The sequence below is a fragment of the Onychostruthus taczanowskii genome, unplaced genomic scaffold (genome assembly GCF_017590055.1).
Source record: "Onychostruthus taczanowskii isolate IOZ18803 unplaced genomic scaffold, ASM1759005v1 scaffold76, whole genome shotgun sequence".
Taxonomy (NCBI): domain Eukaryota; kingdom Metazoa; phylum Chordata; class Aves; order Passeriformes; family Passeridae; genus Onychostruthus; species Onychostruthus taczanowskii.
The window spans coordinates 1,638,582-1,782,760 of NW_024505450.1; the positions used below are offsets into that span (position 1 = coordinate 1,638,582).

Genomic DNA, 144,179 nt, shown 5'->3' on the forward strand with positions numbered 1-144,179 from the left:
AAGCACTGAACATCCCTGATTTCCCTCCTTTTTTCTTTTAATTTTGCTTTCTCCTTTGCTCGTTCTCTGCTTTTCAATTTGGAAAGATTCATCACTACCATCATGAGGTTCCTTGATTCATCACTACCATCATGAGGTAGTTGCCTTGATTTTTTCTTTTTTTTAGTAACAAGTTCCAGAATAACTTGGCAGTTGCTGAGCAAGTTGTGTGTGTTACATGCATTAATTTTTCTGAGCAATTGTGTGACCATTCTCATTTTGCAAGGCAACGTGCAGTTGAATGGAAGCATCACGTATTGGGAATTCCTGCAGAGGGAGATGATTCTCTGTTTGATTATTTGGTACCATCCTGCACATCTGGTGCCTGCAGAGAAGCTTTCTAAATAATATGGGAAACCTTCTTCTACCATTTACCGACACAGAATTTCTACTGCCTGATCACTACTGAACTTGAACTGGTAGATTGAGTGATGTGAATGTGAAAATTAAAACACAATGAAATAAATAAACTGCCATCATATAGATACATATGGCATATATGGCACATATCTTGAGATATATTACCCAAGCACTCTGTTTTTTCATCTGGCATAAATCTGCCACTGCCTTTGCTTTCCTGTACTATTTCTAGTATCAACTGGAATTAATATGCCTTCCACCACCACTAGAATCCATCAGTGTTTGTTCACTTCTGCCACAAAAAAAAAAAACATGAACAGAAGAAGTGAACTAAGAATCAGAAATAACATTAATTGAAATTCACATAAATTAAAAAATTTCGAAAGGTTCTTAACAACTTTCATCTAGGAGGCAGAACCAAATGTCCTTAGTTCTGTTCACCAGTGAGAACAGGAATGTAGTTAGCATTTTCTTGTTCTAGCTGTTCTTGACACTGTCATAAATTATGGGGGCTTTTTTGGGTCTTTTAAGTGTATGTTATAAAACAAGACACAGGAGGTTATGCAAGTTAAGTAGCAGAAAGGCTGCTAGCTGTAAAAATCCTGGCACAGAAACTCCCAGGGATTTCAGAGTCAGAGGGGCCATGAACACAGAGCCTGACCAAATATTTGAGGTGGAAATTCACAGATTTTGGGGCACAAAATCAATAGCTTGAAGGCCACGGTGTGGTCAGAGCAGGTGCACAGAAATCACAGATGAGCAGCTTCATCTCTGAAACTCTTGACAACTCCATCACACCTGGCAGCATTCGTATGTCCATAAACCTTCTTGCTGTGCATTGTTCTTCAGCATGGAGCCCAAACCCAGCCACACAGTTTATCCTGAAGAGTTTCCTTCAGCTCACTTGAATGCCAAAGATGATCTGTGAAGGAACTGGAGAGTACACATGGAAGCTCCTCTTTGCCATAAACCGAAAAATTGAAACGATTGGAGGCTGCATTCTTCTTTCACTGAGAGCAAGAGAGGAAAGAGGCAAAATTAAAGGGTTCTGTGAAAAAGCAATGAGCATGTGCCTGTGCACATCCTTCGAGATAACCTGCCTCTGGGCACAAAAGAATAGCTGCCTTTGTGGCAGGGATGGGAGAAGAGATTCCCCATTTGAGTTAGTCTCTGCCTGTGCACATCCTTTGAGATAACCTGCCTCTGGGCACAAAAGGATAGCTGCCTTTGTGGCAGGGATGGGAGAAGAGATTCCCCATTTAAAAATTCATCAGTCAAAAGTAATAAAACATTACATAATTGGATTATTTTCATAAACTATTGATAGCTTAGTGATTATTTAGCTTTTAATGCTGGCTGGCTTTTGTTTACTGAAAATCTGTTGGAAATGCATAGTTCACACCAGCTTTAGTGGCCACAATGATTTGCCCTATTCTTTATATTCTATCCTGATGATTAGTAAACCTGTTCTCAGTAATGAGTTTTTGCTGAAGATTGAGATATCACAGAATAATCTTCTGCAATTCTGGATGATGGTCTCAGCATTTTCAGACCTGTGAAATCCTTGTTTTTCCCTGCACAACTGTGCTGTTATCTCTGTTCTGGTGAGATAAGGGGAAAAACCAAAGAACATGTCAGTTGAGAGACAGGAATACTGCAAGCTTCTTCCCATGGGCTTTTTACCTCAAGACCACTTTTCCAGCTGACTTCCCCAACATTCACCTGCATCCCTGACTGCAGGGCTCTGAGACACTGCACACATCTGTTTTCACATTATCTCACAAGGAGAAGGTGCAGGTTGGCAAATTTTATGTCAATTGCTGAGAATTTCATGGTGGCTAAGCAGGGACCTGTGCAAAACAACCAGTGGGGTGGTTGGCATCACTGACAAACTGTTCTGGACGCATGAGGTCTTCTGGGGGAATGGATCCAAGGGCAGGTGTGCTGCTGCAAACACTGAAAAACTGATCGGGCTTTTTTTGTGGGTGGCCAGAGCAAAGAGAGCAGTGGTATTTCCTCTGCCTGAGCTTGGCTCTCTGTTGGAGAAAACACAGGTAATTAAATTATGGGACTGTTCAGCACACTGGGTTTCTCAGATGCCCTGGAAGAGATTGGTAGCAGATTGCTATTAGGAGAGCTGCTCCTGAAAATCAATTAGCTGGTCACTGAAAGTGATAGTGAGAGAATGTGAGCCTTTTTTTCCCAAAGGCTGTGGATGAAGAAGCTTGGGAACAGCTATGTTTCTGCAGGCGTCCACCTGGGCAAAGCTAAGGGAAATTGGATTTGGAATTGAGTGCAGGAAACAAGGTCTGGGCTTCAACGTGGTTTCTGAGTATTTTGCAGAAAAGCTAACAAACAGTGGCTTTTAGAGACCTTCCTGAGATCAGATGGAAGGTGACAGCTGTGCTTAGGAGGTGTGATAGATGGTCCCTGTGGAGTTTGAGCCTGGGCACCTTCAGAGAACACCGAGGTTTGTGTTCAACATGTGCCTGTGCTGTAGCTGGGACTGCAGAACTCTCAGACTTGGTCTGAGCTCCACCGGAGCTGCAGGAGTATCTGAAGTGAGCCAAACTTATGTGACTGAGAAAAGTGATATCTGAAATAATAAAGTGCTCTCCAAAAGCGCTCTCATGGTTAGATAATGAAGCCGACACAGCCAGTTCCTCTGGAATGCTTCTTGCACTCAGTGGGAATTTATATCAGATACTCCAGGCATAAGTGCGCAGATGATTTTGATTCCAAATTTAAAGAATGCTTTATGTAATCACTGGAATTCATATGGTCTCTCAATATTTTGGAGGCTATAAAATGCTGGGATATTCAGTTTTACAAGTACTACTGAACCTGTTGCAATCAATAGCGATGATTTTTGGCTTGGTGTTTGTTGTCCCTGTCTAAATGTGCTAGAAGTGAAAATTATACTAGAATTCAAAAATCTCTGCCAGGAATACACCTCTGAATGTTTAATTTGCATTTGCTGCTGTGTTGTCTCTGTCCATACGTAATCTGCTGTGGATTCCCTTAAAAATAAAATTTAAAAATAAATTACCTTTATGTCAGAAAGGTCTTGGGGAATAGATCTCATAACACAGTTGAAAGTTAGTACTACAGAAAACTCTTTCAGAAGCCTTGTATTTGGGAAATCAGTGTCTGGGACTGGAAACACAGAAGCCATTTTCATCATTTAGAAATAACTCTGGTAAAGAGCAGTGGCTGTCAGAGAAAGAGGGCAAGGCCTGGGGAGGGAGGTGTGCAGAGGAGCTGTGTGCCAGGAATGTTCAGCTTGCTGCCTCACCTAGGCTGGCTTTCTCTTCCTACTAGAACAGAGACTTAGGTGCCAGAAATACATACCACAAAATAAATAAAATTATAAAATGAATCTTATAAGATGCTAAACTTTTGTAACACATGTTTTCAGTGTGGTCAGACTCTCCTGGAACTTTTTTGGATCAGGACCAGCCAGCACCTTCCAGGATCAGCCCCTGAGTTTGCACAGAGCATTCCTGAGCAACTAAAGCAACAGAAACCCTGATGACAGTCTGCAGCAAGTAAATTAATAATACCCACAAAAGTCACATCTATTCATATGTCCTGTCTTCTAAAGGTTTCTGGTACCATTAATGACAAAGTGATTAGGACAAGAGAATGAGAGCCATGCCCACATGAAGGCTGCACTCCTGGTGTGCTGCAGGTTTTAGTGCTGCAGCTCTGAATCACAGTGAAAAAAAAAACAAAACACTTTCAAGAAGTCTTGAAAAAAGTGAGGTACTTGGAGTCTCCTGTTCCTGTACCTTCGAGCCTCTTCCCTCTGTGAAAGTGCTTAGAAAATGACCCTATAAAAGTTTGTGAGGTGCTTAGAAACCATTGTAATAAGAAATATCTAAGTACACCCTCTGAAAACACTCCAGATCAAAACCACATGGAATATGGGGATGATTTAGATTCACACAGAAAAAGTTTCATGTTGATGCAATATGAACTGAAGGGTCCAAGGTTTGGCTGGCTCAAAACTGCTGTCTGCTCTGAAGTTTTCTGTAGTTTGTGTTTTAACCACTTAGAAGCTCAGGATATCTTTCCATCCTCTGGACAATGAGGGCTTGTTCATACACAGCCCTGCCTTTTGCTGCTGAACTTACAGAGCAAAATCTACTTTTTGAAATCTTGTTGTGAGGGAGCACGTGAATTTCTCACTGGAAACAGTGAGAAATTAATCAAATGGGAAGCTTATTTTAAAGAGAAGGGAATGTGTACCTGACTAAATACAGAGTGTAAATAATTAATGCTATATCTGTAGTATAAACAATAATAATGTACATCAGACTGAGGCTGCCTGGGGGTCCTGTAAGAGCTGTGCTCTGTGTGTGTGCCCCGTGGGAGCAGGAGAAACCAGCAGAGGTTCTGCATTTCATTAGAGCTTTTAACAATTTTGTAGGCCTGCTGGGATAAGAGATTGGCCTTACATGACTTTCTGAGATGAGATATAGTGTAAACACATTTCTTTGGCTGGAGTTTCCTCAGTGTTTTCCATGATCCTGGATGTTCCTGTGCGGATGAGCAGGCAGCTGGCAGCTCGCGTGTGCTCTGAGCAAATGCACTGCGAGGCATCCTCAGCCCTGCTGGAAACTGATACAGGTCAGGTGTAACAGCGTGTCAGGGTTTGAACAGACAGGGGTCTGCTAAGGAAGGCAGCAGCCTCCCCTGAAATGGAGAATGTAAACCCCCTCCCTCCAAATTATTGTTATTTTGAAATTAAGGGGCTCTCAGGCAAAGATATGGGAGCGGGAATATTAGTTCTTTACTAGTAAAAAAAAAAATTTAAAAATGAAAAGAAAGTAAAAATGCAGTAATACAGAACAAAACTGCCAGAGTCAGTTTAGGAGCTGAGCCCTGTGTGTCAGGCACAGCCCCAGACACAAATTCCAACGTAAGACACAATGGTAATATTCTGAGGGAAGTGGATAGAAACTTTCTTTTTTTGTTACTTTTGTTTATTTCTATCCACCCAAGATGCTACAGAGATTATGCCCTGCATTTAGGCAGTTGATGAAGTATTTAATTTAATACACGTTCTGAAAACCTGTCAAGCATTGCAGGATCCAGAATATAGAGTCCTCCCTTTGCTCTCTTTTACTTACTTGTACATCTAATCACTAGAACTTAATACATTTGTACTTGTCCTGTGTTAGCAGGACCTGCTGTGCTAAGAAGAGCTGAGCAAGATCAGAAACTCAGGATTACTCTAGCTAATGTCTCTGATTATTTCACATAGTAATCAAAACCAACTTTTTTTTTTTTTTTTTTTTTTTTTTTTTTTTTTTTTTTTTTTTCGCCACAGCAAGAGGAATAGTGTCACCTCCTGTCAGCATTTCATTTTTGTAGCAGACAGATGTAGAGGAGACTTTGCTACAGCTGCTGAAAAAGTTTAAGCTAAAATCTTTGGTTATCTCTTTTTTTAGTTTTTCACTCACTCAAAGCCATGACATGGAAGTTTCCACCACTGAGGATCTCCACAGGGTTAATGTATTCAGCACTGAATGAAGATAAAATCCTCTTTCTGTCTCTCTTTTAGGTGGCTGTAGCTGCTTTGTTCATTCTGAGGGAAAGATTCTGTCATTAAGAAATAAATTTTTCATTCTGCTGGTACACTTTCTTCAGGTTTCCTATTCCTCAAAAGTATGGAGTTTCTAGGTAGAGTTTTTAAATAATTTCAAGTATTACCCCTTTTTTTCCTCTTTTTTTTTTTTTTTTTTTTTTTTTTTTTTTTTTTTAAGAGATGGTAATAGAGGAATAATTTTAAATACATTCATATTTATAAATAACACCAATTTGGGTGTTGCAACATTCCTTTTAACTCTCTGCCAGTGACATACACTTTGGCTTTATTGCTCTGCTCCTTCCTCTGTGAATTCCCTATGCTTTCAAGGTTCAAAGGGTGGAATTATGTTCTAACAGTGCTCAAGGGGCCCCTGCTAGTCTTTGATTATCTTCTTTTCTGGGTCAGATTAATAATTCATACAACATTTCTCTTGAAAAGAAATATGTTTCCTGTCGTCTCCTGTCACCTTTGTGAGGTTTGTTTCAAGCCTCTAACAGGACTGAGGCCAGTATAAGTTCACTAGAGTATTAAATTTCAGGAAAATGATAATTACTAGGTTATATGAGCAGGCACCAAGTAAAGACCATTCTTAAGTTGGATTTGTTTTCTGGATCCTCAGCTATTAGACTGCAAAGCATCTTCTCATAGAACATTATGGAATATCCATCACACAAGGCACTTAAAATGCAATTGGTAACTTCTGATGAGGAAAAAAATAATGTCACTGTGGGGAATAAATTTGTTCCATGAGAGAGCTGTAGAGACAAATAAAATTTGCAACATATTTGAGGGAAGCAATGAATTTTTCATGCATCCTTTATCTGGCTGCTTTAGGCCATTTCATTACTCATACGATCTTGTACATGTTCCTTGGGGTACAAAAGTTATTTGATGTAGAATCTGTATGTTTTAGTTTTAAAAGATGGTGTTTGGTTTAAGAAAAAAAAAAAGTGTCAACTTTCCCCAAATTGTAACTGAGGAAATCCATTTTTGCTGAGAAATAAAAGATTCAAATTAATATCAAAAAAACCCCATCCATACCAAAATAAACAGATGTTAAAATCACTGTGATCCTATGAGAAGTTTGAACAGAAAAAAAATGTAATGAAAATCCTCTACCTCCAAAAAAAAACCAAATCTATTTCTAGAAATAAAGATAGTTTTAAAGATAAATAATAAAAATGTTTACCTTTAAACTACTAATCTTTAAAACAGTAACCCATATGTTAACGTGACACATAAACACAGCTATAAGTAAAAGTTATAAAAAATATGAAAAATTTCACAATTACAAATTTCCCCCAAACAAGTACTCTTCATAAAAAATTAAAAAACACAAGAAAACAGATTTTTTTCTTTTTAGAGAATTCTCCATAACATTAACAAGAGACACTTCTCTCCCTAAGTAAACTGAAGAAAAACTATTCTAAAAATACTAAAGTAACTAAATTTTAAGTTTTGTTTCTTTACATTATCATGAAGAAAACAAATTATAAAGAGAAAGGCAATATTCTAAAAGTTTTATTCTAATTCTCATTACTCTTTCTTTTAGTTACAGTTTATGAAGTTTTCTTTACACCCTTTTGAAATTTTAAACCTACTTTACCTTTCTCCTATTCCTACCTCACAACAAAGAATAAATACAATAATAATTAACCAAAACTAAACCCACCACTCATTCATACATTAAGAAAAAATCTCAAAATGGACAAAATCTCAAATTAACCAACCAAAACCGCTACGACTCTGTACTAGAAAAAATTGGACTGTATGTGTTCTTCTTCTCCTAGAACATGGAAGAAGTCTTCTGCTTCACAGCAGTCATGCTTCACTCTTTAGCCAAAGAAAATGGTAACTTAACTTCACCTTAAATCTCAATATCCAAGTCTAAAATAATTTGGAGCGCTTTACATCAAATTGAATCAAATAACTGGAGTACGAATAATATTGCAGTACCAAGATAAAGTCTTGCTGCCTCTTGTTTGAAAGAGAAATTAATGTATGGAAGGTAATAATTTTAATATTTTCTGCATAGATAGTTGATGAGAACTGTGCTTTTCTTTCACATTCCAGCAGTCTGGGAGAGATTAATTTCTAAAATATCAGCAGGGATTACAGCATAAAAAATACTGACATAGGAGGGGCATAGAATTCCTCTCTTTTTAAATGGTATGGATATGGTTAAATTGCAGATGAGGGACTGAAACCTTTTTAATTTTGCAGTGAGAAAAGGTAGATAGGGCTAAATTACTCTTTGAGGCACAGATTTCAATAGCGCTGCACAATCACACTGAAGGAATGGCAGTAGGACTTGCAAGGGAAGTATTAAGCACAAAGAAATTTCTGTGGAAATAGAAAGGCCTAATCATATATGTAAGAACTTAATCTGTGGCAGAGCTTGAGACAGCTTAAGGAAGGAGGAAACGGAAGTGGCTTTGAGATTGGCTTTGGTGTTCCATTTTCTAAGGAGAAGCCAGGAGTTTTTTTGAGCATTAGATCTGTGTTCCATTTTCTAAGGAGAAGCCAGGAGTTTTTTGAGCATTAGAAGCAGGAGCGCCTGGTTGGCGTGAGCTGGAATTGAAGGTGTCGCTAACCACGGACTCCGAAGGATTGATGTGGGCAGAGCTGCCAGTGTTTGCTGTGGTCCTGGCCCCAAATACTTCCCCTGTTCTTAAATTCTTACTGTGCTAGGGGGGTGAGGAACAGCTGCCATGAGATTTGCTCTGCCGGTGTTGCTGTATCCTCTGAGGATCTCTCTGAGCTGGGAGAATCCCATTTCTCAGGCAGGTTTGAGAGCTTTCTGGAGGTGTTTAACCTTTGCCTCACATCCAGCAAAACTCTGCTGTTGTGATGAACTCTCTGTGTGTGGAGACACAAGGTTTAACTCAAAAATCAAGAATAGAATAGAATAGAATGCATAAAAAAATCCTGTGACTGCTCACAACCTTGGTACAGGTGGCTGTGATTGGTCATCAATGGAAAACAATCCAGGTGGACCAATGGAAGATGCACCTGTTGCATCCCACAGCAGCAGATAGTTATTGTTTACATTTCTTTCCTGAGGCTTTCAGCTCCTCAGGAGGGGAAAAATCCTAGGAAAGGGTTTTTAATAAAATATCATAGCTACACTCTGCCTTGCTGTTCCTTGCTGGACTAGATAGAGAAGGAAGTTTCATGTTGGAAATAGTGAAGGATGCTGTGGATGAAATCCCTAATGATTCATCAAAATGCATGTGTGGGATGCAAAAGTGAGAGTTTTTTCACTGGGACCCCCTATGTCTTTGTCAATTCCTTCAGTGCTTGTATAGAACTGCAATTATCATAACTTTAAAGTCAACACACTGGAAAAGGACAAAACTCTCCCTCTCCCTCCTCTTCTTGGTTCTCTCTTATATAAGTATTTTGTGTTTTACACCAGATATTATAACACTCATTAGAGGACAGCAACCTAATGATGATTACATGGCTCTCTTGCAGTCAGTAAATCTTCTGAATAGATTAGTACAATATTTTCTATAAAAATGCAACCGGAGCAAAATAAAGTCAAGCCTTTTCACTTCTCTCAGATGACAGCCAGTATATTACTGAAATCAAGAACCTTGGCATTACATAAAAGAGGTAGCTTAGATCACAACTTCCTCCAGTGCATTTTATTCAAAGCAGAATATTTCAATGGAACGCATAAAAGTATTTACCAGAACTGCGATCTGTGCATGTCAAAAACTTGTAAAAAAACTGTAAAAAACTGTAAAAAATTGTAAAAAACTCTGAGTTAACAGATCAGTCTTAGGTGTAATGTCTGAGATGCCTTCACTCTTTAGAATGCAGAATCCATTTTCAGGAGAGTTCTAATGGTGTTCATTACACCACCAATACACATTTCAGGAGAAAAATGAAAACCACAGGATTTCTACCCTGCTGCAATTTTTTTCTGACCTGTGCATTTGCTAGGCTTCAAGAAGGTTTTGCTGTGTGGCTGATACATAATTTCAGAGTTTCACAGAGTAATCCACAAGGCTCAAACAGTCAATTCATCCCTTGAGTTATTGTAATGTAGTTTCTCTGGAAGAAGCTGCCTTGCTGTGATGTTTAACAAAACTCAGACCATAGAAACAAATAAGCCAAAAGAGGTCAAAAAACCCAGGAATGAAGGGCTGGAGGTGGTTAGAGTTATTTCACAGGAGACCTATCATTTGTGTTTTTGAGTGTAGACTCAATAGGTTTCTCTGGTTTTAGTCTTTCATTGGTGGCAGTTAAAATGCAGGTATCTTTTATGAGAGAATATGATTTTATTTCTAATTCTAAAGACTGTCACTCAAAACTACGGCTTGTTTAGTTCTAAAATCTGTTCTCAGCTTTCACTTGCCTGAAAATGTGAAAATAAAGAAAACTGAAGAGATGTTCATACCCAATCTTTTTTGCAGTTCTTAGTGCTTCTGCTTTAGGCTGATGTTCTGGGGTGGGATTTTTTTTGGTAAAGGAATAAACTCTGCGTCTGCAGCCTTGCAGGATGGGGAGAGGCCTGATGGGTGGCAGAATTAATTACATGTGGACCTTCTGAGCTGTATGAGATTTTGCTTAGTAAAGACATGCTGCTCAAGATAAGTGGCTATTACCCAGTCTGTAGAAGAGGAAAAAACTGAATTATTGACTCTCAACTCTGTCTATTCATTGATAAAATTATTGGTTGCACATGTTTATGCTTATACATAAAACGGGTTTTCCTACCACTCATGATTCAAAGACCTTTGAAATTTAGGTTCTATTTACAAAATTTGATATGATCCTACCAAAAGAGCAAGTCAAGAGAATCCCAGAATAATTAAAAAGTCAAGAAGCACTGTGCATTAGATTTATTAACAAAGAGTATATTTGATAAGTGATGTGCAGTCATAGGTGAATTTGGTTGATATTGCTATACTGTAAGGACTGGGCTATGCTCAAAAATGAATTCCTGCTTGAATTTACAGGTTTTGGCTTTTATTTCACTTCACTAAGGATGTTGTTTCGTGAAATTAATTATTTTTAATGCTTGCTTTCTATATTTGCATGCTATTTTCTTTGCACACTATTTTCTGTTTGGACTCACAAGTTGTCTTTTCAAAATTTACAGCTGTAAATTTGGGATCAATGATTTAATAGACTTAGACACATGAAAATAAGATATGAATACCTTAAATGTACTTTAAAATTATCTGACACTCTTAATCTCTCCTGGTTTCATTGATGACTAGGTTTGCAAATTTAGTAGATACATCATAAAAAGGATTTGAAATTGCCTTTTAGTTCACATTCTAAAATGATCAGAAAGCTTTCTGGTTTTGTGAAGAGGATGTTCAAATGGCAGCAAATTGTAAACGAATTTTAATTATACATTTTAAAAATTGAACTAACCAATAAAGTAAACCAAAATAAGTTCAATAGACTAAGGGGGAAGACAGCTCTCCTGTCTAACTGCTAAGAGATGAAAATGTATATTTTAGGATGTTGGATATAGTTTATCTTTGAACATATGTCAGTTGAGACGAGATGACACATCCGTTAAAGAGAATATCCAAATTGCTGCTCACAGTATTAAAGTCACTGTTCTGTTCCAGCAGATCTGTGTAATAACTTCCACGAATTACATTTCAAGAAATGTTATGCCCTTATTGATGGTGAATGTTCTGGTGTATAGCTCTGGTCTCCAGGCATTTGGCTTTCATAGAGAGAATCTGTTTTGATCAGGTCTTTCCTGTCAAAGAAGAAAATATTTGGTTTCTGACTTCCTGCATATGTCTGATATGGATAGGTAAGAAGAAAATAGTGATCATAATGTTGTATATTTTTTGTTCTTCACTGAATTTTTCATAAGCCTCTATTTTTCTGCCTTCCTGAGCTGCTTATTACCTATTTGATACCGTTCTGAAACTTTCTGCAGCTTCTGCTAGTAAGTAGAATAATGTTTAAATTGCAGATTTTGGCATGATTATGATTGTCAGCACTGAAAGCTGCACTTCAGTGCTATTTGGGGTAGCAGAAGTGGGTAAGTCACAGCAGCAAAGACAGACTGTTTGATCATTAAGTGACACACACTCTGATGTGTGTGGCGAATTGTTTTCTGGTTTTTTTAATAATCCTTACTGTTAAACAAACATTGTTAATCATCTTCCGAGATTCTATTTACCCTTCACAATTAACTGTAGTAAAATCAGGGCTGTTTTTCTGCACAGGATCACACAACATTTTGTTACATGACATTTTTCGCAGTGCACAAATAGAAAGTTTATCTGAATTTGTCCTAATTAGAATTATTTCTGAAGGCCTGTTCTTTGTGCATTCAAATCAGAGCAATATGACCTACTAGCCTGTTTTAAAGAAAAGAAAACGAGGTGGAGTTGCCATTACAGTAAAAACCTATCGAGAAATACGGTTTCTTTTATTTATATGCAATGATATGCAAAAATGCATTGAAGCTAATTGGCTTCCTTTGAGAAGCAGGCTCAGGCGATTAAAGGAAGGTGTAAATTATCAGAAATACAAAGACTTTTGGTAGATCTGACAATCAGGCATAGCTCACTTCATCTGGAGTATTAAAAGGACATAACAGCTTTTAGCCTGAGTGATTAATCCCTTGAGGTTTCTTTTTGGAAGCACAGATCCTTTCCAGAGACCTTGCTAATAATAACATCCCATTCGATCCACACCTCAGCACATGGATGGGGATTAAAAAGTTATTAGAATTATTTCCCTTCGCCCCTTAATGAATGCAAGGTGCACAGATAGAAGGCATAGAAGTCTTCAGAAATTCAGAATTCAGCTTCAGCATGTACAATCAAGCAGAGAGTAGTGTCAAATCAGAAGCAGAGTGTTTATCTGATGAAACACACTCCTCTCGGCAAATCGTTGATTACTCTTTTCTAATGAGAGCTGACTTGGGATAATAGCCAAGAAAAACCACTGTTTCCTTCACTGGAAGTTTAAAGAAAAGAAAATGTCTTTATTCAAACCCATTTACGGTGCAAGAAAAAAATAATTTTTATCGTTGCAAAATCAGAAAGGTTTGACGAGAAAAAAAGAGATTTCTGCACTAACTGATGGTGTTTTTTGATCTAGTGATAAAAAGTCAAAGCTGAAGATTTCCCTTCTATAAATTCAATTTAAAATATCAAAATGGGAGCTATTCCTCCATAATCATTACTTTTGGACACACAATAATATGTATTGGCTGAAAAAATGCAGACAGCATGAAGAATTATTTCACCAGATCACTACATTGCTGAAACTCCAAAAGGTTCAAACTGAAGTGTTTGAAAACCATCCTGTAGGCTAATTGTGTTTCCTCAAGCCCCAAGGGAACACATGATGTCTCCATGGCAACTGCTCCTTACTTTTTTATTTAGAAAAGTGTTTGTGCATCATACTTCACATATTGTCAGGTGTAGGGAAAACGTAATACTGGAGGATTTTAATAGTCAGCAGCTTTTCCTTTTTCAGTATTGCCCTTAGTGTGGATATTCCAGTTGGGTTTTCTGGCCCTAACTGCCTTTTCTTGAACTGTTCATCACATTTTATATTTGCATTGCAAAACACTTACCTGATAACAACAACAATAACAGCAACAAAAGGTGTCTTATTTCCTTGCATCATTGCAGTGACAATTCAGCAGGTTTGAACTGCCCTTCCTGTGTGGGAAAGTCTCATGTTATTTTAGCAGAGGTACCAGAGCTGAGGCAGGGATTGACATTGACACCAAATCTGAGCACAACGAACCAGATTCTTTTTGATTTTTTAATCCATACTTTGTGAACAGTACTTGGCTACTTCAACAGCTACAAACTGGTGCAGAATAAGGTCTAACACACTGAAAAGGGAACCCAAGGTCCTGGGAGTGAACAGGAGCCTGCTCTCTGTGGTGTTCAGACTGGCTTATTCAGGAGATGAACACCCAGAGTCTGTATTTGCCTTTCAAATGAACTCTCAAAATGAATGCAAACAACTCATTTTACCTCTGTAACTCAGCTCCTGCATCCACAGGTGGCATTAATGATTTGTTTTTCCAAAACACTGCAGCATCTGCACTTTTGCAAGGAGATGAATTGCAGCTCAAGGCTTTTGCCTCTTGCTGAACACAAACCCGCTGGCTTTCTGGAAGTATTTTGCCATCCTCAGTCCTTGCCTGTTAATGTTTATTTACACTGATGATCCCAGGGCTCTGTGGCCATTTCAGTCACCTGCACAGCTCTTGTAGTTGCATTCTGTAGTAATTACATATCCTCTGAATAGAGAGAGACATGGTTGTCCCAGGAAAATCCTGGGAAGCTATGTAGAAGCTGTGGAAAAATTAAATGAAAGAATTCAAACAATTATTTTCTCTCTTTTTGTAACCATTGTTTATAGATGTAGTTCTCCAAAGTGTGCTATTCATAATTCACCAATAGTATAAAAAATTTTCACTTTAAAACCAATCAAGTATCAACTTAACAAGTCAGACTATAAAAGTCAACTTCTTCCTAATGAAAGAATTCTATTTCACCTTCTGATAACTAGAATCATTCATTCCATCCCTAACTCAACGGTGTCAGCAGTCATTCTAGAGACTTAGCAGTTTCAGTTTTACCTGCTCATTTTTGTCACCCCCCTCTTTTGGCTAGATCTACAGAATTGTGGCAGAATTGTATTTCTCTGTATTTGACTCAGAGCAGGTTGAAGAGTTCCTGGCCAGTTGTCACTACCCATGCTTTAACTCACAGCTAAAATTGTGCCAGGGCAGGCAAGAGATCTGTTTATCCTGTTGACTTCCCCTCCAAACCTATTTCTACAGCTTCCTGGTACTTGTCAATAAGGATAATTAAAAAAAAATAATTAAATTCTTACTTTACTGACAATTTTTTTCCCTTCAAACATTTGGCTTTGAAATTTGTGTGCACAAACTCCACATAATGGCAGGCTTTAAAGCAAGAATTGATTTAGATGCTTTATTGAAGTCTGTCCTCTCAGTGTCCCATTCTCATTCTTCACCCTCTCCTTGAGGAATATGATCCCAGAATGGTGATAGCTACACTGCTGTTGCTGTGGTGGTGTTTGGATGCATCAGTGAGGAATATTTTTTAAGAACATTTCCTATTTTTCAGTTAAGCTTCAATAAATCAAGGAACAGCAAAACTGCTGTGTGACCTTGACCAAAAATAACACAGCTTCAAGGGCCTAACACAGAGAAAGCAGTTCCCAGACAGTTTGGAGAGCATAAATTGCTGGTCCAGAATAATCACCCAGTAATGATCACATCTATAAAGAATTTATAATTGGTTTTTATGGAAAATGTACAAACAACACTCTTGCCCCAATTATGCAAGAGCAATAATTAATTTATCAGTGGCATCTGTACAATTACAAGCTGCCAGTCTAAGTTCCAGCTTGTCCTGAGGAGAACTTTCAGTCTCCTGTGCTGGGGGAAATACTGGAAGGCAGATTTAGACATGCATTGTGCCAGCTGATCCAGGCATTTAGCTGCCTCCATTCCAACAGGTAAACCACTTGCTTCTGTTTTTTATTTTCATTAAAAGCACCACCATAAATCTGTACCTTGCCGTGAAACTGAGCACCAACTACTTGTTAACAGCTGGCGGGAGAGAAAAGTATTGGCTTCAAATGTGTTTGGTGTAGTATTTTGGATTTATTTTTCCCAACAGGAGTAATAAGCAAGAAGGTGCTGTAGAGTGAGAGCATCTCATTCACAATAGTATTGCTTCTCCCAAAACATAATAGCAACAGCATTGCTGGCATTTATTGAATGTCTCCTTTAATATCACCAAAGAGATGAGCTATGACTTCCCAGGAATATTGCCAACACAGAGTAACAGTCCCTGCTTGAGACTTTCAGGGCTTTTACATCTAATTTTGATTTGCTCATGTGCCTGACTTAGAAGACATTTCTGAATAGTTGACCTCTCCATTTATGAAGTCTTCCTTTAGATCAGGAGCATTCAGAGCTAAGTCTTCAACTTTTGTTTTCTAATTAAAAAAAAAAAAGTATGATCTGCTTGTAAGAGCTTTTGTGGCTCCTAAAGAAGCCCAAAGAGAACAGGGGAGTTGCAGATTATTTGTCAGATGGGTAATTGTAAAAACCATAATAACTGACTGCACACCTCCTAAAGGCTCTTGTCTGCAGGCAGAAAACCTGGTAGGAAAAATCTGGCTGCCTTCTGGTGCATTCTCAGTGCAGAATTACAATAGAGCAAGATAATAATAGAGAATCTGCTTTCAGAATTAATAGTCATATCCACTCCAGGTATTTTTAGTGATCCTAATGGGTTCTACGTCTACAGAAATGCTGGGGCTTGTCTCTTATATTTTAGAGGATGTTTCCAAAATGAAAGAAAAAAAAAATTAAATTGTGTAGAAAAGAAGTGAAAATGTGAAGCATTCCAGAATTCATAGTGCTCTACCAGTAGCAATTTTAACTCTTTTGGTGAAAATCCAGTCCCAGAAACAGATGTTGGCTTCAGCAAGCATTTCAAGCATGGCCCTTACACTGTGCTGAGCCCTCTAGGCTTAACCTGAAACAAAGAGAAGTTGAGTAGTTGATCTCTCTTTCTTGAGTGATATTTGTATCAGGCAGGATTTTTCAAATTAAGAATTTAGATTCCAATTAAAACATTAGTATGCAAGGTACAAGGAGGAATGATCAATAATGTAAGTATGAACTGAAGGGATTTGAGTTAGAGATACTGAAAAAACCAAAATTGTAATAAATAGGAATATAACCTTTTTTCTAAGCAAAAATTTCTGTAGATTGCAAACAAACAGCACTAAACTTTGGGGCAGTCATTGTGGGAGAGTTGTGAAAGATGGTGACAGGAAAATGCAGAAAATGCAGAAGGAAGGGTTACAGTTTCTTTTCTCCATCACTTTATTAGCTTTCTATTCCTTTTGTCCAGGTACCAAAATGATAAGCTGATTTCTATGATTGATAAATAGCCTTAAAGAGGCTTGTTAATGTTAGATTTAAGAGGAGGTTTATGGAAGAAATGTAATTATGTGGTAACATCTGGATCTTAGCTTGGAAACTGAACCCCTGAAGGACCTTCACTATTCCTGCCATTATCCCACACAATTCATGGGTGCAGAAATACCAGGGAATGCAACCAAAGACATTAACTCATTAAAAAAAATATCTGCTTTCCATAAATAGACATTCATTTTTAAAAAATGGCTGGAAAGGAAACACAGAACTCAGAGAAACAGATTGCTTTTTATGCCTGTATTTTTAGCACTTTTCGTGAGTGACAATTACTGTGGAAAAACAGCTTCTCTAGTACAATTTTTCTCAATATTATGTGTGTGTGAGTACAAATTTACATACAGGGAAAATAGGGAAAGATTTTTAGGGTGGCATCAGTCGTTTAGTGCATGCATTAATTCACATTTAAACTTTATTTGATCATGTGTTTTAAAGCTACATTTCCTCTAGAAATGTAATGAAAGATTGTTTTTTCACCAGTGACAAATATCATCTGCTAATTGAAACCTACCTGGGGTTGTTTATTCTGTACCACAGAGGCACATAAAAGCTGCTATTTCCCATTCTCTTTTTTGGGAAAGAAAGAAGCATATTTCTCCTGGAGTGCCTGGAGATGAAATGGAGAATCAGAAGATCCAATTGATCCCACATTCCTTTGAAGGTGTCACAACATCCTGGTGTAGATCAGGGTTTAGGGGCCACAGCAGAGTCCTCAGTGCATAATTTGCATTTTCACTTCTGAAATGTTCTCCTTTGCTATTGTAGATATATTGATTAAACTGAGAACATTAAGAAAACTCGTTCCTCCTCTTCACCAGCCCAGGAAGAAGCCACTCACATGCTCCCTCAGTAATTGTATGTAGTCCAGTAAAACCAAGTAAATAATGACTTTGATTAAATCAAGGATAATGGAAACCATAGCATTATGGTTCCTTAGCACCAGAGACCATGGAAGCTAAGGGAACTTTCCAGGAGAAGCAGGACTGGAGATTTTGATGCAGGTTAATCTTTAGAACCAGTACAGGCTGCATATGTCATAAACTAAAGCAGCATTTCATAAACAGCAATTTTAGTTTATTAGGTAGGGTAGTTTAGTTCTGGCATCCTGAAATAACAAATTAGACACTTTGCCCCATTTCATTTTTATATGTATTTTTATGGCTCTGCTTTTTTTTTGTTTCATTTGTTTTGGAGCCTTTGCAGATCTTCTTTGACAACCCATTAAAGCTGTCAGGAATTTTTCTACATCATTGCCTTTAATTCCAGTCCTGTCTCATTTTTTCCCATCACATTTTCCTCTCCTTTCCATCTCTCTTGCTGTTGTATACTTTTTTTCTTTACGGCCCTCTTGCTGCTTTGCTTTTTGATTCATTATTTGAAGTAAAACTTTCTCCATATGATGAAGAATCACAGGCATGCATAACATGATATATTCTTTCCTCCAATACAGGCATTTCTCCCAAATGGCAGCCAGGAGCTTCTGAGTAATTTTGTTTCAGAGTATCTGTTGAATCCCTGTCGTTTCACAGAACATTGATTACTTCTCTGATAATGTTGTTCAAACTCAAAAAGACTGTCAGTAATGTAGGGAAGATGCGATAAGTGGAAGACCACTCTGAATTTGATGTGAGGAGAAAGTACACTGGAACAAAGTAAAATCCCTTAAAAGCAAAGCCTCATAAAAACAAACGGGGCTAAAACTGGGAGTGTATTTATTATGGAATGTGTTGCAGAGGCTCAAAACTTTGATATTTTTACTTGTGCTCCCTTGAATAGCTGGGAAATGCATCAAATAACTGCTGTTTATATCTGATAGAGACAGACAGATAAATAATTTCAAATGTCCAGAGCAATGGGAGCTGTTTGCAATCACGCCCCTGAATTTGTTGCACTTAGATGGGACGAGATTTTCAGAAGCAATGAGTAACCTTGAGGATCTAAATTCTGATGTCACAAGGGGACCTGCTCTAAGATCTTGCTGTAAATTATATTTGTCTGTTTCCCTACATTTATTCCCAGCTAGGCACCAAAAATAGAAGCCAGCTGAATCAGTAAAACCTGTTAATTTGGCTTTAAAAAGAATTCTTATGGAGAAAATTCTCAGCCTCCCCACCTGGGGATTTCTGATGGAGAGGGGTCAGGATAAGGGGTTTGATAACAAAGCAGTGGGGCTGGTGAGAAGAACCAGCAGCAGTATTAATTACTGTTCCTTCAGTGGTGTTCCTGTGCTGCTTTGGCAGGAGAGGGGCAAAAAGTTTCCATTTAATGACATGTTATCAGGGGATAAAGGGACAGAAAATTGTGCAGTGCAGTTTCCACAGGTATTGTTGTTGTTTTTAATGAAGGAATGGGACTATTGCTGGGTTTATTGCTTAGAGGTTTTAGAGGTTGCAAGATTTTAAAGGAGTAAGTTGTTGGTTATAGTTTAAAGTAGTCAAAAGTTTTTTGTTATAAGATAATATATAACTTTCTAGTTTAATGGATAGGTGTTATAAAGTTTATTTTTTTTAAATTTATCACTTTTACTTAATTTTGCTGTATTGAAGATACTTTTATTTAATAGGTTATTGTTGAACATATGTTTTTCTATTACAACTTTTCAACTCTTAGTTTACTGTATAAAATTACACTTCTACATTATAAACTTTTCACTATCTTATTAATATAGCTTTTTACTTACTTAAGGTATATCCTTACTTACAACTATAGAAACATGAGTTTACAATTTTTTTACTGAATGTTTGTGTGATTCATTTTTACATCCAAACTCTAGGGAGACCTTCCATCATCCTTCCAGTGGCCAAAGGGGCTACAAGGAAGGTGGAGAGGGGCTCTTTGCTGGGGTTTATAGCATCAGGACAAGCAGCAATGGCTTTAAACGGACAGAGGGCAGGGTTAGATGGGATATTAACAAGAAATTCTTGCTGTGAGGGTGGTAAGACCCTGGCTCAGGGTGCCCAGAGCAGCTGTGGCTTCTCCTTCCATCCCTGGAATTGTCCAAGGCCAGGCTGGATGGGGCTCTGAGCAGCCTGGTTTGGTGGAACCATGGCAGGGGGGTTTGAACTGGTTGATCTTTCAGGCCCCTTCCAACACAAACCGTTCAATAATTCGATGAATTCTATGATTCTGTTGTTCCATGAGGCTGGTACAGGTGTTGAAAGGTTAAAATTGTGAGGTGGCAGAAATTCCCTGTGGTTCATAATGAACCTGACAGAAAACATGAATTTTTTGCTATCATCCAGTCACTCTACTTCTTCCCACAATTGTAACATATCCCTCCAATAAGGATGATTCACACAAGTTAATATCATCCTTAAATGAACATTTAGTTTTTTAATACTGAACAAAAAGAAGTACAGCAGTCCTTTATTAATTTCCTATGTGTTCTGGACCTTGTATTTTAGGTATGAAAATAAATGAACAGGTTAAGCAAAACCATGTTAAGCAACTTGTTATTATTTTATAAGCTGAGGCATATATTAAACCAGGTGTTATTTTTCCTCATTGTAGTAAATGGCAGTATTCCCTGCAGTGTTATTAAACACAAGAACAGGCCAGAAAGCTGTTGTGCCTGAATTAAAAGAGGGCAGAATAGATTATTCTTTCAAAAACTTGGAGCTTATTTAAAACATTTTTTTTAATTTGGGATTTGTTGTTGGATTCTGGTTTTGTTTTGTTTTTACCGAGCATCGTGCAGTCACTCTTTGCATGAAAAGTGCACTAAAACTTGATTAAAATATTTTAATGAATCACCGAGGGACTGCAGTGATGCCTTCCTGTGTTAGATTATTTGCAAAAGGAGGGACTGTGCCATGCAAAGCTCTAACAGGAATTGTTTGCTGCAATTAGGGAGCAGCAACAATTTGAAAGGCAGAGATTCCAGGTTAGTCTGGACTAAGAACCTTCCAGCAAACCCAGTGGAAAGCTTCCCTCAGAGACTGGATGGACTCAGCAGTACTTTGTGGATTCTCAGCAGATGGCCAGAAGGTCTCCAAAATTAAATCTGAAGGAAGGGCTCTAATTCTGCCACCTCAAAGTCGTGGCTGTGCCCAGGTCACAGCACTGCCCGAGGGCATCTGCCACATGAGCTCCACCAGACACCCCAAACGGCAGAAAATTCTAAATATACCAACAGAAAGGGCAAAGTTTGTTAGAACTCACAAACTCAAGAATCACAGATCACGTGAAAGCCGCATGAAAAATCTCCTGAAGTCTAAACACAACTGATATGGATGAGTTAATTTACTCTCTCATGCTGAACATTCTGATTTTTCCAGAGACTTTCTCAGAAACAAAGCGAAAGGTGAGATGCTCACCCAGTGTCTTGGTTGTACCTTGACTGTAAGGAAAAGTTCTGAACACATAACATTGGTGAAAAAAAATTATATTTTGTGTCATTGAAAACCAGAATGCATTTAAGGGCATAACAAAAGCATTTGGATGGAATTTAGGTGCCCAAATCCAAAGCTGCCATTTTGAATCTTTCAGTGCTATTGATAAATTTTTGTGAGATTTGGGAAAGGATTAGATCTGTAAGATGACAAGGACTTAAGTAACCTATCAGAACTGGGTGTGGAGAAACAGTTTCTGAAGAAGACCTGGATACCCAGTTATATTTTACATGAAAAAGATGATGAACAAAATACAGAAAAAGCCTTGGGCTTCAGCTGACCAGATGTCTGCTGGAAATACAAGGGAGAGGAAACAGTCCTGGACGTTTCTTGCTGTACTGGCAAGACTGGCAAGACTGGCAGGTCTTGCTCAAATAATAACAAGTTATGTAGGAAATATCATAAAATGACACAAATTCTCTAAAAAAACATTGCATTTAGTTTTATAAGTTTCCAAGTACTTTTAGGATTTCTTTTATTACTGTTCTTTGACATTGTCAGTAATTTAGATAATCATACTTATGCAAAATGTTGAAGATTATAACCTTTTAAGTGGTGTTTATTATGTTATGTAAATGTTCCCTTTTCAAATATTTTTTGAAATTTTATAGTGACTTATTTACAATTGGGAACCATAATAATGGGTTACTGGAAATGTCTCCATTTTCTCTGAATTAGTTTCAGGAGTAATTTAGATTAATAAGGCAAAAATAGCATTTTAAAAATTACTTATGAAATAAACTCTCACTGTAGACTTTCTTAACCATTTCTGGCACCCTGTCCACTTCACCATCTTGACAGGAGCAAAAGCATCTTATGGAATTCCAGCTGAAGGTGTGGACATCACCTACACTTGTGAGGCAGCCCAGGGTCTGAGCTCAGTGTAAATACCTGAGAACTTTCATGGACAGGCTTGGAGCTGGATCCAAACTTAATCCTGAGTTGCATCTAAAGTCCATTTTCAGGGTAGGAAGCACTAGAAACAGACTCAGAGCTGTGCCACTTGGAAATGGTCTCTCCCTGATCTTCACTTCCCTGGTTTTGTTTAAGGCTTCGAGCTTCAAAGCCAGTCATGTGAATTTGTATGAAAATTCACATCTGCAGGTATGAGCCATGCAAAATTCATCCTGTCCAGGTGGCATTCTGGGGGACATTTCCTGATGCTTTAGGCAGGAGCAAGGGCAGTGATGCTTCTTGCTGAGAAGATGAAATAAACGGTTGAGCCTTTGAAATACATTTTTCTAGAGAAGATATGATTAGTGGGACTCATTTTGAATAAATTCTATGTGTCTGAAGGAGAAATAGACTTCTAATGAAAAATCTAAATACCCAGGGAAAACCTTCTATGTATGTGAAGCCAAAGGAGTTACAGGAAGGCAGAGGAAGGAGGAAATTACTTGTAAAAGGATGTATGAAGTAAGATTATTTTGGAGATGAGAAACAGATCTACACTGTACTTTTCTTAGCACTTCCCAGGATATGTCCTGTGTTTCTCATTTTATTGGCTTAAGGGAAATGCTTTTATTTCCAGAACACAAACCAAGGCACACAAGAGGAATGCCCAGAGTAGGCAGTGCAGAAGGAAATGTCAGGGACTGAAGGCAAAACACTCATATCAGATTGCATCCTTTTGTCCACATTCATCCAGTTCAGTAAAACCCAAACCTTCAGCTTTCTAAAGCCACCACAGGGCTTTTTCCAGAGACACAGTGAATGATGTGAGGAGTCATGATAGAAGAAGGTCATCTTCCTTGACTGTGTTTGTTCAGCATCCTCTACGTAATCAGGAGTGATGCCCACCACTCCCAACACCAGGATGTTGGAAAAGCTGTTTATGACTTTATTGAATTAAAAAATACAACCTGAAGGAGGATTTGTTTAGAGGATTACCCAGGTTGTGATTTATAGTTAAAGATCAAAGGAAATACTGCAAAGCTCACTTCATTTTTAAATATAATAGCTCTTGGTCAGGTAGTCTCAAATCAAATATTGCAAAGTCTCGCCATTTTCCTGTGTAGAAGATACCACTCTAGATGGATTTCTGTTTTGTCTGGATTTACCATCCTTCTATTTCTGATGTGTTTACATGAGGGTATTTTTAGGACTTTATATTTTCCTAGTTTAGTAGCATCGGAGTGCTATTGTGAAAAGCTTAACATTTCACTGGAACTTTACAGTACCTTAACCTGAGAGAGCAGACTCCTAATTATAAACTAATTACAAACTGAGCCCTGCTGCTTCTTACTGGAAATGGGGAAATCCTTTACATCCATGCCTGACATTACTCAGAATTACTGGAACATAAGCACAGCCATCAGTAGAGAGATGCAGAAATCATTACTGTGTTCAAGGGTCCCAGGACAAGGGAAGAGATGAGAATCTTGACTCCATGATTGAGAAGGCTGATTTATTATATTATGATATTATATTATACTAAATGCTATACTAAAGCTATATTAAAAAGAATAGAGAGAAAGGATCCATCAGAAGGCTGGAAAGGAATAGAAAGGAATGATTATAAAATTTTGTGACTGCTGACAGCCTCGACACAGGTGGCTATCATTGGTCATCAAGTAAAAACAATTTCACATGCTGAGTAGACAATTCTCTAATCCACATGCCAAAGCAGCAAAACATGGAGAAGCTGAAGCTTCCCAGCTTCTCAGAAGAAAAGATCCTGGCAAAAGGATTTTTCATAAAATATGTCTGTGACACTTTACACTGGAGGAAAAGAAGTCTTTGTGTCAGAGATGATCTGCATTAAAGACAGATAAGGGCAATTTTACCAGCAGCAGAAGGGAAACCACTAGAAACTCAAGGTCTCACACAGCTTGTCCATCAGCTGGCAGGCACTGGTGATGCTGTGAAGGCTCCCAGGGCCATCAGGGGAGGGTGAGTGCCTCACTCTGCTGGTGCTTTCCCCAGGAGCCCCAAAAGGGAACTCTGAGTTCTCCCTGCTGAGCATCCCTGGCACAATGCTGCTTCAGAGCTGTCACACTTGGCACAGGAATTGTGTCAGTTGGTGGAAGGAGATCCAGAGGATACCAAACATCTGTTTTGAGCTCTTGAAATACACACCAGTCCTTTGATTTTGCCTGACACACAGCCCTGGGCAGCACAAAAATGTGTGTTTATGCACCCCCTCTACCTCCCTGTTCCTTTGGTAAGAGGATCAGAATGAAGAAAGCTCAGGAGTTTCATGAGTAAAAAAAAGATTTATGTTATTGAAGGTCAAAATTGGGAAGTCTGGGCAAAATTCTGGAGCAAAAAGGCAGTGCTGCCAGACTGAAGTTGTGATGGCAGGTGCAGACTGGTACCCACAAAAGAGGTTTGGGATCTTTTATCCCAGGTACCTGCAGTGGATAAACCAGACTTGATTTTGCCCCCCAGTTAACAACTTGGTGATTGTGTAGCCCTCCATGAAGAAAAGAGGTAAAAGGCTCTGCTTGGAGCTCCAATCTCCATAGAGGAATTATGTTTTCCTTTAGTTTTTCAGTAAGCATGGTCATTTTTCACTTGGAAACAAATTTTTGTAGGTTCAGGAATTTGAGAATCTGTGAAGTCCCATTTATGAGCAGGATTAGATGGTAATGATTTAATTGATGGTTGAGCATGCAGATAAACCATGTGTAAAAGATATTTTCAATAATTATATCTTTTCATGGAGCAACGGGTTTTTGTAATTTAGGTTCCAGACAGTAATTACAAACCAGATGCTATTTTAGGCCCAGTCTGCAGCACACCCTTGGTACTTACCAGGAAATTCAAAACAAACAGAAAACCACTGCTGGAACACTTGAGGCAGAAAGGTGAATTAAACTGAGGTAATGTGGAATCACACATGAATTGCTGTGAGAATATTGTATATATTATTATGATAACCTCTATCAGGGGTCACTGCCATGGAGCATGAGTGATTTGGGTGGAATAGTTTTTTTTTAATGTTTTGCATTAAATCTTCTGTGTCAAAAAGTCCAGGTTTTGTTTGCAGACACTGGATGTGGAAAAGAAGGGATGAATTGTTTCCTGATTTGGGGCTTTGACCCTGGTGGGTGCTCAGGCACCCACAGGAGCTGCTCCCTGCATCTGCCACCACCTTGTCATGCCAACAGATTGAAAGTGAGGATTGTTGGCAAACTGTGAAAGACATTCAGGTAACAGGATGTTAGGGGAGTCTGGGTAAGAGAAATAATGCACTTTTGGAACAAGATAATGCCATACTCTGAGAAACATGAGACATTTACTTCTGCGAGGAGCCAGGAATTTTTAGCACTGAATACTGGGTGTTTTGCACACTGGAGTGCTGCTGACTCCTCCTAAACCCTGAGACATGGGATTTACTCAGACAGCCAAAACCAACAATGATTTACAGCTTTTTTTTTTTTTTTTTTTTTTTTGGTTTTTTTTTACTTTGTCACAAGTAATTGTCCTTCTTGAAACTCTTCACAGCAGGTGCCAAAAGAGAAAGGAAATTAATACAGAGCTGGAAGTGCAAATCTCCTTTCTTCAGAGATCTTTTCTCATAAGGACAGCAACATTAGAGTTTGCACCTTTGGTTTAAATAAAAATTCCAGAAGATATTTCTCATTTAATTGCTGTCATTTGGGCAGCTGGATAGTTGTGTCTGTTCCCCTGAATCCTCTGGTAACTCCTTTTATAAACACAGCTCTCTTACTTGTCTATTTGCTCTCTGTGTGGCTGAATATTACATTAGACAGGTGTCAGAATGTTCTGACATCTCAGGCTGTGTTATAGCCTCAAACATTTTATTAAGATACTTATTTAAACACCTGAAGACACCAAATGTTTGATGTCTTTAGGAACAGACATGAGTAGCTATTGATTTTGCGGTTTGCTGTCACCTTGGATTTTGCAGCATTCATCAAAAGTGTTTCAGGCCTGGCCATCACTATTAAATCATTAAATTGAAAACTGTCAACTTAATTCTATCATGTCCTCACATCCTGCAGCAGTCCTTATGTCCCTACAATTTTGGACTGGTACCTGAAGAGCAAATACACATCTTTGTAATGAAGATGTTATTGCTGTCAGGTGAGTGGCAGATGAAATGTGAGTAAAGGTTGAAGCAGCTCATTACCAGCCTTGTCTCCTGGACCTGGGCTAGCTGGGACAGCTCACAGGTGAAGAATGAGAACAGCTGATCCCATCTGTAGAGTAAAAGTCACTGAGGGAAAGAAGATCAGGGAAAGATTTTGAGGATAGGAGGAGGAAAACCAGCAGGTATCAGATGTAAAAAACCCTAAATAATAATAATAATAATACCAGTCAACATTTAAAATGAAAATCCATCATATATCTAGATGCAACTTGGAAGTTATCTCTTTTGGCAATGGAATTTCCAAGGCAAATGGTGTCGGTCTTCTGAAAAGCTGCAGAAGCTTTGAAGGTTTAGCTGAAATGTGTGTTCTGCCTTGGCAGGGCAAGGGCAGAAAAGGGAGCAGGGCAGAGTGGGACTCCAGTTCTCAGGCAGATTGGAGGAAATGGAAAAGCAGTTCAGCAGAGCCCCACACCCAATCATAAAGATACTCCTGAAGAAAGGAAGGATATTTTTTGAGCAATCTTATCCTATTATTCGGAACAACAGATTTTTATTTAAAATGGATTTATAATAAGAGTAGGAGGAAGTAACTTCCTGTCCTTCCTGATCAAGGGATGACACACCTCCAATGTCATATTGGAAATTGCTCCTCCTCTTTCAATCCACTTTAACTTTTCAAGTATTTTAAGTAGTGTAGAAAAGGAAGAAGTCTTGAGGTATTTACAAACAATTGGGTAAAGATGCAAGAAATTAATTAATTTGAGGAAATCTGACAAAAAGGCTTAGCTCCTGATAAGAATAGCAAAACTTATTTCATTTATTGTCCAAAATTGTACCTGTATTCCTACTTGATTCAGGGCCAGACTTAGAAAAGATGTTCTGAGGACTTACTGTTCTTTTCCTGTAACGTGGTCTATATTAAACCCATTTGAACTGAAAGGAAAATGCCAACATTTTTTGAGAGCTGAGGTTTTGAAGTGAGGAAACACCAATATCAAAGGTTGTCTTCTGGCAGATGGAAGAGATATTTCCACTGGAACAGCAAATATTTGGACTTGAGTTTCACTAAAATACAAAAACTCATTGATGAATTTGGATTTTTTTCTAAGCTATGTGATTATTCTTCACATGTTATCCAGGGTTTTTTTTTTAATACTATTTTATGTTGGGAACGATATATTATTTTTTTTTTTAGGAAGGCAAAAGTTATTGAAAAGGGTCCAAACTGTTACCTTTTGAAAAGATTGTTATTAAAACGATATTCCATTTTCTGGATGAAATGGCTATCTAATGTAGCTGAACTCTATTTAATATATTGCTTTAAAACTGCTTTTGTGTCAGTTACCAGGATATAAAAGATAGGATTACAGTAACATTCTTAAAACGGAATTTTGCCTGCTAAATTGAAAATTACAAAATAAGGGTACAGCATAGATTTTGTTGTTGATATTATTAAGAATAGTTACTCCAACAAAAATATTTTTATTGACAGTTTTGTCTTTGGGTGAGGATTTAAGACTAGTTAGCTTATTGACATTTCTAAGTGATTTTTTAATATTAGACAGCTTTAGTCAAGCTCTTTGAACCAGATTGTTCAGGCACTTCTGATGTCTTGGAACATTTACAGATTTTCCTACATGTGCTGGTATTGGAACTTGAGTTCACTGAATGTTTTTTGGCCAGTTATGAAGTGGTTTAAAGCCATGACCTTTTGGATGGTGTGGTGCGTTATCCTGAAGTGTGTGGCTAATTAATATGGGACGGATAAATGCATTGTAGAAGGATTCTTGGCTGAACAAGGCCATGACATTCTCCTGTGGGAATTGGACAGCCCTGGCCTGCAGATTGCAGAGTTACTCTGAAGACCATGACAGACCATGTGCTGTCCTCGAACAGGTACATCAAGGAAGAAGGAGCATTGTGCCAAGATGAAACCAAATGCCAAGAACGTCGTGGGAACTGCTAATTTGGCACACCTTAGCTAAAGATGCTTATAGCGGACAGCCAATCAGTAATTAACACGCAGGTGTGAATACAGCTACTGAACAAAGGAGCATTAGGCATTAGTGGCGTGAGACAGTGTACAGAGAAGGATAAATATGCCAAAGTTGCTGAATAAAGTGGAATGACATGTAGCCACATTGGTGTGAGTGTTGTTACTCAGCCGACTCTCTGTGGGACCCTCCTCAGTTTAAATGCTTTTGGATGCTGTGGTGGGCTAGCTTGAAGTGTGTGGCTAATTAATATGGGAATGATAAATGCATAAGTGCACCTGCAGAATTATGTGGTTCTATTTAAATGGCAATATAAGAATACCAATCAGGGAGAAAAAAAAACCATGAGAAACCTCTGCTAGGGCCCACTGTGACAAATTTCAGTGACAATATTGTCAGAGGTGACTGTAATTCATTCTCGGAACAAGACACTCTGTGACTTCCTTCCCTGGAAAGGTTACTTTTGGAGCCCCCAAGGATCCTGTCTTCAGAAGCAGAGCTTGCAGCCCTGCTCTGTACCTCTGCTCCTTGCTGAGGTACCGATTTCTCTGTACAGCTCATCCTCAGCTCTTGGGGGACATCCTGCACTCCCACTGCTGTCCCTTCAGGCTCTGCCGCGTCCTCAGCAGGCATTCCCCCTGCGGGAAGGCACAGCCAGCAGAGCTCCTCACTAACGAGGCACCTGCCCTCATTTTCCTCTCACTGCTGATCAGCGGGGCAGGATTACAGGGCTTCTCAGGTTCAAGGCCGTGTGGGATGCCTTGCTGCTGATCAGGCTTTTCCAGGGAGGATTCTCAAACTCTGGCTTGCAGGCATTAGCAGGCTGTTGCAACCACTGTCCCTTTTCCTTTCAAGTCTGTGGGCTACATATAAAGACTTAAAGGATGATTCTGCTGGGAAAGTGTCTCAGAAGGAGGAATGTGTGGGCCTGTTTTGACAGAGGAAGAGGCTTTTGCTTGCTTATTAACAGAGAAACAGAGACGTGCAAACCAGTATTACTGAAAGACATTTAAAAGAATTTTGAAATTCATACACTTCCTCTGCTGAGGTGTATTTTATGGCACCTTATGGGACAGAGAGGGATAATTAGCACTACGTTCACTGCCAGGGACAAAATGCCTACAGATGTGTCCCTTGCCAATCTTCCATCTCCCAGTACCCCAGCAGGAGTCTACCCAGGGCCCAAAGGTGTTCCCACTATTAAGGACAGTACCAAGTTCAAAAATACAGGCCTGTTCTCATCTCCTTTCCTAGAAGACAATGTTCCCAAGAAGAGAGCAGATGAAAATTAACTTCTTAGTGGCATGGAATACTGTTTTGTGTCTTATAGCATGTGTCAGCATGCCTGTATTAATGTGGTGTGTGCAAGCAGGCCAGATCAGCCAAATGAGGAGAGACTGAGCTTATCCCTAAAGACACAGGGAGGCTCTTAATTAGAGTAATGCACACGTAGGACTCCTGCTGAAAGATATGTAAGTTCAGTAGGTGTAAAAGAGAAGGAAAAAGGACAAGAGTGCTACGTTTATGGGTGCAGTTTGTATGGTCATATGAGATATATTTTTGCTCTTTTCCATTTGTTTCTGGGCTCTGCTGGGGAACCTCTCAGAATTTCCTGGAGCTACATGTCAGGTGTTGACAGGAGGGCTGCTAATTTTGCCAGCATGCCATGCTAAATACTAATTTTGGTAATTTAACACAATGCCACTTGATAGAAGCGCTTCTGTAGCTTATTGGTTTTCTTCTTAATATGAAACACAGATGAGATTCACCACTGACATGTCAAATAATCTTTCTGCCATGATGTCTCTGGACATGGGATGAAACACGAGGAGGTTTCAGTATCCAAACTCCTAAATTATGTGTGAGGGCTGTAAAGTTAAAAGCTTTTTCTCTCTGGCCTCAGGTACTTTATCAAAACATGTTATCTATGGAGAAAAACTGAGCAAAAACATTTCCAAAGTGTTTGCTGACTTTCTGAATAATGAATTGAACTTTAATATTTATTAAATACAAAATAGTAATAAATTACAATTGCACAATTTCTTACAGTTTTTATTAAGATCAAAACTTATTCGTTCAGACTAGATTTATATAAATAAATCACAGTACATTTTTACTTGTGTTCAGAAGATTGTAATACATATTACAAAATTAAGAATTTCTTTGTCCCTCAAACCATCACTGCAAAAGGAATCATGCATTATTTCTACTAAACAAACAAAATGCCCACCTAATTGAGAGAGCCTTGATACAGGTATGGCCCTGCTCTCCAAAATTAGACATGAAACATAGAGATACCAGGACTATTTATTGAACAAGAAGTAATAAAGTATAGTACAATGTTGACGTGTTATCAAAACCCGAAGTATACCAAAACAACACACCTCTCTTCACGCACCTTTGCGATGGGTATCGAGGATGGCCAGCATGCAACCGAGTAAAACACCTCAGTTTTACAATGCCTACATTTGAGCAGAAAGGAGGAGGAACTAAAGAGCCCAGACAAAACAAAGGAACACATGAAGAGCCCAGATGTTTGCAAGTCCTCCTGCCGCCTCCCGCTGCTCGCTGCCTTCGCTCCACGGGTGACGCCTTCCCTGGGCAGCGCCTCCAAGGAGATGGTGCGCTCCCGGAGAACTTCCAGCTGTGGTTCCTTGCCCAACCCACTGTGTTAGAAAGGAGCTGTAAACACAGCTCTTGGAACTACCTGGCCTTGGGTGCTGCTGGAATGCAGCTGGCACCTGGCACGGCTCAGCTCACGCACTGCCAGGCTGGCACTGCAGCACAGAATCATGGTGGCAATAGCTGCAGCAGGATTCAGGGTGGTGCTGTCACCAAGTCTGTCCTGCTGCTCTTTGCTGCAGCACAGGGGGCTTCTATTAAATTCTACAGTATTGTGGATTACTTTCACTAGATGATTTTTTTTCCTACTAGGTAAGAAATCCATTGTTTTCTCTCTTGATACTGAGATGCAATCATTTGGCAATGCACTAAGGGGAAGAAAGCATTTAATCAATGACACTTCAGATGGAGTCACATGATCCACTTTTTTCACTTCCTTCTGTTCAAACAAAATGTATTAACAAAAGTCATTTCAGATTGATTTCTAGCTGGATCAAACAGATTTTTCAGCTGAATTTCCTGGTCCCCGTTTATTGTTTGTTACTTTTCAACCAAAAGAGTTTTCAGCTATTTTTTACTTCAGTTGCAGACACGTCCCCTCAGTGCTGGAATGTTGCTAGGTGATAAGCATGTAAATCAATATATCTCTTTTGTCTCTGGCTTTGGGCGCTCATGTTAATATAGCTACATACCATGCTTGGAGTTTAAAATACATGAATGAAACCAAACTAGACCAAACCAAACCAAAGAATAAAAACAACCCAAAAGCCCCCTCAACAACCACCCCTCAAGCCAAGAAGGGTGGACTAAAATTACTTTTTTCTTCATTCTTTTGCATTGCCCTTTGCTGTTGTTTCATTTTGTATTGATCCAGGTGTTTCCCTACCAGTAGTTAAATTGTACCTCTATGGGACAAGGGTCTCACACGTGCTGCTTTTGTGTTTTATGGATCTACTGGCATGGAAAACTGAGCCATGCAATGGCTGGTAAGAACAGTTTTAACCCTGGTCTTTTATGCTACATATTGGTTTTCTCTTCTGGTAGTCCCCACTTCCCCAGATTGAGATGAATGTTTGCTTATTCACTGCCAGGGATATTTGCAGGGAAAAGCGAAACAAAGGAAAACAGCAATGGTTTTAATGTCTTGTGATTTCAGTGGAGGCAGATAAAGAAATATCTGTGCACCCAGCTGCAGAGGAATTGGGCTGTTGGTGTTTTGCCACGGGAATATCAGACCACTGTCCATGGTACTCAGCCTCACTGTCAGTAACTCTGAAGGTTTTCCCATTGCCACTCAGTGCTTTTTCACAGAACAGCACCTGTTATGGAAAACTAGAGGTAACAATTTAATTGCATGTTGTTATAGAGCAAAACGGGATTAAAATCTTGCTGAGATGCATTTCTAAGCGAGTTTCTTTTCTGTTTCAGAGTTACGACACTTGTCAGTATCGTAATAATTCATTTGCAGCAAATAAGAAAATAAATTAGGGTTTCAGCTTTGAAATCATTCTGGTGAGTCTACTGTGAGAATCATAGTTCAGAAAAGAAAGACTGAGCAGCATTGGGACCACAGCTTTCCCTGGGTTTCCAGTTGAGTTTATAGCAGAATTATCTATCCTCTAGTCCTTCCAGCAGGCTGTGGCATTATTGTAATAGTCCAAAGAGAGCAGCAGCCTACTGGCCAACCAGAACCAGAACAGAAAAAATTTTAGGGTTTAGGGAATATCACTGGTTACATGGAGTATAAAGGTGAAGAGTGAAGTATCCAAATATAGAAAATATCTATCACTCCATAGATGCAGTGCTATGATAAGGCAGGTATTTGTAAAAAGCACATAGTAATGCCACAGCCTGAGTAACAGTTTGCAAGTCATGAACAAAAATTAGGAGAATTCAATAAATTTAGGAGGTTTTCCTCATCTCTAAGCCTTGAAGTCTGCTGGATTCCACTTTAAATGCTCACTGTCACAGAGATTTCTTTCCCTGTTTTAGTAGAACTCCATTCAAAATAATTCTTTTGATGCCAGACCCTTGAACATTAAATAAACTGAGCATGGTAATAAAACAGAAGAATTGCAACCCACTGGCAATTATAATAATACCACTTTTCACCTGATGTCCCTTTGAGCTGCTGGGGACAAATCCTAGAAAGGCTCCTGCACTTTTCCATGGACACAAACTGAGCCTGCTCTGTGGGTGTTTACCCCTTCCCAGCAGTTTCTGTTGCTAATATTGCAGTGGGGAGCGCGCACTCTGCAATCCAGGCAGAGATGCAGTGCAGAGTGATTTGTCTAGGACATCAGAGAACTCACTCCAAGGAAGAGCTCCTCCTCCTCCCTTACTCAGGCCCATCTCCCCTTGGTGACTCCTGGGTAAAGAGCACAGGATTCTGCCCCAGGGGAGGCTGATGCATGAACAGAAATGCACATTGTCATGTACCACTGGCCTCCTGATGGAAAGCTGAAGGTGCAGTGAAACAGTTTTGCCATGGCAACATTATTTTCATTCTTTTGGAAATGCCCAGTGGTTGCCGTCCTGAAATTGTGCTTGGGCAGGTTTGGAAGTGCTGTTTAGTTTACCAGGTATACCCTTGGCTGTGGTAGCTGTATTCTCCATGGCATGGCAAGAGATTTTTGAAAACCACGGTGCTTACAGGAACTCTAATTTATACCTGCAGCATACATTTAGGGCAGATGCAACGTCTCCTGCAGTTCCAAGATATACTTTACCCACAAGCAGTCCTGATTTTGTGGAAGATCCTTATTGATAGGTTATAAAACTAATTTTTCAGACTTGAGGCCAATAATGTTAAATATTTCTTCAAATCTGTGCGTGCATATTTGTGTTAGCAGAGTTGCAGGTCCAAAATGCTTGGTGAACACTCATCACATACAAGATGTGAAGCAATGTGTGTGAACATAAACTCTATCTAATGACCAGGGCTCCCTCTCTGTAAGTACACAGCAGACAACTGTATTGTATAAAACATCCATACTTTGCATTTGCGTCTTTTAAACAAAAAATTCCCATGTAAAGACGTGAGTCAAGTTCTCTGTAGAAGACACTGGAGGATGAGAGAACTCCATGCATGGCTAAATGAGTGGTGAGAAATTTATTCCAAGGTCTCCTGCTTTGGGGCACAAATTTCATTACGTGACAAAATGCAGCGCTTTGATTCATTTTCTTTTAATGGTCAGAATTTGTCAGAATTTACAATATACCATCATGTAAAACAGCCCTGCTAACTCTACCACAAATAATAAAAGAAGTCCTCACAGGCACTATATATTTGGAACAGCATTGTCAGACAACATGGGGTGCATGTGTTTGTTTGTATGATCCAGCATTGCCACCTGGGACACACTTTCAACAGTTTGCAGTGGCATGGACACGACTCAGAAACATTGACTGGAAAATCATCCACAAAGGTTGAGGACTAACAACCTCCATGTTATACAGATGGTTATCTCCTTTCTCAAAGAACATGCTGTCATTACAAATACCATATGCATCTTGTTCTCACCCAGCAGAACTTTTTTTACAGTTTTTCAGATTTGAAGGATTTCTGCAAGGAACCATATTAATTTGTTTTCATGTCAGGTGAAAGGAGGCACCAGCTGAGACTTAGGACACAACTTGTAATTAAAAAATAAGTATCTGATGGCAATCATTCTTGAAAAAAAAAAACAACTTAGAAAGCGAATCATTCACAATACTGCACCTTTTTTGCAAATACAAGGACAATATTTGTTGCTGCTTCCCATATTTGTTTGTTTACATTGCTATCATTTTGCTTGTAAACCTGGGTTATTCTACTGAACAGAAATGATGACTTTAATTTGGGTAATGCTTACGACCATACAAATAATCTATCAGTAGCAGTGGTGTCAGCTGGAGAATTAATGCTACAAGTGGATAACATCACGCTATTTGAAACCAATAGCTCTTCACACAGTAGAAGACTGAGGGTCCTATTCAGCAAATATTCAGGGTCCTATGGCTGTGGCCACAGAGGTTCCAGAAGCTCTCGCTGAGTCTAATCCTGATTCAGGAACCAAAATGATATGCTGTGTATATATTTCTCTGCACAGCCTGGATGCGCTGGACACCCTCCCCCACTTGATTCCTGGGAAGGAAAAAAATATGTCTCTGTTTAGCTTTCGGTGACATGAAAAGAAATCCACAGTAATGAAATCTAAAGAAGTTAGCCAGGCATGTATGAAAAGAACAGGATGCCTGTGAAAAGGGAAGAGCTGTCAAAACCTAATTGTGGGCTCTGGCTGCAATGAAATTTATCAAAGAGGGAAGACAGGTTGGATATAAGGATGTAGACAACTTCTGCTAAGTGACACTTGTTGTGCTCTGGGCAATAGTAACCCTTACACCACACCTCGTGTGCTGTGTCAAGACATTCCTGAGAGCTCCCAAATGCTGCAGCTGAGAGCTCACAAATGCCCAGGTCAGCATTTCAAGTGTGGCACTTGAGCCAGCATCTACCCTGTCACTGGGGGCACAAACAGCTGGGCAGAGCTGCCCCACAGCTGGCAGCAGCTGTGCTGGGAAGGCATCCAGCCTTCCTCCTGCTCCACAGCCCGTGGGCATTCCCTGCTCAGACTGTGCTGCTGTGGCACCAGCAAACACAATTCCTTACGGACACAGGACAAGACTGTAGGATTCTTCCCAGCTTGTGGCATCTCCATAATGCCTGACAATGTTTTCTGGAACTGCCTATGGCCAGTGGTCACAACCAAGCAGGGAAATCTTCAGTGGCACTGCGGTAACACAGCTGCACTCTGGGGGGCTGTGAACTGCCTGCCTCCAAGTGCCCACAGCATCATTCCTGGCTTCATATGGGTACTGTGCTCTTTCCTGTCTTTCAGCATAAATCTGGGGCTGTTCATAAACAAGATACTTCCCTTTGACTGGGAACACTGCCTGACTCAGCCAGTGAGAGCAGCAATGGGTCATGGTAACTTTAGGAAGCAATTTAGTTTGATCTTTGATGAATTTCTGTGTCTCATGAATCAGGATTAGTGTTCCCTGTATTGGGGAGAGGATTAGACAGAGGGATTAAAAGGACATCTTTACCCCACTGGACTCTGTGGAATAGCCCCTGAGGATATGGCTAAGAAAGAGTTCAACAGGAATGCCAAATTTCTGCTGAATAGGTTAAAAGGGTGAGGAAGCCTCTTCGGCAGCCATCCAAGCGCAGAAGACCTGCATAACATTCCTGCTGAATAGGGCCCTAAAGACAAAAAACAAAACAAAACAAAACAAAAAAAAAACCATAGGAACCTTGAAAAGCTTTTCTGATTGTGTCGCTTCTTATGAGCGCCTCAGATCTCCAAAGACACTTAAACATATTTTTGTGAGTGTAGTTAGGCATCCTTTGAGATGTGCTAGTGCCATGGATGATACATTGTTACAAGAAAAGAAGGCAAATTAGATGGTTGTGTATAAAAAAAATAAGTCTTGATTGTTCTGTAAACAAGGTCCATTTCTTTACATCAATTAACAATGAAAGTTACCCAAGATCTTATTTCAAAAGAAAAACCAAACCCTTAGTTGAGTGCATAATGTTTGGTGTTTTCATGTCTGTATATTACGGACAAAAATTCCCTTCTGTCTCCCTAAAACTGAAAGGAGCAGACTTAACTTGTGTGTCACGTTTCAGCTTTAAAGCGTTTCCAAAGCCTTTTCTAGGATTCACCTCATGCACACGGATCTTGGCTTTGCTCATAAAATTTTATCCAATTTCTAATGCCATGTGGGAGAATATTCAAGATGATTGCAAGGGGGAAGCAGTAAATCAGAGCCTTACCTCCACAAGAGGATGCCAGTGAGCGATGGGCTTCCGAGGGTACGAGAGCATTTCGTTCCAGTGGTCGCGACCTAGACTCTCTGCATCGTTGCCTACTTGACAAACTCCAATGACCTCATTGTGACCTACACTGTGAAAATGGTCCATAATATTTTTTTCTTAAAATTTTACCTTTGGAACCACACCAGTTGCATATTTCATCAGAAATGTTAACCGTGGATTTTTAGGATTAATTCTTGCCTGGGGAACACAAAGCACTAGGAAATATGTAGGCTTGCTCTTTGCATTTCCCGCTGCTCAGAACAATTTGATATTTCCCCCCTTGTAGCACACAAAAGGTTCTTTCCCTCTGCTCTGTAATTAGCTGCAAAGGCAAACAGGCTCTAAGACACAACTTTATAAATGGAGTGTGTGTATGTAAAGGCTTAGCATAAATGTACAAACTGAACATCAGTGCTTAAATGCCCAATTACCTCAGTTCTGCTAAACACATCTGCAGCTTACTGATGTCAGTTATGGATGCAAATCTGTATTTTAAAATTTAGTAAGGAAGTTCTGCCTGGCAAAACAAAAAATGTGGAGACTTCTACCAAGCTCAACCTGACATTAATTCCCCGCTTATAGGGAAAAAAGTAATAACATTCTTTCTGGGTGCAAATCCAGCGTGCAAGACTTTATCAGCCAATATTTGACAGCTACAGGCATCTCACCGGTCATAATCCATAACAGCTATGGACAAGTTAATTTGGTCAATGTTTTCTGGAGGGACGTCAAAGACTATGGCTTCATTGTAAACGGGATTTAGGGTGTTCCTCTTGGTGGAAGTTTTCCTTTTCTTTAGCCGCCTTCCTTCACACATTAAAGAAACCTTCACGTAGGGATCTGTGTGGGTCATAAGAACAATGTTGATTTTTGACAAATGCAAATGGAAAGTGAAGGGAGACTTCTTGTGTGCCCATACCTGCTTGCAGGATTAATCCCCTGGAATTTGAGCTTCTTTGTCACCGTGGAATGCACAGGAGGCAGTGCAGCTTTGAAAGCTTTACCTGGTTGACTGCTTATAATGAACTTTTTAGGTTCAAGAAGCTCCTTGTTGTGTACCAACTTCTCAAAGGATATTAAAATATCTACTGAAGCATGTTATACATGACTATTTTATCCAACAGCCTGTGTATCAGCCTATTTATAGCAGCCTAATTACTTGTTAGAGTTGTAGGACAGACAGAAGATGACAATGTTTTTCACAATGGGATTTACTGATGTATGATTAAATACAATTCAGAGTGTAACAATTAGTGGCTTATATTTCTCAAGAGAATTATAATTATTTTTAAACTCCTGAATGTAGCAAAAAAGAAAGCTACGTCTTTGTAGCTCCTTTCTGAGAGATCTACAACTCCCTGCTAGTATTTAAAAGACATCTATGAAATCTTATTTATGTTTATAATTTTTATTGTGGGCTTCTGAAAGGGTTGCTTGAAGGATTCTGGGATGATCTGCACTCTCTCCATATGCCAGCAACAGCAGAACTGGCTCAGTGGTTCTTGGGGACGGTCAGAGAGGGCCAGTCTGCCTCTGTGTCATAGCTGTAACAGTCTGCTGCACAAACAAATTCCCAGTGTTGGGAATGCATTTGGCCAGCTTGTTTTACTCTGAATTACAGTGGCATTGGAAATAATAATCTTGTACTCTTTCTGAGAGAGAAACTTATTTTAAACTGTTGCTTGGATCTAAGCAAAGTAAAATGTATTATTTATTTCTCATCAACTGCTGTACTCAGGTAGAGCTCACAGTATAACAACCCCCCTCTCAAAAATCATTCTGGGATTTAACAGTGTTGAATTCTGTGTCTTGGGAGGGAAATGGGACAGAAATCCACACTGAGCATTAAATTCATTCCTACCTGATGCTCCTGTGATATCCATTGCCTTTAGATTTCTTGCCTTTATTATTGTAATAGTTAGTCTACCAGCTGTTGGAAGGTAGCAGAGCGAAAACATGAGGTCACCAAGATCCACGTTATCCTGTTCCAAGAAAAGAAAGATAATGTGAAGCAATAATAGCAATTTTTCTACTCCTAGCAGGTTTTAAAGATAAAAATATACCTTTGGGCATCTGCAGTTATGCAGTAAAAGCTGAATTCTCATTCTGAAACATATCTGAAAAATCCAGCCATCCATGTGCATACAAAATTCAAATCACTCTGTTGCTAGACCACCAAAGTTCTGCAGCGAAAATGAGGTTATAGTTTCCAGCACTCAGTCCTTGGAGATGACACACATTTAAATGAGGAGGTGCACTCTGAGGGACTGGAAAACCTTTGTTCTATTCTATGCATTTTAGTGATTTTCCTGTTTCACTGACAAGCAGCTGCAAATGTCTGTGCCTTTCTCTCTCGTCTGCAGGAGGAAACCCACAGAGACAGTCATAGAAAAAAACCCCATGGTTTGGGAAGGACAAAGCTTTTTCCAGCTCTTAAGTTTGCATGAACTCTGGTGTGACAGGTCTGAGTGTCTATGGCAATGGGACAATCTCCACCAGAAGAAGAGCAAGGGTTATTACTAATTGTTGATCACAATAATTACAATAATAACAACAACAACCTCCTGTGCCTCACACAGACAAGTTCCCTTAAGCAGACTTATTAATCTGTTTAATTGATAGAGTAATTTGCAGCCCTTTCCTGTATTGATGGCATTCGGGTTCTAAAAAAAAAAATTGGCAAACCCTGTTTGCAGTTACAAAGCATCAGTATTTTTTTTAAAGAGGCAAATCCAGCTCTTTCATTAAAAAAAAAACTAACAAAGGATTGCATTAAATGATTTCTTTGATTTGATTTGCATTTTTTTTTTTTACTGAGTAGTGAATTCACACTTTCACAGACCTGCTTCCTGTAATTTAATATTTCATTCCTGACTGAAAAAAAAAAAAAATAACCTTACCTTGAAATTAGCAATTTCAAGGCCACATTCCAGGTTTTATAGGGAAGGGAAATGCAGCTGTTGTGGAGTATGATTATCTTGCTTACTTAGCTTTGTGCAAATCTTCTCATCTTTCCCAAGCTGGTTCCTTCTCTGTCAGTCACAAAAAGCTGAAGCGTGGTGGATGACGGAGAAGGAGAGGGAAAATACCTGGAAAGAGCCCCCAGCCCAGGTTTGTGTGCGAGGCAGCTGCTGCCCAGCCCGATGCCCAGAGCCTGTGCAGTCCCTTTGTGTCACTCCATGCATTAGCAGGGGACAGAAGCACGACAGAAAGCGTTGCTGGCACGGAGCTGTAGAAAAATGTGTCAGAAGGGAATTCTGGAGGTCACTTGGTCCAACCCCTTGCTCAAGAGAGGCATCTTTGCTTTAGCTCACAGCTCTTTCAAAGAAAAAGCCCAACAGGTACAGTCATTCCAAAGTAAGTTTTTTCCTTGCGCTGTTATTTAAGAGATGCAGTCAAAGAAGGAAAAGGCTGATATTATGGGCCATTTTTCAGGAATAACCAGCTTTTAACCCTATCACCTTTTCCATTCTGAAGATCAGTGTTTCAGGGTGGCTGAAAAGCTAATAAAGGCTGGAACAATATCTAGGTGGCTGCTGTGACTCAAGCTGTTTAGTGCCTCTTGATAGCTCCCACTTGGGAGCAAACCTGCTGCAACAAATTGTGTCCCTGACTCACTTGGTGGGAGGATCAAAGTGCTGCTTGGGATGCTCTGAGAAGTCCTGCAGGTTAAAGAGGTCTCAGCACATCCAGGAGAAATTTCTCTTGGCTAACACCTGCCCTTATCATTACAGGTAAATAACTGACCTCTGAGATTTTCCCAGTGTTCAGCTGGAGATTGATACCCATAACAGGAAGAAAAGTTTTCACTTGTCTTTCCCCAGTGTGAGAGCAACTTCCAACATGTCAATGTACTTCCCCAACTCTGAGGTACTGAGATTTGCAGCTGTGAAATTCTCTCTTGTGCTGCAACTCTGAGGGGACCAGAATTTCATGAGCCATTTAAAGATATTATTGATTGAAGCCATCTTTTGGGAATTTGTCACTCTTGCAAATATTGATAGGTTGTTTTTCCTGAATTGGTCACTACCCTTTAGAAGACAGTGTTGTTGAATCAGTCAGGTTTTACCTGTCCACAAAGAAGCCCATCAGGCATCTGCTGTTTTAACTGTGTATTTTGGCATACTTCAATATTGTCAGCTGTGGCATATTTATATGCATAAATATGGACAGTTTTTGACTGGGAATATTACATAATTTTTTGTAATTTATTTTGTAGCACTTTGCAGTTGATCAGATAAGGGTTAGGTTTGACTTCAAATGTTTCAGAATGTACTGACACAGTATTTTAGATTTTATGTAATCATGGAGGTACTTCAATAAAAAACAACTGACCTATGCATCACTGAAATATTTGTATATTTTTATATCTGTATTATAGAATAACCTTCTTACTTATTTTGTACTACATTATGTTAGACACTCAGTACATTATTACTTGATGCAGATATTTCCAACTGTTTTTTGTGTCTGAATACAAAATTCAGAGACATACTCTGTATTGAATACTCCAACTCCAGTGCTCCATGTGGTGCCTAGGAATTCATTCTGTGAGTACTGTAAATTTTCTGCCACTACCAAATACAGAAGTTTCCACTTCAGACTTGATCATCCTGAATGAACATTTAAAAAAAACTTTTATACAATTTTTATCAAGAAGTTTATAGGTAAATGAATTATTATACAATTGTTTTAGGAATTGAATTCAGATGCCAAGAAAAATCAGAGAATCACAGAATCGCAGAAATGAACTGCACAAATGAACTGCTTAGGAAAAGAATGGATCACATGTGTTGAATGCAGTATCAGGAATTAGGCCATAATATACTTACCCACAAGCTACAACTGAAAAATAATTGTCACCTGCACTGTGATGGGTTTTTTTTAGCAAATGCTGTGATGGCAATACCTTGTTAATGCTTTTTGAAAAACTGCATCAGGCATTATAAGGGGAAAAACCCAGAGTTATACTGGAAAGAGAGCCTGTGATTTCTTTAGTCTTTTCCAGTTGTAGAAGTTGTAGGTGTTGCAGCAATAGGTCACAGATGATTGTGAGATTGTTCACAAGACATTGCCTGAGAATGAGACTGGAGGGAAGCTTGCAGGCTGCAGCAGGGAACAGACACCTTTTGCCACACAAATCCTTCTCTCAGTCTGAACAAAGAGGCCCTATCTTCTCATACTTTCATTTTAAATTGTAGGGAATTAATGATTACTCCACCATACTGGCTACTTGCAAAGTTTGGAAAGGATTTTTATAACAGACAGAGCCTTGCCCCTTGCCCTGGCTATTCCTCCCTGTCTTACCCCTATTTTCTCTAATCAAAGGGCAACATTGAAAATTTTTACAAACAATGGGTCCTCAAGGCTCAGTTAGAAAGGTTTAATGAGGGAATGTTCTTCAGAGAGTCCCACAAACTTTGAGTGCCCCCTGTGGTGGTGAAACAGCAGCCAAAGGCTAAAAACAATCCTGACTGGAGCTGACAGAAGCCATGAGAAAGCTGACAGCTCTTTCTTAGTATTACCACTGATTGATTGATGTATTATTTCTTTGGCTTCTTTATTTACTATTTGTTTTTCTAATTCATTTTGCAGTTGCTCTATGAACTGCAAATATGGCTCTGTAGCACGCTGGTTTATGGCTGTGTAGCTTTGAGATGGTGTGGACATGTCAGCAACTATTAATATTGCCTGCAATCCCAGATCTTTGGTCTGCTGCTTCACTACCACAGCCGCCAGAATCTGCTGGTGTGTGTTCATCTCTCTGGGGGGATACAGGCACCATGCTCTGCCTGGAGACCAGCCCTGTCATGGGCATGACCCTCACATCCAGCAAACACAAATCTTTCCCTACAAATGCAGCTTTTTAACAGCCAGTGTATCAGAGCGCAGAGAGGATTAGTGCACACCTTCACAAGTTTAGAATCACTGAGCTACACGGCTTAAGCCACGGATTGTCACTAAAGGTGTGCTGTATTAGCAAGAAGTCGCTTTGAGGAACAGAATTAACAAGCTCAGAGGGCAGGATCTTGTGCAAGGATTAGTTCCTGTTTGAATTGAGCGCTTAGGCATTTCTGTGTACGCTCCACAAAACGTGGCACTACAGGCATTACACTGCCAGGGGCATTTTGGAAGTCCTGCTCAGGAGAAGATTTCATAAATAGTGTAGGTTATCAAGTCATGCATGTTGTACTTTCCAAATTTGTGTCTAACCTCATTCAGTGTGGTCGTAATACCATGCTGGGCATGTTACAGTGCAACTGTGACAGTCCTAATATAACCAGACCTAAAGGCTGGTCACTATCATTAGTAACTCAAAAGAAAATAATCAGAAGATAAACTTAAATTGAAATTATAAATTACTTATATGTACATGCCCTATATTATTTTTCTTTTGGTCCCATGTAGCAGGAAGCATAACTGAATAAATATCCTCCAACAAACACACCACTCTCCCATTGTCCTCAAAGCCTGCCCAGGTTCAGAGGTAGAAACACAGCCTTTATTTTTAATCTGTAACCTGCTTGTTCCTGTATTCTAAAAAAAGTGAAACAAGACTGGGATCAGCTTTGCTTTTGCAGTCCCCCAGGTTTGGGCTTCAGGCCCAGGGTGAGGGCTGAGTGCCTTGATGTTGTGAGCTGTGCCTTACAGGGAGCCTCTGGTAATCCCACCTGGATTTGTCTCTGAGCCCTTGCTGTGTTCCTGCAGTTCTTTATTCAGTGCAGCAAGAGCATGGAGCTTCTTCCTTGAAAATGTCCCAGTGTTACCTGGGAGAGTTCAAACCAGAGGTGTAAATCACAAGGTTTGCCTGAAAACTGCAAATGGGATGAATCCCATAATCCATGAAACCTCAAGGTAGATAAGATTGCTGTTAGGAGCATGGAGACATATTATGCTTCCTTCTTGCTCTGTTCCTGGTGGAAATACTTGATGCATTATAAAAATAATATTATTTTTTAAAAATATTTTACAGTGGCTTCTACTGAAAAGGTTATCATTCCTGCTTTTCCCAGAAAACATTTCAGTTTCCCCCCTGTAAAACTAACCCAAAATAAATATGCCTTTGAAAATGCTGAATTCTAATAGTGACATTAGCAGGCTTTTAGTCTATAATCACACATGATTTATAGTTTTAAAAATTATTCAATTTTGCTGGAGATTAGCCTGCAGGATAAATCCCTCCCCAGCACTGTGTCAGCAGCTCCATGCTGTTGCTTGGTGAGTTTAACTCAGCATATTAAACAGGGAGATGTGTAACCTCAAAGAGGATGGTGACTGAGGGTCCTGAAATGGCCTCACCTTTGATGCCTTTGAGGCTGCATTAAGCAGCTCCGGCTGGAGCAAACCTTCCCAGTGAAACCTCCAAGTCACCTGGTTGTTAGGTATATTCTGACAAATGGGAATGACATTTGGGATCAGAGTTCTCCTCTGCCTTCTCATAAATACATTAGAGTGCAGAAAATGGGTATGTAAAGCAGGCAGCAGGGGATGGAAGAAAACAAGACAATTTATATAATTTTGCTTCTGCCTCGGATCTGGAAGGAGATTTGCTGTCCCCAAGTTAGGCATTCATAAGGCTTGTGCTCATTTCTTTGGCAACTTGAGTTTTGTATTTCTGGAGCAGAGAAGCTGTGACGGGCCCGCACCACGCAGTGCCTGTGCCACTCTAATTAAAGCATATGTCTCAATTATACCAGGTTCCTCCCTTCTCCAGCTATAAAAAGACAGACACCACTTTTTCACTTTTCTGCTATGTTGCAAAACTAATTATGGGTTGTGAGGTGCCCACATGTATTTTTATGCATCTCACCAACCTAACATTAACTGGAGCACTTAGCAGGCGCTGATGCCCTTGCTTATTTCCTATTAAGTTAGTAACTCTTGCGAGAGGTTTTCAAGGCAGAAGTGGTTTTAGAGATTTGCTAAATGCCTGCTGCTGTGTAGAGCTGTACAGCTTACAGCTCAGGCCATGGTAGCTCTGCATGCTGCCTCCTGGAGCAGCTGGGCATGTCTCTGCAAAGGACGCAGGAAAACAGGAACAGAGCAGAGGTGTCATGGAATGAGAAGGTGTCACTTGAATTTCACAGAAAGGACAGATTGCCACTATTTTATTTAAGTCTCTCTTTCTTCTCCCCTGCAAGCTGAGGAGCATTAGTTGCATCTTAAGCAACAAAAAAATATTCCTAGTTACTTCCAAATCTTTCCTGGAATTAAGGGAATTAAATTACTACAGTGCAAGATAAGTTTCACTGTACCTCATTCTAACATTTGCTAATGAGGGGATTTGAATTTTGCAAGGATTTATTTCAGAGGAGGTTCACTCAGCTAAGGCAAGGATGAGTTAAGTACACTAGGTATATGTGTTAAGCCCAAGTGACTTACACATGCTTTAAGTAGTGTTATCTGCTTTTTGGGACATACATTTATTAAATTACTTATCTGTGTTGAGAAGCTTGGAATAAGATTTGAGTGATAAGATACTAATTCTGCTGAGGAACATGTCCAGGACACAAATACTATACAAATCCCATAGACTATAACCTGTTTGGGAATGATAGTAAAGCTAAAGTATCTAACATGAAGAATTTGTTATATATATATATATGTTTGAATACTTTTTTTTAATAATTTTACCACAGAGTCATTTTGAGTTATATCTATGAGAAATATATACAGATAAAAACTCTTTTGAAATGTTGGATTTTAATTGAATTTGCATGTGACTAGGAGAGTGCCAGTTGCTTCTCACTACACATTTTGAGATGAATAGAAAAGATATGACTGGAAAATTCTATTTTCATGACATCTTAAATCAAAGAAATGAACCCTAGTAGAGGAGATATTTATTAATGCCTGAATCAATCCATATCCACAGAGATGTGATTAAGTAAAGTAAGTGGAAAATGGGAATGGCCTATCTTTTAGAATTATTCTTTTAATACATCAATGTCAGGCTATATTTCATGTTTTAATTTTCAAGGGGTACCATTTTCTCACTGTGATTTCATTTTTAAAAAAAAAAAAAATTATTTCATTGTCTCTATTTCTTCATGCTTTTCTTTAAAAATGAAAGCAAATAGGCAAAGAAGCCTTTTGAGCTTAGTATATCTGGTTTCACTTACTGGGAAAGAACATGAACAAAGAATTCAGGAGCTTGTTTTCACTGCAGTGAAGGCACATGAGAAAGCTGAATTGTTTGCATGTAATTCTCTCTGGATTTTGCACTCATAGTTTCCTGAGCATTTTGGCAACTTCTCTATGAAGACATCATCAAAAACAAAGCCAAGACCATTTCCTCTGTCTTCAGAGTGTGAAGATGTGGCTTTTTAGAGTTTGTGTTTTGGGTTTTTTGGGGTTTTTTCCTCTCCTGATTCCATTATCCTTGTGTCATGACTACTTTTCTTTAATCTAGGCCACATAAGAAGGATTCTCCAGCCACAACTTTGTGCTGTGCCAGTCATTCAAGATGCCTCAGAAATGAGGGTGGTGGGAGCCAATGTAGGAGCCTTTCACTTTGTGAAAGATCTAGAACAAATGCAGTCAGTGTCCTTGAGAACATGCTCACAACTTCCTCCTGACACAATGTCCTCAGCAGAATCAAGGACAGAGGCCTTTTCTTGTAGGTAATCAATGTACTTATCTCTCTAAAGACCCAACAACTCCAATGTCATCATTTACATCCTATAAATAAGTTGGCAGTGATTAACTGAATCTTTCCAATTGGTGAGCTGCATGTGATCCTTGGGATGCATTTACAGGATATATTTGTTCTTAGAGTAATTTAAGACTTTATTGGTAAATTATTCTGTATTAAGAGCCTTTTATAAAAGCCTTCATTCCATGGGATAAACTTTATCCCATACCTGTTCTTAAACATGTAAATATATAGATGTTCTTAAATTCTATAGATTTTACTAGCTTTGAATCCTTTATGCAGATTTTCAGCTCACAACAACTACAGTGGTTTGCTGAATCTGGGCCTAACAGTGAATCTAATGAATTATCCTGTAGCTATTGAGTTAGAAATAATGTCTTAATTTGTTCCAAACTAAATTGATGAATGGCAGAGATAGTCTGAATTGAGCTAATGAAAATTAGCAGAGACATGACTGCAAAAGCTGGAGTACTTGTCCTGTTTGTGTGTGTGTGCCTGTGTCAGAAATTGATTTCATGGGAAAAGCAGAAATGAGGCCTTCTGGAAGTGAAACTTCTGCAGAAAGTTAATAGAAGTCATTTTTAACTCCCTCATCAGTTATTAAGGAAAAAGTATAGAATTGGTTCTGAAGGCTTGCTAGATGGCATTGTTGGCCAGAGAGAAAAGTTAGTTGAAGTTTAAGTTTCTCCTTGCAAATTAAACTATTCGTCTGAAAGTTATGTTAGTTTCTTGAATTGTTAGTGCCTTTTATTTTTTTTTTTTAATTATTCTATGACTTGTCACTTTCTAGAAAATGGAAAGTTCGGTATGGATTTAATAATACAAAAAATTCTGCCCTGGGCCATGTTTTCTAGGCTGCCTTGGATAATTTTGGTTGGTGCTGGGAGGCAGGGTGTGTTTATGGGTGGGTGAGTGGGTGTAGGTCAGGGAAGGCTTGAAAAGTAGAGGAAATAACTGTGCCTTCATGGTGGGATGTACAAAAATGGCACAACCTGTGAGACGTGAGTTCACAAGCAAGGTGCCGTGGAGAAATTGGCTCCTCCCTTTCTTCCACCTCGAGGTATCCCCACCTCATCAGTGCTCACACCTTTGGAATGACACTTCCAGAGCCTCCTGAGGGTGGATTTGGTTTCACACTCCTAAACCTTTAAGGGGGAGCACTCTGGCACAGAGCTGAGTCAGACCTTTCCCTCTGCAGGGAAGGCAGTGGTTGCTTCAGAAATGTTGACAAGTTTTGGAATAGCAATGAAATGCAAATTGCCTTAGACAGGAATATGTGTTTGGAGGGCATGTGCTTTCTTGAAAGGAATTGAGGAGGGAGCTTCCACTGGGAAAAATAAGAGTGTTGATGTCAAGTGAAGGTGGTAGAAATGGAAGGACAGGTAGGTCAGGCAGACAGGGAATGTTCCACAGAGTGCAGTGTCACAAACCAGCGGAACGGTGCAATCTGGAAAACTGGGACACTGACTGGATTTGTTCTGAAGCAGTCATTGCCTAAATTAAGGACAAAAGTTTTTATGAATGTCCATCAGCATCTGTCATGTGAAACCCAGTAATTTTCCCACAGGCTGTTACTGATTTGGATTAGACCTCTCTTTTTTGTGAAAGAGTGAGACTGAAAAGACCAAAGTGAAGCAGAGGTTAATGGCATTGTAGTATGCACAGCCTTAAACCAGTTTAACCTGGGGGGGCCAACCTTGCAGATTGAAAAGAAAACTTTTAGTGAACATCACAGAGATGGAAAGAGATGAGAAAATAAACCCCCATAGTTTCAAGGCTAAAGGCAGGTTTGTTATATGAAGGAGAGGCTAAATTATGTGTTAAGTGTTCAGTATCTCTAGGCAAACATGAGCTTGAAGAAAATGAAGCAGCAAATCCATTCTAATGCATAAAATTATTTTTACCATTAATTATTTGCCAGTTACCCTTTGCTTCCATTCTGACAGGAGTTGAAAGATATGTTCAATTATCTCCATATACCACTAATAATGAAAATTTCAAATACATCGAAGAAAAATTGCAAGGGAGGAAGCGGGTTTTAAAGGGAAGTTAACTAATCAAAATGTTTAAATCCAAAATGTCTTGCCTGTTATTTTTTTTCCCCCTAGTGTGTTAAAATGAAAATGTCAATTTAAACTAGATATGTATGTAAATGAATGGATTGGGCTTTCACTCTACCTTGAGTTACAACGGCTGCACGTGAACTCACAGCTCCACTAAAATATCAATTTCTTTCTCAGTGCAGGCATTTTGTGTTGTGCAAAGCAGCTGTCTGCTACATCATGTATTCTGAGCACATCACTCTGAGGAGAGAAACTAAGTACCTGGGTAATGCTGCAAAAAGATGGAGAAAGTCACAGTATCAGGGAAGGAGAAGTTCTTTTCAGTCTGCAGAAGCACCTATAATGTGTTGTGGATGTACCCATGTTCATTACACTCACATTAAGTGTTCTGTACTGACTTTGCCCCTCAGGCTTACCACAAGGTGTTCTCAAAATGGGTAATATGGAAAGGCCATTTTCACAAATCTGAACGTACTATTAGTCTAAGTTTTCTCTATAATTTTCCATAAATTGATACAAAAAAGGAGAGTAGTCCAAATAGCATCGTGCTTGAAAAACAGAAAGTTAATGTCAAACTCTATGCTGCAGTAGCCTGCCATTCTAGAAATTTTCTCTGAGATATGTTTAATTTTTTATTTAATCAGATGTCTCTTCATAGATTTTTTCCATTGAAATTTCCACTAAATTCTCCTCCAGGTGTGATTTCAGGGAGAAGATATGGGGGCCAGTGTAAAGAATGCAGAAGCTGGAGAAGCACATGTGCCTTGCTCCCTGCAAACAGGCAGCAAAGCAGCCCTTACATCCTGACCCCTTGGATACATTGTGCTCACCTCACAGACCACAAAAATAACTTTAGTGCCATTAATCCAAACCCTGCCAGATCATTTAAAAATTCTGCTCAGTGGAATAGGCTGCCCAGGGAAGTGGTGGGGTCACCAAGGATTTAGAAGACATGGGGATGTGGCACTAAGGGTTCAGTGGTGGCCTTGGCAGTGCTGGTTTAATGGCTGGACTCCTTGATCTGCAGGGTCTTTTCCAACCTCAACAATTCTGGGGTTCTGTGATATCAGTATATCAAATCCATGTTCAATGAAATCCCTGGTGTGCCTTTCCTCTGTCTCTGATCCTTTTTGGCTTCTCATCCCACTAAAAAAGTAATACAAGTGTTATTACTAAGCTGGACTTTACAAAAGCAATATTTTCTGTGAGTAGCTCCTTTTAAGTTCAGTGCCAATTCAGCAGGTGGGGAAAGCAGCATTGACTTATGAATCTATTTCTCCTACTTTTTTCCCCCTATGATTTACAAAGGGATTTTCTTCGTTGCTATTAAAAGTTTGGTTTATTTTTTGAGTTTTTTTTGTTTGTTTTTTGTTTTTTGTTTTTTTTTGTTTTGTTTTTTTTTTTTTTTGTTTGTTTTGTTTTTTGTTTTTTTTTGCTTTTCCTAGGCGTCCTTGTGATTCTAAAGCCAATAATCAAGTGTCTTTCTGCTGAAATTTCTCTGTTTTCTCTCTGGAGACAATTTTGGGCCATGCATAACCTCAGGTCAGGCAACACTGAGGATCCTTCACAAGAAGAAGTATTTTTTGCTGCTAAAAAGCAACTTCATTTCTAGAATTCCCTGATACTTAAATTCTCTTCCCTTTGACTTGGTTGCTATTAAGTGGTGCCACTAAATATAAAACAAAAATACACTTTCTGATTTGTCACTTGTGTAACAGTAACCTAAATAACAGTAACAGTTGTATAACACTAACTGTGCCAGACTCCAATGCACCATCCACAGAAAGCTTCCTCCACCTGAGAAAAGGTGAAAAGGGATCATTGTGACTCCAAACCAGCTCTGAGAGCACTCCACATCACCTTCCATTGGAACAAAAGCACAACTAAATTTCAGAACACACATTGTACTAGTAACGCTCCTATATAAAAGTGCCCACTTTTAAAGGCAGAAAAAACAATTTCCACCGAAGTTTCATTTAGTTCTTTTATGTGTATATAGAAAAGAAAATATCTGCAAATTTAAAAGTGAAGCAGCAGAGGTAAAGAGAATGCACTAAAATACTGCTGGCAGTGTTTTACTAATGGACGGGGTACAAAGGTGTGCTTTGAGTGTCCTTGCACAGCCATTTCATCTTAACTGCAACTTAAGACTTTAATCTTATAAAACCTAGTTATTAAATATGTCAATATGGATGAAACTCCTGCAGCTTCAATACTGCAAAATGATCTCATTTTATAACTTAGAATCTCTCTGGTTTCCAAATGCAAAATGAATTAAAGCAGTAGTGGGAGGAAGAAAGAGGATGACAAGAAAATTAATGATAACCAGACAGCATCTCACCAGAAGTGTGGACAAGAGGACAATTTTCATCCTTTGGTTCTCAAACCATACTAAAAAGAAAATTCCACATTTGAATCAGGAGAGATGTTGGGGTTTTGGTGGTGGTTTTTTGAGGCATGGGGTGGAAACATGGGAGACAATGCTCTTCTGTTTCCTCCTAGATTTCATAACAGTCTGCAAAACCTGCTGACTGCAAGTCATGCTGAGATGCTGTTGGTATCTAACCCTCAAAGCAGAGGTCAGAGGTATCTAACCTCTCAAACCAACGCCACAGAATCCACGGTGATCCACTTCTCTCAGGCAGTACCAGGAACATTTCAGTGTTTCCTGGTCTCATCATTGCTGGTGCTGGCCAGAAGTTAGTTCTTGCAAATCCAGCTGCCTGCTTTTCTTCAGAGACAGCTCTGGACTATTGTCATTAGGACACAAATTGACACACACTGGGATATGTGGGTCTGGTCATGGAGAATTCATGCTGTTGCTGTGTATCATCCCCCTACCTTACAAGTAAACAGAATTATTTCAATCATGAAGCTGCTAAGCAGTTTACCAACCCAGCACTACATCTACTTAGCAAAACAAAAGACTGTCAGGAAGCTGAAGGAAGGTGAAGAGAGAATACAGGAATCCATTTTAGAAAATGCAGACTCTGAAATCAGTGTATCATCCATCCAGGTGTCTACAGCCTGAGCAGGGGAAGATGTGATTGTGCAGAGTGTGATAACAGCTCTTCTTCTGTAACACTTGTTCTCTATCAGATGTGTTCCTGCCTCCCTATTATATTTAGATGTGCACTGGAGGCAATTTTAGGGCCACTTCAGCGAGCACGTTTTTTCTCCTAAAGAATGCACAGAGGGTAGTGTAAGATGTGAGACAAAGAGAGCACTAAATATAGAAGTGCTTTAGTGCTTTAAGTCCATAAAGATGAGTCAACAGAACCCTCTCCTCCTAGCAGATTCTTCTTCTAACTTGTTTTACCTGACACATGCTACATGTGAAACACACCTAGAGAGGAAAATGACTGTTTTCTGCAGCTTGTTCTGCTCTTCCTCATGGAATTAGGAGTGTGGTGAGCTGCCCAGACTTAGAGCTGGTTATGATATATTTTCAGAGTAAATGGTATCATTCAGTACATTCTCACTTATGGGTAGGGGGAAAAAAAGTAAATAACACTGTTAAGCAGCTTGTGACTTAAAAGCTCATGGTCACTTAAATGCCTTCTCAAGTTTTCAGTTTATTTGAATCTGTTTGATTAGTTTTGGAATTGAAATAATTTGATGGTTTCTTAGATGAGAGATGTGAACTGGCTTGTCCTAAATTATGAGTAGACTTTAGAACTCTGTTGATCTGATTTTGGGGACTTGATTTGAAACCTTAAAAGGGCATAACTTCAATTTTTTTGGAAGTATGATTTTGAAAGAATTTAGTGACCGTCCTGATTCAAAACTGTCAGAAAAGGATGTGTGTGCTGATTTTGCACTGAAATGTTTCCCAAAATAAGTAACTTTTGAGAAGAACGTGATGATGGGGATGAAGACAGTGAGAATCTAATGCTATAGACACATTTTTTTAAAAAAAAATCTGTATTGTAATGAAAAAAGTATCACTGTTACAAATGGGATAAGAAGCTTTCATCTAATGCTATAGACACATTTTTTTTAAAAAAAATCTGTATTATCTGTATTGTAATGAAAAAAGTATCACTGTTACAGATGGGATAAGAAGCTTTTTATGTGTCCTTTTAGGATAAAAGCTTGGTGTCAAATGAAGTGTTTTTCATGGCTTTCCCAAGAATGCTGGTGCTCTATACATTAAGTAAAGTGAAGGATTTGGAAAAGGAGCTGTAAAATGAGAAACAATGCTGAGCTACCAAAAGGGATGGGTCAGGGTGCTCACAGCAGAAATCTTAGGGGAAAATAATCTGTCTTCATTCCATCAGGATGGCTGCAGCCAGTCAGAAATGAAGAAGCAGATGCTGGACCCAGGTAATTTCTGATGGAGAGTACCCTATCTGCTTTCTTCAAAACCAAAGTTGATAACTCGCTCACATTTTAATAATCAGGTTTTGGGGGAGGAGGACTACCTTCAAATCTTTGCTGAGTAGGTCATTTTCAGGTGTGGTTTTTTTTTTTTTTTTTTTTTTTTTTTTTTGGGGGGAAAAAAAGGGGGGGAATTTGCTCACATGTTAATAATCAGGTTTTGGGGGAGGCTGAGTAGGTCATTTTCAGGTGTGTTTTTTTTTTTTTTTTTGGTTTTTTTTTGGTTTTTTGTAGAGAGGAATAGAAGGGTGGTAATTTACTTATTCATCAGTTCTATTGCATTTCCTGATGCATAGCTCAGGCTACCTGTTTACATTATTTCATTTGTCTTTTTGTACTGTTTACAAGATACTATTTCCAGACTACAGCAAGAGGATGTGCATGAAATCTGAGCTTCAGTGGGAATTCCTTCCCTAACTTTACATCAGAGTCAGGATCTAATCCTGAGCACTACTCATTTCTACCTGCATAAAGTGTGGTGGTCCCAACAGAGTGAAGTTTATAGTTAAATTAGCATTTACTGCAAGATTCTGTGCTCAGTGAAGTGCAGATATTGAAAGGTTTTCATTATTTTAAAGTGATTCCTTTCTTCCTGATGATCATAAATATCTCTCTAGGGTGCTTGAAACAAAACTCTGCTGCTTTTTTCCTATCATTTTTATACACACTTTTGTTTCACTTTACTGCATACATATTTATTTTATTGTTGGGGTTATTCAGAAGAGTTTTCATAATGCAGATCAGATGGTTGATTAAATCACAGCTGGCTTTTAAAAATACTTATAAAACCCCAGCATGCTTTTAAAGAGAAAACACATATAGAGTTCAATGAATTCTGAAAAGAAATGTACAAAATAGAGTACGGAGAATTGTTCTTTTGTTCTTTGGAGTTAACCTTCAAAGTGTTTCTCCTGTTCACTGCTCCTTTCCAGATAATTTTACTGCAGGAAACAGGAGGAGATGTTAGGTAGGGGGGGGCAATGACTTTAGACACATTCTGAGGGTGTCAGTAATTGGTTGCCTGGCAAGAAAACTGATGTTTCCTGATGTTGTGATAAACTGCTGGTTTTTTAGATGCCAGGTTTGCCCCAAATATGTGAGAGGGGGATTTCTCCCCAATAGTTCATATAATCCACCGTGAAAACCACCAGCTGCCAGCTGTTTTCTGCTTCTCTGCCCATCACAAGCAAGATCCCACCACTAGTCAGGAATCCTCTTCCAGATGGTGTACGTAGCTGTAATCTGAAGTTTGCCTGGTGAAGGGAGTAGTGAATGATTGAGCACTCACTAAGGTAAGGGGTAGCTTGTGACTCCTGTTTTCTGGAGTAAATAGAGCAAGGTGTTTAATCAAGCAATGAAGGGCCAGGAGAATGTAGCTACACAAATCACAAATGTCATGATAGCACAGACATTGCTAATGCATTCCCATCATTTGAGCCTGTCACTTCTCCACAGGACATGGTGTGAAATGCTCACTCCAGATCTCTGTTAGGAAGCCACAGGAAGGCTCAGACACTGCACAAGCCTCTCTGCCTCATTTACCCCGTGAATACTTCCAGTAACTTCAGCAAGACTAGCTACAGGGATCATAATATCCATGATTTTAGATTTGGACTGTGCATTGAGCCTGCATTGCCTTTGTGAGAACCAGTGCAGAATTCAGAGATTTGTGTGTTTGTCATTTAATCTTCCCCAGGCAAGCACAAAGCAATGTTGCCATGGCCTGTTGGATTTTTTGCAGGGAACACCACACTTTTCATGTTGCTCCTGATACACATGTATTCAGAATGTTTAGAGAAATGAGCGTACGTGACAGGAAATGAAATGAAACAGTGAATTAAAATGAAGTTCTCTGCTGCAAAGGCGTCATAAAGCCGGGGCTGGTAAATCTCGATGAAAAAGCATTCAGTCAGGTCCTCAGTTCTGCTGTTGTTTCTTTAGCTCAGCTCTCAGAAAAATAGCTCACTTAGCATGAAAGAGTGATGCCTTCTGCCCCTCTTCCCCTGGGTGGTTTGGCTGCCTGTTTTTCACAAAATGAAAGAATGGAGGAGCAGAGCTGTGGATCTCTCTGCCATGACCTGCGCGAGGTTCTCTGTAGAGAGAGCCCTCGTGCTCTGAGGGGCTGCGACCGAACGCAGCAAAGCTGCCACACACCTCCACCTCCACGGCCACCCGGGGTCAAACAGCGCCTCCACAATATCTGGAATTCTTGCAGCAGGACAGAATATTCTGAGTTGGAAGGAACCCACAAGCATCACCCAGCCCAACACTTCAGTGAGCAGCCCTTACAGGGATTGAATACCCAACCTCGGCATTATCAGCACCTGCTCTGACCAGCACAGTCAATCTTGCACTAAATCTTAGCAAACATGGTTTGTGTGTCCTTTGAAGTTCCTACTGTCATGTTTGGCAGTTCAAAGTTTCCTGGATGAGGAGAAAAGCTAGGGAATCTACAGAATACATATATAGATACAGCTCCCACTTCAGCTGCAGCTTCCAATGTTTTCCCCCTACAGAGCAGTGGAGAGGTCTGAAGACAGTCCTTGTGTGGTTATTTAGCAAAAGGTATAGCCTTATCTTAATTTTGGCAAGATCTATAATTTAATATCATGCCTCCTAGCACTAGTTGTGATCCAGCAATTCCTCCCTTCTGTACAGCTGATATTTTGTCCCGTGTTACAGATCCTGGTATCCTGAGAGGTTGAAGGGTGACACAGCTGACATCCTCTAACAAGAATTTGAAGGGAGCCAGACAAATCTTTTGGTGAGAGAAGTGGCACTTTTGGTGTGTGTAGGGGCACTTTCTCTCTCACCTGTTTACCTGGGTCACAGGTGTACTAGAGGAGACGAAGGCAGGGCTGTGCCCTGGCACATCCACATTTCAGGCTGTGTTAGGATGCCAGCTTGTTGGATTTGGTGTGCTGGAGGTGCTTCCCAAACAGCCCTGCTGTCCCCTGCCCCAGCTCCCAGGACATCCTGCTGTGATTCAGGGCACACTTACAGTGAACCCCTAAGGAAACAGAAAAAGTCCACTTACTCTTAAATAAAAGGCCCTGCCAAAATAACATGAGGACTGGGTAAACAGACTGCACAGAGAGGGAACTGTAAAACTCTGAAAAACTCTCCCTGTTTGGTGGAGAAAGATGCCTGATGGCTGTGATATCTAGTGGGGATTAAAGGCTAAAAATGGCTTGAGGCTTTTCACATAAGCACAGTATGTTCTTATGAGGGAAGAATACTTTCAAGTTTGGCTCCAAATATTGAAACTTAATTTAAAGAGTAGGATTTTGCAGAAATTTTGATAAATCCATAAGCTATTGAAATGCTTTTTGTGACCTCTGCTAGAAAAAAAAACTAGAGTAAACATTCCCAAAACTGTTCAATAATTAAATGCGTGTTTGAAGAGATTTTTTTCCCCTGCCTGGCTAAATACATGTTTAAATTGAAAGTTATATAACCCTGTAGAAAAAAAGGCTATGGCACAGTCTAATCCTGAATTATGTGCAGAATGGTTACAACCAAGATCCCTTTAATACAGCTATTTTAGTCCCAGCACTGTGCAAATGCTCTTTGCTTGTCTTCAAGAATTGCTGCCTATGAATTGTAAAATACTGGAGCAAGATCTTTTTGGTATTTGCAGCTCCCACTGACAATTTTGGATGGTATAATTGAAGGACAGGCTTGGCTGACCGGGATCACATTCTGCCTTTGGTTTATGTGCAGTCAGTGTTGCTGTGGGCTTTTTCTCTCCCAGAGCCTTGCTTGAGAGAGATTTCTGGGAGAAAAAAAGGATTGGCAGAGGAGGGTGAGAAGAAAGGAGAAGGGGGACGTGTGGAACAGGGACACTCAGAGGCACTTCCACTAACAAGGAAGCAGGAATTTAGGATGGTGTCTGACCTTTTTCAGCATGCAGCTAATGTGTGGAGGAAATTATTCTTCATACACCACTGCTGTTCTGGGGCTGTTCTACCAGGGAAACATGGAGGATACAGGGACCATGGAGAACTCAAGAAGATGCAGCACTGATGGGCAGGGAAAGTATCAGTTTAGAAAGCAGCATTCTAATTAGATAAGGAATTTGGAGTTATTTCCATTTTGAAGCAGAATACCCATCACTTGACTCGAAACAATTTGCTTTCAAAATATTTTAAAATATAGTCATAGAAGGGCATTCCAAATGAGAAATCAAAAGATCTTATTTTGAAATTTCAGTTTTCTCAAAATACTAACTTTGAAATACCTTTTCTTTTCTATTAAATTTTTAACTGGAATGATGTCATTTCTACTACACAGGGTTTGTTTTTATTATTTTATTATTTTGGCTGCTTCAGCTTCTTTTGTTTGGTTGATTTTTTTTGTATGTAAGGGTTTTTTTTTGTAGAGAAATATCCATCCTGAGAAAGCTCCCTTGGAAATTCTGATGGCCATGCTCCTGGGCTCTGTAAACTTCACATGGTGCATACACATGGACACAACTCTCTGAATTATTATTTCCTTAAACTGGTCCCAAACCCCCAGTAAATGGTAGCTGAAGCCTCAGTGATATTACAGGATCCATCCTGTTTCTGCCCATGCCTGTGGAATTACAAGGCTGTTGGGAAACCCCTTGCAGGAAAAAATCTTCACTCTTTTTAGAGCCAAGCTTGCAGTGCTTGTACCACTGAAAAAAATTCCTTACTGTACAAGGCATTTGACTTTTTTTTTTACTCCTGACCCTTCCCAAGTTTTGTTGGTTAATATTCTCACCATTACCCAGTTGCTCCAGCAGAATTAGGCATATGCTGCCTTTAACTTTCTGAAAACCTGTGAATATTTTATCTCCACTCTGTGTGATTGTACATAATCGTGTCTGTCCTTTGTTTAGCCATGCTGAGTGCTGGTCCCTAATAATTTAAATGTATGGCATTCCTGACAAATCTTCTCCTACAAAGTAATTATTACAATCATTAAATTTATAAAGAAAAAGCCACCGAAAGACAAAAGGAAAAGGCCAGTTTTGAAAATGAATGCATATAAATAGTAGTTAAAAAGGTATTTAAAAAGAAAAACACTGGCTGCAGCTGTTCTCTACTCTACCCTGAGTACTATACCTGTTGTGCTGATACTGAAGCCTAATTAATTTCTATTTCCTCCTTACACTGGTGACCCTTAGGAACTGGAAGGATTAAAGATCTATGACTTTCCAGCATCTTTTGTCTATGAAATGATTCATTACACATGCACTTTCATTTTTTTTTTTCTGTACAGTTGATTAAGAACAGACAGAAAAAATCACGCAACAAAGGGTGACTCAGGAGAAGATGAATATCCACTGATCTGCCTCTCAAAGGCAATTATACTTTCTGGTTTTGGTGGTTTTTTGAGTACTTCTGGTTTTGATTGTGGTTTTTTGGTTTGGTTTTTTTTTTTTAAATAAAAAAAATCATTAAACAAGGTGAATCTTATCCCTTGTGTTTACTGCCTTAAAATAGCCATGAAATAGTTTTTGTTGCTGCTAAGCTTTTGCCATGATTTTAAACAGGGAAGATTCATGGGTTTGCAAATCTGTCTCTTCTAAAGAGACTTGCATTTGCAAATCCATTAAGTAGGTACATCTCCACAACCATAACTGGTTGTTTCCCTGATACCAAAGCCTAAAGAAATAGAACACCAGGTTAACAGAGGATAGGTTTTCTGTATCAAAAAAAAAAAAAAAAAATTAAAAAGTCAACTTTTGTTTCTCTTTTACTGACACAAAAAAATGTAGATATGGCACTTGACATTGACGGGCTGGATTTGAACTCATAAACACAGATTTGGTTTGTTTCTGTCCCTCCTCGAATTCAAAAGTTTTGTTAGCCACTGTAAACATTTTAAAGGCTTTTCTGAGCTCTTGCTCACTGCCGTCACTTCTCCAAACCCTGCAAGTTGCCAGAACAGGGATTTCAGAAACACTAGCTAAAACATCTTGACAAGCTAAACAGTTTTTAGAACTGGAGTAGGTGGACTTAGCTGACTTCCTGCCAGCTCCAGAGTCTGCACACTGTCGAGGGAGATAAGCAGAGCAAGCGAAGTGGATTAAGGCTGGTGCCAGAAATCTGCAGATCCTGGACCTGCTCTCATCTCTGCCATTAGCAGCACCCTGTCCTGAGCAAGCCCTGTCCTTGTTGGCCAAGCCTGTTCCTCTGTAGGTGAGCTAGGGGCAGGATTTACCTGTTTTTCTCAAAGAATGATTATTTTCCTCGATTTTTGAGGATTTAAGCCCTCAGCGTTATGACCTGCACCTATTCAAGTGCATTTGGCAGATGCTGAACTGCTCACAGCTCTTAGCAGGAATGGACCTGAGCAATGCAGCCTTTGAGGAAGACTTTTTCACTTCAGATTTCAGTATTTTATGCTTTTATTATGCTTTCCATGAACAACTGACTGAAAAATTTAGCCTCTTTTCATCTCTCTTCCACACATGCTGTAGTTGGCATTAACATCTCTAAAACAGGGAACTTGAAACTTCCTTCTGGTGATGTTATGATTCCAGTTGCATCTCAGTTATACAACATAAATGCCTAAAAATACAAATTCTCAAATCTTTCTTGCTTGGGCAAACTCAAGAACAGCAGCAGTGAACAATTAGCATATTTAGAATGTAGAATTTCAAATATTTATAGACACCCTAATTCTCTCCTTGCCAAAACACTTAACATGCATTTCAACATGCATCTTAAATGAATTTTTTTTTCAATATGCTTTTATTTCCTGAATCTGTGCAAAAGGAATTCAGCATTATCTGATATGCTGTTGTATTTTTGACCCAGACCCTAACAGAGCTTGAAGATTCTTACAAACAGATTAAATCAATTTCTTGGCTTTGAAATTTCTGGTTATTTCTGGATGTCAAAGTGAACGACTTGATATACAGCTCATGTCTCTTCATAGCTTTGAACTATCCACAACTCTCTTTGGGGTTTTAGTAAACACATTCCTTAAAGTCTGTGGCATGCTACTTCTCAAATTCTATCTGTACTACCCAGGGTCTTGTTTCTGCTCTCTCTTAGATTCAGAAATATTTCCCTATATTTCCATTTCTATTTGCACTTTGATCTGCTGGGGTTTTTTGACATAAGAGAAAGCTGCCAATAGGCTTTTAGGAATAGGATTTTTTTCAAAAAGTGTATATATGAACTTAAACAATCAGAAAAAGGAGCAGTTTTTGTTCCATGCCTATATATTAAACATAACTATATTTGACAACTGAAAAGACAGCATCAGTGGCAGAAGCTATTACACTACTACACTCTAAGACCAAAGCCACGATTTTACCTGCTAAAATGACTTCCTTACTCCACTAATCCCCCTCATCTAAGTTGAGAAAACTCCTCAAGAAAGTTTACCTGCTTATCAAGTGCTGAGCACTCTGAGAATCCCAAGAGCCAGGAGGAACCAGAGCTGTATTTCCAGCTGGCTCTCCGTGCCCTGCATTGGCTAGTGATGTTTAACAAGCAACTTTTGACAGAGGATTTTCCTTTCTAGAGGCACAGCAAGTTATGAAAGAGGACACTTGGCACCTTCTGAAAGAGAAGGTTCTTCCTTTATCTGAAATGGACCATCTGACACCTTCCTGCTTCATATCTGACACCTTCTTCTTTCATGGCTTTCCATTTTATCTTGTGACAAAGCCATGTGTTTTCCCTTGATCCCACTTGAGTTTGAAGATGGCAACCAAGGAAATATCAGCCACTTGTTTTTTCTCTTCAAACATGCCATCAGTTCATGAACAAATCCAACCAAAAACCCCACCCCAAACCCTGACCATGTTTTAGATGCTACTAAACAAAACATGGTAACAAGAGAAACCCAAGCTAAAAATAAAAAGTATCCTGTTTTCTTGATAAACCATCTATTAGTGTAATCTGATTAGTAGATATTAAAAAAAAAAAAAAAATAAAGCAAAAAAAAGCGCTTATCTCTAGTTCATTTCATGCTCATGCTAAAGTTGATCCACTTAATTATTTCTACCATTATACAGCCCACTGCTGCTTTTTTCCTGCTTGGAAAAAAGTGTCAAGTGTTACAGGAGAGAGATTTTATGCTCAGAGGGCCTTGGATTAGAAGAACAGTCATTTTGATATTGATGATTCGTCTTTGGCACCAGACTGCTTTTAAGCATGTAAAAAATTTTTCTGCTGACCTGTGTCTGTGTTATGAAATAATTTCAAACACTGGGATGGTAACAGATGTTATAGTCCAAAGAATAAAAACTGCTGGTTTAGGATAAAAAAAAAAATCTTCCAGTGTTATTAGAAAACAGAAGAAAGCACATGGCATAATAGGTCAGTTTAATGGCATTGTTTGCAGCAAAGCTGACATTTCAGGCATAATCTGCTGTGCTCACTTGAAGTAGGACATTTTGCTGGGCAGAGGAGCATTTGATACATTCTTTTATATTGCTGTGTCAAATTGGATTAGAACATAATAAAATGGAGAATGTAAAATAAAGGCCTTTGGGCTCACTGGTTAGGCAGTGTAATAAGATGCACAAGGAATTAAAATGAATTGTGCTCTTTAGAAGTATGACAAACCTGTCATGTGCAGTTTCTGTGGAGTTTCCCTTTTTCTCATTCATTTCCTAGGAATATCCTTCCTGTGTGCACTTTCTGCTGACCTACATAAAGTGAATTCCCTTCGGTGACTTTGCCCAGCATTTTTCTGTTCTCTTAATTATTATTTGAAACAAGACGACGTTTGAATATGAATTATTGAAAACCTGTTACAGTTGATACAGTTTTGGTTTCCAACCATAAACTTCCCAATGGGGCTGAAAACTTCACCAAAATTTCTTTCTGAGTTTCACTAAAGCTGCCTGCTGGCCTGGAGAGCAGCCACAGGAGGATTCACTGCAGCAGCCTCACCGAGTAGCCCTGGATGAGGATCCAGCTTCTGCTGTCAGCCTGAGAGATATCTCAGCTCCACAGACAAGAAAATGGGCTGAAACTTGGTTTCTTAAATGATGCATGGAGTATTTCTCATAACCCCATGGAACGAATTCTAACCTTTGAAATTTCGGAAATGTTAATTGGTAAGCCGGGTACTCCACACTTTCATTTATCTGCTACTCTTATCTCAGAACTCACATTACCCAAAATTGGATGTGTCTCCTATGCACCATGAGTCACTTGCTTTGGAAAGGCCTCTGTTAGCTGGAAAGCCAGTGACAAGTCTAGATGGCAGGTCGTGTGTTCTGTTTGGATAAACAGGGTTACACTTCATGGGAGAATTGGTATCAGGAGGAATTAATAAATGACTCATGTTGCAGTCCTGAATTTCATTTCAGATATTACAGAAAATCTGAATACAAACGATATGCTGCATTACTTTTGAAATTTGGAAGAAGTGATTCAAAAGAAAATACCAGAGCCAATCTTCTACCTCAGTTAAAGCAGGGAAAATGACCTGTTCATATCAAAGCAGCCCCAGTGTGCATGCACACTCAGCTTTCAGTTGACTGTGAAAAATGAAGTTGATCTTTGGACACTTAATGCTGTATGAAGGCAGCCTTTCACTTGCAATGACTGTCATCTGCTCTGTCACATCCTTACTTTTCCCTTGCAGCTGAAAAGCAGCAACTTCTCCTACAAAAGCCAGGTTTATCCTCCCTGACACAAAGTGTCCAAGCCTCTGCCTGTACCCCAAGTGAGCAACTGCTTGTGCAGCTGTTGCACTTCCATCCTCATGTGGGACAGGATTGTGCAGAGAATTCACCTTAAAACTAGGAAAATATCCTTTTTCATAAAGAATTTTCCAAGAAAAACAAGAATATTTAATCAATTTGGTCTGTAATATGGGCGTGTTAGCAGACCACAGAGGTATAAGGTGAGGGTCTGAATTCAGGCAAGTTATTTCTCTCAGAACATCCTTTACGTTTCAATGACTTCTTATTCTCAGCTAAGCAGATGTTTCAGTGCTTTCCTGAACCGAGGTCTAGCAAACTTACCCTTTGATCTTCCTGCTAATGATGTCTGGTTTATTTGACTCTAAAATGTGCACTCCACCGGAGTGTGGTTTGACACAGCAAATGAAATGTTTCCTGACACTTGGCACTGGTGCCTTCACCCCTGTGGATTTCTGCACTGTATCATTCTTACTGAAGGTCTGTCCTCCCGAGGATGCGTGGGATTCATCTCTAATGGCATTACAAGGAGTTTGGCTCCTGCTCTGAGTAGAAAGCTCCTTCTTTTTTGGAAGCAATTTCCATTATTTTATACCTAATCACTGTTTGGATTCCTGCATAGAACTCGATAGCAGAGACTTTGGGATAACTGAAATGCAGACTTCTAAAATACATTCCCCATTTCCCTGGGAACACATCGATGCCAAACAAAGAGTTAAACCAATTCAGTGTGTTAAACCATTCACTGCTTTCATGGAACAGCATTGTATGAACTCTGTTTGGCTGGATTGTAGCTCTGGGGTTTTCTGACTTTATGAGAATAAAGTCTTCAGTCTTTTGAAGAACTGAAGATTGCTGCATAAGAAATGTTGAATCTGCAGTTCTGGCTGATTAGTGTGCTGTAAGTTACATAAAAAATCATGCAAAACAGGAAGATAGGCAAAATAAGAAAAGTAATATTTCCTTAAGTAAATTTCAGATTAAGTGAGATTAAAACATTCTCCAACACTTCTGCCCTATCAGCAGGGCAGTGACTAAGCCCACTGTCTCCTACATAAAACATTTTTTAATATATTCAAAGAACAAGAAATAAGGATTGAAAATGTACTGTCAATTTCCCTGGATTAAGGTCAAAGCTTGAGAAAGAGAGAGAATAGAGTATTTTCCTTTACAAATTCAACAGACAATTTCAGTTTTAATCAGATTAGGGAAATGAAGTCAGAAACAAATAAAATTCGAAAAGAAGAATTATAATACTTACATTGGTGACATATTCAATATCCTTCCAAATATTACATTCCCTGGGAAAATCTGCCAAATCTAAAAAATTATCCACTACCACTTGGCCAATCAAGTCGTGCCTGGAGAATCTGTCAAAGTCATACACAGAGAAATGGAGTTTCCTTGTGTTGAGATCATTGTAGGGGACAGTAAATAAAAAAACTTCATCAAATACTGGATTTAGGGTCTTTCTGTGCACTTTAGTCTGGTGTTTTGTTTTCCTGTCGGGGAGCAGATATATCTTCACATAGGGATCTGAAGTTCCAGAGAAGTCCTTTGCCGGCAGGTTGACGGCCTTGTGAATCTTCACTATCAGCTGCTCTAGATCACAGTCATACTTGAGGATGAAGTTGAGTTTTCCACAGGCCTTGCTGTTACTCCTCCGGCCGTCGTCCGTGTCCAGCGATCTCTGCTTGTACAGCTCTGGCTTGATGCGGCCGATGCCCGTCAGCTGCTCCTGCTTCTGCACCTGCTGGATGTTGAAGTCAGGGTTGGACAGGTTGAGCTGTCTCCGGAGTGAGTTGTGCCTTAAAGCCAAAAAGAAAGAATTGAAACAGGCGGTGCACACACGCTGAAGATCCCGCTCGCGTTCGGCGTTTCCGTAACGTACGACGGGGTCGGGTTTTTAACAAAGGGATCAACCCTGACACCCGGCGTTTGTGAGAGCTGACCTTCAGCACCAGACTGCTACTGCCACATCAGTGTCTGTTCCCATGTCTCAGTCTGGGCTGAAATGGTTTGCTGATCACCCCAAAAACTGTTTTCCTTTTTCTCTCACACCTGCTGTAATGAACTCTGTCATACTTAGGCTGAAAAGCTCCTTTACTTTCATTAGCTGAGGATAAGAATGTTGCTTTCAGCTTTGGTCCAGTGAAATTTAATAATTCACACTTACTGTGACTGAAATTTCTCCTTCATGGACAGTAACAAAAATCAAATTTGCAATCCCTGTTGAGGTAGGGAGATGTGAAAGTGAAAGCTGAATTAGGTAAAAGCTTAATCTTCCATGAGTTCCATTTTATTGTCCTATTCATATGCAGCAATCACTTAGTGTATTGAAGCACCAGGAGCTCAGGTTGAACACAGAAAGAGCATGTGGAAAATGCCAGCACAGGATTAATCCGAAGCTATCTATATTGAATGCAATCAGCAAGAGTTCCTCTGCTATAATTGTTCATTCATTCCTGGTAAATATCTGTTTACCCATGCTTAAAGTAGAAACAGCTTCTTATGTGCTATCCTAATTTTTTTTTCTCTTGTTGCATAATAAATACATAATCTTGTGGCTCTACATTAGTCATTTCAAGGATAAAATATTATCATGTCACCAAAGAAAAAAAAATTCAACCCTTAAGTGCCTCATGGCAGTGAGAGGCACAGAATATCCTGTGCAGGAATAAAAAGAAGAGGCTAGCGAAGAGCCACTGGACTAGTGCTGTACCTTCTCCAGCTGAAGTGCGTCTGCTTTTACTCAGATATTTACTGGCTCTTCACATGCTGGTCCTAATTCTTGCTGTATGAAACATAATCCTTTTTTCATCTGCCCCTGCACACTCAGCCTCCCCCTTTCCTCTTCCCTCGTGTACTGGTTTTCCAGTTCCCCTGAAGACTTCACGGGCTCTTCTTCAGTCATTCTTCCCCCCACAGTCATGATTGTGGCTAAAATCTACGATTTTTTTAATCCTATTTCTAAGTCTTGCAAGAGTTTCATTAGCTTGCCCTACTTTTCCTCTTTGGAAAAATCTTTGAGGACATATTACTGAGTGTTCAGCATCAGTGCTAAGTGCAAATGAATATGCTTTACAAGCTAAATCTAGACTCTCCTGGTGCTTTTGAGGGATGCAGGACTCTGTTATCCAGGTCCTGAGGGAAAAGCACCAATGAGACAGTAGTTGCGATGTCTCAGGATTTTAGCTTTTATATTTTTAATATATTTGTAGTCCTGCAATTCTTTAGTGTATAACTCTAAACCCTATATAAAGTGTTAGTTGCTGTTCTCCCAGTTTGGTGAGGCAGAACAATTCCTCTCCAGGCCTGGCAATCAAGGACACCTCACTGCCTCAGGCCTCAAGAGATGGAAACAAAAGTTGGGGGCAGCAAACTTGGGGTAAATGCCTTCAGCACCTGAAGCTGTAGTTAGAAGATTAACCCCCAATATGCAAATGGACCAAGCTCATAAAAGTATGAAAACCTGTGACCTGTCGTCCATTTCGGGTACAGTCCCTGGGTGGGCTTTGTCTGCCCAAAATGTACCTGAAGGTCCCTCAATAAATATAACTGTTTTTTATTCCCTTAATTTTGTCTAGCCTCCATTTTTAGGTAGTCCCAACAAAGCATCAGTTGCAAGAAGAGTGGAATAGGATTGTGATCCTGTCACTTCGACCTACAAGGTTTGTGCACCTCAGTGAACAACTTCTATATATATATATATATATATGGCAACATGGCAAGAAAATGATACCTTTTTTTAGATCAGTGTGCCATGCTTTTTGGGCTGTATTCACGAATAACAGAGACAAATCGGAGCTACTGACCGGGCAGACGAGGTGGGCTCAGTGGTCTGGCGCTGCATCCGCACATTGGGCACGCAATTCTCCTTGGCTCCCGCCTGGGTGTCCAGCGGGAGGTCCGGGGAGGTGTGGCTGATCTTCATGGAGGCCTCGGGGTAGGCGGCGGGCTGCCCCAGGTACTCCTCGCTGTAGTCGCGCTCATTGGCGTCCGCGTCCGCGTAGTGCAGCGGCTCCTGCTTGCCGTCCTTGTTCCCGAAGGGCAAACCCCGCTCCCGCCACGGGATCCAGCACAGCTTCCAGGACACGAACAGGGACACGCCGAACAGAGCCAGGCCACAGGCTGTGACAACCAGGGACAGCAGGCTTATGGAGATATCTGCAAAGGAGAGAAGCGCATCCGTGTCACGCCTCGGCGCTCCGTGGAGCTCAGTGTCTCCAGAGCGCCAGCACAGCGCCCAACACCTCTGGACTGCAAATTAAATTCTGGCCCCTGCAACGGTCATAAAATTATTAACAGTTCTAATTTCTTTCCCCCAAAGGAGAAAATAAGTTTGGAATTCAGTATAAGACGTGAACCTAGCTTACAATTTCCCTCCAAAATCTGGGTAGGATGAAAGGTCGTTCTAAATCTGAAAAGGGTGGTTCACTTGCTCACTCAGCTTCCTGTTGATGAAAAAGCTGTGCCTGCAGTACATTTTATTTTTTTGGATTTTTTTTCTTTTTAGGTAGTGCAGTTTTCTACACCTGTTTTACCAGTTCTTACCAGCTTCTCTTCCAGAGCCTGTATTAGGCTTAAACACCATGAAAATATGCACACAACCACCTCCGTGATATGAATTTTTTAAGTATTGCACTGCTGTATCTTGGTTTATTATTTTAATTCCATTCCATCTAATTTTAGACTCATTCCTATATTTGCAAATTATTTTTGACTATCAATGAATGGCTTGTTCTTTGTAATTTAATTACAATACCAGTATCTCTTCAAAACTGAGGTTTTACTGGGTTTTGTAACTCCAAAAGCTCTTTCTTTTCTTTTTCCAAACTTCTGGTATAAAAGCAATGTGGAGATGAGTTTTCTGTTGTTTTTCCCCACGTTTCCAGCATTATCCTACTCCATCAACAGAAATAAGTTAGGGGGAGTGGGTTTTGCTCTGTTTTGCTTTAAGTTGCAGGTTGGGAAAATGACTCAGTGGAACAGCTGTTTTTGTGGTTACAATGTTTTTGAAATGAATCTCTCTGTGGATTACACAATACATCATGCCTTGAACACAATTAGTGAGGATTCTATTTTACTGCCTTCAATTATAAACACAAGCTGATCAAAGCAATTTTTCACACTGTGTGTAGGTTCAGAGTGTCAGGCTGCATCTCTCTAAGCAAACAGCTAGCCTGAATTCTCAAAGGATGGCAGAAGGTTGAAATGTACTGCTTCTACTAAGACAATTATTTAAAAATGACAATTCAGATGAAACAGCCCCGGTCCATTCCAAAATAAAAATAACATTTTTTTTAAAAAGTGGAAAAGTCAATACCTTCTGCCCCTGCTGTGAGTCTCATTCTCACCAGCCAGACAGATTAAATTTCCACAGTGGGGGGAGTGACACTGCAATCCATTTCACACAGGAGCTGTCCAGTTTATTTTGCATGCTGCAAACCAATTTCAAACAATTTTAGCCAGCACGGCCCTTTCTGTCCTTCTCCAAGTCATATCAAGACAAAGCTCATTAACAGTGGGGACAGCACAGCAGCTGCTTGGAATTACAGCAAAGAGTTTTTCAGAGCTAAAATTAATTAAAGAATTCTTCCCATGCATAAAAGTGAATTTGGGAGAGAGTGGAATGGTAGTTCTTGATAATTTTTGAATATTTATTGGTAAACAAATCTGGCAGTGGAGGCACGCACAACCTCTTTTTGATTAAAAAGCTGAGGATCAAGGATGCTGAAGTGAAAGAAGGCATTTAGAATAAAGTAATTTGTCTTGGATTCCCTGGAGAAGAAGCAAGAAATACATGAGAGGTCTGCAAAAAGGCCATTTATTTCAAAGAACTGATTCAAGTAAATGACCCAGCATTGAAAGAAATGAGAAATTTGGAGTTATCAGAAGCAGCCAGAACATTACAAGGTGACAACAGAAGACTGCCCAATGATAAGGGTGTGTGAATACAAAGGTGAGGAACAATTTGAAAAGCAGACCAGCAGTCCCCTACCCTACCTTGAAGATGACTTTAGCAGAGGAAGTTTTCTAGAGAACAGACACTGTGAGAAGAAACACATGAGGGCAATATGAACTGTTTTTTGTTTGGAGAGTCTGGGGGGCTTATAACATCTATAACACCATCAACTCACAGCTTGCTTGATGAAAAGCTGGGCAGTAAACAGTGCAGGTCACAGCAGGAGAGGGGAGTGTTTATCCGTTATCTTGGTTTCACTTCTTCCTGACTCCTTTGTGGCAGAAAGAAGTTTTTGTATGAAATTTTTGTTCTGTGGGTGGAAAAGAGACCATCACGTAGCCGTCTTACTTCTGTGGAAGACAGTAGACTAAAGGGTAGTGCTCTAAGCTTTTCCCTTTCATCAGACAGTAATTTTCACATCCTGTGTGCCTGGCAGGCAATTTTCAACAACAGTGCAGATCCATGGTGAAATCTGAGGTGAGCAAAGTCCCATGTGAAGAGATTTTTGGCTGCATCCCTGAGCTGCTTTTCTATTAGCCACTTGTACTGTTACATACTGTATTTTCTGTATAATTTTTACTCCATCTTTCCAGATGTCTCAGTTTTTCTAAGCCTGTTTATTTGCATTCTCCTGTGGTAGCAGTACTCATCTGATGCCAGTGATTTCCTCTGCTTTGTAATGAGAGCAGGGTAAGTCTTTACTACTTTGTCCTCACAGAAATGAGATCCGCAGCACAGAAAGTGCTCCTCAGAAATCCAGCTGCTTCTAAATTCCCTCTGTGAATGCCATGGCACCAGCCAAGCATATTGATATGAATCCAAGTCAAAATGTCATAGTTCTACCTTTGTCAACATGGCTGCACTAAGAGCTGAGCTCCCAAATTCCAGCACGTCAGAATACTTGGAATATAGCACCTTGATTATAGCATGTTGCTGCTGGGCAATGTGTTCCCCACTAGCAAAGGAGGCTTTTGGATAGACAGAAAACAAGAGGACAGACCTTTAGACCCAGATGAAACATTCTTGAGATTTGATAGCTTAATTCTTCTCTTAATTAATTCTCTTAATTCTTTGTCTATTGAGACTGTGACTTCATTGTTAGAGGACTCGGGAGGCACTGCCACTATTTCCATGCATTTCCAACAACCAGGAATTCAGCTATGGTTTCCAGAAGAACACAGGCTCTCTAAATATCTTGTTCATGGCATTGTCTCACAGATATTCTGGTGCAATAATCAATTTTTGACCAGGTTTCCATGTTTCAATGCCTTTTATTCTACTGCCTTCAACATCATTTATCTACTATGCTTATCAGCATAATTTTTCTGCTTTTTTCTTGTTGTTGTTTTTGTTTGGTTGGTTTTAGTTTTTTTTTGGTTGCAATCACAAGGTTAAAAATGATGTGGACATAGCAAGCGAAATGGAGTTTTCTACCTGTGGATCACACCATCGTTGTTACCACAGATTGGAAAGATGAACAGGGCATTTCTGTCTGTGACAGATTTTATTACAGTCAGTGAGATAAAAAAAAACCCTCAGCCCTTTTATCAAAAAGACTCAGTTTGGTCACTGCTGAATGCTGAACCTTTACATTTTTTTACTTACATTTTAATGTAGATCTTTTACACAGAAAATAGAAACATGTCAAGAGATTGTATGATAGGAATATAAATTCTCTTTTTAAAGAGAATCACAGAACCATTGGGGAAGGGACCCTTCAGTTCATTTGGTTCAACACTCTGCCCAAGCAAGGTCACCTTGCACAGAATATGCCCAGATGAAATTTCTCCAGAGATGGAGACATCCCCAGCCACTGTGGGCAACCCATTCCAATGTCTGAGAGACACCAAGTAGGTTCATAGCACAATCTCACTTTGGCAGGGATGAAATACTGAGTGGGTAATATTTTTTAGATCACAATAACCGAAATTTCAGTAACGTTGTAAGACATAGCTGCACTATGTAGATTATCTAGTAAAAAAGGAAATAAAATTATGTTTCTATTTATATTTCAAAGGTTTTTAGTATATATCCACTGAACATAAACTTTTATATTGACTCTGAATAAAATCATTTGTTGTTCTAGAAGAATTTGAATTGTCTTGAACTTTTACATGCATGGTGCATGAGTGCTATTCAGTATGGGAGGCTGTAAGACCAAAGATAAATGTGTAGTGACTCCGTTCAAATACTGACAGTACCACACTGCAAGCCTGTGACTTGTTTTTTCTGGAATGAATGGTTGTGCTTTACCATCTAAAACTCTGATGCTGAAAAATCTCACCAAAAAATCAGACAAGCAAAATACAGAAATGTGGTGGCTTTGTTTTTCATATGTGAAACAAGGATTGAAGTGTTTTTTTTCCTTCTTGTATTTATTAAGTTACCATTTGGATTGCTAAATTTTATACAAAATAAAATATCTAAATTAGCCAACAATGGGAAAGGTCAATTGCTAATGCAGATCAATTTATGTGTCTAGACATGCAATTGGAGTTGCGGAATCAAAAAAGCACAAATTACAATGTTTGGATTTGTCTGACTCTAAAAGATTCAAATAAGAGCCAACATAAGATAAATAAAAAACAACTGAACTGGCAATTTTGTCATCATCCAGGCACAGAGAGGACATTTAATCAAAGGAACTGCTGATCAATAATGTAATTATTTAGACAATTAAGTTGTTGGTTGACTGGATGTGACAGGTGTTCCACCAAATGAACTCCTTTCCCAACAAACTGGCTGTAATTTGCTTGAACTTGAGGCTGAATGAGTTTTACTAGAAATCCTAACTGGGAGAGTTCTTTACACATTCTTATCAAAGTACAACAAACTTTCTTTTCTCTGCTGATTTACTCTCCTGTTTTTATTAAAATGACTATTCCATTATTCCAGAAGTATTTTAATATACAGTTGATCTGCTGGGTGAAGTTTGGCTAGCAAGTGGTAAAACAAATCTTAGCAATTCAAAATCTTGCAATACAGGTATTTTTAGTCCAAAAGAAGCTTCCCCTATTTATACCCAACAAGTTGCAAAAAGCATTCAAATAAAATAACAAATTTCTTTCTGAATAATCATATTACTAAAATATAGGATATATTGGGACAGATCAATCTTTGCAAATATGATTCTGTCTAAATTAAGTGGAAATTTCAAATTTGTCATCTCCTGAGGGGAAAAAAATTCCTCTTTTCATTACTTTTTTGTTGTTTGGTGGGAGGTTTTAAGGAATATGTTTAGAAGTCTGGTTTCTTGAAAAACAATGAAAACATCAGTGCCTATTTCTGAAATCCTAGCTGTGCTTTTGACAATCTAATTTATTTTTCTTTTTGTGCAAATATATCCATGGAGGGTTAGTAGCCATCATTCAGCTCAGTAGCTGTACTGCAGGAGCAACTGGAACTGGTTTTTTAAAACCTAAAAACCTAAACTCCTAAGTTTTTAAACCTAAAACCCTAAGTTTTCCAGAGAAGTGTTAAATCAAGTATCTGAAGCAGTTTTAACCTGGTCTTGCACTGTAGTTTCCTCTGTGCTCCACAAGTTTTCCTTAATTAACATAACTGGCACTTGTTCAGGATGGAAGGTGTCCCCTGGCACAGGCTCCTGGGACAGAGGAATAATTCTCAGCTAATGTATTCTTCTCTGAAATGCTGTTAATTATCCTTAATACCATGTTTAGAAACTTTCAGTGCAATTCTTTAAAGGAAGGCAGCTGAAAACCAAGGGAATGAAGCTCAAATTATATTCATTTTATAACACATACATGCTCTAACTGTGTCTGACCGTGACATTTGAGTGTGGACCAACGAACTTAAATGAGATCACTGTCAGGGCTTCACATGGTAGTAACATTCTCCATGCTCTGAAAATGTATTTGTAGCTGGGTCTCACTGGTATTTGAGGCTGTTATTAGCTTTTAGTGATTTTTTTTTTATTCCCTGGTTGTGTGTTCTACATCTTCTAGGTAGGCTTTAGGGTATGTAAAGCTCTTGTGTTGGTTAAGAAACTGTTCTAATCCTCTGAGTGGCTTGTATGTCTTTTTATTCCTGAAAAGTGTTACAAATTCCAGTTTATCAGTGTGTGCTTTCTCTTCGTCTGCTTTGCTACAGTTACAAATTTGTTAAATGTTTTTTCCAGGTATTGTTTAACATTAACTAAATCTCATAATTCTAATCCTAGGGCTTCACCAAGGTACTTGTCAATTAGTTTAAATCTACATAAATTTCACAGTACAATTTCAAGATGAAATCAGAATTACTAAATGGCCATACAATATATTCACAATAACAAGCGCAAAAACAGTAAGAGATTTGTTTGCGCAGAGTATTTTCCTAGCAGGAATCACTGTGATACAACTCAAAACTGACATAAGATTGAAATAACAGTTTATTGATAAGGTCAGAAAACTAATGCTTTAAGCAAAAAAACCAAACTAAAAACACCAAAACAAACAAAACCTAAAGCAAATTGCTCATGGATATTAAATAACAACAAAAAAGTACTCAAAACATAGTAAATTACACCTTTTTTTGTTTTGCAAAAATAAAGTTTTGCTCATTAAGGTGAAAAGTTATGTAAGCAGAATGTCCTGTTGTAATTCAGATAAGGTCTTTTGATAGTCGATAGGTCTTAGATAGTTGATTAATTACAATTGAAATTGCATGTGAACTTGTTCTAAGAAGAATTTATTACTGTTTGCACAGCAGATCTCTAATATATTTAGTCTGAATTAATGTGAATATCTTTGACAATTTAGCTGACACATAATACTGTGCTACAGTTTGCAAGTGACAAAAAAGCCTTCACTAATCAGACAGCTGGCTGCATGAGCAGTGAATTTTAAAGACAGAGTTGAGAGGAGTCGTATGTCCAAGGGCTTGCATTTTTCCCTGCCATCCTGCAGACAAGGAATGATGCTGTTCCTCTGGTGGAAATGAAAGCTTCTGCTCCACAAGTGACATGGACACAAAGTGCAGCAGAAAAAAGAATTTTTCATGTCTGCATATACATGGCTGCAGTAAGAGTTTCACAGGTTCCCATGCCTCATTCTTGGTTCTTTTTGCTTATTATTGATTTCTCTTTCAATACACCCTTCACACAACAGATAAAATGTGTAAAATTACTGTATACCTGTGGTTTTCTAATGCTGAGTGTAAAAAATTATAAACTGGGGAAAAAAAAACCATAAATTAAAATATAACAGAAGAGAAGACAGCAGTTCTAAAGATACCATACCAGATTTTCAAGTCCTCTGTGTATGGAGATGGCTTTAATGGCTCTATTTTACCCTGTTAGGAAGAGTCATGGAGTGTGATACATCTGCAGGACAGGAAAGGAACACAAAATCTTCTAAAAGCCATTCGGCATTCAAGGCATACTTGTGTCTTACTAAAAGGGGAAGCTGGTGCTATTACTAGTGGGAAAGCAATTTTGGGAGTAGACACTCACACTGCAAATTCCTGTGACCATCAGGCCTGTGAGATCCTTCACAGTGAGCAGTTGTGTTTTGTAGGACTAAAGTTCCTGGGACTTTTTCTGCTTCCTCTTTGCATGCCTTAAATCACAGAATCAGATTATTTATTCCAAGAAAACAATTAATATGATACACTTTGACTTTTGTTTTTCTTGCAGGATCCTTCACAAAGTGAGCAAGTGTTCACTTGTTTTGCAAGTGTTTATCCTGGATATTTTTACGGTATGCAAAATAGAAGTTCATGCAGTAATTGAAGAATTTAACTTCTCATCCAGTTGAGCAAAATGACTAGTCACTTTTGGCAAATACTGTATGCTCCCTCATTAGCAGAATGAAAGGTTTTAATAGCAAAATGAATGATGAAGAATGAATAAAGAATAACCTAAGAGAAATTTTCCAGTAGAATTTTTTTTGGACAAATTGCGTGTGTTAAAAATTATGAAACCGTTAAGATTTGTGAATATTTTAATGACTAAGCCATCCGAGCACACATTAATCTTGAATATTATGACCCTATGAATAATAATGAAGAGAAATTGCCATTTCTTTCTGCAGAATATAGCCAGCAGCAGGAAGTCCCCAGGTTGTGGAAGAGCAAACAGCTCATTTGAACCACGCCAAAAAGCTCCAAGTTCCATTATAGTCCTTGAAAGCCCAGTAAGCTGCAATAACAGTAAAGTGTTTTAGAGTGCTAAAGGAAATGACAGAGCAGCATTTCATTTCCCATTTGTATGAAACTGTGCAGTAATATTCTCCCAAAGTGCTCAAAACAACAGCTAGGGAGATCATAAAATCATGGGATGGTTTGGGTTGGGAGGGACCTTAAAGATCATCTCATTCCAACCCCTCTGCTATGGGCAGGGCCACCTTCCAAAATCTGGGAAATTAAACTAACGCAAAGGATTGGGAGATGTGGACAGAGCACTAAAGAGCATGAAGGGCTGTTTGAGTTTCAGCAAAATTTGGGTTTCACATTAGAACCTAAAGGCTAAATATATACACACAAATCTACAATGTGATTAATATGATTAACAGATACTTTCACAGAGACAAATGGTTAATTGGAGTTGTGTTGCTCATGTAGTTCTAGACAAAATCTGTATTTTTCTTTCAAACTTCCAATCTTTTTCTTCTAGAAGCACTGAGTTTAACATAGCAGTGATCTCTACTTCTCTATAATCTCATTAAGGCTAGTGGAAACCCTTAGCCTTTCTGATTTTGAATAACTTAAAATATCAAAAAAATACCTACTTTTTGAACCTTTCTTAATTTGTTGGTGTATTTTGGTTTTGGTTTTTTTAACATAAATATGTAAGAAATAAGACAGCATTACTTTCCTGGACAATTTACATAGAGTAGAAGTACAAGCTTCTCTTTAAAGTCAGATTGCTTGCAATGGAAACAAGGTCAATTATTTCATTAGCTTCCTTTTCAGAATCAACGACTCTAAGCCTACATTATGGCAGTCTGGCACTTCACAGTGGTTCAATATTTACAGTACTTGCTTTACATTTAAGGGAGAGCCAAAATTCATTTGCTTTCTCTATACTGGCAGATCACAAAAAGGTTGTCACAAGTGTTGAAACCTCACAAGGCACTTCAAGAAAGTTGCCTGCATAGACTGAGATGGATAAAGAGGAAATTCATCGCTTGTTACCCTCACAAATCACTAACATCTTAAGCTGATTAAATAGCCTGATTTTTCTTTTAGGAGAAGGTTGCTGGCACAAAGTGAAATAAAGACAGCCTTGAAAGCATTTATCTTTCTCAGATGAGGAGCCAGATGAACTGCAACATTCAGATTGACTTCTTTTAAAAAGCATTTCAGCCACAGCTAATGTATTCTGTGTATGCTCTTTGTAAACTTAGGCTTCCCAATTTATAAAAGGCAGATTTTTGTGCTGATCCATAAGTATTATGGTGTGATGAAAGCCCTACTGGCAGGGATATCTACTACTAGAAAAGTAATGAATTAATAATTTACCATCAAATCATGTCTACTATGAATTCACTGTTAGGAAAAAAAATAGGGAATATATATTTTCTTCCATTCATACTCCATTACTAGACAGCAAAAGAAATAGCTTAAGACTTTCAGACTTATGAGAGAGTAATTCTGGAAGTCATAAAATCATAGAATCATTTGGCTTGGAAAAGATCCTTAAGATCAAGTCCAAATGTCTTGTCTGTCAACAGCACTGTCTAAGAGAAAACTGCAGAACAGATATGAAAACAGAGAAAACCAAGAGAAATTTAAAGTGAAACATCTTAGGAATGCAGCAGCTAAAGAACAGAACTGAGAAACAGATTTGATAATGCTCTCATTCAGACTGCTCTTCTGCTTTTTCATTCCTAGACATGGATTATTTTAAAGCTGAGATGCTCTTGGAAGCCTTCCTAATTTTGGCAAATCTGAATAAAGAAAAGAACTTCAACTTGCTTATTTTTGCAAAGCATATACTAAAGAATGTATGCTTTGAGTAAGATTTGAATATATCTGGATTGCTGTTTTCTTGGGTTTAATTGTACAGCCATGCAAGACATTTTATTTAAAAGCAATCTGTAAAAAGAACAAGTAGCAACAACTCTTGTAAATGGAACAATTTCTTATGAACTGAATCATTTCATGTTGTATTTAGTTGTGAATATAAAATTGAAATTGGCCAGCTTGAGGGGTTTTTCTTCTTGTATTTCTCACTCCACAGTGGGCAGGAAGCATCCAATTCTACAGCTTTCTCAGGGAACAGCAAACTGAAGGTACTGTAGTTCACCGAGGGATGAATTCAGGGCTTTACTCTCTACAGCTCCTGATTTAAGCACTTTGATTGAGCTGTGATAGATTAAAAAGAGGGGAAAAAAATCAAGATGATAATAAATCATCATGCACTTCAGCATCAGTCAAGCAATGGTGGGATTGGTACTCTCCAACATAAGTGCCAGAGTTCATGGATGGGATGCAAAACTGCTGTCAGTGACTCGGGAAGATTAGTGTATTAATGTGCCCTTAAATTCCCTAAGTGTATTAATATGCCCTTACACTCCCTGAGTCAAAGTGGGCACCTACACCTGGAGAAACATGGCCCTGCCACACAGCCGAAGGGGCACACTCAACAAATCCCTTACTGTGAGAAGGGCAGGTGCTGCTGAGAACCCACTGCCTTCACAAGGAACACAAACCTTTAGGAGACAGGTGGGGGACAAGGGACAAAGATGAGACTTGGTATAACCCTACATGCTGTCAACCCTGATCCCTTGGTACCTTCCTGTAAACAACACCCACAGCTTTGTACCCACAGAATAATGAAAATGAAATGCCACAGAACAGTATCAGTAACTAGTTCTTTAAGGCAAGAAATTCTGGCAACCATCAAGATGAAGATAATTCAGCATTTATTAAAAACAGCTTATTTTTGCCCTTCTGCCTCTATGTAAAACCAGGTATTTTCCAACCAATGCAGTCCTGAAGAATCGCCTGCTGTCCTAGAAGTTAATTTATTTTTCATTCATCTTGACATAAAGGCCAAGATAGCAACGCTTCAGCATTTCAGTGTTTTAAGGCTGATAGTAACTTCACCAAACACATTAGCCTTGCATCTCTCTGGGGGTTTCAAAAGCTGCAAAGGGGCCTTGTGGTGGACTTTACACCTAATAAAAGCAGCAGGTGTTTTTATTTTAGATATTTAAAATCACTCTGAGCCACAACTCAAGAAACCTCTGAACACCAGAGACTAAGGCCAGAGAAAGGATCAGAAGCTCTTATGCTCATACAAAAAGTAATTTATAGCAATGGCTGCATGTTGAACTCTATTGAAGGGTATCAACCACTTCAAAGAAGTGTGTTAATTTGATGCATGTAAAAATATCCAGCAACTAAAATATGAATGGTTAATATCTTAAAACTCCCCTGAAGGTTTTCATCTATTTCCCTCTATGACAATGAACAGGCACACTTCATACACTCCATTTTTCCAGCACTGCAGATGGATCCACACCCATTTTCTCTGGTTTGTGTGTTCAGAGGTTTCTCCTTCTGTTCTTCTCCCTCTCTCCATCCCTCCCCTCTGACATACACACTCACACAAGACCAAGTCTAAGATACATAGCATGGGTGGAAAGATAAGATTCTGACATATGTATTAAATACATATAAAATGACCACTGACATAAGCTTAATAAATGATATTTATTAATATAAGCCTGTAGGGCTTTAGTAGTGTAACAGCTTACTAATGTTGAGTAGGATAGATGTGTGTGGCTGGAGCCACCGTTCCTTGCTCTGTTTTGATGGAGCTGTAAGGAGCTGAGAGAGAAAGCCAAATGCAGGTTTCCCTCCTTGACCTTACAGGGCTGAGTCACCCTCCCTGGAGGTGTTTAAAAGGTGTCCAGACATGGCACCTCTGCACTCAGGGCCAGGCTCAGTGGTGGAATTCCCAGGGCTGGGTTAAGAGTTGGACTCAATGATCCTAAAGGGGCTTTTCCACCCTTAAAAAATTCTATGCTGTGATGAAATGAAGATGTCATCAGTCATCAGTGAGCTTAGAATTACAAAGCTAAAACTTCTAAGCACCTATGAGACCCTGATTTCAGGAATCATTTAATTGCTCTTCATGAGTGATTAAGAAAAAGAGTTGAGACTTTCTTGTCCAAGTCTCCAGACCACCTCTCTGATGCACAGTTACTTCTTTAATGTCCATCAATTTACAATATTGGCCTCCTGGATTATGACATGAAGGTCCATTAAAAATCTTTTTCTCCAATGATTTCAATTATCATACAAATAGGAGAAGATACGAAAATTTGTATTTTTAATAGGAAAGATGTAATTTATAATGTTTTAAAGAGCAATTTGCATGCTATTTTTTTCAGTCTTTATTTAAGTTTAGTGACTTCTGCTATATATCTGAGACATAACTGACAGCCTTCTGTCCTAATTTAAATCAATCAATCTGCCATTGCTAAGAGGGTGAGTAAATTTTTTTTTTAATCAAGATTTACTCATGAAAGCTGTGAGAAAGCATTAAAATGTGTCTGGATAGATACAGTTGAAACCACTGTGAGTAAATCTCTATCTGTAGAATGTTAATGGAATGTAAACAGCGCAGAAATGTGCTCAGAAACCCTAGTGGATATTTGAAGAATTGTTTGTTTTTCTATTCACAATACCAAGTAGACCATAGAACAAAGCTGTTAAATTATCTCAGTGATTAAACTGTTAATCACTGAGTAGCTTTTCCCTTTATAATTCTCAAAGTTACTTTAAATGTCTTTTTAGAAAAAAGAAAACCAAGATGCAGCACAGTTCTCAAGGTGAGCCTTTGTAGAACAGTTTGAAAAGTTAAAAATGGAACCTGGATCTTCTCACTCCTCACTGTGAGTCTAGCAGCTTTCCAGCTCCTTCTAGAGAAGTGTGATGCAACTGAAGAGAAGGGAAGCAGGGAGTTTGACAAGCATTGCTTAGCACACAAGCAAGGTACTGACCACCAGACAGCTGGGACAGCTTTTGCAAATAAGCCAGTTAAAAATTAGTTAATTAAATAACTGAGTCCTGAGATAGCTGTCATTTCTCCAAATGCACCTGCTTTCAGCAGGCACACAGCCAACACGTGAAGGACTGAGAGGATGAACAGATTTTGGAGAAGGAAAGTGATACAGCCAGCTGAAAAGCCACGTCACCAACCCTGCAGAGGAAAAAAACTCATGCTGAGCATCAGTTCTTAGGTTGTAAAACAGAAGGATTTCTTTTTTTTTTTTTTCCAGAGTAGATTCTAGGAAGACTGAAATACCATGAATCACTGATATCACTGAATCATGAAGACTGAAATATCATGAATAGAATGGTTTGGGTTGGAAGGGAACTTAAAAAATCATCTACTTCCAAACCATCTGCCTAGAGCAGGGACACTTTCCAAAAGACCAGGTTGCTCAGAGCTCCATCCAACCTGGCCTGGGACACTTCCAGGGATGAGTCACCCACAACTTCTCTGGACCTCACCACCCTCACAGCAAAGAATTTTTTCCTAATATCTGATCTAGACTTACCCTCTTTCAGTGTGAAGCCATTTCCCTTTGTCCTGTCACCACAGGCCCTTGTAAAAAGTCCCTCTCCCTCTTTCTTGTGGGCTCCCTTCAGGTACTGGAAGGCCACATTTAGGTCATCTTCTCTTTTCTGGGCTGAACAAACCAAATTTTCACAGCTTTTCCTTATAGGAGAGATGCTCCATCTCCCTAATCATCCTGTTGGCCTTTCTCTGGTTCATGTCCTTCTTGTGCAACTACAATCCAAATCAGTTACAATCAACAACTGTAATAAAAAAACCTGAAATAGAGATTTTGATAAATGTAGCAATTCTGGAAGATCTAAGCAGAAAATACAAGGAATGGTATTTATGTACAATCTTTAATGATTCCTACAGTAAAGATTTGTAGTTGTCTTCTATGCCCCAAGTGATGCACCCCATTTTCTTGTGGAATATGAATTGTAATGGTACATGCAATTGCTACCAAAGTTAATAGCCTCTTTCAAGTTGGAATTCTGCAGATTTCAATCTTGCTGAGCTTTCTTCTGAAGCAAACTCTGCAGCATTTCTTTTATAATCTTTTATTATCAAAAGACCATTTTACATATTACATAAGAACCTTAATCTGATAATTAATTGAATGGAGAATAGCAAAATAATTAACTGGATGAAAAGTAAGATCTAAACTAGTTTGAATATCCTGGAAATCAGTTCATGGTATTTAGGCTTGTTTTTATCAATTTGCAAGAGTTGAAAAAAAAATTTCCTTTTTTCATCCAGTATTCTGATAAAAGATATTTTTAATGTTTTAGACATACAATTATTGCCACTATTTGTCAAATCCAGACTCTTGGAGATATTTTGTGCTGCATGAAGTAGAAGCTACATTCTCCACTAGAAAATGTATTCAACTGGATTTGCATTTTCTTTAATTAAGTTAATTTAGCTCGATCTGTATCTTACCTCTTAAAATTATTTTCTCCAGAAAAAAATTAGAACAGCTAGTTTCTTAACATGAGGGACTGAAGAGTATCCTCTGCTTTAGCAAGGATAGCAATGAAATTTCTGATTAGGTCTTCCTTGACCAACCCATTGCCACATGAAAAGAGCAGGTGCCCCCATCCTAAACCTGAGAACAAGACCTGTCCTCCCGCATCCAGCCCCTGGATGACAGCAGGAGACAATGCAGCTCTTCATTCCTGGGGAGGAAAATTTTGCAGATTCCTGTTGTTGATCTGTGAGAAGGGCTTCATTCCTTTTTTTTTTTTTTTTTTTTCTTTTTTTTTTTTTTTTTCTGTCCTAGACTGTTTCCCTGTTTCTTGGCAAAGCACTTCGTTTTATTGAGGTTTCTAGACAGTCCATGCTAATTCTGGAGCCTTGGCTGTTTAAACAGAAGATATTGCCAGGATAAACTGGCAGAGGAATTCATGTGAGCCATTCAGTGCTGCTTCTACCTTGTGACCCAGAGGATGTGGAGCAAATACATTCCTTTAAAGAACTCCTGCCTAGTTCCATATGCAGAAGGAATTGCTCTGTCTTACAGACAGCACAAGAACTTGTTAACTTTGATCCTGGTGTGCAGAGAATCCAGCTCTTCTTGCTGTGTCCCACAGTTTGGCAATGGAGATTGACTTGTCATGCCTTTATACACAAGTTCCTGTCCCTGAAGCGAGGGCAATTTCAAGTGCAGGAGGACCATGAGTTTGGAACATGGACGATATTAAAGTCTCCGTAATTTTCTACTCTGAGGAAAAGTCCCTCACCACAAAGGTCCCCTTACTTTGAGTTGTGTTTTTGTAAGCAATTAACTCACCATTTTTGAGAACCAAACAACAAACCAGCAATGTGCTGTGTGCCTCAGAGTAAATACAGTATAGCAATTATGGTTAATTGCATATGAGATTCTCAATGAGACTGGGGATGAAACAAGGGTGACAAGCAATTTACCAGGCTGCACTTTCAGTGCCAAAATCAATTTCAACATTCCAAATCCTGTAAACATTAATAGCAAACTATGTGTCATTGTGTATCTTTGACTGATGTCCAGCATGTACTGTCTGCATGTGTCTAGCTGTGGGGAAGATGCAGTAACAGCTCCCTTAAAAGACAGTCTACAGGCACATATATAAAGAGGGAGACCAAAATATCTGTACATAAAAATACATGCATGTACAGATATTGCTGCTGCTGCTGCCAGTGGCTCCAGAGTGTTTAGGCCAGCCTCTGGATGTCATTGATAGCATAAATACAGAGGAATAATTAATTAATTTCTAAGCAATGCAGAATGAGGCTGAGTATGAGGCTGAATTCATAGCACCGAGCTCATTATTCAGTTTGGCTCACTATTGGATGATAGTACCAGGGGATTACAAATCCCTCTGGGGGTTATTCTGCAGTGAAATACCACCAGTTGCACAGTATCCTACTTCAAAAACAGAATTTCAAATGTGCTACCTTCACTCAAGCAATAAACAAGAAAGAGAAGATAAACAACCTCAGCAGAGAAATGATAATCACGGGGTATGGCACAGTTTTTTTAAGATGAGTTCAATTATAATCAGCGATACACTTTTCACATGATGCACGCACCAGGCTCTCCAGGTGGATGCACACAAACAAATGGGATGTAGAGAAGGGACCATGAGCAGACTCATGGCTGCTCTTCCTCGGGCCTGTTCCAAGGGGAGAACCACTGCTCTCCTCATCTCCCTCCCAGAATTACAAGGAGTGTAAAGGAGATGGTGCCAGCCCCTTGTTCCTAAAAACCAGAGCACCACTGCTGTGGGATACTTAGGAGAAGTGGAAACACTGAGCTTTCATGTCTTCTCTCCTCCTCCAAGACTTGCTCAGTTGGATTGCTCTCAAATCTGGGGTTTTCCTTGGCTTTGAAGAACTTAAAAAGTTCTGCTACTTCTAAGGGAAAAACGAACACAATGGATGGTAAATTTATAGCCACAGTTTTTTCATCTTCTGCTCTCTAAAAATAGTAATGGGGGTTCTCATTTCTCCAGAGACAGCTACACCCCACTTTTCTTGCTAGCTGGAATACACTGATGGGATTTGCTAACTTTTGAGCCACTTCAGTGGAATGATTTTAGGATAATTTTTGAGAACTTGGCACTTTTTTCTTTGTCATTCAACACAGGTAGATAAGGCACTCACCAGTATCTATTTCTTATCCTGGTTCCACATGGCCCCTCAAAATAAATAAAGAAATGCGGTTGAAAGAAGAAAATAAAATAATTTGTCTGATAATTTGATTGTATTAGGGAAAAAAATACCTAAAACTGAATTACATGAACAGTACATTAAATATTTTCTTTAGACTCAGGTGCTTGTACATATCTTTTTCTCAGGAAGTCCTTGTGATTCTATGTCCTTAAAATCAAAACAATTCCCACCATTGGGCTGACTCAGATGACAGTAGGAAAAAATGAATAATTTTTTGAATGCGATTAAATGTGAATGTTAAGAAAATAGAAAACTTTTTACTTGTAAGCATGATATTACATTCATTAAGAAAAAAACTGACAGAAAAGAAGAAAGGAAAAGGACCAAGCACTTCCAAAAACTGCATGTTCCAAAACTCCAGACTTGTGGAAGTTGTGCTGTTAGTGGGTTGTTGAGTAGAGTTACCCATTGTAATTTCTCTAGAGGATGTTCATGTAAGACGTGGGTAATTAATTCTTAAAGTTTCCTAAACATGAGTACAACATACTTTGAGGCATACTGAAATGAATAAATAAATAGATATCCTTAAGAATAAGTAAATAGAGCCAGTAAAAAGACACTCTTTAATCCCAAATGTGAATGGGACACAAACTGGAAATGGGGCATATGTCCCTCTCCAAGAAAAATACGTTTTATTCTGCATTTCTGCTACAATAATGTGAACAGGATTACCATGACCACATTCCTTTCAGTTTCAGTCTCAAATGGTGTCACACCAATATGTGCATTTGCTAGGCCATGAAAGCAAACACTCAAAACTCTGAAATTATGCTGAAAATGGGGCAGTAAACAGCAAAATGCTGGGATATGCAAAAGATTACCTAAAGATACCCTGTTAAAGCTGTTGCTGTGTCAGATACGGGCTGAAGTGAGTGGCATGATTTGAGTCTGAGAATGGAAATCCAAGCTTACAAAAAGGTATCATGAATAAATTCCATAGCTAAACATATGAAATCCAGCATAGAAATAGAACTTTTGAAATACTCCTCATGCTTTTATTTGTCCTATTTGAATGTGTATTCCACAAAATCACTGCCTCTCAATTATGGCCTCCTTGCTGATAACAGAGGCATATTTCTATTTGCTAACCCACACAGGAGGAAAATGTATTCTGTTTATTATTTATAAGAGTAAAGTGCTGAGAGGCTCCAGCAAAGCCCAGGCTCTTATTTGGTGTTTGCTATGAAAATAGAGTGAGCCATATTCAGGCTGGCTACTTTCCACCTAAATCCTTGGGCCCACAGTTTTCTCTTGGCTGCTTTTTAGGCCTTTTTCTGCTCAATGCTTTACTGACATCACACTTGAGACATGCCCTGCTTTCTCTGCTGATTACAGACAGGGCATTAGATGGAATTTTTACTGCATAACACTACTGAAAAACCAGCTGAAAGGGTAGGGAAAACCAGCACTGACAGATTTCTACAAGATCGCATCTGAAGTGCACAATTCAAAAAAACAGCCTTGTTTTTAACAGTCCCCAACTAGTAATCTATGGCAGCCAACTAAAGCATGACTCCTGTCTCTAAAAAACATCCCTGAGTCAAACACATTTGTACTAACAGATTTTTGGGTAATATTTGATTGGCAGGATTTACAGCCAGGCACCTCCTGTTCTGTTTTGTGTGTCCACAGTCCTCCTCAGTCCTTCCATTACCTTGAACCAAGTGCGTCAGCATCGTTCCCTCCATTCAACTGCTGAGTCAGGAAATACTCTGTCAAAGCTTGCTTTTTCCCCTTATTTTTTTCCAGAGGTTAACAGGCAAAAGAAAAATCAACATTTGGGTTTTTGAAAAGAGCAGTATTAATATTTACCTCAGGATGACCTCGGGATTTAGGATCTATTTGCTGTCATTTACTGAGAACAGTACTTCTTGAACGCTGCAGAAGGGGAACTTCCCTGCTCATCAAGGCTGGTTATGCAACACTTCTGTATCTAATGTTTTTTCTATTCCTGTCCTAATAAAACTATTTTTATTTATTAGCAACATCTGCAAATTTAACAACCACGGCACGTGCTATACTACGCACAAGGAATCCAAGATATTATGTGAATACCCACTGTGAGGTGATGTTTCTTTTAACGTCAATTGCAATTATTAGTTGCCAACTATGTTTCAAACCACCAGGACTGCCACAAAAGAGAAAGGATTGCTCTTCTTTTACAGCTTGGGAAGTTTTATACTGCTGGAGTCCAAGGACTTGCATATTTCTCAGATGCAGCTGGCTGTTCTTGCTGTCATGCAATCCACTACACTCCTTTACTGATTGCTTTATCACATCCAGTTTGCCCACATATCTTTGAGATAGCATTTTAAGACACTAATTTCTCAGCTTTCTGATATGATTTTCTTGGTGAGAAAATAAAAAGGGGTTTTCACCAGCCTTGATGCAGCAGTGAAGACTTGAGAAAGGAAAAGAGAAGAGGATGGAGGGACTGCACAGTTTCTTTGTCTCTCCATCTCCTGAACAGCATATGCCATAGCAGATACTATCAACAGGGCTGGGAAGAAGAAGCAGACAATGGAGAAAGAAAAGCAAAGGGAAGAGAGCCGTTAAATTTACCCTTGGCAAAAACAGCTCACAGAGGTAGCAAGACCATCCTGAGAAGAAATCCAGTGTGGGAGAAAATTTGGGATGCTGCTCAAGAGAACAGGACCTGGTGAAATAAAAGGCAGTACTGATTTGGGGTTTTGAATTCCCTAATTCCCCTCCTCCCTGGCTCTCATGATTTTGAATGAAACATTAATACTGCTTCAGATGCTTCTTCCCTCCAAGGCCAATCAGCTGCTCGGCAGGGCGTGAAGCGGTTGCTCATTTGATCAGCTAATGAGGGAGTGGAAGGACAGAGCTGATTCCGAGGCTTTTCCAGCACTGCTGAAGCTCACATTTGTCTTGACACACAGGGAATGACCTGAAGAGCCTCTTTTCACTTTGGAAGAAGAAGAGTGGCGTGCTAATTCCGCGTAAACAACCCCGAGTTGTCAGAAGGGATAATTTTTCACAATACGGCCGTAAACATCCAGTTTTGAGGCTGGAGTAGACACCTCGTCCTGCTTAGTACCATGGCAACAACTACCACTGTAAATCTTCCACACAGAGAGGGGTGCAGAAAAAAGGGAGGTAAAACCGCCAAATGACCAAAAAATGTTACATCCCAAGCCTTCCTTTTTAACACAATTACTGTTTCATCTCTCAGTGCGCTGAGCCTTTAGGATAAGAAGTGAAACCTGAGACTGAATTTTGGATGTTCCTGAGGGTGAAAAAATGCTTCCCCCTAATCTAGGAAGGAAAAAAAAAGTTGAAGGAGCTGAAGATGCTGCTGGTCCTGTTGCTATTAAGGTCTGTTCTGGTTTACAGCTCCCAAGAAAAGGATAAAAAAAAGGAAGAAAAATCCATCAAAGGAAGAAAGAGCAGTTTTTGTTCACAGTGCTGGGTCTGACTTGTAACACTACAGAAGGACCTATAGAGTAATCACCATCCAATCATTCTGGCAAACCTATACCTGTGCACTGCTATTTTGGGAACTGCTTTCAGCTATTTTATCATCACTGGCTCCTAGCAGCAGCAGGAAAGAAATCATCTTGACTAGTCAATTTGCTCTTTATAACACAATGGCAACAGAACAAGAGACAGGTACAGAACGAATAAGGTAGGCAGGAACAAGACATTAACTTGAGAATGAGAGCAGATATAAAAATGTTACACCTTCTGCAGCTAAGAGAAGCTGGCAGCAACAGTGGTGCTGCTGCACAGGGAAGAGTCAAGGTGACAGCTTTTCCAGAATACGGGAAGCCACAATGGCCAAGCCTTCTCTTTCCTTATTAGCCACAGACCAAATGTCAGCATCAAATCCTGATTTCTCAGGCTGGCTTAAAAAGCTACTGAACCCACAAAAATCCCACCACTCAGCAAACAAATCTGTGAAAGCACACCAAGACAAAGAATTTGGACAGGTTCGCTTTGTCTTTTTTTTTTTTTTTTCCTACATAAAACTCCACAAAGAAGCTCAAAAAGTTTCAAAAACCTGGACAAAAAAAGGGCAAGTTTGTGAAACACCCCTGAACTTGGAACAAAGAAAAGAAATGGAAAAAACTGGGCCAGCCCCTCACCTTCTGTTTACCTGCTAAACCTAATTTCTCACCTCTGCTTTTTTTTTTTTTTAACTCATTAGTCATCTTTAATGTTTGCCAACTTAAAATGAAAACAAAAAGGAAGAAAAGTTTACATTAGACTTTTGTTATCATGGATGCCTTGTGGCATCTGGAGAAATAGTATCCTTTCTTGGTGGCATGATCTACTGCAGGAGAGAGCACAATCACAGAAGAAAACAAAATTTGAGCAACTGGTTTAGATTTGTGTCTTGTATTACCCCAAGTAAATTGGTATAGCTTAAAAAAAAATAGAATTGTACTTTTAAGAGAATTTTCTCTTTAGGGCTTTACATATTTTTGAAGCAATACCAGCTCTGTTTTCTCTTATATTTAGCTGCTAATGGACCTAAAATCTCTTTAGAGCAGGTAATGCCACTGTTACACATATCCTACATCAGCCCTACTAGAGGGAAGAGGAGAGCACTCAGTGAGAACAACTCAATACCTGCTGCATTTCCCTGCAGCCAGGCTCAGGAAACTCTCTTTTCCTTACTGCTGTGCAGAGAGAACTTAGCATAATGAACACTTGAGATCAGCCTATTCAGGGTAGGCTTCCCAAAAAGAGAGGGAATAACTCAGCATTAATCTTATCCATTTCACTTCTCTAGGGGGAAAAAAATAAACTCCTCTTTCAAATGGGTAAAACATCTGCTACAAATGGAAGCAGAAGATCATAAGAATGTTGGTCTCATTGATCATTTTCTAATTTGCATTGTACATTCCTTACTGTAATAGTGGGATAATTTGTACAGAATTACAAGTTGCAATTATTTATAAAATTGGATAGATGTGAGAAACAGCTTTTGGAATGTCCTAATCTGTACTCATGAAACCATGAACTCCATAGCCATGAACCTCCTGCAAAAAACAAAAGAAGCAGAAAGTTTTAAAAGGGAGCTCTAAAGGAATTTTATACAGCTGCAGGCAGATGCCCAGTGAGACAAGAAAGGTGTAAGACAGGTCAAACTTTATGTACTGACTGATCACAAAGCTACTGAGACTCTCACTGCATTCTGAAATTTCACTCAGTGTGAGAAGCAAACAAACTATATTGCTGAAGTCAAACAACTAAAACAGAGATGAATAAAAGAGATTAAAAATAGGGCAGTAAATAAAATGAGAAACGGAGTGGGAACACCCCAAGGGGCAAACACATGGAACACTGGTGTATACACACATGTAATTTAGAAAAGGGATGGAGAAACCAGACACAAAGTAACCTGGATGAGAATGATGAAGACTGGTTTACCAGAAGAAATTTTCAAAGTTAAATATTAACTGGTTTGTATACACACAGGAGAGGTCCATCATAGCTGGAAAGGAAATATTTAGGGATTTTCACAGTCTGTAAGATAGAATTAGGGTATTCCAAACAAACTCCCTGATGGACATCTAACGAACTGAAGAAACTTATATCCAAGGGAAGTCAGCAAGGCTTTCTTTTTGAATGCATGAAACTCAACAAGAACAAAAGGAAAGTGAGAAAGTATCCTGGCAGGAATTATCCTATTTCAAATCCTCATTATTCTTACTTTAAAAAGAAATTTGGAAGGTTTTTGAAAAAGCCCTTTGAAAGTTTTAACTCCAAAATCATTAGTGCCTGACTTTTTTTTGTTAGCATGGTGGATTTACAGCAATAATCTGGAAGTTTTTTCTGACAGGTTATAGACTCTTCCAACATTTAGCTTTGGTAGACACACATCAGCTGTAAATTGGCTTAAAACATACAGACACATACATGCCAGTTTTGACTGCATCTCCTGCGTTTCTGAATTCCAGCTAACCTTGGGAGGTGCACAGGATCAAATCCTGCAGTGTACATGTCAGCCAAAGGAAGCCAAACTGATCTCACTTGGCTAGTGAATGCCTAAATCCAAAAAAAGAGAGAAGCTGAACATCTTGAGCAGCTTAAGCCACACAATACCCAGTGCGACTACAATAGCAAATGTAAGAAATGTGCAAACCACCACCTGTTATGAACAACACTTTATTTCTGTACTCTCCAAATAAATAGATCAAGTACTGTCTACTTAACAATACTACAAAAGCATGCAAAAAAGATTGATCTTGTAAAACGATGAACTTTAGGAATTGCAGTTGCAACTGACAGCATCTGTAATTAATTATTCTAAATTTTTATCCCTTGGACTAAAATTTTGCTAGCAATATGAAAGAGACATAAAGCTTTAGGTCAAAATAATCTCTCTTTATCTCTTTGGTCTAAATAAAGACACAGAAGAGCTTAAATGAATGACAAAATATAGCAAAAAATGTACAGTGCAATGTTCTTAAGTACAGCTTTGCACTACATCAACAATGATCATTATTTTCAGTGGGGGAAGAGCTAAACCCTAGAAATGTGGTTTTAAACAAAAATACATAAATTGCAGCTTGTGCTCAGCCTCTACATATTTCACATCAAAGCTGGTAGAGAGCTGCACAGCCTCGAGACTGAGTTTAAGCAGATCTGCTGTTATGACAGCAATAATTTTGGACTTACATTTCTAGGTCTCTGAATTGTCAGTGTAATTAAACTCACACAAATTAGTTTGGAAAGGAATTTTCCAGAAAGCTATCTGGGGCAACATGTGGCTGATCATTTGTACTTGGGTCATTAATGTGTGGATCACAAATACCTAACAATTTAGTATTCTACCGTAATAAAATAATAAAAATGTCATTATTGTAACACAAGTTCATGGGTTTTTTAGGAATCAATAACCCATAAATCTGTTACAATAGCATCTCTGCTTAAGCAATCGGAGCTTTTGGTGACAAATGTAAACTGTGGCCTGCACAAAGATTATGGGCAACTCTAAGGAAAGCATAATTAGAAAATCATTTCCCCTCTCCCTCCATCTAGGAGAAACATGCAAACCCCATTGAAACAGGAGGTGTGACAAATGCAGTGATCAAGATTTAGTGGCAAAACCAGTTTGTATGTACAAGGGCTAAATTAACCTATTGCTCTTCATCAGCAAAACTGGCACTTAGCACAGGAATTCAGGTGCAAGACAGACTGTATGCTATCTAGGCATCCTAATTTTCCAAAGTCATTACTCTTCAGGCTGTTTTCAGTGATAATATCTTTGTTATTCACAGCTGAAAATAAGCTGTTTTCCTTCATGTTCCCTGCACACTTGGAAGAGACTTGCATAAACTGTGTGGCTGCAGAGATAACTGATTCCTGATTCAGTTAGCATGTTATTCCAACTTGTAGTGTTACTTCACAAATGGGCTTGCAATGACTTCAGGAAATAAGTATTATTTTTATACACATGTAATATATGAGTAAACACATTTTTATATATGCGTCGTATATGAGTAAACATTTTTATATATGTGTCACATTTGAGTAAACACATTTTTTTTCTGTTAAATACAAAGAGGTGTAGTTGGCATCAGTCTATTTAACACAGTCTTACACATTGTTGTAGTTTCAGGGTATAAGGCAGACCGTAAACAGCAAACATTTGGTGAAATCCCCATATAAGTGAGGACTAAAACCAAAACGGAAATGGAAGCCCCTACTTTCCACAACTGTACTGAATCTGGATGCAGAGGCCAAGAAGGGCTGGAAGCCACCTTCCTTTTGCCTTTTTCTCACAGACTTGAAACATTTCTGCTCCCTACAGTGTGCAGGAGCAGCCATGGGACAGCAGTGGAGCGAGGTTGGGTCACAGGGACTACAGAAAACCTCCTCATGTTTGGCTTCTCCAGTTAAAGTGCAGCTGCTCTGCATGTCTGGAAAATAGAAAGTGATCTCAGTAGAGCAGGGCTCTTTCATATCTGAAGAGTATTTAACATGACTGTGTTCCAGCCTGATCAAAGCGCGGTTTTATCATGAGGAAAATCTTTGTAGTCGTCCTTTTCTCTGGTTCTGAAGAGTAAGTCATAACTTAAACACCTACAATTCTTTAGGTTAGCTGCAAAAGAACAAAAATGCATTCCAGGAAAATGTAACATGCTGTTATAATAAATTCAGACCTTTACTTTTATTTAAATTGATTTACCTTAATTATAGTTTCAAGTCATTATTAAGCACACAGGTAGTCCCTTTACTTTGAACATGATTTGCTCTTTTCTACAATTTGTTTCAAAATTTAGCTATCTGTTTAAAACATATTTCCAAGGAGAAAAACAATATTAAACTTCTCCAGTATGACAGGAAAGTCTCTGAGAGCCTCTGTGTTTAGAGGGAATTAAACTAGCAGAGAATTTTAGAATTCAAGCAACAGGAAGTAATTGTTTTTACCTTCTTCAAGCTTGTTCTGACTTTTCAAAAGAGAAACTGAATACCTATTTTTAGTCTTAAATACATAACATCGTTGTAGTTTTTTCAACTCTTGAAAGAGCACTTTGGTTCTCAAAACCCAAAGGAACTTGGGCCTCACACATGTTCATTCATTTGACCTCAAGAGAGGAAATATGATTTACACTTGTCCTCTGTCCTATAAAGTCTTGCACTAGCAGGACACATTGAATACTATCAGGAAAAGAAAATTTTAAAATATGGAGAGCATCAGCTCACACTGAGGAAAATAAAATTAAAAAACATACTGGAAGTTATTTCACCCACTCAAGCGTTTTTCATGTCTTTAAAACTTGCAAATGCTTTTTGAATTTATCTAGATAAATCTAGATATACTTAGTATCTTGACGAAACTCTGCAGCCTGGTATGCTCCTGGAAAATTTGGGGGTTGAGATGGAAATAAATCAGGAAGTAATTTAAGGTATAAAAATTTTAAAATACCTTTTTAAGGAAATAAAGTACTTTCTGAAGACAGGTTTTGTTTTTAAACTCAGTTCTGAATTAAAGGGAAACTTTCTGAGGTATGATTTAATTGCAAGTATTAGCTTTCTAGGGAATGAGCAGTCTAGGGGAACTGGAAAACCTGGGCTCTCACATTCCACCAGAGGGCTGGGAGGCCACGGTTATGCCTCTTTGGCTTTCTGTTTCTTTGTGCTTTTCTCTGTCCTGGAGCTGAAAGTAGACATTAAAAAGTGAAGTACTGATTCATAAAATGCTTAAATTCTACTGCAAGACCATAATTGCAATTTCTCATACATTTTGTCTCCAATATCCATCCCATTTCTACTCCTAGATTTTTTAATTTCTTGACTGTCAACTATCTTTACCTCCATCGAGTACTGAAATCTGGCTTTCTGTCACTGTGAAATATTGACCTCATACTTATGACCTGTAAAACATTTCCACCATCGCTATGCCCACAATATTAATCATTTATTCTGTTTTAGCACCTATTAGTCAATTTTAAAGAACACAATTAAGAATATTATAAGACCTTGATGGCTCATCCTCAAGATGTGCAACCCAAAGCAACAGAAAACTTTACTTTTTATTTACATTTATATAATTTTTCCACTACAAAAGTAATGAAAAATTCCATATGATTAGTAGCCTGGCCTTTTGTTAGAACCCTTATTTCACAAACATCTCTTTTGTCCTAATTCTTCTTTTAATGGTCAGCCTTTCATGATTTTATTGTTGTTGTTTTGGTTTACTGTATTTTTCTTTTTTACACACTGAAGGACTTCTTCTCATTGCTGCTCTACAATATTTGCTTTATCATGTATCACGGGGTGATATTCCATGATCTTGAGTGGTTGTCTTCAAATGCCCACATGACAAACATTGTTTTTACTCAAATATCTCTGAGAGATCCATCTGACTCTCCTTTATGAATGTATTACATACCAGATGTGTTCAGACTCTGCAATTTACCCTCATAAAGCCCTTCAATGATACAGAAATATTATTGACATTTTACGATGGAACAGAAAACAAGTCAGCTTATTAAGGTATCTAAATGCCTAAGGATGCCTTTTGGGGATTTTCAAGGTTGCTCTGACATATAACTCTTATTGAACTAATTGAAGATTTTTCACTAAATGCATAATTTGCATTTTTAGTTTTCTGAAAAGCTTTAAAATCTGACTCAGTCGTGTCACCCTTGAAATCCAGTGGACCAGAATGTTAAACCCAGCCCTCATTAGCCCTTAAACTCGTGCTCGAAGCATGTGCAGCACTCCCCAAAACAGGGGAAAACAGCTGAAATATACTGAAAAACCGAAAAATAAAGGTGTGGCACACACCACAAGCATCCAGTCCCCTCCTGGCCTGAGTCACACAGCCAAGTGCATCAGATGTCAGGCAGGAGAGGAGTGGATCTCCAGGGATCTGGCTGCTCCGTGCTGGGGCTGAGGGGCGCCGGGAGGCTGAGCTTGGACACAGATGCTGGCACCAGGCTCAGCAGCCCCTCAGCTCCCTCCCTCCCTCCCCCAGTTAGGGCTGGGTTTTTCCAACAACTCCTGACAGGGGACAGAGCCAACATCCATGAGTGGCTTCAGCCAAAGGTGCTGCATACCCACCAGGGATTTGGGCCAGTGTCCACTTCATTTCAGAAACACTTTTCAAAGCATGTCCCTATGGTTGTGTTCGAGGGTCCCAGGACGAGGGAAGAGATGAGAATCTTGATTCCATGTTTCAGAAGGCTTATTTATTATATTATGATATTATATTATATTAAAATGCTACACTAAAACTACACTAAAAAGGATAGAGAGAAAAGATCCAACAGAAAGCTGGAAAGGAAAAAGAATGATAACAAAATCTTGTGACTGCACACAGCTTCGACACAGGTGGCTGTGATTGATCATCGAGTGAAAACAACTCACATGGACCAATGAAAGATAAACAATGTTGGTAAACAATGTCCAGACCACATTCCACAGCCATCAGATAGTTAATGTTTGCATTTCTTTTCTGAGGCTTCTCAGCTAGAATAGGAGAAAAATCCTAGCAAAGGATTTTCTTAAAAATATCATGGTGACATGTCCCCATGCACTAATCCCGTACAATGCCTACTCAAGCACCTCATCAGATACTTAATCATGCACTTTTCTCCACTCTGATGCTGCAGATCTTTTTAGATTGCTGGTTTGGGTGGCCTAAGAGCCAGTTGTTCATTTTGACTCAAGCACATCACCTTCACACAAGGGGCAGGAAGCCGGAGCAAGGACAGCTTCATCATCTGCCCAGCTCCGGTAAGGAGACGCTGTCCTTCAGCACCACCTTCCTCCACATCCCTACTCAGGCCTCTAGCGGCTGGAAAGGGAATGGATCAGCTGGCAGGGCTTTTTAAGGCTATTTTGCCCTTGTTAAGTCAATGAAACTCACTACACACAGCAAGCTGGGTTTGGTCAGTGTTGTTTACTGCCCTTTCACTGTGACTATTGCTTCATTTTGGAAGTCATGTGCACTGCCTTCTTACAGCCCACAGCACCACAACTAGGGACCAGCCAAACAAGCCACATGGACAGCCATACTGGGGTAAGAAACACATTTTAATCAAAGAAATGTGAGATAATTAGGTAAATGAACAAATTCCTGACACGACCACCTCACAGAACTATTTACCAAGCCAGGGTTTATGGGTAACATGTTGCCTGCTAGACCCTCTGAGACTGGCTGCAGCTGCAAAAAATAAAAACGTTCAGATTGAGGCCAATGGGAAGATGCTGCCTGCAGCATAATTGCTCAGGGCTGTTGCACATTGGCTGGCGAAGGTTAGGGACTGCTGCTCTGTGTAATCGAGCAGGTTCCCAACAACACCAGAAGGCTGTTGTGTAATATGAGTTCAAGAAAAACAGGTAGAAATAAACACACTTTTTTTTTTTAATTTTCCATCTTTAGGTAGAGGTGATAAATTTTTACTGAGCACACCATGTTTTAAAATCACTCTCAAACAGATGCCAGGTATTCCTTTTGCCTGGGGCTGATTAAAAAAAAAAAAAGCAGGTAGCTTCTGAAAGAAATCTGAAAAGCTGTTATCCAAGTGGCGGAGGTTAAAGTCTCCACATGCATTTCAAGTAGTTTTGTATCCAAAGCCAGCACTGATTTAAGCAGACGGCTTTGGAATCATGACCTGATATACGAATACATGACTGATCCTATAGTAAATGAAAATTACAGAAAATCACAGGTGTCTGTCCTAAAATTACTGCTTATATGAACAAAGTAATTAAATCTGCCTATATGAACCAAACAATTAAATTTGCCTACTTTTAAAGAAACCCTATCAAACATAGCATGAATCACTCCAATTTGAATATTTTAAGTAGTGAAAAGCCAGAATGGCTGCAAATAGCTTTGGATGCAAGCAAACTGAATGATGGAAAATTCCTTATTCATTTATTGTGACAGCACATCTTTTTCCTCCCTTGAGTATTTTTTTATTTAGTTTTACTTGTTTTCTCCAGGCCTCCAGCATATCCAAGGATTTGTCAGGAAGTTGCACTCTGAGTGTTACTTCAGGCTATTAAATTACAGAAAAGAGTGTCATTAGACTGCCCTGTGCTAAATAGACTGATTTATTTCAGAGAATAACGAAGCAATGAATACTGTGCTGTGATGACTTGCTGATCTAACAGCAAGGCTTCCCAGTACTGCAAACGTTTATCAACTTCTGTCTTAACTCACTAAATTTCTCCCCATACTGAGCAACCTCAACTTGATGATGTAAAAATAAATATAATAAGCTCCTACTCTAAACTGCAATTTGCCCTTCCCTTGCATCCAGAGACAAATCCTCAATCTTTCCTGGTTTTGTGCAGCTAGAGCTCAGCTTCCTTACGAGAAAGCTTCCTTAAGTTAAAGTTTTTAAGTAAGAGTGTTATGCCACGATGTGGAAGCCATAACCCTGACAAACACCCAGATCCCAACCCAGTGTCCATCCTGTCAGACCTACATCCCCACATCTCCTACAGACACGCCGGGAACACTCCTGTTAGCTTACGGCACACGGAACCGGGCACTTGCGTTACACCGCCCTCCGCTTAAACCGAGCAGCGAAGCGCCTGGCCGCTTCGCCCCGAGCGCCGGGCAGCCGGGGGAGCGGCGGGGCAGCCCCGGGCCGCCGGCCCTGCAGCCCTGGCGCCGGCCAGGGCGGCTCCGACCCGCTCCGGGCGGCAGCGCCCGCGCGAAGTTGCGCGCCCGCCCCCCGCGCTGCCGCACCCGCCGCGGGCTCGGGGAGCGCTGCGGGCTCGGGCTCGCATCTCCCCCAGCGCCGGGCGCTAAAACCGAGCCTGGCGGCACCGAGCTCGCACCGGCGTCCTCCCCCGGCCGGGCCGGGCAAACCCGCCCGGCTCTGGAGCATCCCCCCGCCGCCTCCTTCCCCGCGCGGCCGCCCGCTGCCGGCAGGCCTCTCCCCGCGGCTCCCGGCCGCCCGGGGATGCTCGGGGGAGCTCGCCCTCCTCCCGCAGCCGGGGCCGGAGGGAGGCCGCCGGTGCCCGCGCCCCCGAGGTCGGCGGCCGTACCTGAGTCGCTGAGGCGGGGCCGGGCTCTGTCCCGCAGGTAGTAGATGAAATCCCGGCAGTTCTCGTTCTCCACCGCCCCGACGGAGCACAGCTCGGCCAGGAGCTGCAGCGCTTTCTGGCAGATCTCGTCCTCCCTGTCGCCGGGCATCGCCCCGCAGCATCCTCGGGAGCGGAGCGGAGCCCTGCGGTCAGGCGCCGCGCCGCTGCCCGCCGCCCGCCTGCGGCCGCCGCGCCCGCGCCCCTCTCCGCCCCGGGGGCAGGACCGGCCCGCGGCCCGAGCGCACACGCTCCGCGCGGGAAACTTCAGAGGCGGCGCCGGGGCTGGCGGAGCGCGGAGCTCGGCGCGGGCCCTGACGGACAGCGCCCCGTCCCCCGCCTCCCCATGGCCGGCAGGCCCGGCCCTCCGCCGGCTCGTCCCGGGCCGGGCGCCCTTGCGCCTCGGTGCCCGCCGCTGCTCTGGAGCGAGCCCTGACGGGCTGCGAGCGCCTCGCTATCCGGAACGCGCGCCCTCGCAGTCGGGAGGGGAAAGTGTTAGGGATGTTCCCCGGGCGGAACGGCGATCTTCATTCAGAGGATTCATAGTGACGGGCTAAAAAGAGTTAAAGCACGGCTGAGAAAGCTCAGGCACCTGAGACCCAGCCATAGCCGGAGGGGAGGGCAGGAGAGCCTTCGCGGAGGAGGAGGGGGCTGAGGAGATGTCTGCCATTAGGCATGTTTATCCTGACAAGTGGGAGATTCGTAAGGTGCTGCTTCGCTTTCTGGGTTTGTAGGCTGGGAGGCTGGTGGGTGTCATGAGGGGAAAAGCTGAGAACTGGCTGCTCCATTTAACTTCATTTTTTTTTTCTCTCTCTCTTCCTTTTATAATACTTCAGGCAAATATCAAAGGCCACGGTAAGCTCAGGAAGTTCAGACTGGTGTAGATGTTCAGCCTCCTGTTTAAAGACTGCTGATAACGGTTCTAGAAATAGCATCATCTTCTAGTAGAAGCTTTTTTCTCCTTAAAGAAAAAGGTATATCATCGAAATGAGATGCATTTTGGGAAAGGAGAGGGTATTAATGAGAAAAGTTGTTTACTGATATAACTTGCCTCCTAGTGCTTTGGCAACATTGCTTATGTCTGAAAGGCATTCCCCCCTCCACCCCCCCGTTTTAAATAGAAAAATGATATCTGTAAAACATGATTGTATAAGCAAGGCATAATTCCACCAGTAATCAGGCGACTCACTCAGGCTGGCTTGTTGTTGTTGTTAAGAATTAATATAGATAATAAAATAGTGTGTAGCTGTTACAGTTGTTACCATTGTAATCATATTCTTGAGGGCCAGAGATTTTGGTAACATCAGTATATCTAACCATGTGAAACTCTGCTAGTGTCAATAAATGCCACACAAATACTCATCTTGGTGCTGGAAAAACCAGTGTCATTTGTTTGCTTCTCCAAACATGCAATTGGTGAGAGGTACTGTCAGTCAGAGCTCTTCCTCTGAAACTAAGCATCAGGCTTCAGCAGTCCTGCTGCTTAACCTACTGCAGTGAAGAAGGGGCAAATTTTAAAGAACTTCATAGACCTAGAGGCACCAGAATATCTTTTATGGAAAAACAGGTGCAAGAGGGCTGTCAGATTATTCATATGCATGTAAACTCTCAAAGCTATCAGAGATATCTGTAAAGTACAAAGCCCAGTGATTGTGTGTGACCAGATTTTGAATTACTGTATACAATTTGCCTATAATATTTATATTATTTTACATATTGTTTGGCTATATATTGGTAGTTTGGCACTGACCAAGATGGCTGTGCTGTTCTGTAGCTTGACCTCTCTCCAGGACAGACAAATATATCAACTGCAAAGTGATATTAATGCCAGAGTGTGGTTTTTATCCTGTGGGACCACAAGGCCATTGCTAGCTTGGGATTCGGGCTTGCTGCAGAGTGAGCTCTGGACAGCCTGGTGATCAAGCAGTAATTTCTTTGTCCTTCTCCTTTAACAAACATCTTGCTTCATTTTTTTGAGTAGCAGCAATTTGAAGGTGCTGAGATGTTTGCAATACAGGTGCTTGGGGATGGAAATTTTTCAATCTGGTGGAAGAGGGAAACTGTTTGGACATCACTGCTTGTAAACAAAGGCATCTATTCTCCAAAGCTCTGAGCTCTGAGTGCACTGTGTGAGCAAATGCCCACGTCTCTGGAGATAACAGCAGTAAATGTAATCAGCTGTGTCTCAGAGCAAGTGCAACATTTCCTTCCTGATCTTGCCTCTGAGAAGCAGCTTATATCTGCCATTTTGTTATCATTGATTGCATGTTTGTCTTCTTGCAGGCACTCCTGGTTTGCTCCTGTGTCAGCAGCAGATTTCCCCAGCTGAGGAGACCATGTTACATTTGAGATCCCTAATGAATGCTGCACTAATTAACTTTGGTCCTAGAAGGTCATTGAATGATGCAGTGGGATGCTCTTATTAACCTTATCCTGAGAGTTACAATCTGTACTGACACAGTAAGTCTATTTTTTTTTCTGTTTAGCTCAAGCTGCCCTCGCACAACACAGTGTACTCAGAAGTCAGAAAAAAAAGTCCCCAAGCCTGCTACACACAGCGTCAGAATAAGTTTAACTGTTTGACCTACAACAGTTCTGTCATCATCAATTGACACATTAGTCTTTCTTTTCTTGAAATAAAGCTTTTCCCCAGTGTTCTGGCAGCAGCACAAGGATTGCTGGCAATGAAGTCACCTTCAGAGCTGAGGCATTTGTGAAACAAATGCATTTCTGGAAGCAAGTAAGGCAGCTTGCATCAGAGATTTTGTTATGGCTATGCTGCAGCCAGAACTTACCAAGTATTTGTGTTGAGTATTTGTAATTGCTTGACTTATATTTGCCCATTTGGGCACAGCTCATGATGGGAGTACCTTTTTCCTTAAAAAAAAGGAGGAAGGGAGGCCGGGTGTGTTTCAGGAAATCAAGAAAACACGTAGAACAACTAAGTCACTAATGGAATACAGCAAGCCAGACTTTTTTCATGCCAGAAAATCAGTTTGTGAATCTGTAGTTAAACAGGAGGACAAAGTGACTGAAAACAAGGAAAACATTGCCGTGGTTAAAGGAGGCCATTTCACCAAAAGCAGTCACCTCTAGTCCAGGCTGGAGAAGGGAAATGCCATTGTAGGCTCAAGGATTGTTGCATCTATCAAAAATGTTTCTGTTATTGGCTGTGCCAGACTTTCTGCCTCACTCTCCCTCTTATATGCAGTCACCCTTCTGTTCTTAATGGGTATACCTTCTTCTGCTGATGCTGAAACATAGAAAATGCTTAGGTGAACATACAAGAGAATGGAAATCTGAGTAACTACAGCTGGGTTTTTTTTTTGAGATGATGTTTTCTGAGCAGTGTCTTTCTTGAGATGAGTTAGTTATTCTTCACAGAAGGTTTTAGGAATGCTTTTAAGGGGAGGTTAGTTAGAAAACAGGGGTATGTCTCCATCTGGGCTTTCCCTCATCATTGACTTTTAGAGGTCATGTGGAAACAGGTTTGTGTTAACTAAAGGGAAGGTGGTATCATCACTTTGATGATGCTAACATGAAAAAAAAAATAGCTGTCCTTGAGTATAATGGAGTCATTTGAAGATTTTGAGATCAGAATTACATACTCTGATGAAAGAAGGGATAGTAGTGTATTTTCCTTATGGTTTTTGTAAAATCTTGGGGCTTTTTATTTGAACTCACATGTCATTTATTGACGTGTGCTCAGATTTTTAAAACGTAATGCATAAACCCAGTGTTAAATGCTGGGATAGTACCGATCTTTGTACTTTCCTCTGCAGGAGGCCTGTGAGCTGTTCCCGTGTCAGAACGAGTAAAATGTCATTTTGGGGTTTTCTGAATGATGGTAGGGAGCTTTCTCCCAGCAGGTCCTGAAGGAAGAGCAAAGTGTCCCTCCTGAGCAGAAGAAAAGTGTGTCAAATGTCTGAGATGCCATCAAGTGTCACTAGAAGCTGTGCTGTACCAGAGGACTGGGAGTGTACATCTGACAGCCAGCCCTGGTGCAACTGGGACTCAGCTACATCCTACAGAGTGAGCTGAAGGGGTGTGTGGATAAAGAATGAGCAGGATTTTGTATGGTTCCTTTTTTTTTTTTTTTTTTTTTTTTGTTCAGTTGTTCTTTTCCCCGTGCTTCCATTGGACTAAACTTTACTGCCTAAGGAAAAGTTGCAAGCTCAAAGTAGGAGACACTGCACAGGAGACTGTTAACAGCTCAGCATGAACACAAGCTCTTTGGTATGATGGACCACTTTCATGACCTCTTTATAACAGATTACCATTTTTTTTCTTGATCTTTATACCATTCACATTGTTAATAGAGAGTACTCTGGGTGCTGTAGCATGTCACATGCAATTTTAATCTATCTTAAGAAAGCTTCCTTAAAACTTGAGAAAGAGGGAGAAAAACACATCTCTTCTGATTTGCCTTCTAATTTGACAATCTCTTCCTTGACAGCTTTTGCAAATCTACTGGGAGAACAAAAAGAAGTGTACTGAATAATTCAGCCTTGAGGAGAGTGAATTGAGCTTGAGGAGAATTGTTGAATTCCCAAGTCTGTGGTTTGTGGTTTTTGTCATTGACTGCTCACATGGATTGAAAGTCTTGTCTCTGCAGTCAGTGGTTTTTATCTCCCCTTTGGATTCTGCAATTTTATCTGGCTTTCCATCCCTGATCACCAGCTCCCTGTTCTTGCAAATAAACACAAAAGAACCATTGAAGGACCTTTCTGCTTCCAGGGGGAGCCACAGAAAGCCTGCTACACTAATAAATCAGAATTTAACTTTGGACCTGAATGTTGTAGACAGTCCAGTGAAAGTTGATGGAGTCATCATGTTAAGTGTGAGGCACTCTTCCTACTGTCCTCCCCTCACGTGCTGGAATATCCAAATTCTCAAGGAAGGTGAAAGTTTGATATCAGAAAAGAACCTGCTGAAAATGGGGTGTCTTAACTCACTCTGAAATTTGCTATTTATATTAACATGCTGATGGGATCCAGACAATAACAATGGGAGCTGGTCCTGCATTTTATGCATTGGCAGCCAATAAGTAAAAAACCCAAGTTAATATATTTGAGAATTTGTAAATGCATAAAATATAGAGCCCATTTTCTGCAAGGTAGAATGATGATGCAATACCTGTCACTGAAAGTAGTTTGCCCAGAAAAAATGTTATAACTGTGAGAGTCTAGCCAGTATTCAGGACTCTATATAAAACCTGAACCATGCTCATCATTTCTTAATGACTAAATACAGTAAATGTTATTACCTCTAAAGGATTTTTTTCCCTAGTTTAAAAAGCAGAATCATCTGCAGACAAAAAGTATATATAGTCTGAAAATTGTTATCACACTGTCAGTAGAACCTTTATTTAATTAACTCTTATTGACAATCTCACTGAGTGGTATAGTCCATATAAGTAAATATCTGAGCTCAGTCATAATGTGGACTGCAGGAAATCTCTGCTAATGTATTTCCACTCAGCTGCTTGCAGCTACAAATTAACATTTCCTAACCAAAAGAAAGAAAGAAAAATGTTAGGTGATTTTGTGATGAATGCTAAGGAAGTAACTTTCAGTGAGGAGGATATGGTCCCTTATCCTTGAACTTTAAGAGATAACAGAAACTTAACCTAAAAAAGGAAAAAAAAAACCCAAATCAAAGCCCAAACCAAATTCTTAATACCCAATTAAAAAACGCTCAGTTTTGATTCATGGTAAATTAATGCTTTGTACTTACAGATATCACTAGTGTTTCTGTAGTCATGGAATACTTTGAAAGACAGCTGAGTCTAGAAAACTTTTTAAATTAAGTGACAGGTCAGATGGGATCTGCTTGCAAGCAAAACAAATCCACAAGTCTCCTTGTGGAGGGATGAAAATTTTTATTCCTTTTAGCTCTATCTTTAGTTCTGATTAACATATAATCAAATAAACTGGAGTCCATCCAGAAGGCTGTTTTGGTTAAAAATAGTCAGTTAACTGCATCAAGAATATGCTTTCTGCAAGGTACTCTTGAGGTAGGAAGTGTAGAAATGGTGTCTGTTCTGGGCTAAAAATCCCTTTTTCCACAAGCAGGAATTCAAATCAGATTTGTAGCACATGCATGCACTGTTTCCAGTGCTGGAACACTTCTGGTTTTAGTTAAAGGGAGCAACCCATGTCCCTAAAGGCAGGTGCTTCCCAGTGGGAATCAGGGCTGCCCCTGGAGAGGTCGTGGAATGCTGGTGTGAGGTTCCTGAGGCAGAATCCTTTCCTCACATCTCTGGCTAAAGATGAAAAACTTAGCTTGAAACTGCCTGGCTTTTGTAACAGCTGACTTGGGCACAGCCTTGTTGCTGGGCAAGGGAATGACAGGAACAACAAATCCCTCTTCTCCAGGGGAAGAAGGGGAGGAAGGGATCCCAGGGGAACAATAACAAATCCCTGTTCTCCAGGTGAAGGAGGAGAGGAAGGAATCCCAGGGGAACAATAACAAAGCCCTGTTCTCCAGGTGAAGGAGGAGAGGAAGAAATCCCAGTGGAACAAGGTGCTTTGGCCACACTGTAGCTCGGGGTATCTCAGTGCAATGTGTGCCAACCTCCTGTTCCTGTGCAGCCTCAGGACCCAGTGCTGGGCATCAGTCTGCACAGGACAGGGAGAGTTTTATGGGATTTTGGGCATCTCTCTTCCCAACAGACTAGCAAACATCTCCTCTACCCTATTGCATTTGAAACACTGGGGGAATAAAAGAGCTGTGTGAGATACTTTTGAGGGAGAACCAGGTAAGCTGTTTCTTTGGCAGAGGGATAATTTAAGGTTGTGACTGAGTCCCTTGTGTAAATGAGTTTTTTCAATAAAATATAAACACTTCCATCAGCAGAATTGTGTTTTTTAGAAATATCTGTCTTTGTGATGCTGAGGCAAAAGACACTGCAGTTTGCTTTATTTGCTGTAATAATTATAACCTATACCTTAGAATTTTTTTTCTTCTACAATGTGATCATCTCCCTGAACAGCTAGGAGCTATTTTTCCTTCTCTGAGGATGTTCTGATGAAGCTGATGCTGTGTGGTAGGTCCTGGCCACCTGCTTTACTTGGTCATATGAATGTTTTCCTGAGTCATACTCCCAAAATACATTGTTGCCTAAATCTAGGGAAAACTGACAATCCATAGCAGTTGAACTTTCGTATTACAGCAGAATTTATGTTAAAAATAAATTGTCACAAATGATTACTTTCTGGAGTACATGAGTTGCTTGCTAAGAACCTAGGTAAGCACCTAGTTCTCTGTGTGAGAAGGCTTTCTCTTGCCATTAATTACTCCAGGAACTAAAGTCCACACCAAAACACTAGACAGGAGATTGAGATTAATGTTCCCTACTTTTCTGCTTGAATACTGAAGCTGTCACAGAAATGTTCTCCAGCCTATGTCAGCTGCTGTTAGCTTTCAGAGTTCATTCTTCTTTAGGCACTGAGATTTTCAGCTTTTTTCAACACAGGAATATCTCTGCAGCCAGAAGGGTTAAGGTTGCTTTAGCAAGGCAGAGGGCACAGGCCATCTATAAGTTGTTTTGTGAGCCAGAGCCTGTGGGAAAACAGTATTTGCTGTGATGAAATGACTCCTGGCCTTGCCTTTTCACTATGTGATCTATTCAAGGTGCTGTTTTACTGAAATCCTGCTGTTTTGGCTACTATGACTTTAGATTTTAACCCTCCTGGAACAGTGCCTGCTTTTGGGAGGGGATTCTAAACAGTATTCCAGGTGGAGCCCACCTTTCAGTCTGAAGGAAAGAAGGGAAATGTAAAGCATGTGCTGTTCCCAGTACTCCCTGGGGCTGTCTCTGCAGAGGTGTTTGAGTGGGTTGATGCCAGCAATCTCCTTGGCCAGTAACAGAGCTAGTTTGAATTTTGCTGAGGTGTGTGCCTGACTCCATGGATGGCATGTGAAAGTCAGTGGCCTCTTTCCCCCATATCAGAAAATAGAAGGTGAAGAATGCATAATCCACCCTGTACTTGTGCTGGCTGGAGCAGGGTTTGGAACACAAACTTAGGCTCATGGGGAAAAGCAAACAGAGTGAGTTGACAATGTGAAGCTATTGCAAAAAGAGACAAATGTGACTGTGTAGTTTATGGTGAGGAATATTGCATGAAAGACAAAAGACATAATTGTTCTGATTTGAAATTGCTGATGCTTCATCTAACACAAGTTTTGGATACTGTAATTTCAGATATAGATGAGTTGAAGAGTCCAGAAAAAAGAAACAAAAAATAATTGTACAAAACAATGATTTGTGAGCATTTCCTGTGAGGAAAAAGCTAAAAAGAAACAGGTTTCATAAGCTTTTCTAAAAAAGAATGATGTTATGATTGTGGAAAAAATTGTTGGTTTTGTAGCCAGGTTTTCTGGCTTCTTCAAATAGAAATTGAGTATGATTACACAGAAAAATGGGCAAAATATAGTCAACACAATATATAGGAAAGTAAATGCAGTTTTCTATGCAACAGAAGGTGATCTAACCAGAATAAAAAATAATTTAAGTAAGAATGCATTTGTGTCTCAAATGAAAATTGTGCCAAAGCATTTTACATTGATGTCTTAAAAATGGTGTAATTTAGCAAAAATGTTTTATGATTTAAAATATTTTTCTTCAGTGAATAAGCATGCCTTTGCAGATGCTGTTGCATATGTATTAAGTTAAGAGAAAACATAAAAGGTTGTCTTAATTGTTCCAAATGCTGCCCATCTCAGGTCATTAATTCCAGTGCAACTCCCCCCAAATTCCTTGTAAAGACTGTAGTGACTTTTCCCGCACTGTAAAACAGCCTTTACTCCCAAAGTTGGGTAAAAGCAAAGTGATCTGTGAGGGTGCCTGTGTTTGGGGTATTTCAGTACATGGCAGCATCAGTTCTGAGATTTGTTTCTCTGTGGGGGTCTGGGGATTTTAGTTTCAGATGGATCTCATCTTGTCCTCTACATCTTAAGTTGTAAATTAAGTTGTAAGTTGTAAATTAAAAGTTTAAATTAAGCTTAAATTGTAAATTTACAGCCCACTGTAAATTGTGGGCTCACTTCAGCACTGCAGTGTTGCACAGAACCAAGGGATTAGAAGATGAAACCTTTACAGTTCTTTCTTCTGAATCACACAGTGGACTTAACTTTTCACACTTTCTCTTCTTTCACTTTTACTCCAAGACTGCAAAATGATTAAACCAGACAGGTATGTCTACTTCTCAGTGTATACTTTATCAAAGTACAGATGTGAGCAAACTAAGGTGTGTGTGATATGTTATTTTATTTGTAGTTCTCCTCACTGAACTGTCAATGGTGACTTCAGTTTCTCTAGGTTACATAACAAAGACGTTATTGGTAATAACTTTGCTCTTCCTGTGCAGACATGCCAAATATCAAGGTTACGGGAATTTAATCGCATTATTGATAGCAACTAGACATTTTTAAGATATCAATCAAAAAGATCTTTGAGCTTTTTGTTCTGTCCGACAACTTTATACTCAGAAAACAAGGAGAAATTATAATAAAATATGGTCACTGTGTTTTTTCTAAATGCTCATCTGCCTCTCACAGGAGATTTTAACCTTTGATCAGAGTATCTAAAACTACACAGTAAAGACCTTGATAATTAACAAGTCAAGATTTACACTCAGTTATGTCTCACAACATAAGTCATATTCGTGTGAATGTAGAAACAGTTTCTTCTGAGTGGCTTTTCTGCTTTTCACATTGCAACTAACATTGATTACTAAATTTTAATGAACTTACTGTAGCCTTACATAATCAGAGCGTAATTTCTTAAGCTGGACTTTCTGACCTGAAAGTTATATTTACAGTTTGTATCTGAATTTAAACTTCCCTTTTGTTCATTACCATACAACTAGAGATGAATGAGAAATATCTTTACGAATATTTGAAATCTGGAGGACTTTCATGATAGCTCCAGTTCTAGCATGGGCAGAAAACATGCTTTTTTTAGAGTGTTTTGGAGTTTTTTAGTTTTGCTGATAAAAGTGGAACTATCTTCATTGAACCAAAGACTGTCATCTTGGGAAGAGAGCACTCTGAAGCAAATGCCTGATGCCTCCTTCTCTGTGAGTTTCCTCCCATTGCCGTATCTAGATGGGAGGAAGGAATAAAATCTTAAATTCTTTTCTCCTTGACTTTTTAAGAACGTTTCTTTTTCTTATTAGCATTCCTGAACCAATGAACACACTGGCATTTCCTTACAGGAACCTGTTCAGTTCAAGCCCTCCTGGCAGTTTGTGCTGCTGTCTCTCGCAGGCTTTGGCAGAGCAAGCGGTGACTGGGACTTCTCTATTTTAGTCCCTGCATCTGGATTAGGGCTGGCTAACAAGATTCTTCTTCCTCCCGTGAGACCTCAGATGACTTCCCATTTCTCTGTAACTTTTGTTGTTTTTTTTTCCTGTGGTTGTTTCTTGTTTCTCTTGTGTAGCTCATAAAGTCTTTACTCACCGACATGAGGGGTTGGATTACCTGCTTTCCCCAGGAGTCTGAGCTCTTCAGTCCAGATTCCTTGTTGCCATTAGGTCAGCAGGCTGGTACCAGCCTGCTTACTGCAGATTGTCTTCACCCAGTGCAGCCAGCTATTTTTCCCTCAAACCATGTGGAAAAGGAGAAATGATCCATAGCCAGCCACGGTCTTTGTTTTTTCCCTGCTGTTCTGTTTCTGTTAATGTGCTGGCTTTTCAATTTCATGAAGCAGCTTTACATGAAAGCTGAAATGTAATTGCATCCTCCTGAGTAAAATGGACAATTTCTGTGCTAACCATGTTTTTAAAGAATAAGATTACAGCATTCACTCTCCTGCATGCTTTCTCTGCGAGCGAATCCCTTTGCTGATATAAAAGGATTAAATATTCTAAGACATCAGCCAGACCAGTTCTTTATAATTCCATAACTGTGAAGAGGATCACCTCCATTATTTTTGTCAGGGGAAGAAAGAAAACATAACAGGGAGGCCTCTTTCAATACACCTTGCTTTTCTCTAGCAAATACAAGTGAGGATTCATTTCAGCCTGCATTGTGCTTGCTATTCCTCTCAACTCTCCATGTTAACTTACACTATAATTTCCTTGTGGAATTTTTGGCTTTCTGGTATGCCTTGTGGATCTAAGGCAACAAAATAAATGTGGTGCAGTTTTCAGTTTTTGCTTCTTTGTTTTAAACTGAAGCCCTGCAGTGTGATAACATTTGTTACCCTAGGAAAAAAAAAAATAAAAGGGTGCAGGGTTGCAAATGAAACAGTTTCAAATATCTTTTTATGCCCTACTTTTATAGTTTCTAGTACTCTCTCTCTTGCTCATAATATCTTTATATAGCTGTAGGAAACGGGTGGGTTTTTTTCAGTATTTGTCTCTCATTGATTGCACTTGGTAAGATTTCCAGGCTCTACTCATGCATTTTATGTTTGCCTATGGACAGCGATAAAATAGTTTTCTTGTAGTTATGTTGTGAGCATAGCAGTGGCACTGTATCTCACTTTCCTGCAATAATGTATGGACTTCTCCCTGCCAGATGATGTTGCAGACTTACCAGAAAGAGTACTTGCTATCAAGATTATGCAGTGTAGTTCTTGTTAACAAAATTGTGCTTCCCCTTCTCAAATCTGCACCATCCTGCCCTTAACATTTAAATTTATTCTCTCAAAGCCATCTCTGATATCTCCCAGAATGGTGCCAACAGCATAATGAGGAGAGGTTAGGAAAAATAGCACTCTGGCTGTTTTAGGAGAGGTTGTATTTGCAAAGGTGAGAGAGGCTCCTAAACTCAGAACAAGCTGAACTCAAGAGAGGCTGGGCTATCTGGGGCAATACAGTTCTGCTTTGGACACAGTAAAGTTAGTTGGAGGTGTGGTTAAATTGTTAAGTCCTGTAGACTCCTTCTGGGAGCTGCTGGAGGGCTAATTCCCATTAATGTGCAGTCCAGCAGATTCAGCAGATGCCCTGTGTCTTGGGATGGAGGGGGGGGACAAGCTGCTTCTCCTCTGGTCACTGTCATCCCTCCTTGCTGCTGATTGCAGCTGCTGCAGGACAGACCCCGTGGTGCCACATCAGTGACTTTAGGAGCACTGTGTGCTCATCCCAGGCAAACAGCAATAACCGAACAAGCCCTAAGGAGATATCAGAGCCTATGCCTATAAAATAAGATTATGTTCTGAAAGATGCTGAGGATCAAGTCTGAATAAAACCAGTAAGAACAGAGAGTGTGCAGGGTGACCCAGAGAAATACAGAGGAGGCACTGTGAGTCGAAGAACATTGGAACTATGAAAGAAACTGTTATGAAATTAAAAACAGTGAGAGGTATTTAACTGCTCCACAGCAGACGGGATTATAAACCAATGTGAACATTGCTGCTTAGGGGCTTGGGGGGAGAGAAGGTGGGTGGATCATGAGAAGAGCTGAAATTGCCAAGAGAAAGGACTAAAACCTTCTAATACCATAATATCCTCATGTGATGTCAGATTAATCAATGAAACTTTAGGATGGGATTGTCATCTGTGTGTCTGTTTTTGTGTGTGGAAATCTAAAGGGTTTTGACAGCCTTCTTTTTAAAGAAATTCTATAATTCCTTATTTTTCTCCATGAATAATCGTAGAAATTTTCTTTCTGAAATGTAAGGTGCTACAAATGCCATGATTTTTTCTTTCCCTTTGCAAAGCACAAAAAGAAGTCTGCATTTTCAGAAAACAGCTGGCTATTACGGTATATTTACTTACTGTTAACCTTACTGAATCATGACAGAGGTAACCATGACTAACCTAATTTTAGCCAAATTGAAGCTAACTTACTCTTCAGTCTCTAACTGAACAAAAGCATGCATCAATCATCTTCATGAGTTCACAGAATCCTAAGATTAGAGGCAACTCTGGTGTGTGTAACCACCTGCAGATCCTAATGCCAGACATCCTTTTACAGTGGCCCCTGCCTAAAAGAATGATGGTTCAAAGCTGTTGTATTTTCTGGTTTCCTTTCCAAGGCAAGTAGTTCCCTTCTTTCTTCTTAGTCCAAGCCTGTAACTACTTCAACCTCACAAGGTCTGCCTTTCAAGAGATGCTTAAAAATTCCAGAGAGGTAGTACTTGAAACCTGAAGCCAATGATTTTCTACCGTCTGCACTATTTATGATGTATGAAGACCTCTGTTAGCTGCTAAAAAGAAGAGTACTTTATTGGAGACTGCTGGTGATTACTTCCTCTTCTAGGAAGCACTGATTTTGTGTGATATTTGTGGGGAGCATTACTTGAGTCTAAAGTTTAGTCTTTGATGACAGATAATTCTCTCAGGCCTTTAGACCTTTCCTATTGTACTTGATTTTTCAGAAGGCAGAGCCTATGCTGTTGGACAAATGCAGACTGCATTGACTGTCCTCAGCACTCAAAGAGCAATAGCAGCCTTCTGGGGGCACTTATTTCTAAATCCAGCCTTTTTTTTTTTTTTGCTGCCATAAGTTGGTATCTGTCTTAAACAGATAGATAAATCCCCTCTCCTCCCTCCAGCCTTATTTTTTCCATGTGAGGTTTTAAACAATCACCATCAATTTCAGCTTTCCAGCTCTGCATTCCGAACTTTAAACCAGCCTAAACTCTCCTTTGGATTATTGCCAGAAGCTCTGTACCTGCTGTAGCAGGAGTAGTAATTCCTCTATGGTTTCATTCCTATGTCTTAATTTTCCATCTTTGACAATCCATGGCTGTTTTCACCTCTGGAATTTTTCTGTACCTGACCAGCCGCCGCCCAAGCTGTGCCCACAAGTCTCATACCAGCTTTAGAAGGAGTGACATGACATTGCTTCCTGTTCCTTCAAGCTCTTATTTTAGCTGTGTGAGCATGTCAAGCTCTATCACTCAGCTGCATATGCTCTCCTTTTCCAAGCTCTATCCTTAACCTAAATTCCATCTTTCAGCCTGGCAGTGGGACTTGTTTTCTTACACCTCTGTCCGCTGTCCCCAGGTCACCTGGAAGGCTCTCAGCCTGCAGCACTCATCTCACTCCTGCTTCTCTGCTCTCCTGAAAGCTGCCTCCCAGTGTAGTTGTAGGGCTGGCTGGTACTTGCCTGAATTGCAGTGACAGCTCATTTAGCCCTGCTTCCTCCAACTCTCATTTCAGGAGCATCTGCCAGGCTGAAAGTAGGGCTGAGTCTTGAAGGGTTCGTAGGGATGAAGTGAGTGCTGTGGACAGGACAGGGAGGCACAGTCTGTTCCGCAGGGGTTGGGAGAGGCTCAAGTGCCTGCTGGATTTTTGAAGACCCACAGAGCTAAAATGGGGCAGGTACAAGTCATATCTCAGGTGTAGCTTCTACCTTACTTATAGATTTTGATGATAGTTTTACCTGTGTTCTTTCTTGTCTTTTATGATTTAATGCCCGTTTCAGCTTCATGAGTTCTCCTTTCTTCAGCCATCCCTCACTACAGTCTCAGCTGTCACCATTGGACTCTTATTTGTCTTCCCATGCTAGAAACTCTTTTAAGATCTAGTCCTGAAGATTTTTTTCCCCTCATCCCTTAATATATCCCTGGCCATGTGACTCGCACTTCCCGTTTAAATTATAAATCATTAATAAATTATTAATGTGCTTACACCATAATTGTATCAGATGGAAGAAAGATACATCTCTTAGGTTGAAACTGAGGAATTTGAGTTACATTTTGGAATACCATCCTCTGTAAGATGTCCAGCTGGAGCAATGAGTCCAGATTAAATTCCTGTATAAAGAGAGCTTTTTTCTCATTTATCATTGCTAGAATCAAGCATCATCTTAGAGCTTTAGCCCCTGCTTTCCTGATCCCTGTTCATAGTCTGAGCCTTATTCCAAGTAGTAAACCTAGACAAGTGATACCAGCCTGATTCTCTAGGCAGCCAGTCAAGCAATTTTGGTCCAAAATAGAGGTCTAATCCAAAAACAATTCTAGGTTTACAGGCCTTCCAATGGTGATCCTTAGTACTATTTAGTCCACCTTCTCTTCATCCCAGCCTTCAGGCAGTTATTCAGTATGGATTACTGAATTTAGTTCTTTATTCTGTTTCCTGGACTTCAGACTTTCTGCTTGACACCTCTAGCCTGGAATTATATAACTGTGAATTTCTGTGCTGTGTTTACTTTGGTAGATAAATCGAGCTTATACCTTAGCAGGAGAAATCATAACTAAAAGTTTGATTTGAAAGCCTGTTGGAATAATGCATTTATATGAGAAACTCAATATACATAGACACATTTTTGCTCTGAGAGATGGCTTTTCTTCTGGAGAAAGCTGTCCTGGTCACTAATAGCACTAGCAGTGTTTATGTGTAGCCTTTCCCTGTGCAATTACATTACATTTTCAGGGTGTAAGGAGAAAGGCTCAAGCTCTCCACTCACCCCCACCCTTCCCTTTGGGCTAGATTTTTCCAAGGAGAGCCTCTCTTTAGGAGAAGCACAGGGAGTACTTTGTGTGCTGTTCTCTCTTGAAAAATGTGTCAAGCTGCTATGATCTCTCCATGGCAGCAGATCTCTTGGAAAGCCTGGCTCCCATCCAAGTGAGCCAGCATGGATGTGTGTGGTGAAGCCTTCTTACCATGAGACTGTCAAAAAAGCTGTGCACATGATTCTTCAGATAGATTATATTCAGTCCAAGCACATTTTCACTGCTGCATTCCGATGCTGCTCAGGAAGGGATGTTTCCAGGCAGCTGCCAAAGTGTGTTTCTTCAACCATTTGAACGGTAGAAATGTTAAAATTTTAAAATTTTTTGATGATGAAGGATATTTATAAATGATATTCTCTCTTTAAAAAAATGAAGTTTGTCAATTTTACAAAGGGATCACTGTAAATTTAATACAATATCCTAACTGTAAATAGCAGAATTAAGGTTGGAAGGTTGGTGTTCTCAGAGTAGATTGGGAGCAGAAAACCCAGATTAGAATGAATCTATAAACACAGTTTGCTAATACAGCATCAGTAATGGAGGAATCAGTTTTCAGGTCTTGAATTTTCAGAATCAGATTTAAGATCTTGAGTTTTCAACTGAACGAGATCTTATCAGAATTGAGTGAGCTACTGTTGCTTTTTTTTTTTTTTTTGTTTTATTAAGAGATTTCAGGAAATACTTTATATCAAGGCTAACTGTATGCATACAGCTATTGTCAGCTTTAAACTCTTTTCCAAAAGGTATGAGGAGAAGAGTAAAAGAAGGCTGGCAACACCTTAGATTCCTGGAGTGCTCCAGATGTTCTGAGTGCTGAGGCCTTGCCAGCATACTGCTGCCTTGAAAGATCAGCAGGCTGCTGGTTGAAGACAATGATGTTCAGTGATGTTAAGCAAAGTGCTTACACCCAGCAGCTGTGAGTCACTGGAAGACTTTCTGCTGCAAAGACCCTGTGCTCTCCTATGACAAATTACGGATAAAATAGCCAATTCCATAATAAGTTTACATTATGGCAGGTAAAGTAGATCCTTTACTTCCCTCGAATTAAGATTGAGCAACAGCAAATAAAAGTCACCTGTTTATTGAGAAATCACAAAGGGCACAGACCTGAAGAGCTTTGGTTGTAGTAAAAAAAATGAAAGTCATACACTCAGCCAAATTATACTGCAGCTTTTTGATTTCTAGCTCTTTGACACACTTGTGGTTTTGAATCTCTTACTTTGCTTTTAGTTGAGGACTTTTGAACAGTCCAATGCTTTGTTGTTTGCCAGTGGGAGAGAAAAGACCTTTTGTAAAAGCAGCAGTTTTAGTGAGAATTCCAGGGCTAAGGTTCATAATAGTCAGACCTTTCTTTAAATTGTAAGCAGCAGTCTTTTTTTTTTATTATTATTTCTGATGAAAAGAGAGGGTTTGATAACCCTGCTTAGGCTTTCTCCATGCTATGTGATTTACTTTAATAAAATACCACTTTGCCTTGGGCTTTCTGCTGATTGTGCTGTAAGACTTGTACCCCAAAATGTGCTTGTCAATCTCTGTCACATCTTTTCTTATCTACCTTCATCTCTCTATCTATTTATGTAACCTTCTGTATCATCAAATGCTTATCAGCACAGGAATTCTGGAAAATACCCTGCCACAGAGCTCCCAGTGTGAGAGGCCTGTGTTTCTCATCTTGCTTCTGAAAGGATGCTGCACCCTGTGTCACGTTGTACCACACAGCTGGGAGTGCTGAGGGCCGTGTAATTAGGTGAGGCTGTGCTTCCAAGGAGAAGGAGGAGCAAGCACAGGACTGTGAATGCTCAACACTTGATTTCTGATTCATTTTCTGTTCTGTCCCTGTAATGAGAGCTCACAGCACTGGGGAGATGCTCTATGAATGAGCTACACAAATTTCTCAGAGAACCTCTGAGGTAGGGAAACATAAAAGTGGTAACTTCAGCACTTTTTCTCTAAAAATAAGTTTCTGTGAGTACTGATTCTATTTGTCCCATACAAAGTGAAGGGCCATCCTTTATGCAAACAAGGAGAGAGTTACGAACCAAATGAGTGTAAGACATGCTTGACTGGTAAAGGGGTAGAATATGAGAGAGCAGTGTTGTATGTATATGGCAAGAAAAAGATGTGAAAATGTAGAAATGTTTAGGAGAAAGATGCCTGGATTACAGCTGATAATTTACAGGAAAGAAGCCTGTAAAACTCATCACAAATAGCAGTGAGTAAAAAATCTGAGTGACAATTTTGCTGTTGAGTTGGTAGTGGGTTGAAGCCCTGCACCTGAGCATTCACCAGACCCTTGCCTTGTGGGTTTTGTTCTGTTACTTTCTCTTCTGTGTGTTTTTTCAACTGCAGGATCAAGGGGAATAAAACAACTAGATCAGTTCTCCAATAAGATACCCTCATCACTGTGTATGTTGGAATTTTCTGTGGTGTTGGGGTTTTGCTGGTTTTAAACTCTTTTCCTTATTTTGTTTTCTCTTATCACTGGCTGTGCTAAATGCCTGGTCTCTTAGTTTTTGAAGATTAAGAAAACAGGTATTGAAAGTGTTTGGGGAGTTTTGGATTTGCAATTTGTGTTATTAGAGAAATCCTGGACTTTTATTTGTCTAGGTCTAGTTTTCTATGTTTCTTATTGCTATTTGTGTCTTTCCACAAATCAATTTCACACTGCAACCCCCAATTCTGGCATTACATGGTGATGTTTTTTCCCCATATTTGTCAGCACTGCACTTCGTCTGATGCACCTGTGAGTTTGACCTGGAGCTGTCTTGCTCCTCTTCAGCTTTTCTCACTTCTTTTTTTCTGCAGAATCATTGGCACTGTCTCTCATGATCTCATTCAAAACACCTTCACACATTTATATTCCCAAACGCTTCATTAGTCAGGTCTAAAAAAACAGTTTTTTCCACCTTATTTTTTTTTTTTTTCTGTCTCCTGAATCAAAACATTTCCCCATCATTTTTCCTGAGTTTTTGGTTAGCCTGTGCCCAGGTAGATGTTTAGGGTGCAGGAACTTGCCATCAACAGTTGTGAATCTCTCAAGGGCATTTTCCCAGTAATACAAGGCTTTAAAGCTGATCTTGGAATTACCACAGGGAACCCATTAATCTGCTGCACAATTACAATGTAGAACTGCTGTCTAGGGTTTTCATATATTTTAATGATTTTTTTTTTTTTTTTACTTCCTTTCATTGCTGTCATCTGAGCTAGATCAGGACAGGCTGAGATTAGTCATAAGGTTCCCCAGGCATGCTCTTTGCTCCCAGCAGCACCCCGGAGTCCTGCAGCTCACCATGTCCATGTCAGCCCTACAGTATTCTGCCTGAAGTGAATACATGGAGGAACAACAGCAGGGAAATGAGACTGAGCCACACAAGGGAGCCAAAACGTGTGCAGGTGCTTGGGGATGGATGGTAAACTTTAACTGGAGAAACTTGAAGCAGTTTCTCCAAGAAAAAGCTGATTCGGTGTTTCCCTAGTGTGTTGAGAATGTGTGAGTGACAATAGGGACGTGGGGAAAGACAGGGGATCTCTTTAACTGTGCACTTTGCCAAAATAAATCTGCTTTTTGTAGATTAGGAAGGCATTGAAAATGTGATTGTACATCCTGTGGGCTCCAGTAGGTTTCCTGAGCTTGGCTGAGGAAGAAAGAAGAATCCTCCAGATATTCTGGAGTACTAAAATAGAGAATTGGTGATACAACATAAATGTTGGCTTCAAGGCATTGCTGATGGGCTGTGAAAGGATGAATTTTGGGTCTCAGGAAGGTGTGCCCCATGAGTGCTAAAGTTAGATTATTGCCCTGTTGTTGGTTGTAATATACTCTCTGTGCTGCCATGTTGAAACCTTTCCTGCCTGTTATTTTGCCTGGAATTAAAGATTGGTAATATCTGTTGCAGAGAGTGCTCTGGTAAAAGGAATCTCGGGAAGTGACACTGATAGCAAAGCTGTGCTGGCAAACTACCCAAGCTGTTAAACTTCAGGTTGGAGCAGCAGATTTTCTCTGCATTGGGCTACTTTCTTATGGCTTTCATGGCTTTACTGCTTTGATATGACTTTGATACACTTGTTAGGAGAAGTCTGTAGAGGTCACTTGTCTCCTTGGAAACCAGAAGATAAAATTACTCTAGTCGTATCTGTATTTTGATATAAATAAGCTTTTTCTTCTCCAAAGGATAGCTACCTAGACAGTGAAGCATTAACGATTTTGTAGTGATTTTCTGTCTTTTGCAAGGTTGAGGGGGTCTTACAGTAGAACAATCACAGCACTCTTAATTGACCATCTCAGTTGTACTATTTGCTTCAAGCACCTTGCATTCTAATTAGAAATCAAAGCAGTGCAACATGTTCCCTTCACCTCTTACTCCTCACAGTTTGTGGAATTTCTCTGTCTTTTGTCCAGTCTTCAGTGCAATGTTATTTATATGCAAATGCTTTAAGTAAGAGCTTTGTTGAATATGTTCTTTCTATAAAACTTAGACTTGTGTTGGTTAAGAGATCGTTTATAATCCATGTCACTGAAGCAGCTGTTATTATGGAGTTACTAGTGCTACCCTGCAAGGAGGAGGAACATGGGAAGGTGCTGAGAGTCCACTAACTGTAGGTCAGAAACACTTTTAGCAGATAAAACAGAAGAAGTATATTTGCTTTCAAAGACAGATAGGGTGTGACAAGTGATTTTTTTTTACCTAATGGAGTTGTGGTAAGAAGCAGCGAGTAGACAGATATGCTCTTAGGAGATTGAGTCTCTAAGGATCTTTATTTGCTAGACTATTTCTTGTACATTGCAGTGTTTAATGCAGGGAAAAATGACCACCTGCAGGGAGCCTAATTGATCTGTAGCACAACTATTGACCTTATGATTTGCCTTCAGGCATTAGAAAGACTACAGTGTAATAGGAACTTTCTTCAGTACAATATGTACATATACATGCAGTGTAATGCATGTACTCTAAGGCATAAAATTGCTCCTGCCATGCCAAAAATTCCCTTTTTGGTCTTGTGATGCATCTCTGATTCCTCTCCAGATGATAATTATGGGGTGTCCCATAGGCTACAGCAAAAGCCTGAGCTTCCTAACTCCTCATTTCCTCTAAATCCTATTTCCTTATAGAGGGGAAACCACAAGCTTTGTTCTGTACTTTACTGTTACGACAACTAGAACAAGCCCATTTTTGGGACTGAGCAGAGCAGTGCATTGGGTATGGATTTTGACTTGAGAAGATTCCGGGTGACCAAAAATCTAGTATCAAATTAATCTGCTCAGAGGAATCACGTGCTAAGACAGTCTGAAAATCCTCCTGTTGAACAAATTCACACAGAACCTGTGAATCTCTGTGGGAAAGGATATATTTTCTTTTTCAATTCAGATGCTTTGCTGAATGTTTTCTCTAGCAACAGCCAGTTTAATTGCCAGGAGTGTGTTGCACCATTCCAGAACAGCAGCTATGTTTTTGCTGTCCCATGTGCCTCTAAAGCTGACTCTTTCACACGTTGCACTTTATTGTGGGCTTAGGCTGTCCAACTGGCAGATAATTTCTCCAGTACTAATAACAGTTTTGTAATTAGTGTAACATGCAATCCACATTGTCTCTTGTGGAAAATTCAGTCTCCAAGGCTGCTCTATTCTGTTAAATTTCTCAGCTGCTAAAAATTAGGAAGAATTGCCTGCCTGGTACAGTGTGTGTTTCCTTTCAGCTCTTGTTGTATGCCCTTATTTTTACTGGGCTCTTGGTGTTGACAGAGTTGGAGACACACCGCTCCCAGCAGCATTCTGATTCTCTTTTCCTGCTTTTTCCTGGTCAGCAGGCTTTCTCCTGTCCCCATGCTCACCAACAGCAATTCATCATCAAACATCTTGTGGCTGTTCAATGAATTTGAGAGGTTCTGTTGTGTTCTGCTTGGAGCAGGTTGCTGGAGAGCTAGAAATGGTTTGATGGAAAACTGGATCTGAAAGTGAATTTGGGTATTTGGGTGAGCTGTGTGGCACATGTTAGATGGCAAGTAATGGTTTTGGCATTAGAATAGTGTGCAAATGTGTTCTTTCTCTGACTTCCCAGCTCGGGACCTGATTTTTGGTAACTTTAATTTGTCCCGATGAGCAATGGCTGGAGCCCAACTTTCAGTGATACATTGATTCTCCGAAGGGATGGTTTTTGTAATCTGAAACAAAAATATGAAATAACTACTTTGTGTCTTTTTTGTGCAAAGTAAAACTTGTTAAGGGATTTCTGTGTGCTCAGGTAAATTTATCCATGGAGAAATGGACATGAGTTTCTCTTAGCATTTAATGTTATTCAGTATTTTTCTGTGGTTAACCATTAGTGAGTTTCAAATGGGCATGATGATTAAATTATGCACAGGGGTGGTCTTTTATCATTTATATGAAAAAGTTACTATTGCTTCTTCTTCCTGACTTATAACAAGGGATAACAAATTGAGTAGCACTAAATGTAGAAAGATATGCCTGTCTAAAACATTTCCCAATTTTTATTCTTACAGAATACTTTGAGTTGGAAGGGACCTACAAGCATCTCCAAAGAGCAATTCCTGGCCTTGTATAGGACACCCAAAGAGTCACACCCTGTGCCTGAGAGCATTTTCCAAAAATTCTTGAGCACTGTCAGGCTTGGTGCTGTGAGCACTGCCCTGGGGAGCCTGTTCAGTGCCCAGCCACTCTCCAGGGGAAGAACCTTTTCCTGATATCCAACCTAAAGCTCCCGTGACACAACTTCAGGCCGTTCCCTTGGGTCCTGTCTCCTGTGACAGAGCACAGATCAGTGCCTACCCCTCCTCTTCCCCTTACAGGGAAGTTGTGACTGTGGTGAGCTCTGACCTCATCTCTTCTCCAGGATGAGCAGAGCCAGTCCTCAGCAGCTTCTCACATGGCTTTCCCTCCAAATCCATCCCCATTCTCAAGGCCTCCTCTGGACTTTCTCTAGTACCTTTATATCTTTTTTCCATTGTGGCACCCAAACCTGCCCCCAGCACTCAAGGTGGGGCTGCCCCAGCTCAGAGCAGAGGGACAGTCCCCTCCCTTGCCCAGCTGGTGTTGCTGTGCCAGGACAGGGATGTCCCCAGCACAGGGATGTCCCCTCTGGCTCCAGGGCACTGCTGGCTCACATTCAGCTTGCCAGGGAACCCCAGGTCCCTTTCCCTGGCACTGCTTTCCAGCATCTCATTCCCCAGTCTGTCTGTACATCCAGGGCTGCCCCATCCCGGGTGCAGAATCCAGCACTTGTCCCTGTTAAAATTTATAGAGTTGGTGATTGCCCAGGCCTGTAATTTATCAAGGTCTCTCAGCAGGGCCCCTCTGGCTCAAGGGAGGCAACAGCTCCTCCCAATTTTTTTATCAGCTCTTAGCTAGTGTCTCCTGAAATCCTGTGTCCAGGTCATTCAGGATGTTGCAGAGCAGAGGGCCAAGGATGGAGCTCTGGGGATCCCCAGCAGGGACAGGTAATGTGGTGTTTGTAGATTGTTTGATCATATTTTGATGCTCAGCTCTGAGGAACTGTTGGGGAGATATTTTCAAGAGGAGCAAACCTGAAGGCAGTCAAGTGCACGTCTGCTGGAAAATGCCATTTAAGTTTACGATGAAAAAGCAATAATAAACAAAAGACTGCATGTAAATTGTACATGATCCACATAAAGTTGGAACTGCCACAGATGAAGTCTTACATGCAAAATCTGTAAGGCCAAGATAGAGTCTTATCTTTTTAGGCTATTCTGGAAAAGAAGGTCAAAAACCCAATTTTTTTCACTAAATGCTTCCCAAAAAAAAAAAAAAAAAAAAAAAAAAAAAAAAAAAAAAAAAAAGAAAAAAATCTCTACAAACTACTATCATGACACCTAGATGCCTGTATCAGTTGGATTTTTCTCTATGGCAACCCGAAAAGACTGTTGTAGGAAGTGGAGATTAGGGAACTTTTTTATTCAAAAAGCACACAGCATTGACTTGTTGTTGCCCTTTTTGAACTAGACATATAACTCCATGTAATTTAATTTAGCTTGCATGGAAATCCATTGTGAATTGTCTCACTCTTTCCCAGTCAGTACTAAAGCATTTTAATGGTTCAGGATTGATCTAATGAGCCCTGGAATAACTTATATCAAAGTGATTTGGTAAAGACTAATTTAATTTTTCTGACTAATACTGTGAGGATTTTATCCTGTTGGGAATAATCCTGAAAGCTGAACGGGTGCACTAAGTGGAGCTGAGATGGGCTAATAAAGCCTTTACTGGCTGTAGGTGATGTGATGTTCCTTCACTTTCAGATAAAACTCTAGCTTTATGCTTCTAAGTTTTTTAGCAAAGTTTCTAATTTGTGTCCATGGTTCTGGTGTGAGTATTCAACAGGAGAAAGAAAGCAGCATCAGTAATAGAATTAAAAAGTGTTCAGTACTAGAAGAGTATTGAAATGATAATTTGAATTTCAGCTGAAGATAAAGTTTGTGTGATGCTGCTCTCTTTGCTTTGTGGAGGATCTCTACAGCTAGATGTATTTTAATGAATCTGTTTTTCTTTGGTGTGCACAGTTACATTAGTAACTAACTGCAGCTTGGCTTGAAATATTTTTATCCCACCCAGAGGGAACTGAGAAAAGAAGCTGAAAAATAAAAGCAAACATTTTGTTCTAATACTAATGCACATTTTTCTTTAGAGTTTATAAAAGCCCTGGAACTTTTAAACTATTTCCTGCATAATGCTGTGAATTTTTGACATGAGTCAAGTTTACATGAAGCTATTTATCAGCAAGGTAGAAATTTCAACATGAAACATTTTTGAATAGTTGGGATGCTTTGGGTGTTTTATTGGATTAGCCCAACACTTAGGCTTTGAGAGATTTTGCATATCTCTAAAAAGGTTCTCCAGGAGGCTGCAAGTGAGCTTGCTTTCCAAAATGCTTGAGGTGAATACAGTTGAAATTAATTAGAATGTAAAATGTGATGCAGAATTTCTCATGTTTCATGTGTATTAGATATAATGTGTAGGAAAGGCAGATTGGGAAGCCCTCATTCTTTGGAAAGGTTTTTACTCTGTAAAAACTTGCTGACTTTGATAAACTGTTCATAGATTAAAAGTCTCTTGAGCGTATATGCGTTTTTAATATGGCCCTAAGGGATACATGTGAAGTTTTAATGTTAAGTCTGAGAGGAATATATTCATGTTATTTCAGTCATCCCCTCTTACTCAATTTCATCATTTGGTGCTGTAGAGTCTGTTGAACAAATTCTAAACTGACCAGTAGGTTCCAAAACTTCTGTTTTTTAAAAAAATGCCTCTGTACAAATAGTATTTTGTTAGATTACTGCGTAAACCAGGACTCAGTTGGGGTAGCTTTCCAAACAAAACAATTAATTTCATCATTCTTTCAGTTTATTTATTGTTGCTACTGTAGTACCAGAAGATAATTTACTAACTGTTGCATATCCTATTGACCTATTGATTCTGTTTTAAAGAAACTTAGAAAATATTCTAGTTCTTAGGAATATTAGATTTATCTTTCTTGTTGGTTTAAAAAGAGAAGTAAGAATGTTGGCTGCATTAGGATATTTGGGCTATTTGCTAGAATCCATTTTTGGGTAAGAAAAGTGCTAGATTAAGTTGCTGTGTACGAGGCAATGGAAGTGCTGATTCTACTTGCGTTTTTTTAGGGGAAAGATACAACAGATGTTCAAGAGGATGTTGGGAAACAGCCAGTGCATTAACATAGCATCCAGCTTCTTCTTTTGCCTTGCCATATGAAAATAAATGTGGCAACAAGTGCAGTTATTTTTGCTATTTAACACAAATCTCCCAGAGTAAGTTTGTTTGCGACTTTTTTATGATTCATCACGACTAGTCAGGAATCATTACATGAGAAATGTTTTTTGGGATAATGTTATTTGGGTTTTACTTAGACTAAATCTGAGCAGTGCATTCCTGGAACATGATAGATGACCTCCAGTAGAGCTGTTATATGCACAGAAACCACCATTCGGCAACCATAAATAGGAAAAGTAATTAAATATTAGAGCGTTTGCTGAAGAGTCAGGAGAAATATCTTAAATACTTGGAAAATTTCCTGGTTTTTAATGAATAAAAAAAAGACGTGCTTCCTAAGACATGCTGTAATATCAAGATCAAACCTCCCATGCAGACAGTTGGTGCAGTGTGCACAAAGGAGGCAGCAAAAGTTGAAAGTCATCAGAATAAAGTGCTGCCCTCCATGACAATGAAATTAGTTTCTTTTTCCTTTTCTATTTTTTTCCCATTTCTTTCAGGCAATTTCCAAATCAAACAGAAGTGGCTGCTCCCAGACATTCATAAAGCAGGAATTAAGAAATAGAATATGATAGCTATGTTGACATCAAAGTACACAAAGTCCTTGGAAAAATTTCATCTTGCCCAACTCCCTCTTGAGCTGCTGGCACCAGCTGTGTGGGATGCAAGCTGAAAAACTCTTCTGGGAGATAGCTACCCAATGCTGACTGATCGTTTTTGGTTTTTTATGTTGCTCTTAATTCTATCATTTTTAATCTGTTCTGCAATATGTTGAACCATGCAACGAGATGCATTGCAAGGGTCCTTAAAAGTTTTTAAGTGTAAAAGGGTTTTTTTAAATACATCAGTGGTCTGTGCTGAGCACTTATGGTATGTGCTTTAGAAATATGCATAATTTGAGTGCATGTGGGAAAAAATACAATTAAAATTGAAAAAGACCATAACTTTTCAGCTCTAGCTACAAAACTTCTATCTCTGGAGTTAATATCTGGAGATTTTTGTCTTCTGCACAAGGCTGTGCTGAAGTAGTTCTGTATAGATGTGCAGTGTAAATGTGGAACATAACCAAGTTTTGCCAGAATTCAGCAAGTGTCTGGAATTCTCTTAGTCTTGTGGTTCAGTTTTATGTAGTCCTGAGAGCAGCAGGGACTTGGGCTTGATGATCCCTGTAGGACCCTTCTAATCTGAGATGTTCTGTGTTAACTTTTTTATTTTTGTTGGGCAATGCTGCTTTTTCTGGGGCTTTGATATGAAATTCCTGGGCAATACTGTTGCCACAGAAATTTTGAGCTCTTGAAGATATTTTGGTTTGGTTTTCCTCTAATATAGTTAATTAAGCAGTGAGATTTACTTTTGCAGGATGCAATAGGGAACAAAACTAAGGGTTCAGAAAGAAAATTTGATAAAGTTATGGAGAAAAAATCCCCAGGCCGATGTTCAAGAGGCTTCAAAACAGCAGATTGCCGGAAGCAAATTATCTTAGACAAGAAACCCACTTTGGTTTTTGTATTTTGGTTTCTTTTTCCTCAAAGATGCTCTTGGTCTCTGTTGGAGAGCATCTGATGAAAATATATAAGTCTGTGCTGAGGCATTTACCTGTCCTTAGCTGGACTGCCTGCCTGGGTCTAAATATCTTTTTTTTAATACCTTAACCTTTTAACACTTACTGGATTTGGGTGAGGAAGACGTAAAGAGAAAAGGATGGTGGGGGAAGGAAATAGTGGTGACGTGCCATGCCTCCCAAGGCTGTCCTCTCCAGATGAAGCCATGGATCTGGCAGGCTCCAGACATCCTGCATCCTGCCATCTGCCACAACTGGTTGAGTTAGAACAGTTTGTCCATTGCTCTGTCTTATTTTGAAACATACTGACGTGTTTATGGGATAATTTGCATAAAGTGACATCCGTGTGCAAAACCTGGTAACTCTGAGCCAGATGCTTTTCAAAATTATTTACATATCTGCTGAATAGTTTTGGCAAGAGATATTCTGTACAACCCACTTGTAAATAACTCGTGGCAGTATTTCTCATTGCAAATTTGAACTACCTGGATTAGAAAGAAATAGAATCATGTGATTCTCCTCCTTGGTAGGATGATGCATAACTCTTCACAATAGCAAGCAAAAGATGCTGTTGGGGTTTTTTTGCCACCATTTTAAGACTGTTCCTTGCAAATGTGTGCAGCATCTCTGTCTTGTCAGTGGTGAATTCATGATTCCACATCCCTGACTTCAAAAATGCAGTGATACTAATGTTAATAATCCATCTTGGGAAAGAACACTGCAATAGCTATGGAAACGCTTTTTGCAATGTACTGCCTTTGTAATTTTATTATCACTCTAAATACGTACATTTTTTCTGAGTAAATATAATTAGAAGTGTGTAATGGAGTCTTGTTAGGAAAAAAAACTACTTTTTTTTTTCACCCTTCTATTCTGCATTGAAAGTTTCTCTCTCTTCTTACCCCTCATTATTTTCTTTAGCATGTGCAAGAAAGATTTGGCAAATGTATGCCTTTGAGGCTGACTTGCACAGAATCTTCAGTGTCTTTAGAGTCCAGTGATGACCTGCTGGACCACCAGAAACCCTCAAAACACGCCTGCAGGAGAGCAATGCTTTATAATGTAACTAGGAATAATTTAGTAATTAATATTTTCTGTACATTTTTACTTGGCTTGTTAGCAGCCAACTTTTGGTACTGAAACTGGTGAGGACACTGGGCCCACATATCTCTAAAATACGAGTTTGTTGTGGTGGGACAGAATGTTTTAATGCTCAGAAAATAGTGAATGTTGTTAAACCACATTCTACACTGCTTCTGTCTCAAGGCAGTAAAATTTCCTCTGAGGTGTGTGTGAATTCCCATTAGGTTGGATAAGCATTGCAAAAACTACCATTGTGTTTCAAACCTCTTTGATTCAGTGTAAGAACATAAATCTGTTACCTCTATTAACACAGGCAAGGATTTCAACAGGGGAGGTGAGAGAATAATGCACAGAGCATCTCGTTCCAGTCCTTGCAGCTCAAGGCTTATAAAGGCATCTGTTAAATGCTGGATGGAGATATGAATGCTTTGGAAATGCTCTTTTTTTTTTTTTTTTTTTTTTTTTTTTTTTTTTTTTTTTTTTTTTTTTTTTCAGACACCATCATCCTAAATTTCCTGGAGACATGTTCTGTTTGTCCTGATAGCAGAATTTGAAAGAATGATTGACTGATTCTCTTATTAAAGACTATGCCCAAGAGGAAAAAGCTGCTCAGTCTTTTGTCTGTCAGATTTTTTTCATTGCCTTATATGTGTTTTTGTTAATGTAACTGCTCATATTAATTAAAAACTGTAGCTTTATTTCAAATAATGAGTTTTTGAAGGTTTAGCAACGATGTGTGTTTGTGATGGAGTACAAATGTAAGATCCTATTGTATGTTCTAGTGTCTTCCTGCTGTTCAGCTGTGACCTGGGCTGTGTTAACAGAGGGGAGCTGGCACCCTTCCCACCCTTCCCCTCTGTTCAGGGCTTGCAAGATGTGGAGTACAGGATCCAGTTTGAGGCTGAGGGGTGGGAATTGAGCCAGGGGAGTGTGAAAGTCAGTCCCTGTGCCAAGGCTGAGCCTTAAGCCTAGAGAAGAGCAGGCTCTGGGGGTACCTTATTGTGACATTTCAGTACCCACGGGGCGGCTGAAAGCTGGGCACAGACATTTTAGGACTGCATGTTGTGAGGGGACAAGGGGTGACAGCTTCAGACTGAAAGAGGCCAGTTCAGATGAGATATAAAAAAGGAGTTTTGTGCAGTGAGGGTGGTGAAACACAGGAGCAAGGAGCTGGGGCTCTGAGCAGCCTGGTCTAGTTGAAGACATCCCTGCTCTTGGGAGGGATGTTGGACTTGCCAACCCAAACCATTCCACAATAAATGATGGGTTTGGGACTCTGCCATTCTACAAACTGGTCTGAAATATTTTAACTCTAAAACTTAAATGCAACCCAAAACCATGCCAATAAGGATTGTTGGGAGTTGTTGCCTTTCTTTCCTGGATGGTATGGGGCAGGATAGCTGATAGTACTTTTCAGCTGAATATTACCCTGAACTTGGGGCATCTTGGAGTGCTTTGGGGCATAGGAGAACTGTCAGAATCATGCTAAGTGTGCACTTTAGTCTGTTAAACTCAATGCCCTGGGGACTTTAATCAGCTGAGTTGGGTCAGACAAGGCCTCATGGCTGGTCCAAAACATTTGGAAGAAATGACAAACCCACTGCAAATCTGTCTTGTGGTGTTGGTTTTTTGTATGTTTTTTTTTTTTTACCATTCTCTTCCATTTACCTGGTTAATTGGGGTCACTACCTTGAAAGCAGATTTGTTTTATTAGAATGAATTAATAATGCACTTGCTTGTTGCTATGTTTAAAAGAGTCTGATTTATAGAAATGGAAGAATAATTTCTAAACTTGGATAGCTTAAAAATAAGGTGTGGGTGACTGATTCTCTTGTAGCAATATAATGTCAAAACATGAGTTGAAGAAAGGACAAATAATGTAAAGTGTTGACTGCATCTTGTAAAACTCTTTTGGTGAAACCCTGGTGTCCTTTTCAGTGCAAGCTTAGTTTAGCTTAATGTTCTGTGCTCTGAAAGGCAAAGATGTTCAAGATCACTAACTTACTAAATAGCACATCCTGTTGTGCTGGATCTGCCAGGGAAGAATCAAACATGGAAAAAAAATTCACCAGCAGTCTTGCAAAAGAAGTTTGGAGAATTAGATGTACAGGCAACTTCTGAAATCTCCCAGAAAGAATATCCACAACATAAATAACCTCAGTAAATTGCTAACAGCTACTTCTGAAAGATGTAGCTGTTAGCAATTTGGCACTTCGAAGAATCAAAGTTTCATGAAGCAAAATAAGTTTATAAATAGGTGTTTTGAAGTATTCCAGTTCTTTAAAATCTTTGTTCACGTGTTTGGTAGCTGCTTTGAAAATTCTGTGGTTAGTAAAGGAGACATAGCCATTAAACTCCAAACAAAGCTGTGTTATTTCAATTGCTATTTCTATAAATAGCAAACCTGAAGTGCAACTGAAAGTGTTCATACTTAAATGATTTAAAAAATGTTAGTAAATGCACCTTGAGTTGCAGTTTTTCAAGAATGCTTTATATCCTTTTAATTATGCAGAGTAGTAATGCTTCATATGTCTGCTGATTAGTTTCTAAAATAAACCTCAACAGTTTTGGGAGAAATACTGTTTAATAGTGAGCCAGAACTTTTAGAACATAAATATTAATTTCTTGCTGTTGTGGTTTTGGGTTTTTTTAACTCAAGACTTTGTCTACTACATGCATGATATCTGTAGAGGCTCAAAGGAAATTCAAGAGCCTGTGGAACATTACTCAGTTGGTGAAAGGTAAATGAAAACAATGTTTTGTAAAACAAGCTATGTTTGGTGGGGAGAGAACTGTCCTGGGAGAGACTGGAAATAAGATTGTTTTAAAATTTTCTGTGCATACCATCTGCTTAAGCATAAAAAAATATTTCCTTTGCTTAATTTTCAAAAACATTTCTTTAACTTCCCCAGCTCCTGCTCTTAACAGGCAGCAGTGTACATTACCAGGGATGGGCCTGTCACATTAATATCCTCTGGCAGTGTGTGGATTTAAAAGATGGAGTACATTGTTAACTGCTTAGAAGTTTCTCTCAAAGGACAGATTTTGCTTCAAGTTATTGTACCAGTTGTAAGGAAGTTAGGTGAAAGTGAAGAACTAGCAAGGAGAGTAAATTTTCTACCTACACTACAGCAGCTTTCATGGTTTTTTTATTATTTATACCCCATGAATATTCTAATGGAAGTGAAGCCTGCTTATGAGCATCTGGATGGGAAAGGGAGATGTTAGAGAAAATGTTATTTTATACTCTGTCTCACCATTATAACTACTCAAAGAACAATGTTTCCACTTAGAATAGGTTTCAATAAAAATTTAAAACCAAGCCAAATAATAAGTAAAATTAATACAGAGGTAATGATCAGATGACAAATAAATCCTGACAGCTTTTTTTTTTTTTTTTTGAAAAAAGAACAAAAAGAAGTTTGAAAATGTGACGAGGTTGTCTGGTCTAACATTTTCCAACAGCACCGTTGACACAGTTTCCATCAGCAGAGTTTGTTTACTGCAGAAACGCTCCACAAAAATAAATCCCCGGGAAGAACAGATATTTTTACTGGGTGTGCCGTGAGTGCAGTGTGGCTGTGTTGGTGTTGAACTCGGGACAGGCACAGTTTATCTCATCAGCCCCTTCTCGTCTCTCCCTTTCTGGGTCAGAGCCCGCGGCGTGCGGCTCTTGCCCGCCCCGGGAGGACGAGCTGCTGGGAATGTCACCCCCGAGGTGGCCGAGCCAAAGGGAAGCCCGGGGAGAAGCTGAGCCCTTGCTGCTGTGAGGTACAGCTGGGGCATTTCAAATCACGGCATTCAAGACTTTAGGAGTGCTGGGTGATGCGGTCTGTGTGAGCAAAATGTCAGTTCTGCATATCCTGTTTTTGTAAGAGCTGCTGTGACTAATGCCTCATGAAATGAACCCGGTTTTGGGGTTGAAAATCTTATGCCTTGAAACCCACGTTTGAGACTTGTGCACATCACTTCCAGTTCTGCAAAAGATATGGTTGGACTAAAAGTACTGCTCCAGGGTCCTGATTTACAAACTTTTGTTTGCTTGAAAGTAAGGGATTTGATCAGATAAAGCCCAAATGGCCCCTTTCAACCTTAAAATTATTCTCTGATTTTTGCTGTTGGTTGGATATGTTAGCTGGAGGAAATGCTGGCTGTAATAATCTGTAGCATTTCAGGGACCTCTTATGTGCTTTCTGAGAGGCATTTAACATCTATCAGCAAGCACAAATGACTTACCAGGGCCTTTTATCCACCAATGCAAAACATTTCTTTGAGAATTCTAAAGCAAATTCAAAATAAACTCAAACCAGTTCTGCCATGGATCATCATCTCAGATCATTAGCTTGCTTAATTATGGGCCTCATGCAGAACTCTGCAGCCCTCTCTAATGCTTTTGCACTACCTGCGAGCCTCCAGAGGTTACTCATGAATGATTGTTCATCCAGCAGCCAGGCAGATTTGGAAAAGGGCTTTTTCAAAATGATCATGTCCCTTGTTTGGGGCTAGAAAGAGGCATATTGCTTTCTGCATTATTCTGCTCCGCACAGTTTTAATTTCTGTGTCAGATGAGTCTCGAGGGCTGTCATGAGCAGCTGTGCTGTGCCAGCCAGTCCCTCACTGAGCTGCTCTGGGGTGGCAGGGCACTGCTTGGGAACGAGCTGTGCCCCTTGCTCCTCTCCGTGCAGGGCAGCAGAGCCCCTGCCTTCACCCAGTGCCCCATCCTGCTGGCTCTGGGAGTGAGGCTGCTGTGCCCAGCCCCTGGGGAATGCTCCAGGAGGAATGTCTGGTCATGGTTTCCAGAGCTGGGGCTACTCCCTGTGCTGCAGTGCAGCAAACTTTTCAATAATGTTTGCACAGTGCTGCAAATGACAGTCCTTGGTGTGAGGAGGAGAAATGACCAACAGAGAGGAGAACAGGTAATCCTCTGCTAAGCTGTCATTTGGCTGTTGCAAAGCATGCTGAAACTTAAATATCTTTAAGAGACACTGTGAAAACAGGTAATGCTATAAAATACTTTAGATGAAGTGGAAAAAAACCCCTTACATTTGAAATCTCTTGGCACCCAAAAGGGTAGCAAGCACTCCGTTATGTATTTATGATCTCACAAAGACCATGCTTTTAAGGTGTTGTTAGTCGTGCTTCTGTTTTTGGGAGGTTGATATTCAAAAGTAGGAAAAAATATTCTAAGCTGCACCATGGTTTTATACTGGATAAGTAGTTTAGTGCTGTAGGCAAGAAAGAATACAGGTAAAATAACTTAGGTTTTAATGGCTAGTTGTTTCGTGTCACTTCTGCCAAGGAAAACCATTCAGGTATAAACTTGGGGAAGCAGCTCCTGTCTTGGAGAAAGAGAGGTCTAGTTGTTATCTGACGTTGTTCCAAAAAGAAGAAAGAAATTGGCCCTGGTGAAATGCTGATTTCATAGGTTACCCTGAATGACATGTGGGGCATGCAACTTTTTGTAAAGGTTGTTCAGATGCCTGATGAAAATAGAATGTATGTGCAGCCATCCTAGAAAAAGACAGAAAGCATTTGTGAATTAAGTTTGTTGTTATATAATGACTTCTCGCTGGTTGTGAAATCCCTGTGCATTACATTATAAACGGCAGCTGAATGTGCCTCTTCCTCAGAAGAGCTGTTGCTTCAGGAGGTGGTTTAGAGGTGAAAAGGACCAAAAGTGTGCTTGCTTCATGGATCTGGGTCTGTGGGAGCCCTGTGTTTGTGCCACAGCTCATATTTCTCTGTGTTACAACTACTTGCCCTGTTCTCAGTTAAATGGCTCCTTCTCCTCTACCTCAGCCAGATCCTTCCCTGGGTGCACTGCCTGCCTTAAATCCCAGATAAAGTGGATTTCTGTATCCCTACCCTTAATTCTTCCAGTTTCATATTTGCTCCAGAAGAGAGATGGTGGCAGATTTTTGATTTTTCATTTTTGTGCGCAATTTTTCAATGCTGCAGCTGAAATTACTTCTGTTGTAAGCAAACAATTATGCCCACCACAATGTTATATTTGGAGACATTCCTCCAGGAGGGAGCTCTGCCTTGAGCTGTGTTGCTTGCACAGCTGGGACACCTACTCTCAGTGCTGGAGTTTGCACTCACCTGGCAGGGAACACCTGGCAGTGGAACAATTAACACCTGGAGGGATTCATAACCCGAAACTGCTTCTCAAATCATGTGCATGGACATTAGGAGGTATTGTAGAAATAATGCAATGATTTAACTTTGAGATTATATTTTTTTCTCATTCTCTCTTTCATCTGATGTTGTTGACCTTGCAGCACCTTGTGTAATTTCTTCCTCTTGTCACTTTGTTGCTGTCTAGACAAGCTTCAGCCTTGGCAGTAGCCACAGATCCTACTCCTACGGCTCACAGGGGATCTTTATTACATTCTCAGGAGGTGGTGCAGTGATTAAGGAGCTTTACAGGGAGATTTTGCAGCCCTTTCAGCTCTGCTGTATCTGATCACTGGGTCAGGACCGTGCCCTGTGTATTTAAAGGATGCAATAATGCACGCAGTAAATAGAATATTTTGAGAGAATTGAAAAATCCAGCGGGCAGCAGTAATATTGAACCCAACTGAAGGTTAAAAGCCTCTTCAAAACACGATACTTTAAGGAGTTTGACTGCAAAGAGAAAATAATATAATACAATTTTCCTCTTGTTCATCATGAAACTTCAAGGAAGCTTTTCATATAAATAACCATTTTGCTTGGTTTAGCTGCAAAACAGGTGGAAATGCAGAAATCCACATTAGAAATGAAGTTTAGCTGCAAGCGTGCCAAGATGGTTTACACGGTGGGGAAATTCTGTCAAGATATTACAGGGTAATTTTTCTTAATCCTAATAAACTTATGGATGGAATTTAAAGGGTTGTAATTGCTCACCTGGAAGTAATTGTTGTGGAAAAATAGCTGCAGTATGTAGCTGCAGTATTTCTCCACATGGTTGAAGAAATTCATTGTCTAACCCAACAATTTGCCTGTCAGTTAATCAAGCCAAAAATCAATGTATGCTCTTAGCCATTATTAGCAAACAGATGTCATGTTTTTGTTTGTATATGAGATTCAACCCCTTGGGAGTACTGTGGGTAATTACCCATGGATCAAAAATTGTCTTCTAACATGAATTGCTTTCATCCATTCCAAAGAATATTTGGTAAAAACTTTTCTCACAATTCACAGGATATTTAAAAGTGCCCTGCAGCCTGAGAGACAAAACCAGGACCATGGTATGGATCCTGGGGACAGAAATTACTGCAAAAAAGTCCTGAAATAATGCATTTATTCCAGGTAAAATGTTAATCCCATATCCTAAAATACTCTTTATTGTGTCAAATTAGCACTACGTGTTTTCCTTTCTGAGACACTCGATACTAAAACACTCATTTAAAGTAAATATTTACCATATGCTATTAAATCCATGCATTTTCTCATTTAATAATTAATATTTTTATGAGCAGCAGTGTAATGTCAGGAGTATTTAACAGTGACAACTGTATGATGTTGATATAATGTGCTGTGCATGATTTTCTCATTGCAAAATTATTGTGGTATAACCTGAAAGGTCTGGTTCAGTCTTTGAAATATGAAGAAAATAAGGATGATGTTTATAGAATAAAGGAATTATTAGGAAATATTTAATCTTCTAAGTGGATTAGAGAAAGCAGTTTTAATGGGGCGTTTATTGTAAGGCTGTTTAATTTTGTAAAGAATAATTGTGTGTGAGAGCATCATTAAAATTCACACTCCTTCATTGGCTTTTTGGGTTGGCTGAATGATGATTCAGACTGTGGAGGTCTAAGTGGCATTGAACCTCTCTGAGGAATTCTCTTTTTTCTGTTTGATGCACTGGACTCCATGGTGTAAAACAAGGCCCAAGATTATATTTGTAAGGCCTTATCTTTTTTTTTAGTGGGAGGTGAGCGGGCTCCTTGGCAAGCTCTGGCTTTGGAGCACACTGGGAGAGCCTCCTTCTCCCCAGAATATTTGGGTGGTAGTGGCAGGATGAACATTTCACTTTGTTTTTAGATTTCCTGGTTTTATAAAACCTAACAATGGTTCCTGTCTTATTGGCAAGATTTTGCAGTGCCCAAGATGGATTTGCTTTGCTCTGTTTGAAGCTGGAAATAGCCAAATAGAATTTTGGGTCCTGTAGCAAGTGGTATCTTTGTACCCCTAGTTTCCTATGGGTGACATTTTAAAAGATTTTACAGTGAACAGCCAGATGAGAAACTGAAAGGATTGGATTCTTAGCCATTATGTGCCATGAAATAAGAGAAAAAAGCTAACTGACAAGTGCAGTTGTGTTTAGACCTCAGGTGGGGATATTTCAAAGCAAATCTCTGCTCAGCTATGCATTTAACACTGATTTTTATTTTGTTTTCTTTCAACACTTCAGCCTTTCATATAGAGAGTTATATGTCACAACACAGTGATTAACAGCTGAATTGTGGAAGTTATGGCAAGGATTAAGAGTGATTTTGTTCCCAGTGCTGAGAAATAACATCTCTTCAGAATGGCAGCACTGCTTTGATTGATATTGAAGGTATTTTCTGAAAATATTCATTGACATCCAAGAATTTATCATTTAATATGTACCTGAAGTCATCAAAAAAGCTTCTCTTTGTACTTTGGTTAAAGCCATAACTCACTGTAATCTCTAATATATGCTCTCTTTAAAGACACTTGTGAGGCTTGTTATTGAATTTTGGCTCTATTGCAGCTGGAAACACATTTCACATGACTGCACGCTGCAATTCCAGTCTCAGGTTGTTTACAACATTCTTCATGCCCATTTGACTGGCAGGCTTTCCCATGTCCCTGCAGCTTGGCTTTTGAGCATGGCAGACAATCATTCCTTCTTTTAGTTCTTCCTCATTCTTCCAGCCCCCTGTGTCTCCTGTGTCCTGGAAGAAGCTAATGGGTCACCTCTCAGCATTTAGCTCCTTGGGTTTTCAAGGCACAGAGGAGTTTTCAAGTCCTCACATCCCCCAAAAGAATATCAGGTGCAATGGCAGAGCACTCTCATGGTGCTGTGAAATCTTTGTAATCTCTGTCAGAGGCAAGATCCTTGAAACAGGGTGTTTTTTTTGATGTCAAAAACTGTAATCTCTCTTCTCCAGACACTGATGATCTTCAGGGGATCTCTGTTTCAGGTCTTCAGTCTCTCAGGAGTCATTTTAGAGAGAGGAGAATGATAGAAAAGTAATGGAATAGCTGATAATAGGGTCAGGCTGCATCACAGAAAGCAAAAAGGAACTAGACTAGAGAGAAAATTAGTAGATATAAGGATGAAAAGATAAACTCCATGATAAAAGAGATAATGTAGGCATCTGGGGGAAGAATAAATACAGAGATGTGTTATTAGTATGAAAATGAAGAGAATATAATGCAGAAATCAGATTAAATCAAATGGAGGATGTTTAAAGAAATCACCTGAAAACTAGGAAAAGAAAGCTAAAGAGAGGTGGTAATGTTAGGCATGAAAATGAGCTGTAGGGACCAGCTTAAAATAAAGGGATTAATTTTAAAAAATCCTCTGATGTGTATAAAACTTTGAAAAATGGAACATGGGTATCTTGCAGCTCTGTCTGCATGTTCTCTGGAGCTAGTGGTCTTGATGCCTTGAGAGGCTACCTGGAACAGAGGCTGGACAGAGCTAAAGAATAAAGCAAGTATTTATTAAAATGATATCCTCAATGGATCCACCTTGGGCAGCACAAGAACCCAGCCTGGGCTGCACCCAAGATGGACCCAAGATGGATGACTGGTGATGAGTTTTCACACTTTTTGTAAGTTTTGGTCCATTTCCATATTGGGGTTAATTGTCCAATTACAGCTTCAGGTTATGAACCTCCATCCTCCCAGTTTCCTCTCCTCAATTCACTGCTCTTTTACAATTTTTGGGCCTGAACCTGCAATGGTGTCCTTGGGCTAGGAAAGGATTGTTTTGTCTAACTAGACTGTGAAGAGAACTTGCTAACACTTTATATGAAGTTCAGAGTTCTATACCAAAGCAGTACAAAATCTGGAAAATAGGAAAGTTGGAACTGCAGGCATCAATCTCATTCCTTGTAAGCTCTCCTGTCTGCCACTCACTCCAGCAAAGATGACCTTTGTTGTTCCATGCTGCATATGTTCTTCTGAGTTCTGTTGGAGCTGCAGTTTTTCCCCTTGTCAGTTTGTTCCTTTTGGCTTCTAAATATAGCTTTTATTCCTTTGAACATGCATTATTGGCCTCACACACTGCCAATAGCAAGAAATAGATTGGTACATAAAGAAACCATGGAGGATTACAAAACCATTAGTGTTTTCTCAGGTTAATTGTGTGAGAGAGAGTGAGCAAAATACAGAGTCTAGGCTTAAAGGAATGCTGCTAGGAATACATTTTTTTTATTTGTATTCTGAACAACCCTGCAGTGAATGTTCCTGACTTCAGATATATTGGACTTTTATTTTTTTCTCTATTAAGCCATTGACTCCTTCCTGCTGCTGCACAAATATTTTTTTGTTGCTAAAAAAAAGAGTAAATTTTATTTTTTTGAATTTAATCAATTCATAAGAAACTTTAACCATTTAAATATATTTGCACTCTGTCATTTTTAGTCTTTTTATAGATGACTGCCAAGTTTTATTTATTAACTAAATATTGGTTATCATCTAGAACTGCTGCTGGCATGGGCAAAGCTCTTAAGTGTTTGAAGTTAATGCCTCAGACTTCCTCTCTTTCTGTGCTAGGCTACTTATGTACAAAAACTAGTTTTTGTGGGCAACTTTACTCTGGAGTGAAGTTTGTGGTACAGGAATATTTGCTTAATTTGGGGCTAAATATGCCTTATCCCAAGCCTGTGGATGCACAGCTGCCATCCTGACTGTTCCTGAGTAATCAGAAGTCAGCAGAAGTTTATGAACATTATTAATAACTTGAATACTGATAGCTCTAGGAAGCAGATTTGCATTAAGGTAGAGGTTCCTGAAGCTAAGAGTTCATACAGTTTTAGTCTCTATTACAATATAACACATTATATGGGAATGTTACAAAAAGTGTGATTCTTACAGGCCCCGTTATGCTCACAGCTAGAACTGTTTGCTCTGAAGTCAGTTCCTTACTGGTTGTGACAGAAAAAAACACTTTGGAAATTTCAATATGGATGTTAAATTCCTTTTCCAAAGACACTTGGCTTGGGCACTTTCTGGGGGAAAAATTACCATGCTGGATGTCACTTTGTTGCCTTCCTTGAGTTCTGGCTGCAGTGTGCAGCAGAGGAGGTTTGATAGCAGGGGTTACAACCAGCAGCATCATGTTTGGGCTCAGAGATCTGGATCCTGAGAGGCCAGTTTGAGCTGGGCTTCTCCTTCAGTGAGCATCCATTAATTAGCATGTTCTGCAATTAAAACAAATTTAAAGAGCTGCTTTATCAGTTCTGATGGTTTTCGTCTTCATTTTCCTGTTTTATGTTTGTGTTGGCATTGTGTACACATATGAGAACACATATTTCTTCCTCTGGCTTTTATTTTTATTTGTACAGTCTGTGAAAGAATTTATTAACCCTACTCAAAGATAAATTTGAAGAAAAATCACTCTTTCAGTGTTGGAACCCTGGTTACTGAGAATTTCAGACTTTCTGTGCTGGCAGGCACTGACCCCCAAGAGAACACTGCATTGACCTGAGGCTGTGGAGAAGGCTTCCAAAATGGAATGACAGAACTGGGATTGTGGCTGTGGAGTTTGAATAGAAGTGTGTGATATCACATGGTGGAAAACTCAAGAGTTTAAGGGTTTAAAATATAGTAATATATGTAAAGCAAGATGGAGGTTTTAGGGTGGGTGGTCATTCTTCTTCACCTTCTTCTCCATGGGTTTGGGTGGTTTTGTGTAATTGGATAAAAAAGTCCACATTGGGGGGCATGGGTGGTTGGTTATTGGGAAAAGTAAAAATAATTTAAATATCATTTCTTAATTGCACAATTTATCCTTAAAAGGCCTTGTAAAGAGGGAGATAAGGCTCCATTTTTACTTTGTTAGAGTGAAGTACTGTAGAACTCAGGGTTTGTGAGACTGTAACACAGATAAGAGTTAATAAACATCTGAATCTGAACAAAAAATACCATCTCACACATTTAATCCTGACCCTGGCAAAAAGAAGATAAGACTCCACATTTCAGTTACATTCTTAAAAAAAATAGTAAAGAAATTTTTTGGTGAAGAGTACAACCAGCTGTTTATGAGCTACACTGCCATTTTCATACCAGTGGTGATTTGGACCTGGTTAGATCCCTGGATGCCCGATTCAACTAAACATTTATTTTCTTCCTTGTGATGAAATTACATCAAATGTCAGTGCTGCTCTCCTGTTCAAGTTTTAGCTTGAGCTATTTGCAAAGGTGCAGGGGTGAACCATCCTATGAAATTGCACTGAAACACATCCAGTGCTCATGGATTGGGGCGGATGAGGAGCTTGGGAGGCAAAAGTCTTCTGCTTGTCCAGAAAACACAGGGTGGATGCAGTTCTTGGTGCTCCATATACAATTTTGATCTGGAGAGCTTAACAAAACAGAGTTTATTTGGGTCACCTTTGCACCCTGCAGCTTTGAAAGGAAATTGCTGATGTTTCCCATTTAATTGAGGACAGAAATCTGCAATCTGAGAGCTGTACTGAAGTCATGAGTGCTGCTCAGGTAGCCAGCCAGAATGCCTTTGGATAGCTGCTTCCAGGAAATACCTGGAATTAATAATGAAGGCTGTATTTCAGTTGCTCTCTGAGTGGTAAAACATGTGATGTTCTCTAAGCCCTCAGCTGGTGATGAAAGTTTTGAGGGTCAGAAAGTTTAAAAACACAATTTATTTCTTAATAGATAGAATTTATGTCTGAAAATGAAACTCATGTTTGTGTTCTTGGAGAGCAAGTTGATTCTGCAGCCTTTCCTGCCATCACTGGGGACTGCAAAGGCCTCTCTCCCTGAACATGTTGTGGAGTTTATAAACACTTCCAATACCTGGGGATTTCTACATCTCCATTGCATTTAAGGAAAAACTGAAGATGGATTTATAAGTCATGCAGTTTCAATGCATAAATCCCATTTCCTTAAAAGACCTGGCTAAGAAAGAAATTTGACTGTGCCTTACGAGCAAAAACTTAATAGGAAAAACATTTTGGTTTGTAACAGTTTAATAGAAAGCACCAGTTGAGCCTGATCCATTTAAATGGCAACAGCAATTATTGTCATTGCAACAAATCCTGTTGCTCAGGTAAAGCCTCATTTGTTTAAAACTATCCAAAAGTTGTTGCTTTAATCAGAAATGTAAAAGTATCCACTATGTTAATCATTGTGTTATGAAGGCAGGAACAGGGGAAGGTGCCAAAGAACATTTGGGAAGGACTGTTCTGGTCTGTATTGAGGTATTGGCTTTTAATTCAAGTATTTATTTGTCCATTATCTATTTGGTGATAGTGGTCATTGGGGGATTTCTTTTGGGCAGTTTAGGAATTCTTTTAGGAATATCAACAAAGCTTATTTGGTGAACTTTTATTTTAAATTCATTTAAGAGTTGTTCCAAAGACAATTTTCCCTTTAATACTGTCATCCAAAATAGAACATTAAAGTAAAATACAGTTATTCAAATTCCTGTATCCATAGACTATAATTAAATTAGCTTAATTATCTCTTTTCTAAAAAAGAATTCCTGGAGATTTCTAATGGAAGTGCTGTATGGCTTTGTGATCCTTAAAATGCTGGGTTTATAGAGGGCTGTTGTGATTCTCCATATGACTTTTTCTTTTTTTTCTCTAATGGTAACAGGCAGCATAATTCTATTGATGAAAGGCCATTATTACAGAAATCTCCCTCTTAACAAACTCCCAGCATGTGACATGAGAGACAAAATTGTCTGAGGACAACATTTTTCTGTTGAGACACGTGAAGAAGTTAAGTTAATTTTGACCACTGGAGAGCGGGACCCAGAGCTTTTGGGAAAATCAGTTCAGCACCACTGACAGCGCCGCTGTTAACTCCGCCCTGGGGCTGTGAGAGCCGAGCAGAGCCCTGCTGGGTGGAAAGTGTCTGGGTGTTTTGTTTTTTTTCCTGGAAGACAAGAATGCTCTGTTATTAGATTGCTGGATCTTTGTTTGCATTGATTTTTCAAAGCAAAGATCACTCTAAATGTAGAGTATTTGAATGGTCTCTGAATATGAGAACTGCTGACTCTCTGTCGTAAACGACACCTTTTTAATTTGGGCTTCTTAAAAATCCCCCCCAGTTTTGCCCATATGCTCTCAGATTCTCCCTAAAATGTTAAGAGCTTTGTATGCTTGTCTCTTTTCCTTCTGTGGTGACATTTTTGGCCTGAGACTGAGCTTTTAAAGAATACTCTTTTGAAGGACTAATCCTTGGTGCCTTGCCAAGATTGTTTAATTAAAACTCTCTTAATCAGATATCTGTATTTTCTTTGAAAAAATAATAATCTGCCAGAACGATGATTTCAAAACTATATCGGTGGAGTATGCTTTAAATATATGATTAGTTTGTAGGCACTTGAAATTTCATTTTACAGTTTTCTCCTACTCCATGAGTTCCCTGCTGTGGCTTAATTGTTACTGGCAGTGAAAATCTGCAATAATCTCAAAGACATCTGGTTCCCTCAGTTTTATTAACTTGAAGCAGACAGGAGCAGATATATTACAGAATACCTATGCCTCAAATACTTGCAATCTTCAAGAATATCAATTATGTCTCATAAAAATGGCTCGACCTTTTGTTCACAAACTGTTTAGCTTTCTTAGTGTTGGGTGAAAAGCATTTAAACCTTGTTTCTTGTATGAGCTGTGAAAATAACCTGATATTAAGATCACATGGAGTTGGAGAGCTAAAGAGGGAGAAGTTAAAGGTCCAGGAGGAATCTTTATTTTTGATTTCTGTAAGACAGAAAGAAAAGAGGAGCCTCTTTGGTGCCTTCTGGCAGAAGCAGCTGGACTCCAGCAGAGCCACTCTGAATGTGGGGGAAAAAAAATAAATTGCAAGAATATTTGATTGTTGAGTGCAACATGAACAGGCTTTTCTATTAGAATTGGGCATTCTATCAGGAATTCAAGGTTCTCTAAAGGACTGGTGCTTTCAGAAGTGTGTCCAGGCTGGGGATGTTTGACCCCTGTGATTGCTCATCACCTCCTGGAACGAGGCACCACCTCACACAACAGTCCCAAGCTTGGGGAGAGCTCAGGTGGCCAAAACCCATCTGTGTGTAAGGATGAACTGCTGAAATTAAGGAAAAATGTGGCAGCAACTTTGTTTGCTGGTCCTTGCTAACTTGAGTTGAGCCTCACAATTTTGTTTTTTGGGAATTTTTCCCTGCAGACCCCTCAATAAATGAAAAACAGATTGTCAAGAAGCCCTGCACTGAACCAGTTGCATTCTCTTAAGTTGGCATAACTCTTCTTTTCCTCATCCTTAGGACTCTTTTGCAAAACCCATCTAATCTCACCCTCCTGTGCCTGCATTTTTTCTGCAATGCCACTATGTGCTGAAATTTTCTGTAAATAAATGAAATACTTGCAAATGTGACTGAATATCCAATGGAAACCATTGTGGTGACCAAAACACATCATTTCTTAACCACCTTTTCAGCATAGCATAGGCACATATCATTATTTAAAATGCTTTGGCTTCCTGAGTTGTTGTTGTTATCATCATCATCATTATTATATTATTTCTGAGTAATTATTATTAATTATATAATCATGGGCTTCTCTTGCTGGAAGTATTGGAATGGATAAATAGAAATACATACTGAAAAGAGCATCACATTTATATATATATATATATATATATATATATATATATATATATATATATATATATATATATAACACACTGATTTTTTCCTAAGTGCATTGCAAAGCCTTTTAAAGTAATAAAGCATTTTAAAGCTGTTCCACGTTAGGTAAGCTATATTCATTATTTAAAATGAACAAATAATATTGAATGGCAGCAGAGAGTTGTATTTAGTCTATAAAAGGCTGTTAATGGGGACTGTTGTTAGCACTCATGATGAAAACAAGCCTGTTTACTTGAGGTGTGAATCAAAAAAATAGGCAAAAATTGTTCTGAATTAAAACAGACTAAAAGTATTTGATTTACTGGGGGAACAGGACTTTTGTTCAGGAAAATATTCAAAACAAGAAAGTAGGCTCATCATCAAGGCAGGTGGGTTAATAGATCAAAGATTGCTGTTTTGTTCTAACTTAGGGTGAAATACCAGATTCCTTATTTCTGTAGTGCATTTTGCTGTACATTATCTACTCTTTGCTTTTTTGGTGTTTCAACTTGTATTTATTACAGAATCCTAGAAAGCCATACAGCACAACCTCTGCAGGAGCTGTTTGGCTCTAGCACAGCATCTGCTTGTGCTTCCTTTATGTTCTTTTAATGTTTTTTTGAGAGCTGCCTAAGAAAATTTTAGGAAATAGAAATTCTTTGAGTACTTGAGAAATCCTTTTTGAGTTTAGAATATTTAAAATTCTTTCTATATTATAGGCATTATTCCCTGAAACCAAGTCAGAAATGGGAGAAATTAACCTGAGTGCAAAGAGGGAGGTTTTGGTGACTGCCCAGGAGTCCAGACCTTTGTCCTGGGAGGACCCCACAGATTCCCACTCGTCTTCCAGGACATTGAGGTATCTGCAGAGGGAGGAAGGGTGGTTGGTAGCATTTGTGCTTGGAAAAATAAGGTAAATCTCTTGGTAGTAAGGAAAATGCACCAGTGTTGTGAAACTCATGGGAAGATGAAGGAAAAGGCACTGCTGTGCACAGATTCAGCAGAATTTAATGGTTTGGAAATCTGGAGCACCCACTGTAATAATTTGCTGAAGTTGGACAGGAATAAAACTTAGGCAGGAAATGTTACTGGTGTTGCTGCTACTTGTGTCCACTAACTCAGACCTTTAAATCACAGCAAAATAAATAAAGTATAAAATAAAATAGGATAAGAGCAGCAAAGCACAGTTCTGCCTACTCAGCTACTTGTTGCTGTAATAAAGCAGATGGAGAGGACAATATATGGAATTACTTTGTGTGCAGAGACGTTGATGTATTTTCCCCCAGTTTTTCCTTTCTGTGTGTTTTTTTTTCTGATAATGCTACCTCACAAATGCCATTTCAGTATCTACTAAGTGTTGCATTTGGCTGGGAGAATTTACTCCAATTCTAATCCATTCACTGCTCATATATTGGGTGTATCATGAGAGACTTTCTAGCACATTAAATCAAAATCAATGAGAGCCCAAACTTTTCTTCCATCTTTTTCTTCATTTGATGTTGTAATGATTGCTTCAGGAAAGCATATTTGAAATGAATGTGAAAATAGCAGGATGTTCAAAGCAGCAGGATGAGTTTGGGATAGGGAGCAGCTGAATCAGCACCAAGTGTTGATAAGGATATCTATTATATATGATATTATATAAGTGTACTATAATATTATAGTATAGTAATAATATGTTCTATATTATAATATATACAATATTGTGCTATATTATAATATATATGCTAATATTTACTATATCATACTATATATGATTCATCTATATATTAATAATATATAATATAGTATATTAGTATTATATTACAGTACACTATTATATTATGTAAGGATGTACTGTGTATTTTTACAGTTTTAAAGAAGTTCAGAGCAATATTTTTAATAATTATCTGCTTCTGTGAAAGTGATGGTAAAGCCACTGTTTTTAAAACAAATGGAAGAATGCTTAATATTTATTAACATGGGGCTTAATTTTATCATTTATTATTTGCCATTGTGTTCCCTGCTGATTAAACTCTTGCATGAACTGTTGTTCAGAGTGTGATTTGTTTCTAATAGGCATCAGACTGCTCTTTACTCTGTTTTATCTTCTTTTTTCCCATAAAACTGGTAGATTGAGATGCTGGCAGTGTCTGTCAGGTGGACTACAACTCATTAGCAGTCCACTGAAGCTGCTGTGGCTTGGTTGTTGGAAAAAAAGGATTAAGATTTGCTTCCAAAGGCAGGCAAAAATTAGCACTAACAGGTCACAATTCTTGGTGTCGTGGCTTGAACAAACTCACCCAAATTGTGCTAATTCTGTACTGGGGGGGTTAATCTGGGATTATCCTGTATAATCACAGGCCACTTCAGGTTTGAAATGAGATTTTCATGCTGTACTTGGCTTTTTTTCTGCAGCGTTCAGCCTGTGGTTCCCTTTGGAGGTGAACACAGGTAAGGAGATGGAGCAGGAAAGATTCCATGTGCAGCTGGGAATGTGGGAGAGAGCCCACAGGGGTGAGGGGAACAATTTCATCCAGGTTAAATAACTCTGTGGAGGAGTGGAAGTCTACACAGGAGGGACAGACTTACCTGAATTCAAAAAAGTGATTAAAATGATAACACTTAAAAGGATGTGGAATTGTTGTTAAACCTAAGTAAATATCTTGCAGGCAGAATGGGGACTATCCAAGAATCCTGAACCAGAAAAACAGAGTTAACCTACTTATCAAAATGTTTTGAAAAGTAATCCCAGAAATAAAGTGTCATTGCTAAAGAGAAGAACAAGGGGGCTGTAAGAAGCAGGAAGATACCCTGCCAGGAGGTGAACCTGTGCTCAAGGGGGATGATACAATGGCTGGTAACTCCAGAAGGTTAAACATAAAAGAAGAGACGGTAGGGGGGAGAAAAAGGTGAATAATAAATCCATATTTTTCAAATACATCAGAATTAAGAAGCTAGAGAGTAAGGCTGATAGATGATCAAGGTGTAGAAGGAACACTCAGAGAAAATAAGCCCACAGTAGAAACTTAATCTTCATTTTTACTCCTGTGTTCTTCGCCCAGTGTTATCAGGCAATGGAAACCGTTCCAATAAGATGACATAAATTCTGAAAGCTTACACAGCTTTCAAGAACAGTTCAAAGAAATGAATGGGCAAGGAACTCTCTTAGGGCTGATAAATACAAAGATGTTCTCTGCCTCGAAATTTGCCTGAGCTCCACATCACAGGATGCTGGGAGAATGCGTCGCAGTAATCTTACTTACATTTCCTGAAAATTTCCTTGAGCCCCCTCTTCCTGCCTTGTTCTCCTCTCCCTTGCCTGGAAAGCTCTGCTGAGGGATTCAACTGCATCAGGATCTCAGGACACTCGAGCAGTGGCAGGATCTGAAGTGTCAGAGTGTGGTATTCACATTCTTTGAACAGAGAGAGACATAATTCTCTCTCCCAGGATTTTTCCTGGGGAAGGCAGTGAGAACCCCAGAGAAGAGGAGAAAAAAATTCTTATCTCTATCCACTGCTCCTGTTGTTGGCACATGTGGAATGTGTTATGGAGATTGTTTACCCAAAGTGATTTGTTAATTGGACACTGGTGAAGGTTGTTTTGATTCCTTGGCCACTTGGGCCAAAGTTGTGTCCTGGCTGTCTCCAGACAGTCACAGGGTTTTTCTTTATTATTCTTTAGTATA

At 39.5% G+C, this 144,179-nt stretch overlaps 1 protein-coding gene across 1 annotated transcript; it reads right to left on the bottom strand.

The window, feature by feature from the left end:
• Positions 1-36,200: 36,200 nt before the first annotated feature.
• SYT9 (synaptotagmin 9) lies at positions 36,201-96,993 on the bottom strand. Its single transcript, XM_041423265.1, has 7 exons — positions 96,846-96,993; positions 66,483-66,834; positions 63,929-64,475; positions 38,788-38,908; positions 37,595-37,766; positions 36,885-37,014; positions 36,201-36,308 (listed from the first exon to the last, which is right to left on the bottom strand). The coding sequence occupies exons 1-7, from the start codon at positions 96,991-96,993 to the stop codon at positions 36,201-36,203; spliced, it is 1,578 nt and encodes a 525-aa protein (XP_041279199.1).
• Between the last annotated feature and the right edge of the window lie 47,186 nt (positions 96,994-144,179).

Bases quoted from the DNA above. Each gene is read 5' to 3' on its own strand.
- SYT9 (XM_041423265.1), bottom strand. From the start codon at position 96,993: ATGCCCGGCGACAGGGAGGACGAGATCTGCCAGAAAGCGCTGCAGCTC. The intron at 37,015-37,594 runs GTGAGATGCCTG...CCATTTTCACAG, and splicing joins GCTGTTATGGATTATGACCG to TGTAGGTCACAATGAGGTCA. The intron at 36,309-36,884 runs GTAAGGCTCTGA...TTTTGTCTTTAG, and splicing joins ACTGGCATCCTCTTGTGGAG to GGCCCTATTCAGCAGGAATG.